Source organism: Patiria miniata, unplaced genomic scaffold, assembly GCF_015706575.1.
Source record: "Patiria miniata isolate m_02_andy unplaced genomic scaffold, ASM1570657v1 HiC_scaffold_26, whole genome shotgun sequence".
Lineage (NCBI taxonomy): Eukaryota > Metazoa > Echinodermata > Asteroidea > Valvatida > Asterinidae > Patiria > Patiria miniata.
In genome coordinates, this window is record NW_024037065.1 from 9,183,448 (window position 1) to 9,291,171 (window position 107,724).

General features: G+C 40.6%; 2 protein-coding genes and 2 long non-coding RNA genes across 4 annotated transcripts; all 4 read right to left on the reverse strand.

Annotated features, from left to right (window-relative positions):
- Window positions 1-3,411: 3,411 nt before the first annotated feature.
- On the reverse strand, window positions 3,412-6,102 carry LOC119733753. Its single transcript, XR_005271965.1, has 3 exons — window positions 5,994-6,102; window positions 4,856-4,965; window positions 3,412-3,872 (listed from the first exon to the last, which is right to left on the reverse strand). It is a non-coding gene; the product is annotated as an uncharacterized LOC119733753 (long non-coding RNA).
- A 3,881-nt stretch (window positions 6,103-9,983) lies between these two features.
- LOC119734101 lies at window positions 9,984-11,552 on the reverse strand. Its single transcript, XR_005272036.1, has 4 exons — window positions 11,408-11,552; window positions 10,599-10,631; window positions 10,327-10,400; window positions 9,984-10,029 (listed from the first exon to the last, which is right to left on the reverse strand). It is a non-coding gene; the product is annotated as an uncharacterized LOC119734101 (long non-coding RNA).
- Window positions 11,553-11,925: 373 nt separating this feature from the next.
- LOC119733938 (C-type mannose receptor 2-like) lies at window positions 11,926-29,607 on the reverse strand. The gene is made up of 10 exons (XM_038207299.1): window positions 29,553-29,607; window positions 18,689-18,873; window positions 17,011-17,114; window positions 16,330-16,532; window positions 15,445-15,602; window positions 15,103-15,209; window positions 14,552-14,694; window positions 13,398-13,583; window positions 12,500-12,799; window positions 11,926-11,963 (listed from the first exon to the last, which is right to left on the reverse strand). The coding sequence occupies exons 1-10, from the start codon at window positions 29,605-29,607 to the stop codon at window positions 11,926-11,928; spliced, it is 1,479 nt and encodes a 492-aa protein (XP_038063227.1).
- A 9,057-nt stretch (window positions 29,608-38,664) lies between these two features.
- On the reverse strand, window positions 38,665-87,350 carry LOC119733939 (transmembrane protein 131-like). Its single transcript, XM_038207300.1, has 34 exons — window positions 87,340-87,350; window positions 86,235-86,321; window positions 82,786-82,909; window positions 82,104-82,217; window positions 76,382-76,504; window positions 74,845-74,925; window positions 70,796-70,961; window positions 68,715-68,833; window positions 67,759-67,973; window positions 67,186-67,348; window positions 66,888-67,058; window positions 65,873-65,977; window positions 64,922-65,044; window positions 63,733-63,924; window positions 62,651-62,806; window positions 61,740-61,821; window positions 59,944-60,061; window positions 58,934-59,069; window positions 58,099-58,208; window positions 56,908-56,974; window positions 56,063-56,238; window positions 55,305-55,444; window positions 53,874-54,069; window positions 52,532-52,918; window positions 51,391-52,081; window positions 49,914-50,089; window positions 48,986-49,134; window positions 47,386-47,829; window positions 46,681-46,807; window positions 45,227-45,333; window positions 44,314-44,445; window positions 42,994-43,130; window positions 42,106-42,306; window positions 38,665-39,920 (listed from the first exon to the last, which is right to left on the reverse strand). The coding sequence occupies exons 1-34, from the start codon at window positions 87,348-87,350 to the stop codon at window positions 39,816-39,818; spliced, it is 5,631 nt and encodes a 1,876-aa protein (XP_038063228.1). The 3' UTR covers window positions 38,665-39,815.
- Between the last annotated feature and the right edge of the window lie 20,374 nt (window positions 87,351-107,724).

Consider the following 107,724-nt stretch of genomic DNA (forward strand, 5'->3'; position numbering starts at 1 on the left):
AGTTGAAACTGTTTCAAAAGTAGTGGCACATACTTAAGGCAAAGGCATAACATGCACATTTTTCTCAATTTTACTACCATTCTCATAAACATGCGAAGCTTTCTTTATTTCCAAGTGGCCTTAAGAAAGTTAATATACATCATAGTTGATATTTATTCAGTCCGGACACGTATTCGTATACACTAAAATACATTTCTGAATATCACATCATGCCCCCACCTACTCAAGACTTAACAACATGTCCCTGATTGCCCTGTTAAATGCTAATCCTATTTGCAGTATTTCTGATCACCCTGCCCCAGCCCAGCCCGAGCTAGACAGGGATTGACCTCAAAGCCTTAACAAGACTTCCAAACCTCGACTTGATACGACAATAATAGAGTCTCCAGACCATGGAGGAATATTCCTCCATGTCCAGACAGACAATGTTTTTCTGTGTGCGAATCACTTTGGCCACGGCTTGCTGTAATGCATGTGTCTATGGAAGCAGTCATAGTGCCATAGTGGCGTAATGTTGACAAGGGCTGTGGACCCTGGGTCATTATTTGAAGGACAACTCTCACATTGCAAACAGATAACTTGAACCAAAGAGCAAGGAACTCTCTCTACACATCCTACTTTAATTGTCCGTGTTCATAGCAAACCATAGTTGCAGTGCTTTCCTACTTTTGATGGTTTATATTCTTTAGGAGTTCTATCGGAGTCTTATAATATAGCGCACGTATCTACCAACTATTAGGTAGGCCTACTCAATGCGCTGGAGATATGTCTATTATGAGAAATATGAGACCCATTATGTAGCACCTTATAATGGTTTATAAGATGCTGCGATGCATATTGCAGCCACTGCCAGAAGCACCGGGGCAATCCCTTTCTCTTAGCGAAGTGTGTTACTGGGTTCTTTAACATGCATTACAGAACAGACGGGACCTACGGCTTTACGTCCCATCCGAAGGACGAAGCAATAATGGTAAAGTGCCTTGCTCAAGAGCACAAGCACCATATTCCCACGGTCAGGATTCGAACCCATGTACCACGGCACACGAGTTGAACACCGTAACCATTGGACCACAGCACCCCACTGTTTGTGTAGAGGAAATGAATAACAGTTTAACAAATGAGATTCGTTTAACATATGGCACAGGGGAGGGGGGGATGTGGAAAGGCCATGTGCATAAACAGGTATCCCATCACAATAATTCAATAATCCCAACATATTGTAAATGTACCAGCAATAATACTCTAATTTTCTAAGGTGAAATACTTTTTCCGTGGATGGTTGGAATGTGTGTACTTGTTCTACATACCCCCCCCCCAACCCAATGTCACCCCCAAAACCACTTGTTACTCCCTACTATTCTATATACTTCCCCCAAAATTGCCCAGCACCGAATTGTATTGATTCATTAGGGACTATCAGACTATGTAGCACAGTGCTTTAACAGTTCAAGTTCTTTATCACCAGTAATTGCTTTGAAGTTCCGTTATTGCCCTCATCAATATTTCGAAAAAAAAATTTTGCAACCTGATGCCACTTTTTTTCTTCATATATCATCTCAGTTAAGGTCAGTCATTGCAAAAATGATGATTAGACATGAATCTGGGACTAAGAAACATTTCCAATTTTGTTAGGAAATACTTAAAAGAAATTCTTGACTTGCCATAGACTTTGTACACAATCGCGGAAGTGGCGTCAGGTTGCAACATTTTTTCCAATATTTCTTTGTATTTGGAGGGCTCTTCTACACCTTTTAAAATAAATGTCTTGTATGTAAATCAAGGAAGGAGTCACTTCACTTTCATAGGGACTGCTAATGATTAATATTTTCATCAAGATTCATTAATGACCCAAGATTCTTCAGGGGAGAATGTGGAAGGACATCTTGTTCCCTTGCTGGGAATGCGCATGCCCACAAAAACAAGAATTGTTTTCTCAATTGACAAAGCAATTTGGAGCTGTAAAAAAGTGTGCCGCGTATTCTGGTTCATGCGCAAACATTAGCACAAAGACCGCTGACGTCACACTTCGGCATGCTATTGCATGCATTACAGATACCACTTTAAGCATTCATCGCTGTAGAAACAGGTTAATTATTAAATGGTAAATTTATAGTTGGATCTAGCATTTTAGAGTAACTTCTGGGGGTAAGGAAATGGGCAACATAGAATACGTGCATGTATAAACCACTGAAACAAAAACATTGAAAGGAAACAGATTCACCTTTTCCAGATTTTATTACTTAACTAATTGATAAACAGGCTTTCAGCTTCAAACATTCAAGTGTACTCGTAGTGGGATTGATCGACTCCTTTACAGATAGTACAATTTGAGTTGTTTTCCTGCAACAGCACTAATGTCGCTTTCATGAACATTGACCAACTGTGCATTTCAACCATTGCAAAAAAGTTCCGCATTGTATCCCACTACCGTACGAAGCACTGTGTGACCAGAACCAAAATGATATACACATTAACCTCGGCTGGCGAACACTAAAGATCCAATCGTTACCAAAAAAAAAGTCAAGTTCTCTCAAAATTTGTAAAATATTACAGATGTCAGAAAAATAACCATATTGTCATGAATGTTTCAGCCAAACTCAATGCAAGGGTGTAGCAAACAAGTGGATCCGTCGAGATTATTTTTTTCCCCGTTTTTAAAATTGCTCAATCAACCAGTCTCTGCGAGCAGTCTCAGTAAACTTGGTCAATCATAACCAGAGACAATAAAGTCAGCTCTCTTTAATCTTGGAAGACCACAGCATATCCTGGTTGCGGAAGGCACTGGATGACGACGACGTTGGTTCTGTCCAGAACCGTTGTCCGAGGAAGTTGTGCCCCTCCTCGGTTTTGTGGTGGGATGTTGGGCGACAGGAAGCTTGGCCAGGGTGCCTTGTACCATGCGGACTTGGCGTTTCTAACATGGCATACTCCATTCTTCAATTGTATAAGCTATAATTTTTGTTTGTTAATTTGTACAATGGTTACAGCTGCCACAGATTTGCTTTATTCTGAGCAAGTAAGGCAACTGAACATGATAGATAAGGCCCAAAAAAAAGTCTCCGGTTTCTGGAATGCGCGCGCGTCGCCGTAGCCATGCGCGTCGGTAAAATGAAAAAGGTTTTTTTTTAATGAAAGATGATGTCTCAAACCGCCAAACTCACTGGTTTGACTGGAATCCTGCTGCTGCACAATTTTAACGTGTTTTTAGATGGGGTTATGATCGAGAATAACCGTTATGTGGCCTCTCTGGACTCCCATTATTTGCACGAAGTTTAGTCTGGCACCATTTGCAGTCATCAGCCGACATTTGCAGCAAAAAAAAAACAGGTAAAAAAAAACAAAAAAAGCCGCGTCGCCGCGCCCTTTTTTGGGCGAGCTCCATACCAGAAACCGGAGACTTATTTTTTTGGAGCCTAACTGGCTTGTCATCGGTTCTGCAAAGACTAACAAAGTCTCTCAAAGATGGTTTCCGACTTTATTACACCAAAATAGTGCATTACACCCACTACAAAATCCATAATGCCAAATAACCCATGCCTTGCACTGCAGTATTAAATTCGAAAATTACAAGGTGCCTATAATAACATTGGTATATTGGTAGTCCACTGTTTATTGTACATGCTACTCGTTGAATTACCAAGTACTTTGGAAAGTAACAAGAACAGGCGTAACAATGTCAAAACATTCTCTGCATATACGATGAACAAAACAGTGTGATTGACTTGCCTCCTGTCAAAACAGTGTTAAACAAAAACCTGACCCTTTAACCAACGTATACTATGAAAAACAAAGACTAATTTGTAGAAACATTTTGGAATAATTAGCCAACTACTGGTACTAAATACCTAAGGCAGTCTTTTCTGCTGCAATTGCTGAAAAGAAAAAAAAGAGAGAACAATTACCATTTTAACAAGTAATTCAATTTGAATGTTTTCAGCACACTTGAAATTGGACTCAATTTATTTCAACTTAAAGAAACCATTTTGGAATTTGTCAAACTTAGCCTCTTCACTTGGATTACCTGCTGAAGCCTGGAATGGCAAATACAAGTTTTGTAGGACCATTCTTTAAAAACAATTTATTGATGTTTTGTGGACTCTGTGCACTTAAGTACCATCTAAATGGTAAGAAAGGGAAAGTTGGGGGAGACCAACGGGAGCTACATTCTACCGCATTCATGACGACTTTCTCACCAAGATGTTATGGCTTTGTGCACATTTAGAATAAAATAAGCTGTGCGTACTTTGTGCTATATACGCTGGGGGGGGGGTCAAAAAGCGCCCTCTCTTGTTCACGCACAGAGCCCATTGAAGTTCATGTGTATTGACACAAGGAATGTTGCAAGTAAACTCACAACACATTAGGAACTAACAAGGATCGCATGCAATCTTGGAAAAAATTCCGTACTGGATCACCACTTTTAAAAATTAATTTTCAAGCGCCAAAAGTTGCATCTTTTATGGTTATTCACTCCTCTACTCTCACCCTCTCCTTTCCTCTATCCCTAGTTATTAATCAGTCACTTACTTCATCGACATTCGAACCTCGGACTCTTCAACTGCTTCAACCTAGTTCTGCACGACGTGTGCATCCAAAATGTGCTCTAAAAACACATTTTGCCTGATTTTTTTCGCATTTCCAGAGCTGCCTGGATTCCTCTTGGGTGAAATCACAAGGTGAGGTGAAAATTGATGTGTTTGGCGGCAGGTAAAGTGGTGAGCCAGTATGGAATTTTCCCGCAATCTTTTTTCAAATCCTGATCCCCAACTTCATCAAATGACTCAAAATCCCATCTCTTATTAAAAAAAAAATGACTTTTTTTATCAGTGAGGTGACTGTCAATGACTCTACATACTTTCTGCGGTCGGTAGTTTGTTCTTCTCGTCAGTGTCCGTCTTCTTCAACTTTGACTTGTCGAATGTCTCGACAACTTTTACATCTGGTTTGTCACCCATGTTGGAGGTTCTACAAGAAACAGAAAAAAACTACGGATTTTATGATTCACAGAAAGTCAACTCGGTGAACAATATGTAATAAATAAACCACAACCAACATCTAAAACCATTTTTTTTTATTTGTCAAGAAAGTGGTTCCAGGATTTTAGCTCTGATCATTAATCATATGATGTAAACAATAAGTGATTCGAAATACATGTAACATATAAGTAAATATCCCATTTTAAGAAATGTAAAAGAAAATACAGTCAGACTCTTCCAAGATCAAATGCCATGATCCATACTGCTGACAAATATTGTAACAATGCAAGGAAGATTATGCAAAAGAAAAAAGCTAGCAATACAATGTAGTAGTAGTGTAAAATGAATTTGGGACCGTCTGATCAACTTTGGCCCAATTTCCAGACACCAACGTTTTAGACGTCGTCTGCCTTTTCAAGACGAATCTAACGTTTGAAAGCTATTCTAGGCCTGCAAAAATCATTGCATAGTAGGCCCCTAACTCAAGCTTCTTAAAGATATGTCTCCAGTGTTGCAATGATTAACCAAGTTCGTGACACTCTCTGAAGAACGCTCATGAATAGATGAAAGCCCGAGCAGCCGGCAGCCACAGCAATGAGAAGGCGTAGATGGGGAGTGGCAATGCGACTTGCGAGTGGTGAAAGTTGAGACAAAGTGCGCAGTGCGCCACGTTAGTTGAGAAATTCATTAGTCTACTCTGACATCATGCTAGTCTACAGCCAAAAAAAGGAGTGGAAAACAAAGGAATTGAACGTCCGAAGTCACAAGATAAATGGGTGTAAGTTTTATGAGTTTTTAAGATTAGTGCGCCCGCCACCACCACTGCCATGCATCACGCCTGCGGACAACGCCCACATTTTCTTTGGATGTGCAGACCCTGGGCCGCTGTAGCTGTAACCGCAAGGTCCAGCTTGCAATCATTTCGTGCATGCACAAGCGTGATGCTAGAAAAGCGACAAATTAAGCGCCTGTACAATTTAATGATCTGTTAACTAAAACAACGAATGTGTTATTTACCTAGTTGGCTTGTGTGTTCCGGACAAAGCAAGGGTATCTGCTTCTGAGAAAGTGAACTCGTGTGAGATTGATTCACTCAGCAGACAGCTTTTATACCGCGTGCAAAGACCGCAGTACTCATCATAAAATCATATCACACATGCTCCGCGCGCCGCCGCCGCACCCAGCCTACGCGCTAAAGTTTGATACATGCGCGTATATCAATCCGCGGTAGGTCACGCGGGCAAATAAAATTATTACAAAAGCTAATTCTATCTCCCTGTTGAAATGTATACATTGTATAAATTGCACGTTCCATTTGGAATACGGCTCATTAAAGCGCCCGCCCTCCCAATTCACACGCACGTTCATTCACGAAACATGCCTGCATTATGCATAGCTCCCAAGATCCCTCTCCGACATCCCCCTTTTAATTAAAGTAATTGACAGCTAATTAAAAGATCATGAAGCCATTGCAAAAAATTAATGCGCACGTTTGTAAAGTTCCACAACATGTACGCAACAACACTGGATTATTTTTAGATGCATACATCCGATTCTACAATTTAAAAGTATTGAAAGCAAGACAGATCAAGCCACAATGGATCGTTAAAATCAGGGGAAATAAAGAAAAGAAGAAGCTATGCGACTAAAAATAAAACCTATGGAATAATGTTGAACAGAAGATCAAAGAGTAGACCTCATTAGTAACTTGTGTGCAATCTTCGAAATGCGCGCGCAGTTTGCTCTAAATAGCCAGTCAGCAGCGTTTTTTTTTTTTTTGTACATCACGGTCAGGGGTTAGTGACGGAACGCGCACACGCTCATGGAGCCGAGGCTGGTGAAGCTCATCATCCCTTCCCAGCGCCCTGTTTGCAGGGTGGTGGGTACTGACGAGCGAAGGCCTACTACCGGTCAGCATGTAGGGCGCCCTCAATTAGATTCCTTAGTTTCCCATTTTTGTCCGTACCTCGTTCAAGCATTTTCCAATCCAAAGTTCACCATTTTGCTTTCATAACAATCCAGGTTGACTAAAATTTCATCCCAAGTTATCCTTAAATCATTCAAGATCATTCCTGTAAGTGATTTTAAATAAACCAGGGCAATTCTCACGGGGAACCATACGGGACAACTGTGACCTTGAACACAGGACAACCAGAACAGGGTGGACTAGCTGACGGTTTAACTGGTTCACTTTCAGCCCACCAGTTTGCCTCATTTAATGAACATTCTACTCGGCTTAAACCGGTCTCAACTTTTTCAACAACACTTAAATAAAAGTACGCTTATACAAATAAGTTTGTCAAGCAATTTCGTTTAATTATATTCCGTTTTTACTTGTGCATTTAAAAAAAAATACTTGCCAATTTTATGCCTACGCCTGAATAAATCCCCATCATCTGATCGGTACGTGGGCAGTCGATCACGTGTCATTGAAATATTACCCACGGCCCGGTAGCACCGCAAGAATAGAAGTTCTATTTCACGGTAAATAGATGTTCTATTCCACGGTAAATGGAAGCTCTATTCCACTCAGGTGATGAGGATTTATAGCATTGTATAAAACAAAACAATGTTTCACATTCGTGCGATGGAAAGATTTATTTCATTCAGTGATAGATGGAATGTTCCATTCCACTCGTGAATGGGACGTTCCATCTGTCACCTATAATAAAACTCGGAAACATTCGATATTTTGTATAATTACTGCGCGCTACCATTACAAAATGCTGTGTGTTTCGAACTTGCAATATCAAGCGTAAAGCACCCTTTTCACAGCAGTTCAACTTTCCACAAGATTACAAATTAATCTACATTTTAAATATCTGGAAACATAGGAAACAAAATCACAATTGCATTTCCAGTATAAATGACGGAAATAAAATCAGTCAATAGTGTCTTTACTGGACAAAAAAAAAAACATAAAAACTTTATCAATCAAAAACATTATTGGAACATTTCTCTTCCGAATGCAAATACTAAAAAATCAGCAAATAGTTATACAGAAGGTCAAAACGAAGTAACATTTCAAAAGAATTAACGAACACTTTTTACGATTTTTTTCTCTCTCTCAATATTAAATACAACAAAGAGTTTAGTCGGATCCCTTGACAAAAACAATGACCAATTCAAGAGCGCATTCCAATTATGACGTACAGGTTGGAGATAGCTGCACTGATCACCGAAAGAGCGCCCTCTAAATTTACGATCGCGTTAAGAGACGGACGGATCTTTCAAAAAATTAATATTCCAGACGACACAGTTTTTACTTGCAACCACAATATTATGAAGGCGTTCTTTGGTTTGGGTAAAAACCACATATATCATGTCTTCGCTAATACAAAACAATGTACTCCAATCCAATAGCACCCTCCGTATATCTATGAGCTCCGTGCGCTACCAAAAGAGGGCGCCCTTTTACCTAGCAACGACGTCCCTTGGGCGGTACATTTCGCTGGTTGACGCGCACCGTTCCTTGTGTGTGATGCGCGTAAACCAGGGGATTTGTTCTATGTACACGCAGTGGCTGCGCACCCCCAACTGTACTTCCTTTGCCGGTGAGGGGGTACTTGTGCACGGAGCGGATATAGGTTTTCCCGGCTATTTTAAAAGATTTTTTCATTCAAATTCACCAACTCTGACTTTCAATTTCGTCCACGAAACAGGCACGCTTTTACCAAAACGAATTTAGTCATTTACCATACCATTTTAAAGTTTGGTCACCCTCTTAAGTAACTGGGTCTAGAACATTTGTCATTGCAGATGAAATTCCTCCAAGCTGTTGCCGAATGGCAGCATTCCTCTACGAATTTGATTTCTGATTAACAAGGTTTGGCGTAGACGAGACGAAATTCAGTACGCTGGGACGAAAACGTGTGCGCATTGTCTCAATTTGCTTGAATTTGAAATTGTTTGACAAAAGACAACATTAAACATTGAAAGTGCACATGGGCGTTGCCAGAATTTTTTCAAGAGGGTGGGGGGGAGCACATTTCCCCCCGAAATCCCTGTACTTTTCCAGCGTATTCTCGATTTATCATTGTTCGAGAGGGGCGGGGACATTCCCCCCCCCCCCCCGCCAACCCATTAAATTAATAGCAACACGACTCCGCGCCTCTTTTTCTTTTCTCTTTCCTTTTTTTCGCCTTTTTCTTTTTTTTCTTCTTTTCTAGCGGGGGAAAGTGCCCCCCTTGCCCCCCCCCCCGGGGCGACGCCCATGGCAGTGCAAAATCGATGTTGATGAACGAATTGGAATATTAGAAATGGGAATTCGAATGATAAAGGTTTTAAGGAAACGAGAAAACCTATATTACTCAAAAGCGGTATAAATGACAAATACAGTCAAGCTTCAACTTCTTATAGCACATTATGTCGAAAAACTTCACTTTTAAGGCACAATCATATTGTTCATATTAACAGCGGATTTGTTAACAGAAACATTACCTACAGGCCTACGCAATAAATTGGGAAACTTGATCAACATGTAATAGCCGTGCCATGTTCATTATTTACTAGAGACTAATAAAAAGAACGAGTTACATAAATCTTGCTTCTCAATGGAGTTCACTTGGTCCTAATATGGGACCAAATTAATGTTGTCGATGTGTCGTCTTTAGAACACCATTTCGGGCGATTCATAATGCAGTGCGCCACTAAGAGTTTGCCATGGAGAATCCATTTTTCAAGTTTACGGTTGACAAAACATGGCCCATTTCAATGAGCGTCAGTAGACAACTTGGGTTTATTTGTTATAGACTGGGGCATAGCGTTCTGCCGCCTTACAAAAAAAACACCATATTGATGAAAAGAAAAGAAAAGGGCAAACAGATACTCGAATCATACGCTTACGAAACTACAAACCGGAAAAACGAAGGATTTCAAATGTCCCGCGAGGCGAATTTGTCGACCATCTCCCACAATGCACTGGGAAAAATGAACTCTCCGTGGCAAACTCTTGGTGGCGCACTGCATTGTGAATCGCCCGAATTGACCGACGAGTGTGTCACTGGGTTAGGGTTAGGGTGTGTCACTGCATGGGTATAGAGGCATGACGGATCTGTAGAAAAGACACGGGCATTTAAGTTTCGGTGACCCAAAGCAATCGATTTTGTACCAAAGCCAAAAGTATTGTGGAACAAGATGAAAATGTAGGACACTCATCTTATAATGATACGAGATTGGATTGAATCTTAGCAAGTTCAAGCCTTGACATGCACATTAAATGAACACTTTTTACAGAACCGTAACGCAACTGGATCATAATTTGTATCCATTTGACTTGTTTTGATTGGGCCGAATCAACCACCAACAACCAGAAACTGGTAAATTAAAGATTGTATTGAAATACTCTTACCTTGGCTACGACAATGAACGCAACTACAAGGCACACGAAGCAGACACCGACAACCGCTACTCCAATGATCAGCTCTTTATAGGAAATGAAAAGCCGAATTGATGATCTGAATACAAACTCTTGGTGGCAGCAGACTTACTTGTCATGCGCATGCTCAGAATAAACGATAATTCCTTTCCCCTAGACTGTTTCCCGCCCCCCCCCCGCCTCCCTAACAATGAACAGTAATTTCTGTCTCTTTATTGATATTTCGTAAACAAAATTATATGTACCTGTTTCCATGGAAGACAATCCTTCGTTATTTCCTGTCACGAAGAAAACGCAACATATTTTATATTCAGCAACTGAAATCACTGAGCACTAACTGTCACGGCACTCTACATCTTTAGCAACAGCCAATCCTTTTTAAACGCTTGCCATTATGTGACCTGCCATAGCGTAATGAGGAGTTGAACCCCCTCCTTTGACTTTTCACGTTATCTTTAGCTTTCCAATGATACCAAATTTATTTCTGTACCTTCATTTATTCCAAATATATGACGCAGGAACTTCAATGGTGTCCTGACAAGTTTCTCTAACCTCACTTCGAGAAAAACGGCTTTGAAGAAAAGACACGCATTGCGCCACCACCGGCAGTAAAAAACGTTCTTCAGTTTTTCCTTCGGTTGGTACTTTTTTTCCCAACAGAAATGCATCGTGTGAAGCTTGGATACCTTGGCTACTCAAAAATACTAAACAATCAATATCGATTTTGGCATGATTTTTCTGGTATAGGCCTATCTGTGTCGATTACTCAAAACATTCCTCATTTTGCCTCAGTAGGTCACATATGGTATTCGGTATGACATTATGTCAAACATTTCAAATATAGCCTTATAATGGAAGAGTTGCTGCTGCACGTCGATAAGTTACTGTCTTTGCTTTGCTCTTCACAAAAAAATGTTCAAATATTTGTAAAAATGTTTAGCATCACAGGCAAAAAAAATGCCAGTTTTTCATGGCATTTAAAATATTTAAGTTTTTTTGCTCAACTTAAATCAGTATATGGAAGAAGTACTGAATATGATCAAACTCAACTGACCTTTATTAACCATGCGTGGGGCCTCCGGCTTCGGAATATCTGGCACTGTATCTGACACCATATTTGGCACTATATTTGATTACAAATTGAAGCAATTACCATGGTTACATTACGCGTAAATTTAGTTACAAAATGGCTAACTAAACTAACTTCACAGCTACAGACTCTTTTTTTTACTTTTCTTGTAGATGTTTGGCCATCAAATTCAGTTGATGGGTTGTTTATTTCAATGAACATTCAGGAAAACATTGCATCAAATTCAACAACGGAGCTACAAGTTTGATGTGACCCTCTAAAAGCATGAAGCTTTTCGTGTTTGTAAATTAATATATGACAGGGTTGTAAGGTTAGGCATCGTCGATATCAGAATTTTCAATAACAATATATCGGAAATCCAATATCGAGATTATTCGATAATATCGATTATCCCATGTAAAAGATGACACTTTGATTAAAAAATAAAATAAAATAAAATATTTTACTTCCAATTTCCCAAGGTTTTCTCTGGAGCATATCGCTCAAACTTTCTTTTCAGGTGTTACAGTGTGGGAGATCGCTAATTCCAGCGAACGTAGAGCACAAAGTGACGCCGCTTGGCATTTCGCAATTTTATATATTGAGTCACAAGCACAAAGTGACGCCGAGTTTTATTTCATTATACAGCAAGCGTTAAACACAAAGTAAAAGCACAAACAGCAGATTTATTTTGATATATTTCTGGTATTTTCGATATGATTCCTAAATATCAAAAATTTCGGTATTTTGATATTGTATTCTAATTTGAAGAATAGCAACTGTTATAAGAACTAAAAATTGCAACGTAATAGCAACTGTTATAAGAACTAAAAATTGCAACGTAAAAGTCCAGCACAAGTGCACCACAAGTCCAGTCAATGTAACTGGCTGTGAACGATAACAAAGGAATGCCTTTGTTACAATTCATTTGAATAGCTTGGCACTTCGAAGTTGCCAATAAAGTTCTTAACAGTAACAAGTTACTTGTGATGGACTTGTGAGTGAATGTGGGGATTTGTGAGAACTTGTGATAGACGCGACTACAACACTGAAAGAAATGGTAATCTGTCCACTTGCCTGCTACGTGGAGATAGGTGCTATCCATCTCCGATTCGCCGATCTGCCCGATCACGGTGGTAGCAGCGCACACGTAGGACCCCGTGTCGTTCTCCTGTAGGTTCTCAATGATGAGGTCGTAGTCTCCTACCTCAGGTTGGTCTTGCAAGCGGGTCCTGCCCTCCGGGAGCATCTCCGTACCGCTGACCTTCCGCCATAATACCGTGACGTCGGTGGAAGGCAGGTTGACCTGACAGCGCATGGTGACGCTGGCCCCGCGTTCCACGCGTCTGGGTGCGTGGATCATTACCGTCAACTCGTCTGTATAATGGGAAAAAAATCCACCGATTTTACTGCTGAAATTACGTTTTTATACGTTTGTACGTGTACTATTTTTGTGGAAGACGCCAGCTGCAATTGGCTGAAAACCACTGAAGGTAAATGGCTAGATCAAATGGCTAGACCACAGACGGACACAAGGGTTGCTATCCCCCGTACCCCAAAAGCATGTGAAACTGTGTGGTAATACATGCTATGCATGACCTTATCTGAAAGCATCAACAAGCTTTTATACTCATAAGAGATCGTGTTCAATAAAGAACCACCCATTCAAGGATGATCAGCACAAATGTTGTAATTATAGCTCCTCTTCCCCTAATTGTGTTAAAGATCGAAAAACAAGTTTCAGGATGAATGTCACATGTGTTGGAAAGTAAGGGACGGTTGCATTTTGTAAAATTTAAAAAAAAATGTAGTCAGAAGCGTCCTCTTATTGTGCAAAATGCCGCTACAAAGGCCCTTCAATTACCACCAAATTCATGTACAAGAGTGTATCGTGGCTATTGCTAAAAGCTTCCATCTAAACCAAAAAAATACATTTAGTTCCGATCGGATCAAGAAATATAAAAGACTCATCCACCTTTGTCGCACTTCATGCCGTCGAAGAGCGCCTCGCAACGACATTTGCCGTTCATTCTGCAGAGCGCATTGGAAACACAGGAGCATTTCAGTTGGTCTCCGAAGTCCCTGCAGTTTGGTTCCTCGTCTGGTGAATCCGTGTCGCCGTTCCCTGCTCCAGAACGCCCGCCTGGCCCGTCGTAGCACGCTAGGGGGAAACCACCGATAAAACCATCGGTAATTTTTTTCATTTCAATTTATTTTTTGCATAATTTTGTTTTAGACGAGGTCTATTCATATATGTTTAAATGCACGACCAGGCATCGATGAGGGCGCTGTACCGAAACGTCCATGCCTTTCGGGGTACAAACAGTTTATGCAGAGATATCTACTTTTTTTTTAGGAACTTGAGTTCAATCTAGAAAAATTAAAAGATTATAAATGTAATGTTTCATTAATATCAATATGTTAACCTTGTGCCAATAACCTTGGATTATGTTTACCCAAACAGTGTCGTTATAGCGCCCTCAATTTCGTGCAACGATACGGCGAATTCGCCAATCAGAAGCTTTGAGGGCGTATTATCTGTCATGCCGTATAGCCTTAAAACAGGCCATGTCCAACCTCGTCCCCAGTGCTCACTTTATTTCCAACCTAGTTTCCAATAGTAAGCCCTGGATAGGAAACTTTCTTCCTGAATCCTGATTCGTTACCGCAATTGGCTAGTAATGGATTTTTATCGTGTACTTGGTGCTATTATTCACAACGTGCAGTAGGCCTACGTGTTTTCGCGATCATTCGTCCACGCCTTCTCGAAAATACTAATTTCCTTTCCAAATTGCTCATATCTATATGAAATGTGATACTGCATGTTGTCTCGATATAAGATCGTAACTGTTTAATTCAAAAAATCGTGTTTTCGTAACTTACGCCGTGCTCGCGCTGCGACGAATTGACTCTGTTTTTTACCCCAGACACCGCATACAAAAACAAACGCTAATGTAACGCATATCCAGGCACCAGACTGTTCCTCATTTGCATACGTGTTCAAAAATCTTGCACATGCAAATGATCCAATGCCAGGGTGAGAGAGCAGGTAGTGATGGGCGCGTACTGTTCGACACCCTGGGGACGAGGTTGGGACAGATTCCTGGTGATGGTAAAGGGCGTTCTTACTCTGCAAGGCACATACATAGTGTACACGCCCACGGCAGGATTTTCGCGACCAGTTTCCGCCGTTCACATCGTCGTGGTTCAGGACTGCGCAGTTTCGACCGTCTTGCATGTTTTCGAGTTCTCCGTCACTCCATCTCCCGTACCTTTAGGTAGAAAAAGAAGAGGGTACGCTGCAAACAGCCGCAGGGTAAAACATGACAAGTAAACCGGAAAAGATACCATCATGTTTGACGCCTCCGTAACTTTGGCATGTCATGTTCAGATAATGAGATCCATAGAGGATGAAAGTCATTTCATTTAGTAAATGTAAAACTAGCGTACATTGTGGTGGCTTTTGAAGGGGAAAAAAAGGTCAAGCCAATCTGAAACGGGGTTGTAACTTGTGACAATACTCTGCATTTTGCTTACTGTCGGGCTGATGACGACTTCCGCTGCAGAGGACTGTGAAAATCCAACATCTTCTCACCAATGCTCATAATTATGCGTTCTTCTGAGCAAAAACATTTTAGTTAATCTCTAGTCCATTAGGCTATTCTGTTATGTATGCCTACCCACTGTGATCCAGAGGGCGTCCATCCACCCATCGCCATGTATCGTCGCCGTGATTGTAACGCAGTCCAAGCCACAAGGCGGGATGAACGTGTCGGGACAAAAATGCCTGGTGTTTTTTTTGGTGAAACAAAAGTTCAGCTTTTACAACTCAGAACCTCGATATATAAGGATCATATTGCTCAAGGTCAGGTGTGAAATCTTAATTAACTTACAATGTAATGTGCAGGCAGGATCTGAGTTTGAATAACTCCTGTATTGTTTCCTGTAGCTATCATTTCCAGGGCTAGGGGAAAAACACCCTGTTCATAAAGGCCTACCAAGCAAATTGAAGGTTGCCTTACATTGAGCTCGGCATCACGAACGATGGCGAGTTTCACCCCGTTCCCGAACCGGTCCTCACATTCCCTACTGGCGTCGTCCCAGTTCTTGGGTCTCCTGTTGTACCAATAGCACCGGTCACGGAAGAAGGTCCCTCCGTCCGGACACAAAGGCTCGCCACCTAAATGGGAATATCAAACCGATTCCAAATTGGGGATAAAACATCTTTTGGGACATTATTTACTACTTAAATGATGTCCTTTGACGTAAAACATCACCATAATCACAAAGTCACAAAATCCATAGTCTTTCAAGTGCTTTTATAATCATTACATAATAATGAAGCTCAAATAATGAAGTTCAAATCCATGTTGAGTTGAACGGAAATTAACAAAGTTATCGTGAGTGACAACAAAAGTAGTGGCGCCTTCTTAATTTACTGCAAACGGTTTTGGCACGCAACCAAGTCGACTGTTTTTCTCACGACACCGCGACAATCGGTGCCGTGAACTCTTGGTGGCGCACTGTACAGTGGAGTACGACGCCATTTAAAAATGACACAAGTAACAAGTTTCTTTGAGTTTGAAACAATTTAGCAATCTAAGAATTGGAAATGATACAGCTGTATAATGTTTGATTTTTTTAGCAACATGTTAACGTCTGTATAAGTTCCGCAATTCACGTCTTTTGTGTCCTTAAAATTGCGTTGTCCTCAAAATGGCTTTTGAGTTTGTCCTGTGACGTGACGCCATCTTGCGCATGTTATTTGGCCCACAGTTTATGTCAACATTTTAAAATCACTCGCCGAATGCAGTGCAGAAGAGAAGCGTTTACTTCAATTTGTCATGATCACGGACTTGTAACCGCATCACCCAGTTTTGTATTAATGATCTATAGGTGACACTCACGGGGTAACGCGCAGATCGCACCGTACCCGTACCCCGGGCGGTACGCGGCGTCGGGCGAATGACAAGATACGGCTTTCCATTTGCCGGTGGCTTTGCGTAACACTACGCAGTTTGTCGTGTTTTCTAGCGAGGCTTCGGCAGCGTCAGCGCTGCCAGAGCTGGCGTCACCTCGCTGATCCGTTCCGCCACCTGAATTGAAGTTCCTGTAGACGGGGTCACCGTTTGAAGAAAAACACTGGAAAGCTACTTCATAATTACGTTACAAATGATCAGTGGAGAACGATACAGCTTATTCAGGTTACCATCCCACCAACTGGGGCGCTAGAACTCCTTTTTTGACATTTGACAATATGTTAGATCACAGCCATAAACATTATTGAATGATCGCTGTATGATAGACCTGTGCTATAGTGGTTGAATTTCATGGATTAATTTGCAACCCCAAAACTAATCGTGAGTATCATTGAAGCCGCATTACTCCGTCTTTGACATGTGGAGAAGCCAGTAGGTGCTATGAAAGTTTTCTGCGTGATTTTTGGCAATTTTTGTGGTGAAGTTTGGAAATTGAAACATTGAGAATACCTCTTTAGTGGGAAATGTCAAAAAAGGAGTTCATTCATATCATGAATGCTCTGGCCACTTCTGCAAACAGCAGAATGTAAATCTCCATAAATTACTAACGTGTAGTTGACGGTGGTGTCATCGACCCATCTCCAGCTGCCTTCCTGGTGTGTGTCATGGAGCCCAATCCACATGTCTTCAGTGATTTTATCTACTATGAAATCCTGACATAATTGTAGAAAAAAAAACAGGAAGTGCAATCGGAACAATATGAGATCGAGGTGGCAGTGTTTTGATCCCCGAGTATCAGTATTTCACTATCTTTTTATAAAAATGCACCATGCCGGCCGTACGCTAGCCATGTCGTCAGCATCTATCTAAGTTATATAAAAGGAAGCTTCGTTGGAACTTTTATAAGTTCCTGTTTACAAGTTTCGTCTTTTTTTCAGGATTTAAAAAGACGAAACACAGCAGCTCCCGAATTATGAAATTCTGACATTCTTGTATGGCATTGATGTTCGTAATAAGTTTCAAGTTGATCCGTACCGTTTGGAGGAAACGTCGCGTAGAATTATCATACAGAAAGAAAAAACAAACATTAGTCGACCGGTACAGTTTCCATGAGGATTCAAGACATATTTGAAAGATATATTCATGAACATATACCAAGTCAACTTTATCAAGATTGGTAAAGCCTGTCCATGTATCTAGAAGATTGACCTACCACCTCCTAACGTAACCCATATAAGGCTAAGATACCAGAACCTTGATTCAGCAGAACGGTGTTTAACTCATTCAAAAGGTATTTAATTTTCAATTTGCCAAGACCTAACTCTCAAATTTAAGTTGGATAGGCCTAATCATAAATTAGGTGCTGTTTTAGGATTTGGTGGTTTACAAGATGAACAGTAAAGTGTAATGACAAATGATGAGACTTTTTCAGATAATTTTCAAAATAAACGTTTATATATATTCTGTTAGCCTGTAGCGCCCTCTATAGTTGGTTTCCATGACAAACAAAGATACTTTTAGAAAGAGCTATTCATGAATATTAATGGTGCTAAGTTTGATTAAGATCAGTCAAGGGTGTGTTTAGGTTATGGCGTTTTATTTCTTCCCCTTCCAAGCCTTGTGCTAAGAAAATGCATGTGAGCTCAATCACAGGCTGTTCCAATAAGTGGCCGCCTGCCTAAGAGAGTGCATCCCTAAATGTTCACTGTTAACATTTTTTTCCTACTAGGGACATGCCAAGGATTAAAGAAAAAACACCGGTGGCGGTGGGTTCTGGTGGAGGCGCACTGGGTAACATCCCCCCCCCCCCCGCCCCCCTCCGTAGCCTACGGAATACATCAATTATTTCAATCAGATTATTTCAATCAAACAACACTGTTCAAGCCAAGGACGGATCCAGAACACAATTTTTTCGGGAGGGGGGCAAAAAAATTTTGGTCCGCAAAAAGTGTGTCCAAAAAATTACGGCGTGGGTTTCGAGGCCCGCTTAAGGGCCCCGAATATTTTTTGATTCTAGATGCTCAGTGGTGCGATCTGAGGCAATTTCTGACCACTTTAACCAATGTTTTTTGAGGAAAAGACGGTGGTTTACTCATTGCTTGCCGTTATTACGAAGTCATCTAAAAAAAAAAAATTGGATTCGTTTTTTTTTGGGGGGGGGGGGCATGGCCCCCTTTGACCCCCCCCCCCCCCCCCCCCGGATCCGCCCTTGGTTCAAGCCATGCAGTACAAATAGGAATTTCTCTTTTCTGAAATCATAGGACGAATAAACTGTTTGGCTTCTCACATTCATGGCCTGATCGACTATGGTGACTAGATGAGCGCCGTTTTGTAGATCATTGCAGCCAACATGATTGGCATACAGCCACATGGAGTGACGACGGGATACATAAAGGCATTCTCCTGCGTAGGGAACACTGTCTGGACCGCAGGACAAGACAGGAGGCACTGTGGTCGTTGCGGCTCTGCCCACTGGAGGAACAAATCATAACGAAAATCGTACTCAGTATGGAGGAAGGAATCCAAATAAACAAACAACCAAACAAACAAAGAAACAAATGTATATGAACAAACAGACCACAAGTATGACAGTTCCATATTTCATCAACCATATGGAATCTGTATTGCATTTTGTTTAAGATCAACTACTAGTGGGGGGGGCCAATGTACTTCCGTTGGCATGTCATGTTAATTTATGGCAACCATTATAAATGTCATCTTATGAGTCCTGAGAACAAGAAAATTGATGTTGCCATTTTTTCCATTGACCTTTAGTGACCTTGACCTGAGGTCAAAGTTCATGGGTCATTTTCACCTAAAATTTGCCTTTCGGAAGGGTTTGCGAAGATTTTCCAGGCAAGTGAGCACACATTGTATTTGGTTGAGAGTTTCTCCGTTATAATAAATGTTATTATTAATGTATTTATGGGTTTTCCTGAAGAAAACATGGGAAAATGTCACTTTTGCCCGAAAAGGGCCGGGTTGTTTTGACCATCTCACGCAGATTCCGGCCCCCCCCCCCCCCATGACCTCGGCCATCGAGTGACGAACAATTATGAAACTTGGTACATGCATAGAACAACTTAACATGAACAAACCCAAGAAATTTCATGACTATGGGTTAAAGGGTTTTGGAATTACGGCTAATTAATTATTCATAAGCACGTATGGTAATTCAATTGTGTACACTACGTATAATGGGGAAATTCAGTTTTGACGGAGGGTAGCGCCGAAAATATTTCGCTGCGCGGCAACCTGTGGTTCGAATTTTGTTTTTGGTATCAAAAGATGTGCAAGACTCGAGGCTAAAAAGTCAGGACAGCTCAGGCCGTGAAATAAATAATTGTTTTCAAGAGTATCGCGGAAAAAGTTGAAAGAGGGAAAATCCGCCCCCCCCCCCCCCCTTTTAGGGCCTAAATATGACCAACCCTTTAGTGCCTGGCATCTAAATATGAAATGTTGTAAAGTGTCCTCTGCAGTACCACACTCGCACAGGGTGTTTGTCGGTTGAGGAAAATCCCCACTTCTTTTGGTGCGAGCCACTCCAGAGCGGAGGTGATTTAAGCACCTCCAGGTCTTCAATCCTGCATTGGATCCTGCAGGTAAGGCTTCTGCAGGCTTGATTGGCATCTCATGTAGTGGGGGAGACGCCACCAGTCTGGTCAACCCAGGAGGCACACACTTGGGTCTTAATAGCAGGGTTGATCGCTTTCAGGTGACTCACAGTGAAGCACTGCTGTGACTGGTCAAGAACATCGGTCAACGTCTTCCCTTGGGGGACCGTTCCTTTGAAGACGTACTCTACTCTGCCTTTGAATACTACAAAGAAACGATGGTTCTTCAATAGAACACCAATAAACTGGATAAGGGTCAGGTCTGCTGTCATGTCCAGGATCTTCTGAAGGAGTCAGCAACGGTTAACACTGTCAAAAGCAGCTGTAAGATCAACAAAGACAGCGCCGGTGATATATTTTTTCTGATGGAAGCAGTCCTTAATGTACTGAGTGAGGTTTAGAAGCTGTCCCGTTGTAGATTTGCCGGGACGGAAGCCTGCCTGCCTGTTCCTGTATCAGTTGTTTCTCAATGAAGAGGCAAGAAGGTTGAGGAGGAAATATTCCAGCAACTTGAATGTGTGACTTTGGGACGATAAGTTTTGACATGCATTGGGTCTTTTCCGGGTTTTAGGAGGGCGATGACCTTCGACTTTTGCCACACTTTAGGTATTGTTTGTGTGGCGAGGCAGGTGTTGATGAGCTGGAGTAACCAATTTGAGGCGTTTGGTCCAAGATGTTTCAGTTCTTTGGTGAAAATGTTATCCAGTTTGGTTGATTTCCTGTTCTTTATTTATGCCAGTCACAAGTTTATTAGCAGAGAAGGATTTGATGAAGCCAATAAGGTCGATGGCGAGGTATTTCTGGCGGAGCTTGGCTTTCGGTCGCTTATCAGGAGAACGTGGCACTTTACCATTTAAATAGCAGTTGTTGTGGGCTATTTTGTTGGCGGTGATGTTACAATGCTGTTCACTTGGCTGAGCTTTTTTTTATATTATACTCCAGGCTTGGAGGCCATATTGGCTTCTTGGCCATATTGGTGGTTACCACAGGGGTTTGCCACAAGCTTTGAAGCTGTTCTGATATGGCTGTTATTAATTCCTCCTCAGATGAGATGGTATCGACAGCAAGAGAGTCGTTTCATACATGCGTCTCTATTTCCTGTAAAGTTCAGCACTACGGGATGCTGCTAGGCCTGGGATGTAATCAGTGCGGCAGCCCGTAGGGATGTTCTTGCACCACCACATCAACAAACCGGTGTCATAGTATTCAGGGGTTGGATCAATGTCAGCTAGATGGTGTTTGAGCTCATTGGTGAAGCCTCCACAGTTGGCCTTACTAAGTTAAAACAGCGGTGGAATGGAATTGTTGCAAAGAGACAGCAGCAGTCACTTTGATTCCAATAGGGCGATGTCGGGTCTTTGGAATGGGGTCAAGGACCATCTTGTTGCTAAGTGAGGCGATGTTGGAGCTCACAAGGGCTAGAGCAGGGTTGAAACTTTATCTCCAGCCGCCACTATGGAAAAACTTCGACAGTTTCGCATTGTGCATGCATGCAACTGTAAACTCAACAAAAAAGAGGAAATTCCTAAATTCAGAAGACTTTGTACAGTGATTTTCAATTTTGAATGGCAGAAATGAGAATAAAAAAAGAGGAAATCAGCTGATCCGAGGAAAAGTTGCATGCCTGATTGTGAATAAGGCTCAGTTGACTTGCTTCGGCCAGCGATTCAAAAGCGTCGACGTCTGTGCTGGAATGATAGCCAATGATGCTGCTGTGGCTATTAAATCGCCGATAATTATGCGTGGCTTGGGCTGTTTTGTGGATTGTGGCGGTGGCATTAGGATGGAAGACCTGGAGGTGCTCAAATCACCTCCGTTCTGGAGTGGCTCGCACCAAAAGCACCATGAAGAAGTGGGGATTTTCCTCAACCGACAAACACCCTGTGTGAATGCGGTACTGCAGAGGACACTTTACAACATTTCATATTAAAAATGCCAGGCCCTAAAGGGTTGGTCATATTTTGGCCCTAAAAGGGGGCAGATTTCCCCCCCCCCCCTTTCAACTTTTTCAGCAATACTCTTGAAAAGTTATTTATTTCGCGGCCTGAGCTGTCCTGACTTTTTAGCCTCGAGTCTTGCACATCTTTTGATACCAAAAACATAAAAATCGAAACACAGGTTGCCGCGCAGCGAAATATTTTCGGCGCTACCCTCCGTCAAAACTGAATTTCCCCATATACGTAGTGTACACATTTGAATTACCATATGTGCTTATGAATAATTAATTGGCCGTAATTCCAAAACCCTTTGACCCATAGTCATGAAATTTCTTGGGTTTGTTCATGTTAAGTTGTTCTATGCATGTACCAAGTTTCATAATTGTTCGTCACTCGATGGCCGAGGTCATGGGGGGGGGGGCGGAATCTGCGTGAGATGGTCAAAACAACCCAGCCCTTTTCGGGCAAAAGTGACATTTTCCCATGTTTTCTTCAGGAAAACCCATAAATACATTAATAATAACATTTATTATTATGGAGAAACTCTCAACCAAATACAATATGTGCTCACTTGCCTCGAAAATCTTCGCAAACCCTTCCGAAAGGCAAATTTTAGGTGAAAATGACCCATGAACTTTGACCTCAGGTCAAGGTCACTAAAGGTCAATGGAAAAAATGGCAACATCAATTTTCTTGTTCTCAGGACTCATAAGATTACATTTATAATGGTTGCCATAAATTAACATGACATGCCAACGGAAGTACATTGGCCCCCCCCACTAGCAGGTGAAAGTTGCGTTTTTTACATATTGCTGATACTTGATCGCTCATGGATAGATGGCAGTCGAGGATTACACCTAGATTTCTGCACTTGGAGGATGACTGAATTACAGTTTCACCAATGACGATGCGGTAATACTGTGAGTAATCGTTTTGGCTGACAAAGTGTGCAATTGAGAGTTTTTTGGTGGGGTATGCCTGAGATCAAAATCACTTGTGAAATGCGATCAAAACCTCGGTTTGCTCCATAATTATACTCCCCTGATCAGTCTGCACTATTTTGGAGCTATACGGCACTATTTTGGAGCTATTTTACGGCGGGAAAAAGACTGTTAATAGTAGTAGTAGAAACATTTATTCAATGTTGCCATTTCCACACAATAAAATGTTACAATGCCGTGTAAACATTATTATACAGAATAAAATGCAATGAATTATGTAATTGTGTATTTACGCTTACTTGAACAGAATGCTCGTAAAATGAGGATTTTGTTTTAAAATTAATATTTAATTATGGTTTTCCCAGTTACTTCAACAATTGTATAATATAGCATTCCTTGGAAAGATACTTTAATGTCGTTCCAGAACGTCGTTGGGCTCCATTGTTTATTCCGAATTCGAATGTAATTCCTATTATGTCTCCAGTGTAATTCGCAAATATAATATAAAGCATTCAGATTCGTCCACGTTTCGGGAAATTCGTCTAATGTGGAGATAGGTGTTGAATTAAAAAAACATGCTTTATTATTTTTAGCTGTTTCGGTAACACACCGAAACAGCTCTTGTTTTCATTAAGATTTTTTTTTTTCTTTTTTCTTTTTTTTTTTTTTTTTTTTTTTTTTTACCCCCCCCTCCTTTTTCAGACTTTTTCTCCATAGGTTTAACACACGTTTCTTCTACCAATCCACTTTGCCACTTTTTAAAATCCGATTCATTTCAGACTTGGTACATACTTAGACCACCACCCACAGATGGTCCTAGAAGAAATTTGTGATCGTGACGTCATCAGGTGTCAGGTTACGTCACATTAAAGATGCATTTTTCCCCATATGTTTTGTACACGTTTTAAAACACACCAGTTTGGCATCTTCGTAAATCCGATCGACTTTAAACTTAATTCATACTTAGACCACCACCCACAGATGGTTCTAGACGAAATTCGTGATCGTGACGTCATCAAGTGTCAGGTTACGTCACATTAAAGATGCATTTTTCCCCATAGGGTTTGTACATGTATTAAAATGCTCCATTTCGGCACTTTCGTAAATCCGATCGACGTTACACTTGGTACACACTTAGACCACCACCCACAGATGGTCCAAGAAGAAATTCGTGATCGTGGCATCATCAGGTGTTCGGTTACGTCATATTAAAGATGCGTTTTTCCCCATATGTTTTGTACACGTTTTAAAACACTCCACTTTGGCACCTTCGTAAATCCGATCGACCTCAGTCTTGATACATTTTTAGACCACCACCCAAAGATGGTCCTAGAAGAAATGCGCGATCGTGACGTCATCAGGTGTTGGGTTACATCACATTAAAGATGCATTTTTCCCCATAGGGTTTGTACACGTTTTAAAACACTCTACTTTGGCACTTTTGTAAATTATGCGATCGACGTTAGACCTGGTACACACTTAGACTACCACCCACGGATGGTCCTAGAAGAAATTCGTGATCGTACCAATGCCGAGATGGGTTATAGATGAAAATTCATGTGATGTCATCATCAGATGTCATGTGACGTCCCTTAAAGGGGCATTTTGTTCTTTATAGGCCTATATTTACAGACCTATATGTTCGATTTGGTTATAACTTGACATGTACGTATAATGTGCTGTTATAGATGACATTTTTAGTGACGTCACTGATTGTTCATCACGTGCACAGAGTATTTTGAATATCCGAAACAGCTTGTGTTTGTCCACAAACACATCTCTAGTTTTAATTTGTTATTCGTAGTTTCGTTTCCTTTCGTTTCCTTTCGTTTCCTTTCGTACTTTCGTTTCGTTTCGTTTAGGTTTATGTTCTGATACCTTTATATTTGCGGGCCGCGTTCCTGTACTTCTGTCAGAAGTCAGCACAGTTAATCAAAAGACATCGTCGGCAATGTTTTTTTTTAGTTTTTTTTATTTTCGTCTTTAAATCTCTTCGTACATTTCTGTTACTGAATATATTGTAGTAAATTTTGTAATAAATTGTGTGTAGGGCCTACCTATATTTCCTATGAATCCCAAGTAAAATTAATGCAATAAATTAATGCAAAATTATATTGAGCATTATTTTCTCTCGCCCATTGTTGAAAGTCTCGAACGAGACGATGATGGATCCATAATTTTACCTGATTTCAGTGTTCCTTTTTTTCTTCAAGAGAGAAAATTTATTTTGTCTGACAAGTCTTGCTTTCTGGTAGTAGGCCCTACTTTCAAACCTGTGAAATCATTGGCTGTTCTTGACTAAACTAATCACTCTCGCAAAACACAGCATTGTTAATATTGTTTGTAAAAAATAATGAGGAAGTTTGAGGGGAAAAAAACAATGACTATACCGGTACATGTTTTTGAACATTTTGAAATAGGCCTATATACCTTTTGTCCGGAACAGCAATGTGTTTACAATCTATCCAGTTCCCTTTCCCACACAGTTCCTGAATAAATTAACCTCGAAAAAAATACACTTTTTTGTAAATTTCAGTTGCCAGTAGGCACTGAGAGCTATGGGTTTATTCTAATAAACTGTTATGTTGAGAAATTGACTCCTACTTTTTTCACTTTAGTCATGAAATTTCTTGGGTTTGTTCATGTTATGTTGTTCTATGCATGTACCAAGTTTCATAATTTTTCGTCACTCGATGGCTGAGGTCATGGGGGGGGGGGGGGCCGGAATCTGCGTGAGATGGTCAAAACAACCCAGCCCTTTTCGGGCAAAAGTGACATTTTCCCATGTTTTCTTCAGGAAAACCCATAAATACATTAATAATAACATTTATTATTATGGAGAAACTCTCAACCAAATACAATATCTGCTCACTTGCCTCGAAAATCTTTGCAAACCCTTCCGAAAGGCAAATTTTAGGTGAAAATGACCCATGAACTTTGATCTCAGGTCAAGGTCACTAAAGGTCAATGGAAAAAATGGCAACATCAATTTTCTTGTTCTCAGGACTCATAAGATTACATTTATAATGGTTGCCAAAAATTAACATGAAATTTCGACGGGAACCCAAATCTGCACATTGCCCCCCTACTATTAAGAGGGTGACCAAACGTTATAATTGAATGGTAAATGACTACATTGGTTTTGTTAAAACTCCTGGGTAATTTTTCGTGGACAAAAATAATGATAGAGTTGGTGAATTTGAGTAAAAAATCTTTGAAAATAGCCGGGAAAACCTATATTAATACAATTAAATTGATTTTTTGAAATATGCTCATCAAGTAGGTAAAAATTGCTGTCACAAATGGGTTTCCTTCTTTTTGCACCACCCTGTATTTGTACATATTAATGTTCACCTATTTGTTTCAACAATACATTTTTCCCCATGAGTTTAACTTTACTTAACTTTCTTTAATATAGGTTTTCCTGACCAATTTTACCAGTTTTCTTCATTTTAATTTCATTAAATTTAGATTGAATGTTTTATCCTCTTTTCGCTGAACCGTGATAGTACCGGCCTTTTTAAAGAAAACCGTACCGGCAAGACGGCACAGAGCCTGAATTGGACCAGGGCTGTCCATTTTAACCCTAAAAGGGGGGGGGATTCCGCCCCCCCCCCCAAAAAAAAAACTTTTACCGCGATAGCCTTGAATTTTTTTCGCTGTTCAGATATTTTAGCCTCAAGCCTTGCACATCTTTTGATACCAAAAATATAAAAATTTTCCGGCGCTACGCGCCGTGAAAAATGAACTTTCCCATATACGTATACAGAGCAGAATTACCACTCGTGCATATGAATGATTAAATAGCCATAATTCCAAAACCCTTTGACCTATAGTCATGAAAATTCTTGGGTATGTTCATGATAAGTAGTTCTATGCATGTACCGAGTTTCAAAATGTTTCGTCACTCGATGGCTGAGATCTTAGGGGAACGGAATCCGCCCCCCCCCCCCGGCTTAGACATGGTCAAAATAACCCGGCCCTTTTAGGGTTAAGCACTGGTCCGATTCAGGCTTTGTACCGTCTTGCCGGTATGAGTTGTTTTATATAAGGGCCGGTACTGGCCCGGTTCAGACTCTATACCGTGAGAAAAAAATGAAATTGAATGCCCCAACAATGAGAAAGAAACCCCAATCTGATCAGAAGTGTTAAACAAAATCACTCGAAATTTAGTAGCTGATAATGTAAACTATCAGCAAAATTTGGAAATTGGCCGGGAAGACCTAAAATGTATAACGAAAGCAGCAGGGTCCTGGAAACCAGTTTTTAAACTGTTTGGGCTCCCTGGGGCTCCGCCCGGAATATTGTTCTGGGTTTTTGTTATCCCACGTAGCCTCTAAAACGGTAAGTTCTTCTGATTCACTTCAAGTTCTCTCTACAGGTTTCTTCAAGCTTTCGAGCTTACAATGCCTAGGACGATATTTGGGGAATCCTTGGTTTAATTAGTAATACATTTTAAAAAATACATAAATAAATATAAAAACAATACAGGCTAATCTAAATGCCTCACGCTTCTACCGATAACCCATTGAACTCTCATTTCTACCATGGCATGAACATCTGCTTATATTATTAAAACAACTCACTCATGGAGCCTTAGGGAAATCCCCATTGCTCGTAAAATTGGTTGAAAATTAATGACCCATAATAACCCCAAGTTCCCTGTATTTCCTACCCCCATCGATCAACAGCAATCGACCTAGCCCATTTACGTTATGAAAATGTTTACCCTTAATATGTGTGTGCAGTTTTCCATATGGTGTTGGAATTTGCCAGGATGGGTATGGTTCCTAGTAAACCAGGGAGGGAGTTAGGGTTTTAATCTAGGGTTGCAGACCAGTAAATAGGCCCCAAATTGCCTACGCCGGCCAAATCACGATTTGCATGCCCTCAAAATCTTCAGTATTTGAGAGTATTGTGGGCCATGAACTTGAGGGTTTATAAAAAAAAATATGGGTGGAAGCCGTGCACAGGACTGGAAGCTTGCAGTTCTGTGTAATTTGGAACCTAAAAGCGCTCTATTTTGCAATGGGGCATCGTTTTTCAAAATGGCGATGGGCTTCAGGACTATTTGAAGGGGTGATCATCTTCGGATGGAAATTTCTCTTAAAAGTCATCAGTTGACCCCCAAAAATTGAAAAGAAAATGAAAGATGATGAAATAAGCTTTAATTTGATGTGTGTCTCGAACACCTTGGAGAGTTGTGAGTATATTTTTTCCCGAATTTCTTAAGTGGGAGCATTTACCATTGGGGTCTATGGAAGTTTATTTACTGGTCTGGAACCATAGATACCTCGTTTACCTAGATACTAGATATCTTTCCCTATAAGGTATTAGTCTGGGCCTATTATGCAAAAGTCCCCCGGTGGTTGCCTATCGGCATGAAGTTACAGGGCCCGTGCATGGTCTCTTTAAAGATGTCTTTTCCTCAAAATGTCAAGGATTACGTTCACGCAAGATGCTTTCAATTAACACTCTAACTTTCTTTTTTTCATTTACAACTTTTTAAGACATGTAAACAATACAAACTTTACGACTCCGCCCAGCCAGCTAGCGGGTACCGGTGCATACCAAAATTTCATGACTATGGGCCCTTCTTAGTTTGGTAAAGTAGTTAATTGTCAAAAGTTTTTTTTTCCATTATTCCCAAAACAAATTCTGCAACCTAAAGCTGACTTCTCTGAAATCTGACAAAATATTTTTTTTGGAATTTGAACAGTATCTTTCTGTAGACAAGGCGATTTTCTAGTATACGGTTTTTTTGGTTCATGCAATGCGAATTAATCAACGCGATTTTGCGCATTCACGGCGCGTCGCGGTGATCGCCATCTATATTTTCGTGTTGCAATTTGTCGGCTCCGTCATAGTTTCAAGTTTACCCCAAAATTTCCCACAAAAAAATCAAGACTCTGCCCTCTATCCACGACACTCTTGTTGGTTTAAATGTCGCCAACTAGTTTGGTAAGTTCAATAACTACACGTTCATCAAAAAAAGACTGCCAGTTTAATTAGCCAACAAGCATAACGCATTCGTAATGCTTTGTAAAGTAATGGGGGCAGTGGAACCACTGCGCATATACAGGGTGAGTAAAAAAAACACACCAAATGTCGGGACTATTGTTCTAGTGAAGTTCTGCATGTAGCACTTTGAAAATCTAGGATATGAAAGCCCAATTCATAAGCTTTCTTTTAGTACAAGAATCATTCAAATCACTTATGAACTTTTCAAGTTACAGAATTTTACAAGTTTTGTGCACGGATCACAAAAGAGGTGTGCGTTCTTTCAGCAAAACGAAAACAATTCACACACATCCATTTGTCGTTTGGCTGAAAGAACACTCACCTTCTTGTGATCCGCGGACAGAACTTTAAAACGGTGGTTGTGTTTAAAATTCCGTAACTTGAAAAGTACATGAGTGATTTGAATGATTCTTGTACTAAAAGAAAGCCTAAGAATTGGGCTTTTGTATCCTAGATTTTGAAAGGGCTACATGAAGAACTTCACTAAAACAATGGTCCCGACATTTGGGTTTCACTTTTTTTTTACTCACCCTGTATACTATGCCATGCGTGCAGGGGGGGGGTCCTAAAAAGTTGGTATTTTGTGCGTACTTTATGGACAGCACCTACTATACACCTGCATACTGTTATCTACTTACCTGCTTCAAGAATGTACAGCAAGAAAAGAAGAATCTTGAACAACAGTCTCTTCATGATCACAGACAGACCACGTATGTTTACTTCAATGCTAATGTACACCCACTTCGGTTTGTGACTCAAGATCAAAGGCTCAGGTACGGAAGCGTATTTTGGACACGACCAAACGAATTATGCCAGCCCACTACTCCGCCCAGGCGGTTTTTACTACTTCGCCAGGGCGGACTATTTTTTTCCCGCCAATGCGAATAGACCGATCAAACAGTGCGGACTGACCAATAAGATTACGATTTCTTGTCAGGTGACTTTTTTTCTCTACGAAAACAATGGAAATGTATCGCGCATGAAAAAAAAAAACACACACACACACACAAGCAAATAGTATTAAGATGGCATAATGACGTCGTATCTTAACGAGCGCCCTCTAGCTGCGTGTCCAAACTTTTTTTTTTTTCAATTTTAAAAACCATTTGCTAAAACTGACCAAATTGCAAAAATCGCTTTGGATATGTAATGACGTCATGATGGCTTAACGAAATTATCTCGAAACAAAGATTCATATTTGTACACAGGTTTCATATCGTTCTTATGTGACTTGGACAAATTGACATTTCTATTCGTTTCAGTGCCTATGATCGTATTTTCAATTTGACTTGATTTGACCTTACTGCAACCCCATATGTCACACGACCTCTCAACTCGACTATTAATAACGTTATTTTTTCAAAGAAAGGACTTTGATAATTATTTTCTGGTATCTGGATCTGTTTTATACTCCTACAAAACGCATACCCGCATGACTTAGACAACAAATAAAACTCGAAGTTTTGTGTTTGTTGTTATGTTTCTTCATGTCCCTTGGTGGTCGGTTGGTCGGTCGGTCGGTCGGTTTGTCTGTCCGTCTTTCCCCGAACATTGACCCGAAGTATTACAAAGTTTTGGGAACTCGGGTTTTGTTTCGATCGCTGCGCATGTGGGTTTATTTTGCTTTATGTCTGGCCCCGAAAATGTACCAAATAACACCCATAAGTTAACTTCCGACAAAACAAAACTACCAAATCAAAATGTTCGCAACAAAATAAATCTAATACTAATAATGATATTGTTTGTATCAATCCGAAAAGATGTTTATGAAAAGTTGGAGGCAAAATATGTGCAATAATGTATGTTATAGTCACGACGTATTTTGTGTAGTGGTTGGACGGTATCCAGAAGGAGGAAATGTCCCCAAAATTGACCAAAAGCAATGGTGTTCCATATGTGCCATCGGCGTCGCATTTTTCGTCTGAGGTTATTGTGGTTCATTTGAGCCGTTTTGAGCTCAAGAAAATATATCCATCCGGGCGAAACAGTTATCCACCCAAGCGGAATAAAAAGTGGGTGCAGAAAAAAATCCTCGTGTCCTTAAAATACGCTTCTGTATAGCACTGATCTCTAGTTCTACAGGGTGGATAAAAAAAAAACCGAAACCGAGATTGCTAATTGGAACAGAAGTAGGGCACATGTGAATCAAAGAGAGATATCCTCTGTTAGGGTTGAATCTCCTCTTTAAAATAAAACCCTGATCATGTCTTTACATTCACGGTTGACCGAGTAGTTTCCAATTTTATGAAAGGGTATATTTAGAGAATTGCGCCACTTTTCAATTGTGGTTTTTGTTGTGTCAATTGTCACAGAGTGAAAGGCTATGGTTGCCAATGTATAAGGACATGATCAGGGTGTCATTTCGGGAGATTCAACCCTAACAGAAGATATCTCCCTTTGATCCACATGTGCCCTACTTCTGTTCAAATTAGCAATAATATCTCGGTTTCGGTTTTTTTTTATCCACCCTGTATAGTACCTAAGATGTGACAATCTAATGTGAAGAGTATTTCCTTGTGTGCACTTAGTGGTGTACGGTAAATGACATGCTCAGGTTCAGAGGTGCGTTGGCCAGAAGGTATGTGCGTACACGAGATAAGGTTAGGGACGACAGCTCGGGGACTGCACCATCTAACACCACTGATTGATGATGCTGCACGCACTGGCCGTAGACTTGAAATCGTGTCGGTAATAAGCCTCTGTACTAATGATCACACGTTGTTTATATATCCATGTGCTTTTCTTATGGGAGCCTGTCAAGTAAACACAATTTTGTAGGAGTCAAATTTTTTTCTCAAAAATCTTGCCCAAAAGTTTTGGCCGCAGAAAAAAAATTGGGTTTTTTTGGCGGTTGACGTTGGTGGCGCCACTGGCACCCCTATTATAATACTCGAAAATAGGCCACATACATTATCACCAAGGTCAGATTGTGGGACTAAACAAACAAATTACCCAAAAAAAATTGAAAATTGACAACCTCCTGGGGGGGGGATCAAGCCCCCCCCCCCCCCCCCGAGGCCCCCCCCCCCCCCCCCCCCTTGGATGTGCCACTGGCGACGTCATCAGTATGGAGGCTGATCCGGTTCGCTATAAAAAATAAAAAAAAAATAAAAAAACGACATACACGCGCGCAATTAAAGAGTCAAAATACTGAAGGAAGGTATGAGCGCCATGTGTAAATAAATTATTTAACAAAATTATTTATATAATTTATAACTCATTATTTATCATATAATTCATTTTTCCTGCTTATTTAGGCTTAATTATTTATATAATGCATTATTTACATATCATGAATTTCTCCTCGGACAATTACAACATGCACGCGTACCTGACGAATTAAGGGTGCGGTGGGCCCAAAAATGACGGTTAAGACCTGGTAGTAACATAGGACATTCCTCTGAAATTCCTGAACACAATTTTCCGCAGACACCGAGGGCTCGATGTGGGTAATCTAGCAAATCAGGGGAAGGGAGAGGAGGCTTGAGGCCCCTCAGCTAGGCCTTCTGGATACTTACAATGACTTGGATTTTCAGGAATAACACTTAAAAGAGCCTGACAAAAATGTCCAACTTAATTTGGCAGGGGATTTATATTTTTCGAAAACCAAGTTTGAAATGACCAGAGATTTGCCACATCATGATAAACACTGAACATTATGCCAAATCATAAAAACAAAATCTATTGATGTATTAAGATCCAATAAAAAAAAATGTCGGTGCCAATTTCGGCTGTTTCCCCCCAGGGTATAGCGCAACTGACAGGATGTGTCTGGTACGGCTTATAGCAAAAACGAAGGCTAATTTCGCCTTTATCTCGAATAGCCCACAGGTCTGCGACGATTCATGACCTATTTGGAGAGTTTTGTTTCCAGGAATATGCTCTATTTATGGCACGTTTATCTGGTATAGCGGATTAAATAAGTTGTTTTTCGGATGTGAGGCCATATCGCAAACTCACCCTTTTAGAGACGTGGCTCTCATTGTGCCCACCGTTATAATTTTCATATTCAGTGGCGAAGTATTTTTTTCACAATGTTGGTTCGCCAGTTACCTATCATAATTTATTATGCCTCACTTGGCAGCACTATGATTTCCACACGCGTACACTCTTTACCTATGTGTTTTGGTCATTTTTAGTCAAATTGCTTTTTGGGAATAATATGTTTACCAAAATCCCTATACCCGCTATGCTGTTACATTGTGTTTTGGGCTTCCAAACGTTCCATCCGAAGCCGCCATGTTATGCCAACACTCATTTTCGTCACACTTTTATCCAACGAACTCCCGTCCATGCGACCGCATCAGGCACACGTATATAAGACCGCGTCTTGACTTTGAGATTCTGATCCTTCAGCGGGCGCTTTGCATCGGGTCTTCCGTAACCCGTCGTTCTATTACGAAACACATGGCATCCAAATTGACTAATCAACAGCTGATCGCAATGACGTCACAATTTCTAAAGACGAGTCCGATTGGCTGGCGCGCGGAGTCGCATACAATTTGCATCGCTCAGATATAATCAGACGTTGGATACGGTACGGAGATAGTCTGAGTATCACCCGTTATCCACGGAGCCATCTCCTGTCATGGTCTATTACATAGACTAGTGCGGAGAGGGCTCCGTTGGACAACGGGTGATACTCAGACTATTATCATGCATAGCCTTTGTACTTATACGCAGTCAAAACACCCAGTCACACACTCAGAGACGGCACAAACAAACTGTCACCGTTTTTAGGGCCTATTTGTGTGCTTGCTTGGTCTGGCACGTGCCAGAAAGGGAAAGTCCATAACTAGGTCAAAACATGCGTGTGAGTCCAGTAACACATCCAAACAACAGCAACATTTTGAGGAAACACCTTGCAATGTATCGAATATCTCTCCGCTTCACATTCTCCGTTTGGTTAACCGTATTATAATAAAATTGTCACCGCTTCCTCAAAAGAAAGCGTTGTGGTGTCGTTTTCAGGAGTGAAAATGCTATGAAACACGTACGAGTCTCAAATTTCATGGGGGCGTTTTTTGTTCATAGGAAACATTTCCCAGGGTAGGTCAACCTCGTCGTTTCCAATAGTAAGCCCTGGATAGGAAATCATAACGTCCACGCCTTCTCTAAAACACTCCTTTTCTTTCCAATTTGCTCATATTAATATGAAACGCGATACTGCATATTGGCGGGGCAATGATATCGTGCAAAATGGTCTTTGTTAAATGGATTCTATACTTAACTCTCGAACACAAGAAAAACCATTTGACATCTCTAGTTTCTTTTTCCAAAACCTGGAAAAAAAACTTTATTTTGTTTTCAGTCTGTATCAAACCTGCGTTGTTTTACATCACATTCAACATCGCAGCAACACCCGGGGGGAATAAGATCGGATAACTTCACCCTTCGATCACCAATGTTAATTTTAACGATTAACAATGTTAGTGTTTGTTAAAACGAAAAAAATGAACACTGCTGAACGTGCCATGTACGGTAGGCACTTTCCGATTTTTCTGTTGGTGTTTTTTTCCCCTCCCCAGAAACACAACGAAGAACCCATTTCAGAGAGAGAAATAGAAAGTTTTGTTTTTAAAACAGACACCAGCTGGGTTCCCCATACTTAAAGCAACCTAGAGGATTTTTTAAAAAGTTTTTTTTCTAAACACAAGATACAAACAGTGCCAATCTATCGTGCCAGGGTTACATTACAAAGCAACCCACGATAGACTCCGCTCCAGTCGTCAACCGGAACGTTGGCATTTTGATCACTTCGAAACATTACGTGCTACTAAAATTAGCTCTACACACTAGCTCCGAATACACCCTTCCACATCACCAGAGCCTTGCTTTCCTCTCTATTTAAAAGTGATAAAACACACTTTATAGCTTTTCGTGTATTGGTTTTTTTTTTTAATAATCAATAAAACAGCAAGCGTAAATCGAAAACAGCAGGGTCAACGCCCTGCGTTTTTAATACCATTGTTTTTTTATTACTTCGTTTGTTTTTAAGTAGAATCGATTATCGCGTGAATCCGAATCGGATTCACAATCCTTCATCCTTGTCGAGAACTTTTATAATAAAGTTCATCGACCAAACATCTTTTGACAGAGTCGGCAAAGATACACTCCAAAAGCGTGTCTTACTTAACTCTCATCAAAGCGGATCTACATATTTACTCACTTTTTTTTCAATTCAAGGAAAAACATTTTGCAATCCCACAATTCCAAGTCTGCTCTGAATGCAACGCAAGACCTTTAAGACTGCTGCCGGTCTTCCGAAAGCTAGTAAAATGTTCCTTTCACCTTGAATTGAAAGCTTGAGCAAATCTGTGATGCCACGCTTCGAAGGAGCTATTAGGTCACTATAGTATTTTCAGAGGATACCAAGTGATGATGCAGCGTTTCTTTGATATTCTTTGGTGGGACTGTTGTCCGCACCGCACAAATAGCGGGGTTTGCCAAAGAGAAATCTGCACTTAGTTCAATCATCACTGGTAAACCTCTTAGAGTCACAAATCGGGAAAGATTCTCACAATCGGTGTTTAAGTCAAGTTCGGAAAAGTTGTCTCAACGAGCCAAACTAGGAGGCAACTGACACAGAGTTTGCATGGTCAAATGGTAACAGATCTTAATGATGCCTGCCCCTTGATGTAGACCAAGTGTACTTTTCGGTCACACCCTGTGACAGGTCACGTTGGCACAATTACCTCACTGATGTCAGAGGGATTGCTCAATGTGTCACAGGTATGACAGCAACGTCACAGGCATGACAAAATGTCAAATGCATGACAAAATGTCAAATATATGGCCAGATGTCAAATACATGACCAAATGTCAAATGCATGACCAATGTCAAATACATGGCAAAATGTCCAATACATGACCAATGTCAAATACATGACCAATGTCAAATACATGACAAATGTCAAATACATGACAAAATGTCAAATACATGACCAATGTCAAATACATGACCAATGTCAAATACATGACCAATGTCAAATACATGACCAATGTCAAATACATGACCAATGTCAAATACATGACCAATGTCAAATACATGACCAATGTCAAATACATGACCACTGTCAAATACATGACCAATGTCAAATACATGACCAATGTCAAAAACATGACATATGTCACATGCATGACACTACGTCACAGGCATGACAAACATGCAACATTGAATTTTTTTCTTGAAGGCCTTAGACTCTGCCCGTGACATACCCTCCCAGTTTGGCTTCTACGAAAATACACACCCACATCATTTTTCCCCACATTTTTGACACAAACAGGAAAAGCAGTAAATATTAATCTCCAGGTCTGCTTCAAAGAAACAAGAATTGGAGCAGTCATCAACGGATCATGAACCACACGGGATGTACTGCAGTTCACCTTCCCTGAACCACTACAATAAATCACAATACTTGTGGTTTTTTGGACATTAAAACCAAGGTAACATGACACTACAAAACAATACTCTGACACAGCTGTCTTTCATAATAACACTAAATATTGGCCTCCCCCAAATAAAAAATAAGCCACTCCCCCCCCCCCAAAAAACCCAACGAACACAAAAACACAAAGTAACATGTAGAAATCTGAAACTTGAGTGCAAACTTCCCTCTCAACAAGCAAAAGTATGTGATTCAGCTCTCGGTGCAGTCTTATACATTCTGTGACCACGGTTCGAATCCCGCCTGGGCCAACATGTCGGTTGGATTTCCAGTCCCCTGCCGGATTCAAAGGGTTCCCAGAATATTCATCTAATTAAGTAAAATCCTCTGTCCACCTCTGGACCTGAGAATGTCTTCACGAACATCTTTAGGTTCATTTAAGCTCCAGAGTTTTAGTGCCATGGGCACAACTACCCCCTCAATGTTTACAAAGCGAGAGTTGGGGGAGACCACTGGGAGTGAGACATTGAAATGCACTGCTGACTACTGCTGATGCTCACGCGAAGACGCTACGGCTTTGCGCACACGTTCAGAATAAAAATCACTGTGCATTCTGTACTTCGCACCATACTAGTACGTGCACATGTTGCGTTCCTTTCACTGGGCCATTCGTATGTGGTCACGGAACGTCGTCTATTGTCCGTGCACAGAGAGGCTTGGGTTCATTTCAAGCAATTGTATCTGTCCCCCCCCCCCCCCCCCCCCCACACACAGAAAAAAAGGAGCAAAATCATATTCTAAATAACCCAGAGACAAACAGAAGACGAACATCAACATCCTAACAAACAAACAACTCAACCACAAGATAATGCGATTTACCGCAGTGGATACAGCCATCACCATATATATATATATTAAAAAAAAATAACAGATAACAACTGAACCATGAGCCTATTTGAGATATGGCAGACGCAATGGGAGGGCGCTGTTTCATTTGGGTACAGTCTTTTGTATTCCCCCAAACCAAACAGCGCCCTCTTTTGTAATCGCCATATCTCAAATAGGCTAATGAGCTACCTGATCACTAACATTTCTTAACATCCTGGAAAAATGTATGAAAAAACTCTTTGTCTTTTTGTTATCACCGGTAGGTATTTGGGTGAAATTTAACAAATATCTCAGTTTAGATTGCTGTGGTCAGATATTTTAAGTCCACGGTTAACCCTATAAGGGCACTTATTACAAATGTGACACACAGTAACTATATGTGCAGTATCAAGCAGATAGAAAGTACTAGTTATCGCTATTAGCGAAAATTTACAAAAAAAACTCCATTATTTAAGACAGACTTAATTCAGTTTTAGAAGCTAACAAATTGGCCCCTATAAAACCAATTGCATAAAATGAGTCTCATTTCATTAAAAAAAAAAAAAAAAAAAAAAAAATTCAGTTACCCAGATTACAGGGTTATTCATTTTTATCAGCAAAAAATATACATTGTCAGTAAAAGTGCAATAAAATTGTGAAAAAATTTAAAAACACGGCAAATGTTGCCAAATAAATATGGTTCAACGCACACGTTAATTACACAGGAAATTACTGCTTTCATTTCGCGGTAAGAAAAACATACAAAAATATAACTTATTTCACAATATAAATTACGCTATTCTACATTTTGTTACCCCAACATATACAAGTACAAAAACTTATAGAGCAATTTCAAATTTGTGTCAAGTAAAAAAAATCCAACACCGATTAGGTAATATCAGATTTTGAGGTTCGTTATTTTTATACCATTATTTTGAATTCAATTAAAATAAGCATTCAGTTAATAATTAATTGAAATTAATGAACTAAAGTTGTGTTTCTCGTTGTAAAATGCCAGAAACAAGCGACTGTAACGCTTATTGCCTACAATTTTTATTCTCTGAAATGCAGTAAGCTGCTTTTGAGGAAGCATCAGGCTTGTTTTGCAAATTTGTTCCAATTTCTCAAGAAAGATACCTTCTTATATTCTGTTTTACATGTACTTGCTGGTTATGCATTACAGTGAGAATTGCTATATATGTACAATTACGTAGCATTAATTTCTAATTATTTCTGCTTGATACTGCACTAGATTGTTTGCGTTCGTTGAGTCTGAAAATACCACCCCCCCCCCCAAAAAAGAGGAAATTTTATCAAATACACATTTAACCTAACCACCACAACCCTTCAAAATCCAACTGCAAGTTTTGTTGGCATCTGTTGGAGTGAGTACTGCATTAGTAAAACTGATTATGCTTTACATGGGGTTAGGCATACCACCGTAATCAGAGTCCAACAGTTTGGGTGTCGAGTTTACTACATGGTGTTGGATTTTGCAAGAGTGAGGAAGGTTCCTAGTAAATCACTCGAGGGGGTTAGGGTTAATGAATAATTAAAATTTGTATGAATAATTAGTTTCAAAATAGTTTCCAACTGTTTCCACAGCTGACTAAGGGAGTTTTACAGTCTTCTGTGTCAAATTTCATAGTTCCATTGCAGCGACAGTTTTTACTGTGACCAAAACCACTCAAAATATTCAGTCATGAAATGTAAGGAATTCTTATTTTACAGTTAAAAATCTTTTAAAATGACCATTCAATTGTATACATTAGGGAAAAACATTTTTTTGTTTCATTTGTATTGTTAAAATTGGCCAATTGCCATCTGATGGGACATGGGAATGGAATTCCGAGACTTGGCTTCGAATCAGTTATCAAAAATAGATATGGGAGGATCGTTGAATGATTCTGATAAAAACTGCTTTAAAAAATTTGGAATAGCCCGCTACAGAAGTTCATGTAAAGCAGGTGTTTTCATAGAATTTGCACTTGTTAAAAAATCTACAGATGAAACTCAAAAAATTACAAATGATGATTTCTTTCTTTTATGATTTCAAGTTAGTCAATACAGAGTGGTTCAAAAAAAAATGACACTTTTTCAGACGATGGTCAAAAACAAGTTTGTCCACACGCAAGTCACTGAGATATGGTCAACACAATAGCACTGCATGCACAAAGATGTACAATAACGCAATTGGGTCTACAAGACTGCCATAGACTTATGTACTGTGTGGACAGTTTTTGAACAGTTTGTATAGAGTTGTATGTAAATGGCTGCTTTTTCTTCACTTGAGCTTTATTTTCATTGCCGTTTTTACCATAATACCTCCAACATCTTGTAGTTTATGAATAATTATCTTTAAAAAATGTCAACATGCCTCCAAAAAGTGTAAACGTTTTGTTTTACAATACATTTCATACATTTCAGTGTAAGTTGCTCAGTTGTTTTTTTTGTCACTGATCACATCACAAAATGCTCACAGGTTGGATGGCCTGGTTCAATTAGAAAAATAATGAGTTAAAAAGTATGCCCCTGGATCACAATTTATTAAACTGCGTTTTGAGTTCACTATAAAAACTGCCGCTGCAATGCCCTATATTTCACTATGTTATATGGTGATGGCTGTACATTTATTTCAGGTAGAATTTACTGTTTATGGTCGTTGTGTCCGGTACTCCAGGAGGATCCGCCGTTGCCCACCCCTGAGAAGGTGTTGCCCCACAGGCTGCGGAAACTGCTGAATGGGGAAAACTGCAAGAAACAAAAACCAAAAAAATTAAAAAAAAAATTAAGTGCAAGAACCTGAAGGATTTTTTTTTTTTAATTAAACACTTCGTGCTGGATGACGTGTATACATGTACACGCAAAGGTTTTGCCGTATTTGGAATGGATGACAAAAAACACGAAGGCAGCAAGGCTGAAAAAAATCTGTCAGCGACCCACTCTCAGCGAGCGAGGCCAGAAATATGAGTGTGCTGCCTGAGGGTGATGGCTTCAACCCGCCTGGCTTGAGGTCGAGTGAAAAGTAATCCCGCGCCTCGTTCCATTCTTGTCTAAATATTCCCGGCGTGAACTGGTTGAGGAAAGTGACAGAAGGAAAACAATTGTAGGAAGATGAAAGAATGCAAAAATATCTCTGAAGCTACGGGTCTACGAATTTGAGTTCGTGTATGAGTCACCTTATTGTGCCATGTTATTTTTGGAAGGAGTAGTGTTTGGTGTAAAAAAAAACAGGCTTTTGTTCCCAGTGACCCCATGATTACTTTGACCCCAGTTTGGTCATGAGACATGCTGGGGCTGGGCTACTGATACTATTGACAAAGTTTGGTTGAAATCAGTCAGAATATGTAGGAGCACTAACGGAGAGACATGATGATTTGCTGAGCTGCTATCCCGCAGCTAAAAAACAAAGTTTAAATATAGCTTTCCTGTTTCAAAGTAGGAAATAACAATTATCCTAGACCATTTTTTGGAATGCTTTCCTTTTTTTTTACGTTCCTGGTATTGTGTGTGACTACTGATAAATAACAGGAAAGAGGGTTTTTTTGACGGCTGCGTGCAAGTTCTGTACATTTTCTCTGATGGTAAAAAATTAAGGGAACAATCAGCGTAACAACCAGACTAAATTAAACCTTTACCAAATCTGTCCACTACTCTGTATAAAAAAAAAAAAGATTTAAATATGAGATTTAGTTTCTAAACAAAGACAAGAAAAATGTTCCTTTACTCTTAATATACAGGGTGGTGCAAAAAGAAGGAAACCCACTTTTGACAGGAATATTAACCTACTTACTGAACATTTTTGACCTGTTTTTTGTTTTTTAAAATAATGTAGTGAAGTGTAGCTCTTCAACCATAAGTGGTGAAAACAATTTTTTTTTAAATCGCAAGAGTAGTGTTATTATGCTAATTTGAATAAAAGTAACTTAAATCACTGTTGTCCACATGTAAGTCTAGTGTAGTGTTTTTTGTCTTCAAATCAAGCTCCTGAGCTCAGTCAAGCAGATTGAATAAAGTCATCTGTGGACAAACAGGTTTGGCACAGGAAATTTTTAAACTAGCATATCTCAGAGACAAAATATGCATGTGCAATCATTTTTTCTTCACTCATATTTAAAGATCAATATTTTAGTATTAATTGCCTAGTCTTCAACCACTGCAACAGCGTGGAGAACATACTGACATCCTTCCCTTCCTATAAATAGTATGATGACAACAGACGTAGAGGTAACTTTGAAGACCTATTTCGGACACAGCGCAAGGAAATTATTGGGACCTTAGCCAGCCACCCTTTGGGCAGTGTTGTAGTACTCCTACTCGGTACTCGTACTCGAGTACTACTTTTTTTTTTGAGTACTCGTACTCGTACTCGAATGTCAAAGTACTCGTACTCAAAATAACAGTACTCGTACTCGGGCAGCAAAGTACTCGTACTTGACATGTCGAAATTGTACTCGATCATCAAAGCACTCGTACTCGAATAGCAGTACTCGAAAAAAAAAAATGGTATAGCTTGACTTACCACGGCCTTATTTTATTATCGATACTTTCAGTTGGAAATGGTTGATTGGCTTCCAGAGAAATCAAAGTTCCCTGATTTTTCTCCGGGCAAACACATTTAACAGCTAACCGTGAGTGGGTCTGTATATATCGGTCCGACTGGGCCTGGGCCAATTACGCACAATGAACCATTTGCCGCATGGCCGTATTCGGAAATAGAAGTACTTGTATTCGTACTCGTACTCGGAAGTACTCGTACTCGAACTCGGAATACAAGTACTCGTATTCGTACTCAGAAGCAAAGGTACTCGTACTTGGAGACCTGAATTTGTACTCGGAATTACAAGTACTCGTACTCGTACTCAATAAGCTAAGTACTTGGCAGTACTTGGTACTCGAAAAAAAGTACTTAGCCAGCCCCCTTTGGGCGACTTACCTGTGACTCCTGGGTGGTCATGATGGGCGGGGTGGTGTCCAGCAGGGAGGTGTTGGTGCTGCTGGGGTTGCTCCAGATGGAGGACGGGAACAGCTCACTGCTGCTGTTCCAGCTGGAGGTGGGCGACTGGGGGGCCACCGAGGGGGGCATGGGCAGTTCCTCAAAGCTCCAGGGGTTGCTGGTAGCCGGGTAGAAATTGGTCTGAGAAGGGCGGGAGGTGGGTAAGGGTGAGTTCCAAAGTGTGAAGGTAAAAACTGATGGTAGTTTTTTACAAAAGTACAAACTCTTTCAAATTTAAATGTTGAGGCTGGTGTACACCAGTATTGTCACATCACAAGTTCATAACAAGTCTGGACTCATCTGTGACAGTAGGCCACTATTATGTAAATTTTCGACCTTAAGCAGGAAAAACCGCTTGAGTTTTTGCTCCGATCATAATGAGCCCGCAGAAACTTCAATGAAATGCAGAAGTGGTCTACAGTATGTGACATCCCTAACTTTATTGAGAAATATCCAATGTCTCTAGTACTTCTCACAATCAACTCTCTTTTAGACAAAGTCACTTCTCATGATGTATCGCTAAACCACTCTGAAATTGTACTCACCGCCATTCAAAGGCTCAAATTAAAGTGTTTGTTGTGTTCTTATATGTTTTAGCTTCAATCTTATGCTACCGCTTTGATGATAAATTAGGCCAAATCTCTTGTCCTAAGCTTTTGTCTAGGTTTTCTGTAAGATGGAATTTGCGTCAGGGAGACGCGCATTTTATATTGGCATTTGCCCTTGGGGGACTGTCAAACCAGCAACCCACTTCACGCTGCTAATAGACAAAGCTGTATTGTATTTAAATCTGCAAGACTGTTTCAGGCCTTGTGGGTCTTAGCTTACCGCTTGTGCCGGTGATCGTGGGGAGCCAGTCTCGGTAGACCAGCCAGCGTCGTTGTAGGATGGTGCGTGCTGCCACAGGCTGTTGCTGGTGCTGGGCATACCCACGGCACCGACGCCCAGCCAGTCCCCGATGGTACCTGCAAGGCCAAACGAAAAAAACTGCATTATCTCATCCAGACCTCGAATTTATACTAGCCATGGATCAGATGGACGTAAGCGATGCATGAACAGTAGATGGTGTTATGTGACAACTCGCAAGAGCTACAGAGTATGGGACCCTCATTCCTGCCAAGCATGCATGACTTATTTTATCCTGACTAAGCACAAGCTTGTGATGTCTTCGCCTCAGCACCAGGCATACAGCAGCCATGGCATTAAACAGTCTACCCAACCCTTCTATCACCATTGAGGGCGTTCTTGTGCAGTCCATATTCAGATCACTTTCACAAAACTCCTCATCTGGACTAAAAGGTGCGTTCTGAGAAAACAATATTCCAAGATCTTGGTTTCAATTCCAAAGGTGCAGTGTCATGTTTTGAATTCTGCCCGAAATCAGCTTCCGGGATACCCTCTCACTCAGCCCAATGGAGCTACGCGATGTCACGCGCTGAACTGACAAATGAGAGCAAGCGCGCATGTGTGAGCATTCTGTCAATGCTTGCGCGCACCCATACAAGGATACGCCGAATTACAAACCAACTGCTAACCGAAATTTCCAAAAATGTGTCACCAGACACATCATTGGAAAAGGCCTTCATGTATTGTTTTCTTCAAAATGACAGCATGCCATAAAGAATAATTTCGCAGGGAGTTTTTAGTGCCTTTACTATCTTTCAACCGAGTAAGTTTTTTCAACGATAATTTTGTTATGGAAAGCCGTGTCCGAATGACCTGGCTACGGCTAGAAATAACACACGGATCTATGGGCAGTGGCTGCAGCCGCTTCCATCAGCCATGCAACTTGGGAGTGGGAAAAAAAGAGGAAACTCCAATCTTTAAAAGACTTTGTACAGTGTTTTTCAATTTTAAATGGCATAAGTGTGAAGTGAAAAAACGAGGAAATCAGCTGATCCGAGGAAAAATTGCATGCTTGTTCCCAATCCCAAGCTCTTTGACCAGACGCTAATTTCACAAACCTGCTCAGCACAGAAATGTCATAACTTAAGCACAGAAAATATTAGCTTAGCATAAAAAGCGGTTCCTAGCCAAAGTCTCATGTAGCGCGTACAATTTGGACCTGGGCCACAGCAGTTGTCTTGATTTGCACAAAAAATTGCTTAGCAGTTTTTGTTTTTAGGTTAGCAGCTCTGAGGTGCTTACCCTTGATGGTCTGGGCCCTAGGCTGCTGAGCCTCCCTGGGGTGATTGTAGCTGGACATGGGAGGCGGTGGCGGTAGGTCCATGCGTGGCTCCCTCATGTTGTTGTCCCACAAGTTGGAGGGGAAATTGTTGCCTGCGAATGTAAACACAAAAATAATAATAATAATAATAATTTGGGAGGCTAATCATCCTTACTTGCAGCTGGTATGCTGAATTGCGAAGGACGTGGCTACAACGTTTTCGGGCCGCTGGCGCGTAAAGGCGCCTATGGCTGCCGGCCACATCGACCCATATATGACCACGGAGCACAGCCTGAGATCGAAAGTGTTTGATTTTTCCGGAGGGAGGAAAACTGGAGGGCCTGGAGAAAAACCCTTGTGGCACAGGAGAGAATCAACGCACAACTCTACTCACATGCGTTCCGCGGCCAGGATTCGAACCAAGGTCACCTTGGTAAGAGGCGAGCACTTTACCCACAAGCCATCTTGTTAACAGACAAAACGTGTTATCTTGTTAACAGACAAACCAACCAACCAACCAACAACAATGAACCCACAAGATTTTATGTTCAATGCATCAGACCACTGAACTACAGCTCTCTATCCGCTCCGTTCACAAGTACCCCCTCACCGGCAAAGAAAGTACAGTTGGGGATGACCGAACGACGCCATCTTTCCTCACTGCAGTATTTTGCCGCGAAGCGCGGCCACTGCGTGTACGTAGTAGAAATCCCCTGGTGTAGGTGCGTCACACACAAGGAACGGTGCGCGCGCGTCAACCAGCGAAATGTATGTGTCCCACCCATAAAGCAGCAGAGGTAATGACAATAATTATTGCTGAGCTCTTTAAACTGTTGAGGGCGTATTTACGCAAAGGTTCAAGAAGACACTTTTCGGATTGCCAAACCCACTGACCTTGGTTGGCGAACGGGAACTTGGAGGATGCGTTGGAGTAGCTGTCAGCAGACATGGGTTTCTTGATCTCCGGTTGGGGGGCACTGGGCATGCTGAACATACCAGGGCTGGAAACGTAACAATAAAACACACCCAAAAAAAAAGAGTTTAACAATTTTTCTTAACAACTGTATTCATCCGAACCTTCCTCCATCCTCCAAAATCAACCAGGCAGTTTTGGAGGATTTTGGAGGATTAAGGCTGAATGACAAAAAAAAAGTGTCGGGGGCACTGGGCATGCTGAACATAAACGTTACAATAAAATACACCCAAAACAATGAGTTTAACAACTGTATTCACCCTAACTTCCATCCATCCTCCAAAATCAACAAGGCAATTTTGGAGGATTTTGGAGGATTGAGGCTGAAAGGCTAAAAAAGTGTCAATTGATTGTGGAGAATGCATTGTGTCGAGTTTGTAGGCTGTAACCTGCATTGTTTATGTTCAACCATGCATAATTGAGGTCTAGATTATACTGGACACCATCCACACTGCTTCTGGATATCATTGGCACTGCCTCAACATATTACAATGATATTACAATGAATGGCAAAAATTGTCGGTTGATTTTGGAGGTTGCATTATGTCGAGGTTGTGGGCTTTATCCTGCATTGTTTATGTTCAGCCATGCATAATTGAGGTCTAGATTATACTGGACGCCATCCGCACTGCTTCTGGATATCATTGGCATTGCCTCAACATCTTACAATGATTGTTGGAGGATTTTGAAGGATTGAGGTAGTCGTCACCACTCCATTGTATAAATTCAAGAAATAATGGATGATTTTGGGGGATTGAGGCTGAATCCAATTTTTACATAGTAGCAATTGGAGGACTTGCAGGAATGAGGATAGTTTTTAGCCAAAAAAAAGGGCCTAGGCAGTTAGGGTAAATTCTATACAACTATTGTTAAGGCGATCGTATAGTAATGGGCCCAGCTCCCTACAAGAGAACAAAATTCACTTTGAATTTATTTGACTAAACAAACTGGTTGGCGACATTAAGAAAAATGCAACACGAAAACACAGATAGAGATCACAGCAATGTACCGTGAACGGCACCAACCTTAAACCGTGCACGGAAATCATAATTTCTACCCCAAGAAACTGTTCAAAATTAAGAAAAAAAGTGTCATTAGAATTGAGAGAAGTCTGCTTTAGGTTGAAAAGGTAATTTTTGAATGATAAAAAAACACCCTTGCCTCTAATTTGATCGAAACTAAAGAGGGGCCCGTAACTACACGATCGCCATTATTAGTCCAATAATATAAATTGTTTTGCCCCAAATCCAGTAAACTAGTGCAGTAAACTACCAATCTTCTTTTCATAATGGACTAAGCAATTTTGTTCTAAGCTTGGCAAGTTTGTTTACTTGGCAATGGAAAACGGTTAGGATAATTGAGTATATCTGCTTACCTGCTGGGACCGGTGGATGCAGTGCTGCTCGTGTCAGAGGTACTGTCGAACACCTCCGGCTGGCCGGGCTGGCCGGGCCAGGGCCAGGTCTTGGTCTTCTGGGACATTCCCTTGCTGCCAATAGTTCCTTTGAAGATAAAAAAATGAAGATTTTGGTGCTATTATTATTGTCAACTTCACGAAGAGAAACAGGAACTTTTGGATAATATTTGGATTTCAAATATTGTATCTTGGTGTTGGTTCTATTCCTGGCTGACAATAAACTTTTTTTTCCCTAGTCAATTGATCACACTGACTTCAAAACGAAAGAAATAGTAACATACAAAAATTTGATGATTTTTGTTATCCAAACATTTGCAAATACTTAGGAATGTGCCCAAGCACACAGATCCAAACACGCTTTAAGTTCAAATGAATTCGCTGTGAACGAAAACATTGACAGCCTTCGTCATTCACAAATTGGTAAATGTGAACTACTTGCATCTTTTTGGGGGTAAAACGTTATATAAATGCTCAAAGATACTTAAAGACTTCTATACATCTTGAATTAGTTGTCCCCTAGAGAAAGTAAACATGCATACTGGCTTGACATCACTGGTGCATTGTTTTAATTCGGTCTCATTAACGTAATTAATTTTGTGAAAGATGACGCCTTGACGTGCAGTTCACGGACAAACAACTGTTCGAGGGTGGTGATGTATTTACCTGGATGGCCAGTGTTGTCACCCACGGCAGTGAACGCCGACGTCTTCTCCGGCATGGACTTGGTCTTGACCAGTTTGGGCTTCTTGATGCCCTCCTCGGGAGCCGGTGGGGTGGTCTCGGACCCCTGACCGGTCACCGCTCCGGCCACTGCCTTGCTGTAGCTGCTTGGCCTGCCGCCGGCATTCGCCGCCGCTGCGGCAGCGGATGAGGATTCCGGGAACTGACTGGACTTGGAGCTGGAGTTCTTGGACCCCTTGCTCCTCTGGTTGTTGTTGTTGGTGCCGGTGGCTGGCTGGTCCGGATGCTTGGCCTGGACGGGCAGCTGTCGGCCCTGGCTGCTGGGCATGGGCTTGGCCTGCTCCCACAGAGGCGGAGGGGAGTCTTTGTCCACCTCGCTGCTTGGGGTGCTGGCCGTCTCGCTGGCACCGTCCGTCGATTTGGTCGCTGTCGAGAAAGAGGAAAGCTCATTGAGCTCTAAATACTCAAGAGCTCTAATGCTCTAAGCGCTCTAATGTCTGAATCACTTTATTCAGACATTGGCACCCAATTTCATGATGCTGCCAAAACTTTCGGCTTGCAAAACCTCCAGCAACTTCATTGACCATCAGACCACAATGAAGTAAGATCATTACAATCTAGCTGAGGCAGAATTTGCTTGGAACAGCAACGCAACAAAATCTCCATGCCTGCGACTTTTGCATTTGAATACCGTAAAATATGCTTTCAATTTTTTGTTGAATGTTCGGCTTTAATACCGTGAAGAAATGCGGTGAAATAGGCCCCAGCACAGCATGCAGCTTTATCACAGCAAGGTATTTGCCATTAGTCTGACTTCACGGCAATTTGGCCTTGAACTTTCCTGAACTCCCAAAATCTTCCACTATGCAAAAAACCTCCAAAATGCTCCTACAGTGTTTTGAAGGATTTTAGAGAAAGAGTGTTGCATCCTGACGCCACTTTTTCATCATATATCATCTCAATGAAGGTCAGGCATTGCACAAATGTTGAAAAGCCACAAATCTGGGACTGATAAACATTTCCAATATTGTTAAAGGAAATATTCTTGACTCTCCATATAGGCCATCAGCCTGGGGTTTTTGCCAGTATCAAATCAGGGCATCAATGATTTTAGTGCGCATGCGCACGGTATACCGCCCCTAGAGTGGTAACAAGCATTTTGATGGACATTTTGAAAAAAAGGGTGATAACACCCAAAAAGCTGCCACCGCTACAATGCTATCACATATTTTCCAACTCTGGAGGTGTATACCTTGCCAAAAATCACTATGACGATTATTCCCCTCATTTGTTACCTGTGGGCAAAACTTTGGAACAAGGCCGATGGCCTAATAGACTTTGTACACAACTGCTGAAGTGGTGTCTGGATACTACATTCTTTCCAATTTTTAGACAGATTTCAAGTTCAGCTAATGTGAGATTTAGATGATATGCATATGCATTTATAACATGAGTGTGGTGCGGCCAAATCACGTATCTTGTGGAATCAAATATAAAAGGCCCAAATCAAGTACTGGATTTTTCTCTCTTGTTGTCTTTGAATGACACACTGTATTACTTGGGTGTTAGTTAATCAGCATACCTTGTTCGGGTTTGGCCGTCTTCAATGCCTTCTTGGTCGCCTTAGCGGCAATCTTGGCAGCGATGGAGTGCGGAGAGGTAGGCTCCTTGGAGTTCTGCTTCACACGCCGGCCTGCCTCACTGTGCGGCACGTAGGGTAACTCCAAAGTGCTGCGGAAAACAATTAACACATCTTCACATGAAGCAATCTGGAATAACTCTATAAAAGATATACCGCTTATTTCACCAAGTTACATTTTGAGCTGTTTCAGCTTTCTCAGACAAAGATTCTTCTAGGCTTTTGGGTTAGCCTGATCGCTACTGCGGCTGGCCCAGCTTGCTTCAGCTTACAACAATAGCGCCCCCTCAATCGATCAAGTAAGACTGGTCACGAGACCACACATCGGGAAAACCCAGCTGAGCGTGGTGCTCCGGAATCGTTTACAGATTAGACATCGAAAAACAACATGAAATAAAGATTTGCCAAGAAGTTAAACAGTTTGAGTGGTTTATTGTTATATTTATCCATAGAGCAAGCACTTTTAGGTAAGAAAAATATACAATCTGAGCAAAATGATTTGTGATTGCAAAAACAATTCATATTTAAAATCAATAAACAGAAGGACAGTGAGCAAAATAACGTGTCAGGCATAGCGAGTTACGGTGAAACTTCAAAGCCAGTCAAGTAAATTGTACATATGCATAATTTGTACGTGATCGTAGAAAAATTGGGAACTTTGCCTAACTTGAACCTCCAATATCTCGAAATATATATCCATTCCCTTGAGATTTGCCTTATCGAGTTTTCACTGGGGCAGTTTAAAGGGACCCTCAATCAGCCTGACATTTTCAGTTTGCCACTGTTAGCTATTGAAATGATTAAAACAAATCTTAATAAAATTAATACGCAAGTCCCTCAAAACACTACAGAAGAGAGAAGCCATTCTTACCTTGGCCTGGTCACGTCGCCGTAGAAAGGGTCCAGTTTGGCATTTTTACGCGGCTTGTTGCGGCTCTTGACGTCCTCAAACTTGAAGTCGTCCAGACCCATGCCGCCTGAGGACGGGGCCTTGCTCTTGGACTTGTGAGAGGTCCAAGTGGGCTCTCCGTCAGCTGGCTGGAAAGTCTAGAAAAGGGGAGAAATGGACTCTTGTTGAGAAACTTTCACAACTCTTTCGGGTCATTCTATAAGGGTCTATAAAGTGTGACATTTTTCCTGTCCCTGTTGCCTCTGAACTTCGAAAATTGTCATTCAAGTTTCTTTAAAAAATAAATTCAAACTATTTTTATTATTTGTTGGAAAGGTAGTTGGCTTAGTTTTCACAATTACTCACTAAGAATTCAAATTCAACTTCAAGATAATTATCCGAGCTATAAAGCATAGAAATTAAGCTTCCACCTGCAAGTCCAAAAATAAAATTACGAAAGAAAGCATGAAGGAGTGCATCCAAAATTATAAAATCTTACGTGGCAGATGCAACAGGAACAGAGACATACAATGTGGATTCCGAATTTATAGAATGACCAACTTGTATGCAGCAGAGGTGTAATCGAGTCATTTGCTATCAGGTCAGTCACAAGTCAGTCGCGAGCCAGTCGCGAGTCAGTAGCATGCCAGTCGTGAGCCAGTCGTCGGGCAGTCGCGAGTCATTGGCAATTCAGTCGCGACTCAGTCCTGAGTCAGTCGCGAGTCAGTCGCAAGTCAGTCGCAAGTCAGTCGCAAGCCAGTCGCGAGACAGTCACAAGCCAGTCGCGAGACAGTCCAGAGTCATTCACGAGTTAGTCACAAGCCATTTGCAAGCCAGTTGCGAGTCAGTTGCCAGTCAATCACAAGTCAGAAATGAATGAAACAAATAACTCATGAAATGAATAAGGACAACAGAATGCCTTTATCCCATTTCATTTGAACATCTTGTAACTTGACTTGAGACTGGATGACTTGCGGTACAGCACCCGATTTCAAGAAGCGCTGTGACACGTCGGGACTTGCGATGCGTCCTGCGATGCGTCCTACGATGCATCGTAAGTTATGATGAAATTCATGAAATCGGGTGCTGGACACTTAGTCAAAACCAATACATCCATTACTCAGTGGGAGTGCCTGATTGTGGCTGGTTTTTTTTGTCAAGGCTTAAATCAAAAGTGTTTCTTTGGCCAAGTCCACACCAGGGGTTTCTGTTTCTAGTCAACATATGAAAAATTGGAAGTTCAAATTTCCCTTGAATTTAAACACTGGACAAACAAACTATGTTGCCCAAATACAATGCCACTGAAAGCAATAACACACAAAGGAAGTGCCTACAGCTGTTTTCACAGACTCATGAGCACTTGCAAGCCATAGCCAAGTGTCTTGGACGCGGCAAACACCCGTCTCGCTATTAATACCTTTGGTCAACATTGATCAAAGGATGTTTCATATCTCCTTACCTGTTTGCCGCTCTTGTCCGATGGCTCAGATTCGGGATTGGAGCACTCGGTGGAGATGGAGGAGGAATCGTCGCGATCCTCCCGCATCATCTCCTCCTTCCGCTTGCTCCCGGTCGCCTTCTTGTCCTGTTCGTCACGTTTGGTTGAAGATGTTGATGTCGCAGTCGGTCGGTTCGATTTACGCTTGCTGTTTCGGGCTAATTTATGCACGCTTGTATCTGGGTCTAGGTTTTCGCTGGCCGGCGGGTCCTGGACCGTGGCCGGCGAGATGTCCTCAACGAAGGACGGGGTGGAGGGGTAACTCGGGTGTCTGTTATTGTTCTCTTTAACGGGGTTGCCGGTGTAATCGCTGTTGCTGCCGCTCCATTCCGGGTCGGCCGGGCGGCGCCGCCCTTTGCTGGCTTTGCGGCTCGGTGCCGCCTCGCTTGGGGACGGGGTGGAGCTGTTGGAGGCGTTTAACGCGTTGCTCTGCTTGGCCGGGTTGCTGGCGTAGCCGTTGGCCCAGCTGTTGACCTTGACTTTGTCCTTGTCCGGGGAGAGTCGCCGCTCCGATTGGGTCTTGGGCTCCGAGTGCCGGGTGTTGTTGGCCACGGCGGCGGGGGCGCCCCTTGATGACGTGGCGGGGGAGGAGGAACGCTTCGGTCGGAAGGATAACTTCTCACCGAGGGTTGAAAGAACACTGCTGGTTGAACTGCAAAAGATGATAAGCCAAAAAAATCGACATTTTAATTCCACTTCATTGAGACATGATTAACAAGGCAATCCTAAACTATACTGTGCAACAAATTGCAAAGGCAACTGTGCAATACCTTGGTACACACAAGAGATTGGCACCATTTAACGCAGTTATGCAATCACATTACACAACATACATGTACCAACCAGCACGTATTATAAATAGCAGCTAAATTACATACTTCTGAGATTTATCATATTTTTCTTCAGAGATTTTGTCATCAAATGAATACTTCATTCAGCTAGATAGTCAATGTGTAATGTCTTTGGTTTTAATTCGGCGATTCCCATTCCACATTTTTGTCTCCTCTGGACTGGGCAGAGGAGCTCAAAGAGATGTGCGCTATATAAAATCGTTAACCTTGGTTATTGTCTTATGCCAAATAACTTTTAAGTAGTTCCTTACCTGGGCTTTGCTGCTCCTCCTCCCCCACTGGCCCCGCCCCCTCCTCCACCAATCTTGATCCCCGAGGCGATGTTGCGCAGGTCGAATCGCTTGTGCTTGCTGACTTCCCCGTTCTCCTCCGAGGTGACCTGCACCGCCATGGGCTCGGTCAGGCGCAGGGCTTCCAAGTACGACGCCGTCAGGATGCCCAGGAACAGGATGCCCATCAGGATGACGGAGATGATGTACAGGAGGTGCTCCCATTGGGGGCGGGGCAAGGCGGCCGAGCAGACGGCCAGCATGTGGGGCGGCAGGGTGGCGATCAAGGTGTACTCCAGCTCCTCCTGGTTGTAGGTCAGGACCTTGAGCTGGCGCGTGATGCGGGACATGGTGAAGTCCGGCGTAAAACTATTTCAAAAAGAAAGAGAAAATAACTACATAATAATTTCGCACGGTCACTGGAAACAGTTGCCCAACAATTAGGGGGGGGGGGAATAGACCATTATCATATTGCGGCCATCTCTATTTTTCCCATTCAAATCAACGTAACCAAAGCGAGGCTGGAAGGAAAAATAGTCTGGTTCCTTTTTGCACAAAAAAATTATCATTCAGTACTGTTATTAGATACAGGGAACATGACTGAAATGGTGGCAGCATGATAAAGGCCTATAATGTTAACTTTTCAGGGAGGTAAAGAACATGAAATGAGTCCTGTTGGACATGGTAAAGCCGGGCATATACTGAAAAAAAGGGATAATTTTGAGTAAGTACTGGAAATAGTTATTGGCTGCACTATCGGTGGGTAATAAACGTGAGGCACTCAAGATGAGTCATGCGGGACACGGTGAAGTCAGGCATAAAACCGTTTCAAAAATAAGCAATATCAATGTAATAATGTGTGGTTGCCGGAAACAGTTACTGGCTCGACCATAGGGGGTGATAATTCAGGGATGTGAAGGAATTAAGGTGAGTCATGTGGGACAAGGTGAAGTCCAACATCATAAGTTAAACGACGCGAATATGTACAATAAATATTCAAAATTTAAGTGTGTCAACATCAATTCGCAAAATTTCTGAGGTAGTTACTGGCTGGACCATCAGGGGTAACAGACCTTTATCATGCTGCCACCATTTCAGTCATGTTCCCTGTATCCAATAACAGTACCGAATGATAATGTTATTTGTGCAAAAAGGAACCAGACTTTTTTTCCTTCCAGCCTCGCTTTGGTTATGTTGAATTGAATGGGGAAAAAATCAAGATGGCCGCAACATGATAATGGTCTTTGACGTCACCCAGTCTCAAATGTGAAGGGCTCAGTATGGATAAGTGGCTTTTGTTTTTTTGAAAACGATTCAAACTTACGCTATATCCAATCGTTTGGTTTCGTTGGGCACCAGCTCCATGGGCCTGCACTGCAGCACTTTGAAGCCGTAGCCGTTGCAGTCGTACCCGTTGATGCTAAAACTTTTAATGTGGATCGGCAGCTGGCCGGTGTTTTTCAGTGTGAAGGAGCGCTTCACGGTAAAGTTGGGGGGAACCCTGGCTTTCGGGGAGGATCCTGGAGCAAAAAAAAGGAGGACATGAGATGTTATTATTCTTAGGTATGCAACTGGGAAGTAAACAAAAGAGTTCATGCAGTGTTTTTCAATATTTAACCCCAACTCCTTAGGTATTTTTGCTTGGATGCTACCTCAATCCCGCAAAATCCTCCAACTGCCTCCATGTAAAACTTGCTAAGAGCCTCAATCCTCCAAAATCATCTGTTATTTCTTGAATGCTGTCCTTGGAGGGGTGACCACTACCTCAATTCTGCAAAATCTTCCAGCAATCACTGTCAATATGTTGAGGCAGAGCCAGTGACATCCTGGAGCAGTGCGGAGGATTTCAAGTATAATCCAGGCCTGAATTTATGCAGGGCTGAGGATAAACGACACAAGGTCCGGCCCAAGACCTTGACACAGTGCATCCTCCAAATTCAGCCACACATTTTTGCCAAATAGCCTCATTCCTGAAATTTTCTCCATTTTGCAAAGATGATTTTGGAGGATTTTGGAAGGTTATGGTTAATGACACAAGTGTGCAGTGAATAACGAGAAAATCAGCTCATTTGCGAAAAACTTGCAAGCCTGTAGACAAATTTAAAAGCCCTTTATACTCTAGATCAGATAAACCAACTTCAACTTGACTAGCTGAGTTGGACAAGAATCTTTTACAGCCGTTTAGGCAGTTCAGGAAATTAATTATTCTCAGTGATTCAGTCAGTCAAAGGACAGTTAGCTGGCCCTTTGCATGCAGCAAAAATGCAAAAATCTGGTTTTTGCAGCATTTGGACAGACACAGGCCTGTGCAGACAGCCACTATTACTTCACGTGTGGCTTTACGTCACAATTTTGTTTAAGTGTGATATGTAGGATTTGGGGAGTTTTGAGGATGTTTCCAGCAAAATGGAATGTTAATTTTTTCGTGACTAATATTTTTGAGTCTTGTGGCTTGCTACATACCGATTTCAGATACTAGCATCGGCAAATATCATGTTGAGGACTTTTGGAGTTTGAGAATGTTTCCAGCAAAAACGTGCATGGAAAATTAATTTTTTCAAGACAATCAAAAATGTTTTTGAGTCTTGTGGCTAACTAAATGCTGATTTTAGATACTAACATTTATAAACATTTCACAAACGTTACTGGTAATCATTGCCAACATTATTGTTCAGCCTTTTTTTTTCTTCCAAGATGCATCGGATTTGGGAAATTACAAAACTTTGAGCACTGCACTGAAGAATAGACTACTTACTATCGCAGTCTTCCAGATGCGTGGGTTTGAGCTCAAAGAGTAAGTTGCTGTTGGGGCTGGGCATCTTGCTGTTGAACCTCAGCTCGCCCCGGGCCCCCCGGCCCCTGACCATGAACCCATCCAGAATGGTCAGATTGTTCCTGTACAGAAAAACAACAAATCAATAGAAGTCTTTATAAACAAACATCCATCAGTTCTTCTTGTTCTTCTTGTTGATATGAAGTATGAATACTTGTAGGAAATTTGGACGCTCCAACTTCAAGACTTATTCACAGACATCAATAATTTTTAATCTTTTTAAAATTGCTGGCTAAAACCGCAATTCGTTTAAGCAAAATTATGAATAGTTAAGTGCGGTACCCGCTGCTATCTACAGCAGATTCGAACCAGACAACCGATCCCGTAAGCTCGGTGGTAAAACGTCTGCACTAGACAGCAGGAGGTCGTGGGTTCGAGTCCCACCCAAGTGATTTTTTCCAACTTTCACTCGGGAGGTTACACACTGAGTATACAGTGTTTATAAGTCGGTGAAGGGCAAATACTAATTTGATTTACATCACCCCGAATCAAAATTCCATCTTATGAGTAACAAAATTCTTAAGTTATCTTAAATTGCAACTCTGCTTCAAAAATCGTGAGTTTGGACAATCACTGGCCACATGACAAGAATGGGTTTACAGCTTCAGACATGTACTAATAGAACAAAAACACTCTAAATTTTTCACAATGGATATGCAATTTTTTTAAAATCAGCTGACCTGATGAGTATGAGCGAGATTCGCTCGCGGCCGTCGCTGGGTTTGAAGCCGATGGCCACGGTGACGTTCTGGTGCGGCTTGATGGCGACCGTCAGCGCGGTCCTGTTGGGTTTCACGCCAAAGGCGTCCTCTATCGCACCACACGAAGAATTTTTAAGGCACTTTCCTGATGAATCCTGAATAAAACAAAAATTACAAAGTAGACCAATAAACAGGGTTCTCAGCACTTTACGAAAACAAAATTTCCTAAGTTTTCCCTGATATTTCCCTGAGAAATTCCAGTGATTCCACGAGAACTATTTTCACGAAATTTGAGAAATATTTTCACAAAATATGAGAAATATTTTCATGAAATCTGCGAAAATGTTTTTTCAACAAAGTTGCTGGGAAGTCAAGAGGTGGTTGCAGCAAAGCAACTAAGATACTGATAATACGTAGACCACTTGCTGACAAGTGATGGCCTCCTTTCACCCCTTACAGTTATATTACCAGTCAGTCAACAGACGCCACTTGGACACATGGCACAAGATGCACATTGCCAAACTGGCAAAGCTTTCCCTTCTAGGTCAAAAACTCCAAGAGTTTTCCCTGATTTCTGTGTTTTCCCCAATTTCCCTGCTTTTTTTGTGGGCACTGTGTTCGTAACAGTTAAAAACAGCTGCTTGATTGATTTTTGTATGCACGCTTTATGCAATTTGTCAGCTAGGGTAGGAGGGTTAAGAACGTGATCCTCGTTAACAAGTGAGCAAGTTATGGTCAAACGGTGCCGATTTATTCTGGGGAAAAGGCGAACTGTTTTCTTCCATAGGGGTATTTTGGGGGCTGAAATGTTGACAACAACTCACCTTGTCTGTACTGTTAGCCAAGAAGAAAACACCAGAGTCTTCTGTTTCTATCTTATCTGTATCAAACCTGAAGATAGAGAAGGGGGAAGGAACAACGGGTATTACAGAACACTGCATTCAGGAAAATTTACTTCGCATTGTTGGGGGGTGTCTGAGGGGGAGGGTTTTTCTAGCTGAAAGGCTGTCAAGTGAGTAGTTGAGGAGGAGGGTTGGAGTGGAGGGGATCGGTATTGTGTTGAGGAGGCACAGGCTGAGGTGGTTTGGTCACGTGGAGAGAAAGGACGATGCCAGCTGGGTCAAGAGGTGTACCAAAGTAGTCGCTGGTGGGCCCACACCCGTGGGCCGACAGGGCAAGACGTGGCAGAGCTCCGTGTCAGATGACATGCGACTGCTTGGAGTCAATGCGAGGGATGCGACGGACAGGGCCAAGTGGAGGAGAGCCATAGGGAGAAAGCAGGCCAACCCAGAACAGACTGGACAACGGCCTCAAAACCGACAATGATGATTGGTGGAATGGGTGGTTTTTTAAGTTGGTTTATACTTGGCCACAAAATAAGTTGAACGGGATTTTAATAGCGATGTAATGGCAAGTATTTGGGCTGTGAAGTTTGCATAGGTTTAACCCACTGGTTCTTGTGTACTGGGCAAACTGCACTGCCTTCTGTCCTACCTGTGACTGCCTTATACCGCCCTAAACCACCCCAGAACTATAGAGTACCGAAGTGTGACGTCATTTAGAACCGGGAAGTGAAGTGCAAACGAATGGAGTGCGCGCGCGTGTTGGTTCACGGGCTGAATCGCGCACTAATGTCTTTTACACAAATAAGTGTGCGTGTGATGTATTCACTTCGGTAGGCTACTCTATATGGTGTTATGGATTCATCAAGGAATATATACAATGTAATACATTGAAATACACTTGATAATGGGTTGACACATTTAAATTCTGGGACACTCCAGCACATATGTACCTCGACTTCAACACTGCTTGCTACTTGTGTTAACTTTTAAGAATGAGCTGGCCTCCAGAAGTAATTAATAAGTATTTTTAGAATATTTCAAAAATATCTGGTATTTTTTGCCGCATTTAAGTGTTGTGCAACACAAACAAAAGACATACGCCTGCTTTGAATAATTCAATAGTTTAAAAAAGAACTTAAGAAATTTCAGCAGCTCAAATGAGGCACCTACCTGTCTGTCAAAAAATCTAGTACTGAAGTGGGGTCTTGATAAAGCGCTATGGGCAGAAGCTGAACTAAAATGATGGTGTCTGATGGGTTGAGTATCTGTACCTCGGATATCTGCGGAAATAGAGGCACAAAAAGTCAAGTATTAAGTTGAACAAAGAGGGGCAAAGTCCAAGAAAAGGTCCACTTATTGTTACGTACGTAATGCCACGTTTTTTTTAATTACATAATCATTGCAAAGGCTAAGAAAATTAAAAAAATTGTGGGCATTGTACTTGCAGATGCTGACAATAGAACAAAAAAACCCACTGAAACCCAGGAATAACTGAGGTTAAATTTCGTTAAGTATGGGACATAGCGTGCACCAATTCTTGGACTTGCCCAGACATCTTATTTAAAAGCAGGATCCGAAAGATGTATTGCCGGATAATAATGACGTCAACATCTATCAACAGGCAACATGAAGGTCCCCTGCATTTGCCTTTATTTTCAGCAACGCTTTTGGTGAGTACTTGCTGGAGTCCCCAAGTATACCGAAATAGGAGGTTAAGATTATTATAAGAATAAATTTAAACCACAATGGTTAAGTTGAATGGCTACTCTAAATGAGTAGGGATAACACGGCCAGTCTAACGAACAGAGGGTCAGGGGTTCGAATCCAGCTGCTGGCCCTATGTCGAGTCTATACCAAGCCACTTCATCTCGACGTCTCTCTCCACTAGAGGACTCCCAAAAGGACACAGCAAGAAAACTTGAGCTAAGCATCGGCATTTTGAGCCATGTTGGGACAGACTTGATTTTACAATTTCACAACATGACAGAACAGCTTGGTGACTTACACTGGAGTTTTCTATGTACGTGAGGGGGAATTCAATCTTGTCCTTGCGGATGAGTCGCGGCCATTCCAACACTGCCGTCACCGGTATCTCTTTATCCTTCACCAGATTGCTGTTCACTTTCATTGTAGTGTTAAAACTGTAAAATAACAAAACAAATAAAAGTGAATGCTGTACTGAAAAAAACAAAAACAAGTGCGAGTGCACAATAAGCTCTAGCATGAAAGTCTTGCATGAAATTGATCAAAATGATCCCTGTCAGAGCTGAAAAATGCAACGCCGTTGGCACATATGGAACACCGTACTTTTGGTCAAGCCCCCCCCCCCCCATGCCTCCCTTGAGATTCAGTCACACGAACACTGCCTTGTGTGCCATGATTCTAAATATTAAGTATTACTCATTTCATATAATCTGACGTTTCCCGGTTCACAGAATTGGTCTATATTTAGCCAGAGTTTCCCAAGTCAGTGGCCTATAAAAAGCAATTAGTCTGAAGGCAAAGTTGAAGCAGAGCCGAGGTTTGAAAACACCCACCCCTCTTTGCATGGCTCTGCCTGCAGTTGCATACTTGTCTGTAGTGAGCCAGAGACCAAACTCAAGGGCCTGAAAGCTAGTAGACTGAAGTCAAAGTTGGAGACAAACCCATGGTTTCGTAAGCACAATCCTGATTTCTTAATTGATCCCTCCCCTCTTTGCATGGCTCTGCCTGCAGTTGCATACTTGTCTGTAGTGAGCCAGAGTCCAAACTCAAGGGCCTAAAAGCTAGTAGCCTGAAGTCGAAGCTGGAGACAAACCCACGATTTCATAAGCACTTTCCTGATTTCTTAATTGACCACTTGCACAGTTTTTTCATTTGTTCCAGGCCCTGCCACGTGGCACTCATAGCATAGAGACTATAGTGAATCACGATCTCTGAACTTAAGGACTTAAAAGCTAGTAGTCTAAAGCCAAAGCTGGAGACAAACCCACGATTTGGTAAACACTTCATCCTGCTTCTTGATTGGCTACTTACATAGTTTTTCCCGTTTGTTCCAGGCTCTGCCACCTGTTGCGCAGGTGGTTGTAAAACAGCTTATCCACGTCCTGTGTCTCGTCCGGAAGGGCTAATGACGACAGCCACACTTCCCCGTCTGTTGGGTGACGAAAAAACCAGGGATATAGTCAAAAACTTCAAGTAATTCAAAAAGTAGTTGCGCACTGCCTCTGTTGTTACCAAGTCGTCTGTTTTTACCAGGTAATCACAAGTCAATCAAAAGTCATCCCTGTTCCGTTGTTTCGTCAGTTTGAACATTCCCTTGCCACATGCAGGCATGCAACTGGGACTTTAGAAAAAAACGAGGAAATTCCAAACCACACAAGACTTTGTACAGTGTTTTTCAATTTGTAATGGCATTCATCAGCAGTAAAAAACAAGGAAATCAGCAGATCCGAGGAAAAATTGCATGCCTGCACATGGCTTCTGACTAGCGCTCCCAAAGCAAAGAAACTACTTTGTAGCCGTTTCCGAATCACTTGACTACGGCTAACAATAACACATGCGTCTATGGGAAGTGGCTGCAGCCGCTAGCCAGCGGTTTCCATAGGTGCGTGTGTTCTTCCCCTGCCATAGCCACATTATTCTGACACGGCTTATCAGGAGAGAGCCAACATAGGGATGGGCAACTTTTTTGGTAGAACCAAAGTACAGTACTGCCAAGCACAGGGGCCAATTTCATAGAGCTGCTTAAGCACAAAATTTGCTTCAGCACAAAAACGACTTGCTTAATGAAATCAGGTTACCGGCCAAAACTACATGCGATTGTTATGCTAAGTAAACAACCGCTAAATACCAGTCACAAGCAATGTACATCGAATGGAGTTTTGGCAGGTAACCTAATTTTACTAAGCAATGTTTTTTCGTGCTTAAGCAAATTTTGTGCTTAAGCAGCTCTATGAAATTGGGCTGCAGGTTTGAATCCAATTATAGTAAATTTTCTTTCATTCACAAGAAACTAATAAAATCAATGTTAAATTTTCCTTTGTTTCATAAGAAAACTAATAACAAGTGAGCCAAGTCAACATCCCCTTGTGGTCTTACTGAAGTTAGTATTTTAAACATCGTAACATTCGGTATTTATAAAGTGCACGTATCCACCAGGGCCCAATTTCATAGAGCTGCTTAAGCACAAAATTTGCTTAAGCACGAAAAAACATTGCTTAGTAAAATTAGGTTACCGGCCAAAACTCCATGTGATGTACATTGCTTGTGACTGGTATTTAGCCGTTGTTTACTTAGCATAACAATCGCATGGAGTTTTGGCCGGTAACATGATTTTATTAAGCAAGACGTTTTTGTGCTTAAGCAAATTTTGTGCTTAAGCAGCTCTATGAAATTGGCCCCAGGACTGGTGCTCAAGGCGCTACATCATTATTACCCTGCTCATTGGGCCCATGAAACATTCCTAACACCATCTCAGCTCCCTGGGGAGTATACAGCTCCATGCTGCCATTTCGGTGCAAAGCTGCTAAATCAACCACAATAACCATCTCTGCCCTCACAGGTACCCATTTACTCCTAGGTGGGAAGAAGCATTGATTGACAAAGTGCCTTGCCCAAGGGCACACGCACCATGACCCCAGGCTGGACTCGAACCCATAACCTGCAGCTTTACCTGCAGACCGCGAATCAGTGCCCTTAACCACGAGGCCACAGCACTCCACTCACCGAACCCTTAAAAGAGCCGAGTGCTTTTGAATTACAAATTTTAACAACTTGATGAAAAAAATAAGTATTATTAAGCCTTTTTTGTTAAAAAGTGGGGTACCTACCTAGAGATTTGGTGGAGAGTCCTACGTAACACAAATCCTCCTCCCCGCAGGCTGCTTTGGGATCGAAAACAATTCTCCCAACCTGTGGGTTAGAAATTTTGAAAAACGTAAAAATCAATCCTTGAATGTTTTAAAAGCATTTCTACAACATGGACAACTTTCTTCCATTCAACACACCGACATATGGTACTTTTAGAAATTGTCGTTTTATACCACTCCAAACACAAGAATTGGATATGAAATTTTGGTTTTGAAATTTTCATAGCGGTAGAAATCCATGTCTTTGTCATATTGCAATACGTCACCGACGCCGCCTGACGCTCACGCAGTGATGCTACAGGTCACCGCATATTGAGAATAAAATGTGACCGGCTCCACAAAAAAGGGTATTATGTCGCAAAAAAATGAAATTGAGTTATATACATGGTTGGAAAGCCCACAACGTAAGATTTCATTTGGTATTATAATTGAGCTCCATAGCCCCTCCCGTTCTGGAGACATGACGTGTTTGCATATTAATTACTTCCTTGGAGTCAAATTACAAAACTGTGAAAACAGTCTTTGAAATAGCTGACTTTGTTGTAGAACAACAGAACGATGCACACAAAACAGTTGTTTTTTCCACTTGTTCATCAAAATCAACATTTCTGTGAATGAAACCTGAAACTGTAGGTATTAAAGATGTCACTCATGACAAAAAATGAAAATCACATTTTGACCACATTTTCACCCTCTCAATGTTGAGCAGACCATTACACAATAATGCTCGGCGCGACTTAATACTCTTTTTTGTGGAGCAGGTCACAAATAAACTGTGCGTTCTTTGCTTCGTTCTCGCGGATACCAGCGCGCACATGAGGTTTGTCCCTCCACCTCCACTGGAGCTCCAAGGAGTGCCTATCCTTACTCACTTTCAGTTTTTTATGCGGCTCGATCTCGATGACGGGCGTCTTCTTGGGCAGTCGATGGTAGAACCTCTTGTCCGGCGGGTCCGGCACAATGCTTTCTAACTTCATGCGGTGACTGAAATTGTTCAACAGCGTCAGGCTGGCCGACTGCGTGGTGCCCTGCGTCGAGAGAAATCGTGTTAAACCATTATAAACCTGAGTAATGCGTAGATTAGTCATTTACAAACCTACAATCCCGGCCAAAACAGTTGGTATACTTCCTTAGCCTTCCACTCCCCTGCTCCTTTATAAACCTGAGTAATGCCTAGATTCGTCATTTACAAACCTACAATCCCGGCCAAAACGGTTGGTACACTTCCTTAGCCTGCCACGGTCACCCACTTCCCCGCTCCCCCGGTCAATGTTGTTCTCTCCAGCTGATGGAGCACACACCGCATCATAAAAGACAACATTGAGCGGGGGTTGGGAGGTTGGGGGCCCAGCGAGATTTAGCCAGGATTGTAGCTTCAACTCTATTCAGATTTACTTCAACTTTTATAACTCTGGTTAAGATTCAGCCAGCAAAATTTTCAGTAGTGTTTCAATTACGTTTTATGAAAGTACTTTTTTTCTTTAAAAAAAAAAACTAATGAAAAGATATTTGATACAAAAATGCTATACTGCACATTCAAACAGGAATCTATCAAACTCCTATATTTGTAAAAAAGAAAAAACAGCCTCACAGGGCAAAAAAAGGATCACATGATTGTCTATTAAGTTCTTTAAGAGTTACAACTTTGAAAGAAAAATGCCTAAATTGTAGGCGGCCTTTTGTATTCTACTCGTAAGAGGTAAGGAAGGGCACATTGCATTCAAATGAGGCAGAGTTCACAAAATTGATTTTCAACAGCATGTGCCTAATCTAGCACCACGTTTCAATGAAAGAACGGACCCTGCACAGTGCAACGGCAATACACAACTTGCACACTGCAATGGAAATGGTGCTCATATGGCCCTCACTCGTTAGTGACGCTTCATATTTTGACTGCTGTCCACGTAATTAATCACAAGAGTTTACACAATAACTAAGAATTTGTTTTACGAACCGGAAAGGCAGGCCTGAGGATAATGTGTTCAGGCTTGACCCCTAGGCATCCCTCCACCGTGCGTAGCTTGGCTGAGATGGGCAGGCGCTCGTGGGGCGTCTCTATGACCACGTCGCCCAGGAACTGTCCCTCAGTGAGCGGGGCTTTGACCTCCAGCCGAAGGACTGCAAAATGGTGCTCGGTGATCACCAACTGAGGAAACAAGGGAAAAATCATTGAAGTTATTACATTTTTGATGCCATCAGGAAAACCTTTCACATGGTAAAAATAGATGGAAAATGCCAGAAATACTCGGCAGAGGGTTTGAGGATTACCAAGGGCCCCAGAAGCAACACAGAGTCTATGATATACATTATGTTTTCTTTTAACAAGAACAATTTATTTTGTTCTATTTAAACTTTCCTAAGATGGGATTTTGGGCCAGGGTGATGTAAATCAAATTTGGTTTTGCTCTTCACCGACATGTAAACACTGTATACTCAGTGCGTTGCCTCCCGAGTGAAACTGAGAAAAAATCACTCGGGTGGGACTCGAACCCACGCAATCTGCTTTCTAGTGTAGACATCTTACCACTCGACCACCGAGCTAACGCGATCGGTTGGCTGGTTCAAATCTGATGTACATAGCAGCGGGTACCGCATTAACTATTCATAAGATGGAATTTTTGCGTCGGGGTGGTGTAAATCAAATCGGGTTTTCCCTTCACCGACGTATAAACACTGTATACTCGGTGTGTTACCTCCAGAGTGAAAGTTGGAAAAAATCACACGTTGGGACTCGAACCCACGACTTCCTGCTTTCTAGTGCAGATGTCTTACCACTCAACCACGGAGCTAATGGGCTAATGCTTGAATCTGATGTACTTAGCAGTGGGTACCGCATCAACTATTCATAACATGGAATTTTAACTTTGATAGGTAAACACAACTTCATGGTAAAAACCTCCGAGATTCCAAACTTAAAAAGAATCTTTAAAAATCCTAAAATGAGAATAAATCCAGAAATCAGGAAAAATTCTGAAGAATCGCACCCCAGTAACAAGGACGGTAGCTTGTACTTTGCCAGGTGAGAATAACGTGAAGTAGGTGGGACCAATTTTAGTCTCAATGTGCAAAAAGCCTCTTTGTCACCATAAGGGGTGGGGGGAGGGGGTTAGAGGGACATTTTGTGCACCAATATCTTCACTCACAGATTTTCTCCTAATGCTGAAGGCGTCGTGTTGTTTGGCAAGGAGTTTGCTGTCCCCCGGCTCCACGCCCAGAACCTGAGCCTCGCAATCATCCAGATTGCAGCTGAAAGATTGTATGGGTACCTGAATGCACACCGAAACAAAAATTAAAATATAAAACACACGTAAAAGAATGAAGATATACAAAATTAAACTGCTGACAGATGCTTAGAGCTTAAAAAGTTCTCTCGAGTGTTTGTTTTCTCTACCAAATTCACCAAAACTCCTTTGGTGTATTAAAAAACACTGTAGCCCCCTCAATTGTCAATTAACTGTTCCTTCCAAGGGTGCCCCAGGTTACATGAAAGTGATGCAAATATTCTGAAAAAAAGTCTGAAAAAAACTTTGCCTGCTTTTAAGGGAATGTACAACATTTGATTTTGCTGCAATTTTCAGAAATAAATGGATTTGGAGGATAACTATGTTATAGCAAATAATGTTAAACCGACTTGTTTCACGTTTTGGGCTTGTAGATGCTGGAAAAACCAAGAAAACAAACCATGTTCTGGTAGCTGGTTCGCTGACCCCACTTAAGATGAAACGGAGCGACTTATAGACTTTGGGGAATTTCTAGCAGGCTTGTACCCCTTCACAGGTGTGTAATCAATTGCAAAGAAAATGAGGAATAACTAAATGTGAAAAATTAGGAGCAGTTTTTGAAAAAATACCAGTTTTCTCCAACGCTGGTCGGCAGACAAATTTTCTTGAGAATATCAGCACACCAGGAGCCACGATTTTACAGAATACTTAAGACTGTCATTCCCTAACAATCCAGTAAGGTATTTCATGATAATTTGATCATTTTATTTGTTGATGCTTGCCAATGTTGTATCTTCCCTTTAAAAGCAGTTATTAGAAGTTTGTCTGAAAATGATTGGTGTTTTGTCTATCACGTGCGTGACTAATACTTACATCTATGGGATTGGGGTTGACTAATGCGATAAGCATACTGCGATGATCCCCAACACTCATGACTCCAAAGTCAAAGGTTCTATCATCTACGCTGTGTATAGAGTACTGCATACAGCCCAACCCAGAAAGAGAGAAAGAAAAGGTAGGGAAAATTAGATCAAATATCATATGACATCTCTCTTGAGTCGTCTTACAGTGTTATCCATTCGATGTCTTATTGAATGTCTTGAAATTCAAGACTCTGTCATGCAGGCTAAATGAGACCTCTATTGATGTACAATGCGAATGAGGAGCACAGATATAGAATATCTTTTTGCACTCCTGCGTGCAATTAGACACCGCTATTCAGATATCCTTTATGTATCTTATGAAATGACTGCGTGTTCACGTAGAATTACTAAATTTTCATAGGTGTAAAGGAGCTAGGTTTTGCTAATGCTGCTAATCCTGTTTGCTTATCCTGTTTATCTTGTACATTCTGTAGATAAAATATGATGGATGTTAATCTTTCCTTGCAGGGATTGGTTTTGTTTTAAATAATTCGTCTTACTTTTCTTTTTTAACTTTGTGCCAAGCCTAAAATATCCTTCAAGAATCAGTCTCATTATAAATTGAATCGGAAAAAAATGCTAAAAAAAGATATCTACATGAAATGAAAACATTGCTTTTTTCAAAGAAACAAAAAAAAGAGAAAGAATTGTAGCAGAAATTTCAGTTTTCCACATTTTGCACTTCCCTGTGCATTCACTTGAACTGTGTTCTGCTAAGTTCTGACTACAATTTTACGGGCATTCTCGAATTGGGACTCGAACCCGGAACGTCCTGCTCACTAGTTTATGAAAGCTTGATACTCTGATCTGATCATGAGGCATGTTTTTGTGAGGAAGTTATGCATTTTGAAGTCATACCTTCTCAGCATTTACCCTTGCATTTGCCCCCTCAGTATCTGACCCGATCAGAAACCAGAACTCCATCATAAATATGCATGAGAGTGTACTCGCTGTGCTGTGCCTACCTGTAGTTTGCCCGTGTAGACGTGGACCCCCATGGAGAACACCGAAGCGTTGCTGCCCAGTCGAAGGGACGTCAGCAGTGACGTCGTCGACGCGTTGGGGGAAAAGACTATGGAAAGGGAGGAATCCGTCTCCTGGGGTTTGATGACGACCGCTTCCTCAAAACCAGTCACCTGTCATCAGGCAAGTCAAAACAAAGAGTAAGTGAAGTCTGTCACAAGCCAATATTGTCTGACCGGCATTTATCTCTGGTTTCCTACGCCTGAAATGACTGACAATATGTCAGATTAATAAGCTCACCTTAAAAATATTTTTGACGTCCTCCGGAAAGCTGACTTGATGAATGACCAGCGTAAAGTTAAAATAGTTTGTAAGCGCTACGGGTCGGACTACCGTCTCGCCTGTCTCTACTAGTTTGGGGGTTAGGTAGAATAGTTTGCTCTGCTGGTCGCTACTCAGGGTCCTGCAACGATACAGAAAAAGGGGAGAAATTGTCAAATGAAAATGTGACCCTTTCAACAACTACAAGAGGCTATTTAAGGTACTCCTGATGTCACAGAGACAAAGATAACTATCTTTGTTGGTAGAACACCTGTGATGCAACCTCAAGCCAACAGATTCAAGTCTCACTTCAATTTTTTTCCATCATTTTATTTGTTTCCGGCAAAATTTACGCTATGTATTCAGAATCAAAATCTAGCAGAAAGGATAAAGGCTCCTTTGGACACAAAAGTATCCAATGGAAAAATCAATCTGCCACCATCAGAAATCTGCCGTCTTGAGCTAAAAAAAAAAGAGTCGCGTCTTTCCAAGTTATCCTTGTTGGCAGAACACCTGTTAGTGTGCAGATTTGCAGTGCAGACTTGGACTCACCCTTGTAAAACGTTTGCCTGGTAAGGTATCTGAAGCTTGAGGTTTTTGTCCTTGGTCTTGACGATGAGCTTCCCCGACCACAGGCGGGAGGTGTTGGCCTTGAGAGGATGGAACGTGACCTCTGCCACCCTGGTGTGGGCGTCCGAGGAGGGCTTGAGGACCGACGGCTTGAAATCAATCGTCAGCGCGTTGTTGGCTCTCATCGGCGTAATGCTCTGCAAGTACCAAAGGAGATCAGACACCATATGTGAGACAATTTGTTGCCATCTAATATAGGTTTGTGTCTTCTGACTAGCTCTTGGCCAGCTTCTGCCTAGCTTTTGACCAGCTTCTGACCAGCTTCTAACTAGCTCTTGACCACCTTCTGACTAACTTCCGACTAGCTTCTAACTAGCTTCTGAGTAGCTTCTGACCAGCTTCTGCCCAGCTTTTCACTTACTTCTGCCTAGTTTTTAACCAGCTTCTGACCAGTTTCAGACCAGCTTCTAGCTAGCATCAGACCAGCTTCTGACTAGCTTGCAACTAGCTTCTCACTAACTTCTCACTAACTCCTCACTAACTTCTGACTACATGTAGTTTCTGACTTGCTTCCAACTAGCTTCTGACTAGCTTCTGACTAGCTTCTGGCTAGCTTCTACCCAGCTTCTGACTAACTTCTGCCCAGCTTCTGACCAGTTTCCGACTAGTTTCCGACAAGCTTCTGACTAGCATCTGCCCATCTTCTGACTAAATTCAGCCTAGCTTTTGACCAGTTTCTGACCAGCTTCCGACTAGCTTCCAACTAACTGCTGACTAGTTCCTGAATAGCTTCTAACTTGTTTCTGACTATCTTCTCACTGGCTTCTAACCAACGTCTCACTTAAAATTAAGTAGACCATTTAAAATGACCAATGTGCACATGGTGATATTCTTGGCTATGACATAAAGAAACAAGTCCCAACCGCATGCATACTCACCAGAATTTGAACACTTTTAGGGCTTGTGTTTAGGAGATATACAGGGTGTGTCTTGGGTGCATCTAACGACCTCAACGTTCCAAAGTCTAACATCTCTAATGAGGAATATAATCCAGGCGCTGTGATGAGAAAAAAAATGAAAACATTACTGTTTTTTTTTTAATTTGGACCACTACTCAGAATTGAATAGAAGAAGGATCTGTGTTCAACAATGGACTTTTTGTTGGCACAGTGCCAAGAAAAACAAATATCATGACCCAACACATGTAAAATGACTATACACTCATGAAATGTGCATGTGGGCAATTCCACGGTTACTCACGTTACATTTTTGATGTACTTTTGAGTTTCGTTGGGCTGTAATTACCATACTGAAAAGGTTAAATAACTGTTATCCCCATGGTAGATAGAGTAGACCTAGACCTACCTAAGCACCAAAGATGACATCCAGAAAAAAAAGGTTATGTATGATAAACAAGACGCACAAAATCGGTTACTCACGTTACAAAAATGTAACCGATTTTGTGCATATTGTTTATCATTCATAACACATTTTTCTGGATGTCATCTTTGGTGCTTAGGTAGGTCTAGGTCTACTATATCTACCATGGGGATAACAGCTATTAAACCTTTTCAGTAAGGTAATTACAGCCCAACGAAACTCAAAAGTACATAAAAAATGTAACGTGAGTAACCGTGGAATTGCCCATGTACAAAATACTGTTACAAATTAGTGGCAGTGAATGTAGTAAACGTACAGTGGAATCTCGATAAGTCAAACCTCAATGGAATTGACTGAAATTTTGAGTTAAGCAGAGTTTTAAGTTAGCCAATGGATTTTTCGATTCAACAACACTTGATGGGAATAAGTTTTTACTTTCAGTTAGAAGATTTTTTGAGTTAACAGGTTTTGACTTATCGAGATTTCACTGTATTTGAAAATCATTTATTTAGGACTTCACGTTGTGAGCTACGGTTCAGTGCCATACGCCAACATTTCAATGAACGTAAAGAAAGTTTTCCCTAATTGAAGAAATTGTAATCCAGTCAATCACAAGTCAATCACAAGGCTAATCACAGGTCTGACCACAAATCAACACATTGATTTGAGACTTATCTTGAGACAGATGTTGTAGTCAAGGCCATCACAAGGCAAGTCAAAAGGAAGTTACCAGTCTTCACAACCAATTCTGAATAGTGTTCCAACCAAGCTAGAAACCAAAAACCCACAACCAATTCTGAATAGTGTTCCAACCAAGGTAGGAACCAAAAACCCACAGCCAATTCTGAAGAGTGTTCCAACCAAGCTAGGAACCAAAAACCCACAACCAATTCTGAATAGTGTTCCAACCAAGGTAGGAACCAAAAACCCACAACCAATTCTGAATAGTGTTCCAACCAAGCTAGGAACCAAAAACCCACAGCCAATTCTGAATAGTGTTCCAACCAAGCTAGGAACCAAAAACCCACAGCCAATTCTGAATAGTGTTCCAACCAAGCTAGGAACCAAAAACCCACAGCCAATTCTGAAGAGTGTTCCAACCAAGCTAGGAACCAAAAACCCACAGCCAATTCTGAATAGTGTTCCAACCAAGCTAGGAACCAAAAACCCACAGCCTATTCTGAATAGTGTTTCAACCAAGCTAGGAACCAAAAACCCACAGCCAATTCTGAATAGTGTTCCAACCAAGCTAGGAACCAAAAACCCACAGCCAATTCTGAATAGTGTTCCAACCAAGCTAGGAACCAAAAACCCACAGCCAATTCTGAATAGTGTTCCAACCAAGCTAGGAACCAAAAACCCACAGCCAATTTTGAATAGTGTTCCAACCAAGCTAGGAACCAAAAACCCACAGCCAATTCGGAATAGTGTTCCAACCAAGCTAGGAACCAAAAACCCAATCCACACTTGGAACTACCAGTAGGTGGGAATTGAACCCAGGCCAATGAGGTGGAAAGCGAGGAAAGAACCACTGCAACAACCTGATTTGTGACGACCTGATAACAAGTCTTCTTCACACAATCCTTAGCCCTGATTTACACGTATAAGCTATAAGAAACACAACCAGGGGCAGACATACCTGAAGAGACCTCCACCTCCACCGGCAGCATGAGCAATTCGTTTTCCTCCTCGTCGAGTCGCTTGCTGTGGTTGGTCTTGATGCGAATGAACGCCGTGTGGTTGCTCTCCACCCGTCCGGTAAAGCTGGCCCTCATGACCGACCGCGTCGTGTAAGGCGGAATCTCCTGTAGCAAAGAAGATAAAGAACTTATCTTGAATAGGGGAAACCTCCGACCCACAGATAGTTCAGACAAAGATGAAGCATTGGATCAATTAACCCTCCCTCTCTGGCTGGCAGTTTCAACCAGGCCAGCCCAGCAGTCATAAATAAATCAAGTGACTGTTTTCTTCAACAGTTGAGTGCTGCCTGCCTTCATAAAGCAGGATTGACTGGCTGCGATTGTTATGAAACCTGATATAGCTATGCTTTGACTGTAGGAGATTGATAAGCCAGCTGTGCCCACCAGACACCTGCTTTTGGCTGTTGATGGAATTTGACTGTCACAGAGCCTTTTGAAATATGATATGACTGTTGGTGACTAGCCTGTGTAAAAGGCATGTCGGGGGAACAGGACCCGTCTGGCATTGAGGTTCGTGAAAACAAACCAGTGCCTGGGTCCGATCAATGTCAAAATAATCCCGGGGCAAACTTGTTAATGAATAAACAAGCAACAATGTGGTTTTTCTCAAAGTGTTTTATCACTAAATGCACGTTCACTGATTTCTAATTTTGTAAAAAAAATGAATACAGTACAGTTCAATAGAAGAGTACAAGAAGGCCGACACATTACAGAAACATATTTTAAAACACACAGCACAGAGAGACTTCACTCAATCTCAATTTACAATCATACAGACCACTGCGTGTACAAACCAAGAATAACAACTGCGTCACATACATGAACATGTGTAAATATACAACTGCACTCAGTCGTAGTGACACGTGTCTCTAATGTTGAGTATATCCCATACATGATATATTGTTTATCCATTCACCATTGCCGATCTAATGTGTTTTGGCACCTAAAGTGAGCAGGTTAATCAAGGGTACGTATAAATGTCATTAGAAAACTGCAAAGTGCAGACGGGTCATATGGCACGTATCTGGAGCCTCCATTTAGTATAAACACACGCACAAGCCTGTTACTCAATACTCTGCTGGACTTGGTGCAAATCCAAGAGAAATTGGAATCAGACGAAATGTTTCATTCGGCCGAGGCACTCTTCCAGCTTTGAACACATTAAACCAAATGATGACAGAAATTCAAGTTGATGTGAGAATTCCCAAAGGTCTGTTTGAAAAACTCCAAAATTTTGAAGGTTTTTATGGCACAGATACATTGTACATACATGTATAATTATGCTAACCAACTGGGAAAATAACAAAAAGTCAGAGTGTTACTGCGATTCTTTAAAGTTTTTTAAACCCAAACTCTCTACCAGTAGGCATTTTTTTTATAGGATGGAACCTCAATCCTGCAAAATCCTCCAACTATCTCCAAGTAAAAATTGCATACAGCCTCAATCTCTCCCCCCCCCCCAAAAAAAAGCTTCAACACATTCTTCCATTTCCAATTTGATAGAAAGGAGCCGCAGATAAAATTTCATTTGAATGCAGTCAAGGTCCGAAAGAGTCTTTGGTGAGGGAGTTACCAGCGCTGCGTCTGATCAGGGAACAAAACGCCCATTGATAAACCACCTGGCGCTGTCACACAATACACCGAGGCAATCAGCGAGTTACTTAAGGACAGATTGCATACAATGTAAGATATGATGAGAGCCGATATCGTATTCTATATATTAATCAGGATGTCTATGGCTGATAGAAGCAGCGCCTAATTTCATGGCTCTGTTTATCGTTAGTGAAAAAAATCTTTGGTCATTGCCGCAAAAAATTATGTGCTTAAAGGGAAAATACAACATTTGCAAACATCAAAAATTAAAACTACCAAATCATTTTGAAATACCTTGCTGGACTATTAGTGAATGACAGTGTAAAGCATCCTGTAAAATCATGGCTCCTGGTATACTGTCATTTTCAAGAAAAGTGGTATTTTTGTATCAATTTCCAATGCTGGTCGGCCGACCATCGTTGGAAAAAACTGGCTTTTTTTCAAATACTGGCCCCAATTGACCATCGCACTTGTTTGCAATCGATTACACACCTATGAACGGGTACAAGCCAGCTAGACTGGTTCCCTGACCTTACAATTCCCCAATGTATGTAAACTGCTCTGTTTCTTCTTATATGGAGTCAGGGAACCAGACTACAGGAAAATGATTGTTTTTCTTGGTTTTATAGCATTTTCGAACCCAAAACCTCAAAAAAGTCAGTGTAACTATATTTGCTATATATTCCCAACCCCCCAATTCCATCCATTTCTGAAAATTACAGCAAAAGCAAATGATGTACATGTATATTCCCTTTAAGGTTAGCATGTTTCACGGGTTAGTGAAGAATTTGGAATTTTGCACATGTATGCGTACATCCCATAACTATAGTCAGGCAACTTAGACCCAATTTTTGACAAGATCTTGACCGACTGGTCCAAAGCACCAAACTTAGCTAGATTCTTATAGCCTGAGAGAAGATATTTAGAAGGAGTGACATCTGAAATTCTTTTGGGAAGGGTTACCTAATTTTCATAAATTGTAAATAGCTGCCGTGTAATATATACCGGTATTTATTCCCATACTAGATATCTGGGGAAAAGAGTAATGCGCGCAACTTTAGGGTATAATGGTAGCCATTTTGGATCTCTAGTATGTCCTCATAATTATCCAGTCACTTATGTGCTTCTGAAAACGTTATCTAAGTAAGGATACGGTATGTACGCAGAACCCCCAAAACAGACTTTTCAACAACAAAAAAATAACAAATATATACCAAAATAGGGTAATAAATATATTACACATCAAACTATTTACGATTTGTGCAAATTAGGCACCCTTCCAAAAGAATTTCAGGTGTCACCCCTTCTAAATATCTTCTCTAGGGCTCTAAGAATCTATCTGCCAAGTTTGGTGCTTTGGACCAGTCGGTCACAATTCCGACCATAAGCCACCTGACTACTAAGCATTCTGTGCTTACCGGGTTAGCGCATAATTTTTCTGCTAGCGCTGTTAGCACAGAATGGCGATCGTGAGCGGCACGGAATTCCGTGGTTTGCAGAGCCATGAAATTGGGTCCAGAGTTGTTCTCAAAATCTATATCATTTCTTCTAATCAACAGAATTACTGCAATATATTTTCTGAACTGTCCATAATATATAAAATCGGTGAATTTAATCGAATTGATCAAACTCATCAGCCAATGTGTTTGGCAGGCAAAGCCAGCAGAGTGATACATGGGGAGAAATTGACACTTTAATTTGCAATGAATGACTTTAAAAACAAATCTTGAAAAAAAATTCCTCAAAGGTGTAAAATCTCTTTACTTATATTCTGAAAATGCCTTCAGGAAATATCACACGACGTAGAAACAAAATCCCCGCCCCCCAAAAAAACCTAAGTGATATCATGTTTTCAATGCAAACTCTGTACAATCTATCACTCTTGTTTCTAATCGTCCTTGAGAGTTACAAAAATATAAGTTCTTCAGACTGAAATGAACTTAAAAAAAAAAAAAAAAATAGGTTGCACAGTACAGCAAGACAACAATTTAAACATCACGACTACACGTAGACAGGTGGTACAGTTTGCTTTCGTCAGGATTACGCAGTGTGCATAAAACTGGGTTATCTCACGCCTTATAACATCATTATTGGAAACAAGCCAATTAGAAACATGGAGCCAGTTTCGTGATTCCAAATCTGAGCAGCGAAGTTGCTTAACAAATTTACATGCTAAGCATAAATTAGCCGAGTACCGGTCACAAGCTATACAAAAATGTATTATGTTTTAGCTGGTGACCAATTTTCGCTCAGCAAAAACTTGTTTGCGCTTAGCAAATTGCGATGCTTGGCAGCTCCGCAACACTGACCCCAGCCACCCGTATGTCCCTTGGTGACATCCAACAGTCTTATCAAAACGTGACAAGCATCAAAACTTCCTCCCAGACTCACTCACCCATAGGTTTTGCGGGGCGTCCGGTGAGCCTGTGGGTAACTCTAGATGTAACTCGCCCCCGCTGGAATACATCTCTGTCACCTTTGGGGAAAAAACGAGGGAGAAAAAAAATTGAGTACAAAAAAAAGGAAACCGATGGCAGTGATGAATGACTTCAAAAGTGGATGTCATTTATTGAAATATATTAAGTACATGTGAAATAGTCCTCTGGAAACGGAAATCTCAAGTCTGAAAAGGGAAATAACTTATGGAGGTTCGTGATATGGAACACCGGTACTGATGACTTTGCTTCATACATTTGAATCGGATTAGGCGAGGAAGATTTACTCACGCAAATTGCTGCCAACATTCATGATTGTTTTGTGCATATCAAACACAGAGCCCTAGTGAATACAGCAATGTTTTCATTAAGTGCGAATGCATCCCAAGTTCAATTAATCCTCCTAGAGGAACTCATTTTTCAGAGCAATACATAAATCCTTTAAAACCCTTCAGGTCAGTTTTTTAGGTGAAGTGTTACAGTACCTGTGTCACAGAGAGTCACTGCACACACAAAAAAACAGTGTGACCAAATCTGCTTGCTTGCCCTGAGTTTAACCACACAAAACAAATTGAGCAGGGATTTGAAGTGTTATCCATACTCCACAGAAGATTACCTCAAAGGAATTTGAAGTGTGGGTGCTAACTCTATGGGGCAAAAGTGGTTCACTTGAAGGGTTGTGAAGTGCAGAATACTAGGAGGGTTAAAGAGATGGTCTTAATCATGATATGGGCCCATCAGACTTAAACGTAGACTGGGGCCCGACCTCAGATACGAGGAGAGGCAACGCCTTCCCTGCTTCTTCGTTTTCTGTGGTTGTTATGAACAAGATGCTTCTTCCTTCACTGGAGCTCAACTTGTCAAGCTCATGTCTGTTAATGTACACGGCTCACCCGGATCGACTCGGATTAACCCTGTACCGTTCGATTATCTCTGACGTCATTTTCAGGGCTCACCCGGGTCAGCCACCACAGACCCTGCTCGTGGAGCAGAGTCACTGGTGGAAATACGTCACACGCATGCGTTGGTCATTCCAAGAAACTGACAAATATGGCGGCCAGACAGCGGAAATCACAAGTGGACCCCAAAATTAACTTTATTTGAAGTCTAGAGGTAATATTAATAAATTGAGTTCATTGCGACTTTTAGAGGCTATAAATCCAGCCCAACTTTTTTGAGTCTTGCAATTGACTGAAAAGCAGTAAATCTCAGACTACATTGTAAGACCCAGTCAGAGACGGGCGTTTTGTCAGTGGCCAAGGACATCAAGTGTGGATCATGATGGCCCGCGGTTGAGCGTTCAATTAGCCAGCTCTGGTTGCTAAGCCGTCTGGCTTTACTCGAGTCGATCCGGGTGAGCTACTCGAACGCACCCGACATCAAGTTGACTCTGTGTCAGAGGTCATCTGGACAGAAACGTACTAGCTGTTCTCAGAGAGAATGAGGCAGTGTTTGGTCTTATCAAGAGTGTGGTATAAAGCTTCCTGCGGAACTTACCATGAGCCCAGAGCTGTAGGGGTTGTGCATGGTGATGAGAGGGGAGTAGCTGGTGTTGATGGGGACCTTAGCCCCCAAGAAGGGCCTTAATCTGTAAGGATTGGGCACCCCAACGCCAAAAACCTGAAACAAACAGATCAAATCAACACATCCACAGTTAGTAAGAGAAGGAGTATGTACAGTCGGGCTTTTGCCACAATGATCAGACAGTGCACTTACACATAAATGGGTCATTCTATAAATTTGGGTCCACTTTTGTTTTTTGTCCCTGTTACCATTTGCGTCGCCAGGATTTTTTCTAGAGGGGGGCAAAACATATTTTTCCCAAAAAATTCTTGTATTTCTCTCGATTTTTCAGTTTTAGATGGGGGCAGGGACATTCCCCCCCCCCCCCAACTCATTAAATTCACACCAACATGACTTCGCACCTCTTTTTCTTTTCTTTTTCTTTTTTTCCCTTCCTTTTTTTTGTTTTTTTTGGTGGCTTTTCCAGGGGGGAGGGCAAGGGCCCCCCCTCGCGCACCTCTTTTTCTTTTCTTTTTTTCTCTTTTTTTTTCTTCTTTTTTTTTTTGCTTTTCCAGGGGGGAGGGCAAGCGCCCCCCCTTGCCCCCCCCCCCTTCGCGACGCCCATGCCTGTTACATCCGACATCTCTGATTCCATAATTATGATGCACTCCATAATGTGGTCGTCGTCCAACAGTGATTATGAACGGCAAACTATCTACCAAACAAATGCCAAACCATTTGAAGTCGTTCTCAATGATACTTGAATGGCACATTCAATTACAAAGATCCGAGATAATGGGGAAGGAAAAAAATATCACACTTTGGACCCTAAATTTGTTGGCTTAGCTGCTTAATGAAATCAGCTTTTCAACAGGAATATTTCCAGTAATTTTTTGTGGTTTGAGAATGGGATATTTTGGATAATTAAATCTTCTGCAAAATACATGTAGTTGGTGACATCATTTTTAACGTGTCTGTGTTGTGCTGTGGTGTGTAAACGCACGGTTCGTGTATGCTGCTTGTCACAGCTGATAGTCAAAACATCCATCACATTACACTCTTTGAAAACCCCAGATTTCCTGCATAATCTGTCAAGCCCAGAACTTAGTTCTTGATTAAATGCCACTTTTCCTCCTCGGTTCTTCAGTTTGCTCTAGACAACGGAAGCCCACGGCTTCCGCCCGGCGACACCCAAAACACTGTCAGGCCCGGCCACAGTAAAGCTGTCACATCTTGTTCATGTGTCGACCAATGAAATTTGGGAGAGGGGGGGGGGGAGGGGGTAATCGCACTTTAAACTTTTCTAAGCAGAAAAATCTGTCTGGGTCACTATCCTTAGGGCATACACGGCCTATCGCAAAGTTTTAAAGTTGGATTTTTTCCAAATGTTTTAAAGTTGTAGGCCCTATGTTTTCTTCGTGTTAATATTATTTTATTTTTTTCATTTTTTGGTTGATCTATTTTTGCATCATGACAATAATAACACTTACATGCTGTAAGAATTGTGTCTTTGAATTACATTCTCTATTACATGTGTCATTTGTCAACAGGAAACTTGATTAAATGGACATGTAAATTAATACTTGGTATTTTGCTTTTTTTTAACCCTACATGTACTGCAGCTATTTAATTTCTTCATTTCATGTTTTTTTTCCTGCTTGCATTGTGGTGTTGTTCTTTTTTAATAGTTGTTATTTTGGTAGCGTTGTTATTTTTTTATGATAACCATCGAACTTCCGGTACCATTCCTTTTTGTTTGTCGTTTGATCTACATGAGTAATTTTAAGGTGACGGTCTAATGGACCACAGTATTTTCATTTTGCAATCCTTGACCCCACTTTCACTGCTCAAATATGCTTAAACCCTATAAATTTTGCACTGCGTGTCAGGCAAACCAGTTCTTATCTTAATTTTATCAGACAACTTCACCTGATAAAGGGGACAGCAAACAGGAAAAGGAGGTCAACAATATGCACAGGACAAATCTTGTATCACTTTTTCTGACGGCCTCTAAAAATAACAGTTTTCGTAACTCTTGTTTCTCCTTAGAAGCTTAACAGATCATAAGTGAAAAAAATTACCCTAGTACTAGGAAAATATTATTTTAAAACAACCTGGTCTTAAAAGCTGTCTGATTCCCTTTTATCATATTGAGATTTTTAAACACCTAGCACATCCCCTTTCAAGTGTCCATTTCTCTCCCACACCCCCAGTTTTTGATTTTTGATTTTTTTCTTTTTTCATTTTTATTTTGACTATAGATTCAAGTTGGAATTTTTGAATATGCATAATGTGGCTTGTTTTTGTATTCTTAAACCCAAACTCCCTAGCATGATTTACTAGGAACAATACCCATCCTGGCAAATTTCAACACCATATGGGAAACTGCACACACATATATTTCTGACTTTGATTCTGGAGGTGTGCCCAACCCGATGTAAAAGACTGTCAGTTTAGGGGTACCGTACCCATCCTGAAAGATTCTAACAAAACATGCCGCTTGGGTTTGATGGGTTGAGTTCTGTTAGGGTTAATAATTTTAAGAGCTTGCTGAAGTTTAAATCTGTTATTTTGCCTTTTGGGCAATGAAATGTATAGAACTAAAATTCAATTCAATTCTGTGTCGTTTGCTATATTCTCTTTTCTTTAGAGTTGAAGAACTCTCTGGGGAACAGATCCTTAAATTCCAAATTTGTGTTTTCTCTCTTTTCTCCTACTCAAGATGATTGTCAAGACGTAACTAAGCTATGACGTACAACCTGCGGTTAGCAATACTACATGTAATACAATTCCACTCCTCTCAAATTTGTCAAAATTGTATTTGACTACATCAAAACATTGCATTAGCATTTACAGATGCCTTCTCCGTGCTATTTTTGAGTTTCACCTAAAAAAATAAATAAATTTTGGGGTTTTTTTTCAACTGCTCTTTTTTCCCCCCAGCAATATAAAAGTTATTCACTTTTGAATTAGACATTGAACGAAAAGAATCAACGACTGTTTTTACTGAATTATTTCTTCGCAAAATTTGACTTATTGGATGCCGGACAACAATTCGGCTCTTGCAAGGCAGATTCATTTGTGAGGAAAATATTTAAATAAGCCCTTCTTCAGAAGGTGGCAGATGCCAAAATTTGGAATAAAGTAGGTTTTTTTCCATTAAAACAAAACATACAAATTGAAAATTTGTTAGGAGAAAAAACAAAATTAATTTTTTTTTAAGAGCGCGGTTATGCAATTTAAAAGATTTTTCTTTATTAATACATGCAGTTTTGTAAAATATGGCAAAATTGCAGTTATTTTTTTTAATAAAAATCAGTTTGTTGAAATCTTGATGAAAGCATCTTCTAAAAAGCTACAATTCCATCCATCCATTTTTGTTTTGTTTTTTTTTTTTTTCCCTTCTTTGCTGTGAAAACAACCAATCCTTTTAAGGAATTGTATTAATGGACAGGAAATGAGATGCGGGATTGATTTGTATCCATCAGACCGTTCTCTTGTGAATTGAACGGGAAAACTGACGACGACGTCCAATCAACAAATGACTGCTTTACGTCAGGACGATTAATTTGACGAAACGGTCCGAGCCGGGTGTCGTTTCTAGACAACGAGACTAAGGATTTCTAAGGGTTTTTTTTTTTTATGGATTCGGATCAAATTATTGAATGGATAAGCATTACATCAGGGCAATTAATTTCAGATATGGTCTGTGTACAGTTTCTTTCTATACAGTGAAACTCAGGATTCTAGTGAATTTAAGAAAATCATTTAATCAGAAATTTTTTTTGAAATTTTTTTTTTGTTGGGTTTGGATAATGGAATGGATTATTTTGCCGCACTGCCGGCCACAAGAGGAACAATCCTCTGTGGATTTGATGCCCATTGTACGCTTTGTAAAGCATTGCTGTGGTTCAGAGATTGGTGCCGGATATGAAATCAGTATCGCTTGTGTAATGGCAGAGCGTTTCGTAACAAAATCTGTTTAATGACGAACCCTTTTATGCAACTTGCAATATTTCTATTGTCTCTGAAGATGTTTGCCTATAGATACAAATATGCAATTCCTCACATTTTGAATTTATATAAATATACTAATGGTTTTAAAATACACATATCAGTGTTTAATAACATTTAAATTTTCAGTGGGTTGCACACTTTGATCTGGATGTGAATATTTCCCAAAATAGCAAATTTCGCGCTTTCAATTATTATTATCTGTTTTGGGGAGCAGATCTAGCAGTATTAAAACCAGTACCACGTGGGCCTAATTCACGAGTTGGCCATTTTTGTTGAGTTCCCTGAACATATATTATCAATTCTTGGCTGCTGAATGGGATGGCGCCAGACTATTTTTGCACTGGGGAACGTTTAATTACAAATTTACAATTACCAGTATTCATTTAAGCAGACTGGAATTAATTCCTAATTAAGTTGCTTTCATTTCTCTATACAAGTTCTAAAAATTAAGATTTTAACTCACTCTCAATCCAATATGGCCGACTCGTGAATAAGGCCCATAGGTCACCTCCCCTTTATTTCTTCTGTTTTTTCTTCTTCTTTCTGGGGAGTCAAGTTGGTCCAGTGGTTCTTTCCTCGCCCTCCACCTCTATGGCCAGGTTCGATTCCTACCCAGACCACATGTGGATTGGGTTTTCAGTCCCTACCTGATTCCGTGGGTTTTCCTCACAATATTCTTCTGGGGTTTTCCTCCCACGTCTAAAACTGTAATCCCTTTTTTCGTAGTCTTCACTCTACTCCATACCCCCTAAGACTTACTTGGGGGTAAAGTTCCACATACTACAAAGTACTACAAAAATGATGTATCTAAATACTAAAAAATACTATGAGTGCTGTGCCCACTTATATGCTGAAGTACTGCATACTATACTACTTGTAGTATTTTGTAGCTTTAGGAGAAGTTAGGGTTACAGATTTTTAGGCTTACGAGCTACGGTGCCCGGGGCGCTTTTCAGGAATCCTTGGTTTCATTACCAGAAATATATGTAATAAACAATAAATAATACACTCAACCAAAAAAAGAAAGTCCCCCCTTATTTTTTTTTTGTCTAACTCAAAAACTACTGGGCACATCTTGGCCAAATTACGACTGACCAGTACAGAAATTCCTTAGCAATCCAGCCATACTCTTTGTTTGACCCAAAAACAGTGATAATGTGTTAAAAATTATGCAATTGATGACCAAAAAAAGTTGCATTTTTGTATACCTGCAAGGTGAGTGTGAACCACAACTTGCACGTATACAAAAGTGCAACTGTTTTCGGTACCATTTGTCATAAATTACATAAATTCGTACACATTATCACTGTTTTGGGCCAAATAAAGAGTATGGCTGGATTGCTAAGGAATTTCTGTACTGATGAGTCATTATTTGAGCGAGAGGAGCTCAGTAGTTTTTGAGTTAGACAAAAAAGTATTGGAACGGGGATTTTCTTTTTTGGTTGAAGGTAATACTAAGTACTACTAATAATAAGATCACACTGTCTAGTTTTTCAGGCGTACACATGATTACATTTTAGTACACGTACATGCACTTGCTGGACTCAGATATTTATGAACTCAACAGTGAAACCATTCCATGAGTGTCCCAATTCATGTGTACAGGTGTAAAAGCAATTATTCTTCCCTGACTGGATTACCGTTCAGATGTATGGTGATGTATGTTTCGGGAAAGGAGGCCGATTGAGATTGCACTCACCTGATATGGACAGGTCCCCGCGCTGGTGTGAATAAATATTGTATTTTCAGCATTGCCTGGTACCCGGGGCAGGAAAACAATTTCAAATGTTGTATTGCCTCCTGGTGGAACAACCTGCGGGGAACCAATGAATAACAAAATGAGATCGTTGCATTTGGGGTAAAAAAAAAGGGGGGGTTAAATTTAAATTAATGAACAACAACAACATTTAGAAATGGGGCAATTTTTAATTTTTTTTGGAAGGCAATAATTTGAAAGTATAAAGCAATACTTTAAACATAGTCCGATTTATTTTGGTCGGTGTCTCATTCAAAACTGAATTACTTTTGTATCAATTGCTAGAAAAAGAGCAATTTAGAAATGGAATTTATTTTTCGGTATGAAACTTGATAAAGAAAAGCGTGGGGAACGTAACCTTGAACACTGCATACATTGTACATCTGGGCACATACACTCTTGTTTTACTATACTCCAGAGGACAATGATTTGTGTTTCCCTTTGTCCCTGTAATATAATACTCTCCCATAGACTAAGCACACAAACTTACTACAGAGGACCGTTTCCAACAAAAGACCCAACTCCCGAGGACTGAAAGGATCTGTTGTTCTCCCTTTGTGTGTCTGTCCTCGGGGGTTATGTAGAACACGTACAAGCTCACAGGTTGTGAGAGTATTGTATTTACCTTGTCTTGAAAGAACGAACAATGGAAATGCGGCGTGCTCCCCGAAATAGAGAGCATCCGCAATGTGTTTTCTGGGTGTGGATTGAAAACTCGCACCGTTGCTATTTCAGGCATACCAATCGCACTGAAAGAAAAAAAATAACACAATAACGTGTCAAAAGGAAAAAATATACAGTTAATTTGGGATTTTACCCAGTACAGTGAAACCTCGATAAGTCAAACTCTGATTTACTCGAAACAAATGTTAAGTCAAACAAAAATCCATTGCCTTCAGTAGTACAACAATGATATACAACCCTGCTTAACTCAAAACTCTGCTTAAGTCAAATTTTGAACCTGTTCCCTTGAGGTTTGACTTTATGGAGATTTCACTGCATGTGAACATGTATCTCACTGACAGACTGACTATTAAAGCTATAGTCCATCATTTGCAGCCATCCGAAAAAGTAACTGGCGTATTATTGTTGAAAAACATACTTGGTTGAAAGATAGTAAGTGGACTAAACTTCCTGAGAAATTAATCTTTCTGGCAAGCTATCATTTTGAAGTAATCAACGAAAGAAGGCCTTTCCAACAGTGCGTCTTAAGATGCACCGTAGGAAAATTTAAATTAGTAGTTTGTTTTGTTATTCGGCGCAGCATTGGCACGATGCACAGGCGCGCGCGGTTGCTATAATTCGTCGGATCAGTGCGCGACATCGCGTAGCTGCAATGGGCTCAGTGAGAACGTGTCTCGGACGCTGAATTCAGGCCCAATTCAAAACATGAGTCAGCAACTTTTGATTTGAAATTGAGATCCTAGAATGCTGTTTTTCTCGGAATATACATGTACAGCTGAAGCTGAGCTAAAGCTTCATCAGGTTAGTTGTTCAGTATCCTTCATTAGATTTTGAACACTTTTGTTGCTTCAAACGAACAAAATGCACAAATTACAAATGATGGACTATATCTTTAACTGACTGACTGAATGTCACTTGTGAGCAGGCAGTGTTATCGTATAGGACGGACCCACAGCGTCAATGAATACACCTGCTCATTGTGTAGCCAAGAGGCATAAAATGACATTTAAAAGCCATTCTGCATCACGAGTCAGCCATATTAAATTGAAAGAGAGGTACGGTAAACTGGCTTCATTTTTGGAGCTTGCAAGTAGAAACGAAAGCAATGAAATAAAAGCTCATTACAAATTAATACCAGTCTGCTCTGATGAATAATTGAAAATTTGTGATCAAATTAATGTTTTAAGCCACATTAAAAACAAAATTGAACGTGAGGCTTAGAACGCACTCCAATCAAAAAATAGTCTGGCACCCTCCCATTCAACAGTTTAATGTTGGAATCAGGGAGCACGATCGAAATGGTTTCCACGCGAATAAGATCTATTGATAACATTTCTGGCTGTGGGACCAACGTTACTTTCTTGGTCTTCTTTTAAAGGGAATATACATTTGCAAACATCGAAAATAAAACTACCAAGTTTTTTCAAAATACCTTACTATGATGTTGGTAAATGACAGTCTAAAGCAGCCTGTAAAATTATGGCACCTGGTGTGAAGTCATTTTCAAGAAAATGGTATTTTTGTATAAATTTCCAATGGTGGTCGGCCGACCACCGTTGGAAAAACCGAACTATTTTTCAATTACTGCTTCAAATTAACCATTTTTCCCCATTTTTTTTGCTATTGGTTGCATGTTAATGAACGGGTGCAGGCCAGCTAGACTGGTTCCCTTACCTTACAATTTTCCGGCATCTATAAATTGATCCATTTTATCTTTAGTGGAGTCAGGGAACCAGACTACTCCACCATTTGTATTTTTCTTGGTTTTTCTTCATTTTTTTCTAACACAAAACTTCAAACATGTCAGTGTAACAATATCTGATCTATTATAGTAACCCCTCAAATAGTTCATTTCTGAAAATTACAGCAAAAGCCAATGATGTACATTCCCTTTAAGAGCTCCTTTCTTGGATATTTTTGAAATCCTCAAAAATGTCAGCCATACAACATAGAAAATCTAGGATGCCAACTTGCATCTGATCGCATTAAATAAAGGAAAGTTAACAAAACAATTTAATATTGGTATCAGGGCCTCGACTGCAAACCACTTTGCAATAACAAGCAAAATGAAGTCAAGTAAGCATTCAATAACAACCTCTGCTTTGTGATTTCAATTTACGTATTAAATAAATTTTTGAGTCATCATTGAAAAAAAGAAGTTCGCCAGACAATAAACATTTTGGCAGGCTTTGGAAGGCCAGGCCCAATCTTTGAACATGATGTATACATGCACGTACATGTACATAACATGTCTGGGTCACTTTACGGATGACTGGCAATCAACAAAACAAAAACTGAATCTCAGACATATTCATGTTTTTATTTGGAATGAAATGGGTGTACATTGTGTGTATATAAACATGTACATGCATACAGTTTTCTGATCAATAAAGGGGGAGCCAGGTTGGCGTAGCAGTACTTTCCTCGCCTTCCACCGCTGTGACCCGGGTTCGAATCCCACTTTGGCCAGCATGTGGATTGGGTTGGCGTAGCACTTCTTTCCTCGCCTTCGACCGCTGTGACCCGGTTCGAATGCCGCCTCAGCCTGCATGCAGTTGGGTTTTCAGTCCCTACCTGATTCCTTGGGTTTTCCCCAGAATATTCATTCTGAGGTTTTCCTCCCACCTCTAGAACTGTAATTTCTTCTCATTGTCTTCTCTCTACAGGTTTCTTCAGGCTTGCGAGAGCTACAGTGCCTAGGGCTCTTGTGGGGAATCCTTGGGTTTTTTTTACCAGAAATCAATAAATAAATAATTATATTTAGTAATAATAAACGCAATTTGCTGCATGTACATAAATGTTCACAAGAATATCCTTTGAATATCCTTTGAATATCCTTTGAACGATTTACATTTCAATGAGCAAAGTGCTAAATTCTGACAATTTTTGTGTTTAATTTGATCATTTGTTCAGCGTAGTTAACCCTGGCCTTACCAACTCCATTTAAATCCCTCCGTCTCTATTTTTTAGGGATTTTGGCATACAAGCCATGTATACCAAGTCCATCAAAATCCACCAGCACCAGTGGTGGATTTCAATGGATTTCGGCCCAGAAGCATCATGTGAAGCAGACTGAGTGATGGATGTTGACGGCAGGGGCTTCTACTTAGCAAAACTAAGTAGGGAGTTAGGGCCAAAGGACAAGAAAATGTCTGAACTGGTGCACATGACTCATGCACGTCCCACTGAACAAACTGAAAAAAAAAAGCTGAGAAAAAGTCATACATTGTAAGTCAGGCAGCAGAACGCATGATGCAAGACTTGCAACAATGACAAATGAAACTGTTTTTACATGTATGCAAAATTCCCCCCTCCCTCCTCCCCTGAGGCCAGCATGTTGAACGCCACAGGTGATTTTGATTTTGAAGCATGAAATAGGATATTACTTACTGTTCGCCAAAATCTAGCATTGGCGGATGTAAAGTCAGGTCCAGGTCCCATTGCTTGTAAAGGCCCAGACCCAGTGTTTTAACAGAACTGCAACAAAGAGACAAGAAAAATATAACAATTCAAACATTTTTCCAGATGTTATACCCCCGGTAGCTTCACACAGACACACAAATGGCACACAATTTTACAAGATCTGAATTTGATTTTTTGGTGTTTAAATTAGTTTCTCAGTCCAATTCATTAACTCTTGGAGCACCGAAACTCCAGGAGTTGGCTTGAAATGGCAATCACTGGAGACCAATATGCCAACATTGGCGTGACACATTTTGATTATTAATTTGGTCCATTGAATCAATACAATCCACAGTCTGGCAGACTTTTCACACTATTGTCTCACCTACATGTGGTGAAATCAACACATGCTGACCCTGTGCGGAACTAAGTCCCAGCCAACCGTTCACACCCACACTGGGTTTGTACTAGTCTAAGTACAAAAGCCGCTTAATTGCATTCAAGCATCTATGATATTCGTGCAGATTTGGCGATTAATGATGCACAACACTGCGTCTTGACCTCGAGATTCTGACCACTCAGCGGGCGCCTTCTATCGGGTCTTCCGCAACCCGTTGTTGTTTTATAAATTAAACATGCAAGCCAAATTGACCAATCAACAGCTTGACTAACACATTTCTGATCGAAAGGACGTCAGAGATTTTAAAGTCGACTCCGATTTATAAAAACACGGCAGCCAAATTGACCAATCAACAACCTTAGCTAACACATTTCTGATTGAAAAGACGTCACAGATTCTAAAGTCAACTCTGATTGCCTGGCGTGCGGGGTCGCATAAACTTTGCATGCTAGGATATAGCAGACATTTGTTCATGTGGCTCTGCGCACGTTAAAGTCTGTTCCTCGGGCCAAAAAGTCTAACCCCCAAATCCACCAATTTCTGAAATTTACAGCAAAAGCAATTCTATAAAACCTTATTTTGTATGACATTGAACTTTGTAATGTAGAAAATAGAGTAAGAAGTAACGTAAGGCTTACAGTATGTACAAGTGCACTTTATCTCAGGCACACAATGAACACATCCATTATGTACAAAGCAGCCATTCATACTTTTTATTCTATAGATCATTAGTCATGCATAATTCAAAGGATCTCAGGAGAGATCAACTTATCCAAGGACAACTGCAATTAAACTTAATCAGCCCTATTGTGTACCTCGGGCATAACGATGCCATTAAATAAAATGCGTACACAGAACCGCTGTATAAACAGAGACACAATTCTGACTCTAATTACAATGTAAGCATTCTGTATCAATTTGCGGAGTATGTCATGTGCACAACAATGGTTGGGTACAACAGGTTGGGTATCAATTAAATTTAAGTCTGCTTGATGCCTGTAATATTGTTAGAAGTAACTTTAGCCCTAACCCCCTAGGTCTTTTTGCTAGGAACCATCCTCAATCCTCCAAAATCCTCCAAAATTTTACAACAGCGCCTAAATTCTTCAAAATTTTCAGACAGTCCTGCCTCAAAATGCATTCATCCTCAATCCTCCAAAATCCTCCTCATCCAAAAATGTTGCACTTATGTTCAAATGAAGGGTACCCAGCCCCTCAATCCTTCAAAATTGTCAGACAGTCCTGCCTCAGATACCATTCAGCTTCAATCCTCCAAAATCCTTTTCTGAAAAATACCACTCAGCCTCAATCCTCCAAAATCCTTATCTAAAACAATACCATTCAGCCTCAATCCTCCAAAATCCTTTTCTGAAATATACCATTCAGCCTCAATCCTCCGAAATCCTTTTCTGAAAAAATACCATTCAGCCTCAATCCTCCAAAATCCTTATCGAAAAAAATACCATTCAGCCTCAATCCTCCAAAATCCTTATCTAAAAAAGTACCATTCAGCCTCAATCCTCCAAAATCCTTATCTACAAAAATACCATTCAGCCTCAATCCTCCAAAATCCTTATCTAAAAAAATACCATTCAGCCTCAATCCTCCAAAATCCTTATCTGAAAAAATACCATTCAGCCTCAATCTTCCAAAATCCTTATCTAAAAAAATACCATTTAGCCTCAATCCTCCAAAACCACAAGGAGGATTTTGGAGGATTGAGGAGGGTTAGGGTTAGTGAACCAGCTACATGTATGTGAATCCATCTCAAATAAACATACTGTACGTGCTGAATATTTACAATATTGAAATGCGTAAACTTACAATGGATGATATTCCCACTTTACACACATTTTCAAAGTGCACCAACAAAAAATATGAATACAGATAAATTCCTTATACATCTAAAGTTACATATCCCGTGCTCTTCAAAAAAATGATTTTACTTCTCCTACCAAATTTTCAAATTTGTATATTTTGTGTTAAATGGAAACAAAAACTACTGTATTCCAAAACGGTTTTCGTTTTGCGCACAAATGAATCCGCCCTACGAGAGCCAAATTATTGTCTGTCAGCCAATAATGCAAATTTGGGGAAGAAATAATCCAAAAACTTAATGTCGGTGGAGTTTTTCATTCGACGTCTCATTCATAATGCTAGGAAAATAGCAATTGAAAAAAACAAATCTATTTTTTTGTGGGGACACTCAAAAATAGCACGGGGAATGCATCTGTACCATGGATGAGATTGTCAATTTAAATAAAGAAAGTCTGAAAATCGGATGAAATGTCTGAAAGATGCATTTCTTTCTACACTGATAATGCCTTCCTCTCAGATTCAAAAAGTCTGAAAAAACTCTGCCTGCTTTAAAGGGAATGTACATACATGTACAATATTTGCTCTTGCTGCAATTTTCAGAAATAAATGGATTTGGAGGATTAGTATGTTATAACAAATAGGCTTGTATGCTGGAAAAACTAAGAAAACCAATCATGTTCTTGTAGTCTGGTTCCCTGAGCCCACTTACGATGAAACGGAGCAATTGATAGACTTTGGGGAATTGTAAGGTCGGAGAATCAGTCTAGCAGGCTTGTACCTCTCCACAGGTGTGTAATCAAATGCAAAGGAAATGCGGAATAACTAAATTTTGAGCAGCTTTTGAAAAAAAAAAGCCAATTTTCTCCAACGCTGGTCGACCGCCCAGCGTTGGAAAAATACAATTTTCCTTGAAAATGTCAGCACATCGGGAGCCACGATCATTTTACAGGATGCTTTAGACTGTCACTCCCTAACAATTCAGTAAGGTATTTCGTGATAATTTGATCATTTCGTTTTTTGATGTTTGCAAATGTTGTATCTTCCCTTTAACCTTGTGTTGCGGTGTCTTTGTTGTAATACAGGTATTATAATATGAAATAATAAACTAATGAAAACTGACTCGCGCAAAAACACAGAACACCAAGGCACTGATGATGAAATTGACAATTGAAAACTCCCCCTATATTCCACTCAAGATGGATCAACACAAACATGACAAATGCAATACAACCCCTCTCAGCCTGACTAATTGTGTTGGGTTTTAAATGACAGAGCCCGGGCAGCGGTGACTATAAAGAATAATTTAAGGGAAAGCAGAAAATCAATTCCTTATTGTTTGGAAAGCAGGCATCTACCGTACATGTACCTACCTGCAGACTGGGGACTGGCTCTGTTTTCATTGTGTTGACATGAATTGCTTCATGATAGGAGGGGGATAAAATCAATGGTGTTACCCCGTATATGAACATGGGCATGTGCTGATGTGCATGCAAATGTGTGCAAATAGCGCATACATTAATACATGTTTGAACGCATACTATCAAAGTACATGTAGGGCATCACTATGGCAGTTGGTGCAGTATCTTGCTGTACAAATGTATACTGCAAGGACAACTTGGCACAGAATGTATTTTTGCATAGGAGGATTAAACATATAGTCCATCATTTGTAATTTGTGCATTTTGTTCGTTTGAAGCAACAAAAGTGCTCAAAATCTAATGAAGGATACTGAACAACTAACCTGATGAAGTTTCAGCTCAGCTTCAGCTGTATATTCCGAGAAAAACAGCATTCTAGGATCTCAATTTCAAATCAAAAGTTGCTGAATCATGTTTTGAATTGTTTTGAATTGCAGCTATACGCGATGTCGCGCACTGATCCGACGAATTATAGCAACCGCGCGCGCCTGTGCGTCGTGCCAATGCTTGCGCGTTCTGCGCCGAATAACAAAATGAACTACTAATTTAAATTTCCTACGGTGCGTCTTAAGACGCACCGTTGGAAAGGCCTTCTTTCGTTGATTACTTCAAAATGATAGCTTGCCAGAAAGATTAATTTCACAGGGAGTTTAGTCCCCTTACTATCTTTCAACCAGTATGTTTTTCAACAAGAATTACGCCAGTTACTTTTTTTGATAGCTGCAAATGATGGACTCGGGCTTTAAGGTACGGTACATGTACATTCAAACTTTGAATTGTACATTTATATCTCATGAATGCTAATAACATACATACATATGTACATGAATACATTGTACGATGTTTCAAAGGTGCTGTATTACTTTAACAAAAATGAACAAGAAGAACCACTTTTTGTTCAACTTCAAGCAGACTGAAGCATACTTTTGTACATGAGTGGGATTACAGATGAACGAAAACAAATCGATATTTTAGCAATTTACAATTATTTAATAGCTTTCACTCATTACAAATGAAAGCATGCAGCAGACAGACCATCTGACCATACAGTAAACAAACACACATTTCAAATGCATTGTTTCACACAGTCATTCCTCCTTTTTCAATTTTTACATAGTATAGGCAGCACAAATTTACATCTGTGTATGCATGTGTTGTACAAGACATGTTAAAAAATATTTTGCCAAAAAGGACACATCAACGCTCAAATCTCACTGTATAAAAGATCTTTACATAAAAAAATAATAAACCGATGTATCTGAAGTAACCATGACAACCTAAACTGCACGCGTCAAAACATTACACGTGGCACGTACCGTACATGCTGTAGAGCCACGTCTCTTTGGATTTGCCTGTCAAAACGACCCTGGGGATAACGAACAAGCGAAACTATGCCAATTCTGGCTTCCATGGCAACCCCAATGGCCGCCCCTCTCTAAACGCAAACCAGTCCAGACACACGGTGGCGTCTGATTGGCTACCGCGGCGCTTCCCTCGACGGCTATTTTCAAGGCGCCAATAACTCTCTCTCTCTCTCGGCTTGAAGCTTAATGAGCGGTCGACGGTGCGTAAAATGATAAACAATATCGCGACAAAATGGCCGAAATTATGAAAGCAGTATCCATTAACAGGATAAGATCACTTCATATGCTTCGTATATATTCACCATGTTCACAGTGCAAAACTGTGTATTAGGAAACCAGCAAAATAAACAATAATTGTAAGCATTTGTGTAAATTATCCAGGTGTTAAAAATTATCCAGTTAGGTGGGAAAATAGGTTTATTTTGACACTTTTTCATGTTTTCTGTCCGTCTTTTAGACTTACTTTGTTTAATTTAGGAAAGTTATGGGCAATGCCACACAAATGGGCCAATTAGATACATGTAAGTTTATGGATGTTATCAAATAATTCTTCACATTGACTCTGAGTTTTCTAGGTTTTGACTGGCATTCCTCCAGGGTACATCTTCTTGGGTAAATCAGACAACATTAGGGGAAAATTAAATGTTATGCTTTCTTTGTGACTTTATCTAAAATGTCTGTCCTTCGTTACGTAGGTAACACTTTTAAAAACAATATCCACCATATTTTCTAAAATACAAAACCAGTAATATCCTTTGCAGGTGAGGATATTTGTTCAAAGCTTCTAATGCTTACAGCAAAAAAAAATGAGAGACCAAGATCCTGGTTTTATTTATCAAAATTCAAAAGGTCTTCTCAAATGTAACACTTATGGGACCATTAGTGTGGAATTGCCCATATTCTGTTTAATTACATTGTAACCTGTTAAAATGTTTAATTACATTGTACAGTACACTTTTCTTGTGTGAAACAACAAAAATGCAAAAAAAATCTGCAGGGGGGAATAATTTCACCGAGTACACATGTATTTGGGACCAGCCCTGTCTTCACTTTCAGAACGTTTTTTTCTCATTCATTCAGTACATGTACATGTACATGTAGGTACTGTACGTATACATTTTGTACATACGTCCCCATGTGCCTTCATGCATAATTTAGATGTCAATTTTCCGTCACAGACAAACCTTCGCTTGTAATGTTTTATTTCCACATCTTTTATGCGATCCTCTCTCTTGAAATATTAACTCGCCCTTTCGCAGACCGGCTCAACCATGTAAATTGCATGGATCACAGTTTTCTAGTGTACATATCATATCAATGTACTTTGTAGCATGATACATGTAGTTCTAAATGTGCAATGAGATAATCACCCAAAGCGTTGCGTATATAGTTCAAAAAAGAAGAAAAGAAAAAGAGTGTTTACTGTCAACTGACCTACCTGGATTTCTTTCGTCCAAATTGCAGACCTCAAATTTATTTGCCAAATTTTGCCAAATTTTAAATATGGTATATTTTTACAATACATAAGTCTTCCCTACATGAGTTTTTTGTGTGCTAACAAATTTGCAGCTCTATTCACATGATTCATAACTACATGTAACAATAATGTGCGTCGCTTATAGCAATTTCCACAAAGCTACATGTAGGTCTCAAAATGCTTCACAGTTAATTACCCCCGCTCATCAGGCCATGAGACCACTTCTCTGCAGCCGAGATCAGCGCAATCTGTTCTCAACCCTCACAGGTACCTAATTATACTCCTGGCTGGAGTCATTGTAGTAAAGCGTCTTGCCCAAGGACATAAGCACCACATACCCCCATCAGGGTTCGAACCCATGTACATGTACCATGGCAATATGGTAGAACACTGTAACCACTAGACCACAGTACTCCACAATGTACAATGTTAGATCTGGACACGTGCCGAAAACCAAACCTCGCAGAATCCCCCCCCCCCCTCCAGACATGATCACTCCCCCCCCCCCATGATCACTCCAACAAAAGAGTCAATAAAAAAACAAACAGAATAACCAGCAAGTTATTAACAATTCAAAATCAAATAATATTTTTATTTCTCCATAAGGTGACAAAGAGTGCAGAGTTTTCAAAGACAAAAACCACTTCAATATGGTTAGTCATATCGATCTCACAACTGCCCCACTTCCAACAGTCATCATTCAATTTTTTTTCTGCGGGCGATTATCACAGTGCGAAGAGTTAATATTATGACTTCAATAAATATGAATGATGTGTCAACACTTTCTGTACACAAACGGCTGGGCAAGGTTCAACCCTGACTATCAGTATCATGGCTATGTGGCAGTGCTTGAAACATTGTATCGCTTCAGTATTGTGTACAGAGTGTCCAGGGTGGTTCTGTGCTGCCAGCATTAATTCTGCAGGCAGATTTTTATGCACAAATTAGTACATAAACAAGCACATTAAGATGATACCTGCAGTGGTACAGCCACGTGTACATAATGTAGATTCTCATTTGTACACATGTTAATTTACATGTAGCTATCTGCTAAGAGAATGTGCATACAAAGTATGAGTACAGTACATGCCTTAAAAGACAGCATTCCAAAGATCTTGGGAATGTTTAGATTGTGAAATTTAGGTGAAAAAAAACAGATGTGGGGCTACAATGCACATGTACTGTACATGTACATGTACACGCAGTCGTGTTTTACTATACGCCTGAGGACAACCTATTGTGTTTCCCTTTGTCCCTGTACTTCAACACTTTCCCATAGACTAAGCACGTAAACGTACGATCGAGGACAGTTTCGAACAAAAGCACCGTCGTTCGAGGACTGAAAGGATCTTTTGTTATCCTTTTGTGGGTCTGTCCTCGAGCGTAATACAAGACAGAAACACTTGTCCATGGATGTGGGGACTACACACGAGTTGTTCATGGTACTATGGGGACCGAAGACACTGTGGGGACAGCAGAAAGTCCCCATAACTCGGTCCTAATATGCCTAACAATAAACAACTTCCCCATAACACGGTGACAGCCCGCCCACGTACATTGCAGAATATGGAAAAATGCACATACCCTGGTATGAATGCTAACTCAGTGTGTAATTCAAGGAACAAAATCTTGCAGTCTAACCTAAATTTTTTATTCCTAAAAAAAATAAACAAATCAGAATAAAAACTTATGGCCCGGCGCTCACCCTAGGTTTTGCGGACTTCATCCAACATTTTTTTGAAATTTTTATTTTCACTTTGTTCGCCAGTTGGTTTTGCCACAAGGTGCACTGGTACAATTACAAATGCATGCAAAAAATATATAATTTATGCAAATTTGAGCCAAAAACCTAATTTACTTATGTACCCAGTACCCACCCTATTTTTTTTTCAATGTAATAGGAAACAAAACTTTTTTTAATGTTGGCCTAAATCATCTACTGTACATGTGTAAGGTAGTATGCCAAACGGTTATGTAATAGTGCAATCTGTCTATGGAAATTTTTGCAGGAATTGAGTGTTTTTTCATGTAATAGTGCAATCTGTCTATATGGAAATTTTTGCAAGAATTAAGTGTTTTTACATCTTGTTCTCTGCATTTCTTAACATGTACATGTACATGTAGTATACTACAACATTTGCTTTTGCTGTAATTTTCAGAAATGGATGGACTTGGGGGTATTTTACAGCAAAACCCACGAAAGAAATTGTTGTTCTTGCAGTCTGATTCCCTGACCCTACTTCAGACAAAACGGAGCACTTTACAGACGTCAGGGAATTGTCAGGTCAGGGAACCAGACTAGCTGGCTTAATTGCCCCTCCGATGTGTAACCGATTGCAAAACAAAATGTGGACGACTAAAGTTGGCAAATTGGGGGCAGTGTTTGATAAAAAAGGCAGTTTTGTCCAATGATGGTCGGTCGACCATCATTGGAAATTGTTCCACTTTTTTTGGAAATGACACCACACATTTGCCATGATTTCACGGGATGCTTGAGACTATTATTCACTTACAGTCAAGTGAGGTATTTCATAATAATAATTTGGTGGTATTTTTTTTTTTTAGTTTGCAAATGTTGTATATTACCGTACCTTAAAGGGAAGATACAACATTTGCAAACATCAAAAAACCAAATGATGAAATTATCACGAAATATCTTTCTGGATTGTTAGGGAATGACAGTCTAAAGCATCCTGTAAAGTTGTGGCACCTGGTGTGCTGATATTTTCAAGAAAAACTGTATTTTTCCAACGCTGGTCGGCCGAGCAGCGTTGGAGAAAACCGGCTTTTTTCAAAAAGTGCTCCTAATTTTTCATATTCAGTTCATCTGCATTTTATTTGGAATTGATTACACACCAGTGAAGACTACAAGCCTGCTAGACTGATTCTCTGATCTAACAATTCCCCAGAGTCTGTAAATTGCTCCATTTTATCTTAAGTGGGGTCAGGGAACCAGACTACAAGAACATGATTGGTTTTCTTGGTTTTTCCAGCATCTACAAACCCAAAACGTGAAACAAGTCAGTTGAACAATATTTGCTATAATATACTTATCCTCCAAATCCATTTATTTCTGAAAATTGCAGCAAAAGCAAATGTTGTACATTCCCTTTAAGTTTAAGTGCAACAAAACAAGTTTTGCCATGCCAACGCATTCACAACCTGCGCTTGCTCACCCCAACAGATCCAGTCATCCGGATACGGGGGCCACCCCGCAAATTTCCCAAATCCAGGTGCACACAACTTCCTCCATGACTACCGGTAAATCTTTTGTACCGCAGCACAAAAAAAATATTGTCTGACGCGCATAAAATGTGAACTTTTACCACAACATGCATTCAGTTATTTTTCACTGCCCTGCAATTCTCAGGAGCCCAACAAAAAAGGATAACAAAAAAAGCGCTTAAATTCACTATGAGTAGGAACATGAAATACAGTACGTGCTGCTTTCAGAGTAGGAAAGAAAATCTGTATTGTATTTCCTTATTCAAGTGTCAATTTCTATGGCAGCAATCCAAGATTAAATGAAACTTTTGAACTTCTATGCTCACATGATGTACTTGTATAAAAACATGTACGTAATATATGTGACAGGATTTAGTTTTAAATCAGGGGTGAGTTTGGGGTGAAAATGAAAAATCTGTGACTGTGAAAAATAATCGGCAGAGGTTTTGATGGTTGCCAAGGGCCGCAGAGCAACTTATCTATGGTAAATGTTTGTATTTGCCTAAGGGCAACCCTTAAAAATTACCATTTCTTTGGCTCTAGATAACTTTTTTTAATGAGTAAATGCACCTTTGGTCTGTATCGTGAAATCATGAAAAATGCTGGTCAACCAAAAATCCTGACATCAGGAAAAATTCTGACAAATGTCGTCCCTATTTAACCCTACCTGTAACTCCCTAGACTACATGTATGTTACCACGTACATGTACATGAACGTCAAAATCCATCACTGACTTTGCTTCACATAATGCTTCAGGACCAAATCCATTGAAATTCACCACTGGTGCTGGTGGATTTCGATTGACTTTGTACACGTTGCTTAGGCCTTTCTACCCAAATCCCCCAAACTGGGGGATGGATTTTGGTGGATTTGGTAAGGTTAGGCCAAAAAAAAATAATAATTCTGCTTCGGGTTTCCCTACCTACCCTATTCTAACAGCCCATACCCTAATTTTGTTATGGAAAAAATGAGGTAAAAAAAACACCCAAAACCATCAATTTCTACCTTTTACCCTTGACTGCACGCAGATGCCTGCTTATGATCGTACACAAAAAAAAATTCAAATCACTACCTACCTACCCTATTTTCAAATGCCATGTTATTTTGGAAGCAGAACTATTTTTTTATTTTTTTTGCCGGAGGGTTAACATATTTTAAAATTTACATGTAAAATATGCACCTTACAACTAAACCATTATCCCTAACTCCCTAGGCCTTTTTGCTAGGATGTAGCCTCAATCCTGCAAAATCCTCCAATTGGCCTCATGGAAAAATAGCATATAGCCTCAATCCTGCAAATTCCTCCATTATTTCTTGAATATGGTTCGTGGAGAGGTGACCACTGCCTGAATCTTGCAAAATCCTCCGGCTATGACTGTCAATAGGTTGAGGCAGAGGCAGTGACATCCTGGAGCAGTGCGGAGGATTTCAAGTATAAACAAGGACTAAATTTATGCTAGGCTGAGCATAAACAACCCAAGGTCCGGCCCAAGACCTTGACACAGTGCGTCCTCCAAAATCAGCAACGCACTTTTGCCATGTAACCTCAATCCTGCAAATTCCTCCAATTTGCAAAAAGGATTTTGGAGGATTCAGGGCGGTTAGGGTTAAACACAATGTATGCGTATGTACAACATGAACAATTCTCAGCACCTCCAGTACCTCAAATGAGAAATACAACGTACTTAACAAATTATAGGACTACATGTATTTCATGTGCTACCAACAAAACACAACAAATATTAAAGGGGCACTAGGTCCTGAAATCCCCGAAAATGTTATGTTTTGGATTGTTTACTTAGCCAATTTCAAACATCTGGTTGATAGGAAACCAACCTAATGTCTTACCGTTCCCGAGAAAAGAAAAAAACAACAAACACTGGTTGTTTACATTGTACATCGGACACGACGGAGTACAAATACGTACGTTTTTTGTGTCGTTCTCAGTGTACGGTATACACAATGCGTGTTTTGGGAACAGCGGTGACCAATCACCAATACAAAAAATATGGTTTCTTCAACGTCCGCAAAAAGGCGAACACTTTACGATCGAATGAAATCACAACTACCGGTAGCACCCAAACAGCTCAAATTTATGGGGTCCAAAAAGTGGACCCCGAAATTTGTTTTCGCACGCATAATACAGGAATAACATAAAACGCCCAGTTTTGAAAGGATAGTTGTGTGAATGTTTATATCCCACTTTTAAATGTTTTTTCCGATTAACATCATCTCGTTCAAAGCGCGTTTTGTAGCCCAATTGGGCTGTTCCAGGACCCAGTGTCCCTTTAATCGGAATATGTGATACATCCTTGTGTACATGTGTATTGTAAACTCTCAGTTTGTAATGACGGGAAATTTATCCACTGTTGCAGGTACCAGCATGATCATTAATTGATTGGGTTCAGTCGTACTCCTACGTGTACATTTCACAACGTATGTGAGCTAGATCCCAAGGTGAACACTCATGCAGAATTAAAAGGCGTTACTAAAAAACACCACTCTTACTAAATATTGGACAACTGCATTATTATGTTGCCTTGCAATCAAGAGCTGATGTTAGCTCCATGGGTGCGGTACACATTCAGTTTGTTCCTGAGTTCACCATAGTGATTTGAAATGAGCACTATAGGGTGCAGACCAGTAAATCGGTCTGAAATTGCCTGCACGATTTGCATGCCCTCAAAATCTTCGGTATTTGAGCATGCTGTGGGCCATGAACTTGAGGGATTGTAAAAAATATGGGTGGAAGCCGTGCACAGGACTGGGAGCTTGCAGTTCTGTGTAATTTTGATGTAATTTGGACCCTAAAAGCGCTCTATTTTGCAATGGAGTGTAGGCATCGTTTTTCAAAATGGCGATGGGCTTCAGGACTATTTTCAGGGGTGATCATCTTCAGATGGAAATTTCTCCTAAAAGTCATCAGTTGACCCCCCGAAAATTGAAAAGAAAATGAAAGATGATGAAATAAGCTTTAATTTGATGTGTGTCTCGAACACTTTGGAGAGTTGTGAGTATTTTTCCCGAATTATTAAAGTGGGAGCATTTACCATTGGGGTCTATGGAAGTTTATTCACTGGTCTGCTACCCTATGATATGAGTACAAGATTACAGTTAATAATCTCAACCTTGTCTGTGCGATCAACCATGACAGACATCTACAAATTTGCCAGCACCTGGCATGTGTGGCTATTACATGCAGCCTGCCTGTACACGTCTTGCAATTCTCGGATGACATAGCCTTGACCAAGGCTATCAGCTTGTTCCCATACGAACTTGTTCCCGCTACCGCACACCGCGCACGCCGCGACACAATCACTAGTTGTACTATACCGTTAGCCTCAACGACCCTTGCGTGTGCTTTGTGTGCATGTACGTACGCCCCACACACACTTCCGCAAACAGCCGTACGTACAGCAAGTCGAGGCGGAAGATAGCCTTGACGCAACCGTGGCGAATTCTTATGTGTTTCTTTATAGTTTCGACCGAAATCGGCCGAAAATTTCTGATGCGCATATATTACACGATACCCAATCAAAGCCCGTAAACTTTGACCCGCGATATACATATTCATGACCCGCAAATTACTGTATACACCACGTACATGTATGTTCACTCAAATCATGGTCCCATTTTAAACCATTTCTCCAGTTTTATTACAAACAAATGAAATATGCCGCTATATGAGTGAACAATTGTTCAAAATGATATTATTTCCAATGTATTGCGAATTGGACAGTTCAAGACAGTCCGCCGACGTTTTGTCGGTGCAACAGCGTACATTATCACGCCGCTAACTGCCCGTGCTATTCTGACAGCGAATGTAGGGAACAGGTCAACTCGGACCCAGGTCAAATCGTACCCATTTAATCGAATGCAGGTTAACTCGTATCTGTAAGCACCCGTATGAATTAAGTGCAAGAAACGAGCTATTGACTTTGGGATGGAAGTATACGAAACTGTCAGGTACATCATACATGGTGAAAAAAAAACTCTCCCTGAATTCGTACCATGTGCAACATACATGTACATCTCATACGTACGACACATGTATTTTAACGCGTACGTATGAATCGTATGTCGTACCTACGACATACGTACGACATGTAAGTCGTAGATGTAAATCGCACGAGATACAAGTCGTTCTCACAAGATATGTTGTATGTACGACATAATCGACAAACAAGTCGAACATACGAGTTACAATTCATATTTTGTACACACGAGATATTAAGTCGTACTTATATATACGACTTTGTTGTATGCGACATATATCGTACCCTGTCGACTCGACTTATGCACGACATATATGTCGTACCGGCACCTGTCGACATTATGTCATATGTTTGATATGTCATACCCTGTCGACATATATGTTGTACCCTGTCGATGATATTAGTCGTACCTGTCTAAATATGTCGTACCCTGTCGATGATATTAGTCGTACCTGTCTAAATATGTCGTACCCTGTCGATATATTAGTCGTACATACGACATGTAACTTATAAGTTGTTCATACAAGTTAAAATCAGTCTTACAGAATAAGTTTGCTGAAGGAGAGATACCCCTCCCCCCCCCAAAAAAAAAGTCAGCGGTAGATATATACTCAATAGTGTGAGCGCTTTTTTGGCCGCCGCTGAACGTGAAAGCGCAGCGTGTCTCACTACATGGCGCCAGCCGGGCCGGTGCCTACAGTGGACGGCCCCAACGTGGCCTCTGTGCATGGTGACATCGTTTTTGCCGGCGTGCGGTTTTGTACCGTTTGCCGTTTTTTGAAGGTCTAATTTTTCATCCTTTTCATTTCATTTTCGACCCAAACTATGTGTAACTTTATAAATATTATTCTACTATTATTTAAGATTTTAAGGGGGTGTTTTACAATAATTATTGTTACCACAGGCCGTCTGGTTTATAAACCTTTGGTCGTATTATGCAATTTAATAAATATTCATATTTTTGTCAGCCGTTATCCAATGAGAGAAGACTATTCACCATAGCGCGAACTAATTATCATATTCAGCATACACGGTTGCGTCAAGGCTATCTTCTGCCTCGACTTACTGTACGGCTGTTTGCGGAAGTGAGTGTGGGGCGTACGTACATGCACACAAAGCACACGCAAGGGTCGTTGGGGCTAACGGTATAGTACAACATTGTGTTGCTGCGCGCGCGGTGTGCGGTAGCGGGAACAAGCTCATATGGGAACAAGCTGATAGCCTTGGTCAAGGCTACGGATGACAGGACGTTTTTCTGTGGCATGACCATGACCTTCAGTGGCGGTGGCCAGTGTATTTTTTTTTTGTACGACCTTTTATTTTTTATGTAATACCGGTACGTCTACCGTATTGGATGGTGTACAGTGTATGATCTCTCCACGGATACTTCATCAGAATATCAGACGTACAGCAAATTGTGTTTTTTATGGAAAAAAAATCAAACAATGGACATGCTGATTGAGATTTGCACATGGAAACAATTTAGGTAAAAACATACATGTACAGGTACACATGTAACATTTAGAAGTACATGTACGGTACATGTACTTCCCATGCAGACACATGTCAAATTTGCACTCACTTGGTTATTCGCAACAGGTTCAAAAAGTGCTACTGTTGTGTACATCTTTACATTACATTCACAGTACATTAGCAGTACTTGCTTCCAATCATTCCAGCAAAACACATTCATCCATGCACTTGACACGTGGTGCGATTTTTTTCCGTAGCAATGCCAATGGATGATATACGTATGAAGTACATGTACCCATACATGTACATGAATATTGTTAATAATTATCGCTGCATCACTTTCGTTTACACAATTAAAATTTTGCAGTGCTTAAAGGGAATATACCGGTACATCATTTGCTTTTGCTGTAATTTTCAGAAATGGATGGAATTGGGGGGTTGGAAATACATAGCAAATATAGTTACACTGACTTTTTTGAGGTTTTGGGTTCGAAAATGCTATAAAAACCAAGAAAAACAATCATTTTCCTGTAGTCTGGTTCCCTGACTCCATATGAGAAGAAACAGAGCAGTTTACATACATTGGGGAATTGTAAGGTCAGGGAACCAGTCTAGCTGGCTTGTACCCGTTCATAGGTGTGTAATCGTTTGCAAACAAGTGCGATGGTCAATTAAGGCCAGTAGTTGAAAAAAAGCCAGTTTTTTTCCCAACGCTGGTCGGCCGACCAGCGTTGGAAATTGATACAAAAATACCACTTTTCTTGAAAATGACAGTATACCAGGTGCCATGATTTTACAGGATGCTTTACACTGTCATTCACTAACAGTCCAGCAAGGTATTTCAAAACGATTTGGTAGTTTTATTTTTTGATGTTTGCAAATGTTGTATTTTCCCTTTAAAATATGCAACGCATCAAGTGCACTGATCCACTCAAAGGGCAATACCAAAAATGTTTCACTATAAGTCTACCAAATGAACTTGTATATGTAAGTTTTTATCAACACAGACTTGGTATTTTTTTTGAGGGGGGGGGGGTTACAGGCTAAGCTGCGGGAACTACCGGTACATGTTTCCTCCTGGGCTTGACAAGTCTCAGGTCACAAATGTGGTACACACAAATTCTACGGCTTCTCCAACAAGAATTGTTGTCTTTTTGTGTATTACTGAATGGATATTGAAAGTGTCAAGTCTGGTCGTGCAGGTAGTTCATTGGCTGGCTGGCAGCCAACATGGCTGGGAGTGGGATAAAAAAAAGAAAGCTGTCATTGTCCACAGTTCTGGCAACTGGCCAAGACTACTACACAGCACATGCTTTGCAGTTGCAGGGCTGCGTTCAGGGTTGGATGCAGCTCAGATATTTCTGTGTGAAATACCTTGAGTTCTATAACTTTCCGCAACAAAAAACAAACAACAACAAAGTCAGACTGTCTGTTATTCTGGTGTCCACTCAATTGTCCGAAGGTTCAATATTCAGAAGGTTCGTTAGTTCGAATGTTTGTTAATAGTCCGAGTGGTTTGTTAGTCCGCAGGTTTGATAGTCCAAAAGGGAACATTAGTTCAAACATACCGGTAAGCTTGGTTAAATAATCGAAGGTTCGATAGTCTGAAAAGACGATTAAAGGGAATATACATCATTTGCTTTTGCTGTAATTTTCAGAAATGGATGGAATTGGGGGGTTGGAAATATAAAGCAAATATAGTTACACTGACTTTTTGGAGGTTTTGGGTTCGAAAATGCTATAAAAACCAAGAAAAACGATCATTTTCCTGTAGTCTGGTCCCCTGACTCCATATAAGAAGAAACAGAGCAGTTTACATACATTGGGGAATTGTAAGGTCAGGGAACCAGTCTAGCTGGCTCGTACCCGTTCATAGGTTTGTAATCGATTGCAAACAAGTGCAATGGTCAATTGGGGCCAGTATTTGAAAAAAAAGCCAGTTGTTTCCAACGCTGATCGGCCGATCAGCATTGGAAATTGATACAAAAATACCACTTTTCTTGAAAATGACAGTATACCAGGTGCCATAATTTTACAGGATGCTTTAGACTGTCATTTACCAACATCCTATTAAGGTATTTCGCAAAAACTTGGTAGTTTTATTTTTTGATGTTTGCAAATGTTGTATATTCCCTTTAAGATAGTCCAAATCGACAATAAGGTTCAACTGTCCAAATTGACAGCATTGAACATTATTGTCGACTATTGAACCTAGTGTGCTTTTAGATTAATTACCCTTTGGACTATGGAACCTTGTTTTCATTTCAGACTATTAATTATTATTGAACCTTCGCACTAATTAAGCAAATTCAAAATGCGGATTATTGAATCTTTGAACTAACGAACCTTTGGACTATCGCATCAAATACTCCGATTAACGAACCATATTTCATTTTAGGACCAATGAACCCCAAGTTATGGGAAATTTGTGTGTTAGGACTAAGGATCAATGAACCTTCGGACTATTAAACCTTCCAACTATCGAGCGGACCCAAAATTCCATTCATTATGTGGTACAGCAGGGAAATCAAGACGTGCATGGCAGTCATTTCCTTGCTTTAAATTGCAATCACTTGCAGGGGTTCGAGGCCCACCTGGGATCTCATGCCGGATTGAGCCTTCAGATTTTTCCTAGTCATTTAGATTATGAAAAGTTTTTTTTCGCCCTGCTATTTTTTTTTTCTCATCCTCAATCTGAAGCGAATCAAAATTCTGTCTTCTATAATACCTTCCAATAACAAATCTGATTTTTCTTCACATTGATCATGAACGGGTTTTTCTTTCCAACAATATTTATTTTTCTTCCCTCTAAATCTTGTGAAAATCTAAATTTTGTTTTCAATATATTCAGATATAAAAATACACTAAAAATTCCCAAACACTCAATGGTGTACAGTACGGTACATGTATGTAAATGAAGGAAGAAACAATGAAATTGTTGATAAATGTAACTCTACTAAAAAAGATTAATAATGACGTTAAAGAAAAATGTAGTGAGAAAATCTCATGATACTGAATTGGGTATAGGCCTAGACCATTTTTTTTCGTTCCCAAACATTGAGCGCCATTTTGTATGGGCTTACTACGCAAGGCCATAAATTTAAGCCGGTGTTAGCAACAGATTCTTCCCACAACTTGCATATCAACACCCTCATCATATAAGAAAGAAGCATTTTTCATTTTAGTATTTTCAACAATCTAATGATATGTTTGGAAACATTAATAGCTATTCTTTAGTTTGGCAACATTGGCCTTCCATAGTTAAGCATTGGTGAAATTGCCAACCACAGATTGGCAAAAAAAAAAGGTCTATACGAAAAGCGACCAGAAATAATGTAAAGGATCACACAGAATGATATTGAGAAAACTACATAGTATGAAAAACAGCCATCAGAGGCGATAAGCAACCGAATGGAGCTCAGCCATTTTTCGGTTGTCATGGAGCTACTTTTCCACGGGATGTAGCCTGATAGGCCAAAGATGACATCTGATATGAATGTGTCTATTATCATATATGACTGGGAAGCTGACAGTCAGGCAATTACGGTCATCAAGCTCACAGACAAGAGCCATCTAAACGACGAGTGCTCAGGCGTACGATGACGTCAGCATGATGCTTTAAAGGTGTACTGTCGTCTTGAGATGACAAACAGTTTAGTGGCTGTGACTCTTTACAACGACGTCATCGGGTGCTTTAAGGGTGAACGTTCATCTCGCGATCGCAGCATGATTGCACTTGCGTCTTGAGCATGTGCTTTAAAGGTGTACTCTCGTCTTGAGATGGCAAAAATGTTAGTGTCTTTGACAGTTAAAGGGAAAATACAACATTTGCAAACATCAAAAAATAAAACTATCAAATTAGTTTGAAATACCTTGCTGGACTGTTAGTGAATGACAGTGTAAAGCATCCTGTAAAATCATGGCACCTGGTATACTGTCATTTTCAAGACAAGTGGTATTTTTGTATCAATTTCCAACGCTGATCGGCCGATCAGCGTTGGAAAAAACTGGATTTTTTTCAAATACTGGCCCCAGTTGACCATCGCACTTGTTTGCAATCGATTACACACCTACTGAACGGGTACAAGCCAGCTAGACTGGTTCCCTGACCTTACAATTCCCATTATATGTAAACTGCTCTGTTTCTTCTTAAATGGAGTCAGGGAACCAGACTACAGGAAAATGATTGTTTTTCTTGGTTTTATAGCATTTTCGAACCCAAAACCTCAAAAAGTCAGTGAACCTATATTTGCTATATATTTCCAACCCCCCAATTCCATCCATTTCTGACAATTACAGCAAAAGCAAATGATGTATTCCCTTTAACAACGACAGCATGCTTTAAAGGTGTATTGTCATCTTGAGATGACAAAAATGTTAGTGCCTTTGACTGTTTACAGCGAAGTCAGCATTTTGCTTTAAAGGTACATGGAGGTATCCTGAATCCATCACAATCCTGCCGTACCACTAGGCTTACTGTCCTGAATCCATCAAAATCCCCCAACTTTTTCAATATGGAGGTATCCTGCACCCGCCGAAATACTCTACAACAGGGTTGTGGATTTTGATGGATTCAGGTATGTTAGGGTTTAAAGGACTAGTGTACACATGTACATGTACATTGTACGTGTAGGACGTACCGGTAGGGGAGAGGTTTTTTTTTTATTTAACAAAAATCCCGCGTCGTTTAATTGCACATAATTCAGGAAAACAACGTCAGAGAGATCATCGGAGGGACTGCTAATTTAACGATCCTCAAGTCCTAAGATGTCTGGCGAAACCCTGAGGCAACAGCCGACCTTGACGAGGCAAAAAACAACCCACAAATGGCTGGCCACGCTGCTGCGGTTTCCTTCCTTCTCTGGTTGTTCGCATAATGACTTCACGACCAACCCACACTTGATACAAGAGAGCATGAAAAAGACTTGACAACCGGCTTCCAATGAGGGGTGAGGAGACACCGGCAAAATGTCAAACCAGAAATTTACTCGGTATATATATGCAGCTTTACCCCATTTCAAGCCTAAATTATTATTTTTTCAACAATCATTATTGATTTACAATGTATTTAAGAATCAGCTTTGAAGGGAAATATGTTATTTAAAAAACAAAAATTATCTCTCTGGGGTTTACAGTTTTAACGTTTTTATAGGTGTACATTTTGTTTCTTTTCTTCTAAGCTTCTAATAGTTATTAATGTGACACATTTTTTTATATTTTGCACGTGTTCGTAGCCTGACTTTCATTATTTAGAATAGTTCATCCGGTGTGAAAAAAAAGCTTAATATGAAATGTTAGTCAGGCTCCAGCCTTAAATAACAAAGTCAACCCAAGTTTCTGGTCTTTTGGTTTTTATGTTCACACAAAACTTTGATTATTTAAACAAGTATCTTCCTGCCTAGGGCTGTACATGTGATAATGTGAAGGCTTAGAAGAGACACTTGGTACCAAAAAAAGTATTGTTAAAAAAGGCAATTTTGTTAAAACTGTGAGACCACGAAGAAAACAAACACTTATTTCAGAATGAGTGGCTAATTACTTTGCTTCATAAGCAAAAAGGCTGTTGCTAAAACAGCTAAATGAAAAATTTCAAATTTCAATGTACATGTAGTTCAGTTCAGACAGCAAATATTTGCAAACGCATACATCAGTCTGGCAGCAGTCTCATGTGCACTGCGTAAAAAAATATAAAATGAACATGTACACGTACCAGTATAGCAAACAATTCTAGGCAGTGTACATGTTACGTGTGTACTATACATTTACACATGTATACGTGTGCCTAATGTAATTTACAACATGTACCATTCCATTTGCCTGGTTATGCACAATGCTTTTAAATGCACAGAAATGATGCAATCACTTGCTTTTCCCAGGCCAAATGTCCATTTACTGAACGGAACAAACCTTTTAATTTAAAAAAAACAAACAATGCAATTATGGCCAGATGCTTACATGTAATCAATGCTCAGCCTGCGTAATGGAAAAGTAAATAAGGGGAATTCTCAAAGGGTTAAAAAAAATAGTAGACCAAGATGAAGATACATGTATGTACCTATATATAAATACAGGTAGCTCTGCGCTAGCAGTGTGTGAATGACCATAGAAAAAAACATCCTTAAAACCCTAACTCTGCTGAATCCAACAGGATCCAACTATATCATATACCCGATGGAGCCTGTTGGATTGAGCAGTTAACCCCTTGTCATTCCTCATGCAAAATGTTGGATTCAGCAGGCAACTGAACCACATTATAATGCCAAGTTGGACTCCGTTGGATCTAGCAAACAACTGAAAATAAGGCACA

What these genes read in the sequence shown, in the direction of transcription:
- LOC119733938 (XM_038207299.1), bottom strand. Translation starts at nt 29,607, where the DNA reads ATGAAGAGACTGTTGTTCAAGATTCTTCTTTTCTTGCTGTACATTCTT. An exon ending in TAGTCGATCAGGCCATGAAT is followed by an intron (nt 17,115 to 18,688) that starts GTGAGAAGCCAA and finishes CAATTATGTCAG; the next exon opens with GATTTCATAGTAGATAAAAT. An exon ending in GACACCACCGTCAACTACAC is followed by an intron (nt 16,533 to 17,010) that starts GTTAGTAATTTA and finishes CCCCGTCTACAG; the next exon opens with GAACTTCAATTCAGGTGGCG.
- LOC119733939 (XM_038207300.1), bottom strand. An exon ending in TCCTCAGGCCTGCCTTTCCG is followed by an intron (nt 62,807 to 63,732) that starts GTTCGTAAAACA and finishes CTCTCGACGCAG; the next exon opens with GGCACCACGCAGTCGGCCAG. An exon ending in CGGACAAGAGCGGCAAACAG is followed by an intron (nt 50,090 to 51,390) that starts GTAAGGAGATAT and finishes CCCCTTTTCTAG; the next exon opens with ACTTTCCAGCCAGCTGACGG.